Source organism: Scyliorhinus canicula, chromosome 8, assembly GCF_902713615.1.
Source record: "Scyliorhinus canicula chromosome 8, sScyCan1.1, whole genome shotgun sequence".
NCBI classification, from domain to species: Eukaryota; Metazoa; Chordata; class Chondrichthyes; order Carcharhiniformes; family Scyliorhinidae; genus Scyliorhinus; species Scyliorhinus canicula.
Genome location: NC_052153.1, coordinates 50,367,534 through 50,511,712, shown reverse-complemented (window position 1 = coordinate 50,511,712; position 144,179 = coordinate 50,367,534). Strand labels below are relative to the sequence as shown.

The 144,179-nt window shown below is 46.1% G+C and overlaps 2 protein-coding genes across 7 annotated transcripts; one reads left to right on the top strand and one right to left on the bottom strand.

Annotated features, from left to right (window-relative positions):
* Positions 1-1,145: 1,145 nt before the first annotated feature.
* Positions 1,146-57,394, bottom strand: LOC119970241 (zinc finger and BTB domain-containing protein 5). Of its 6 annotated transcripts, none has more exons than XM_038804537.1 (3): positions 57,187-57,338; positions 5,349-5,613; positions 1,146-5,092 (listed from the first exon to the last, which is right to left on the bottom strand). In XM_038804537.1, exon 3 carries the CDS (start codon positions 5,086-5,088, stop codon positions 3,052-3,054), a length of 2,037 nt encoding a protein of 678 aa, XP_038660465.1. In that variant the 5' UTR covers positions 5,089-5,092; positions 5,349-5,613; positions 57,187-57,338; the 3' UTR covers positions 1,146-3,051. The 6 variants fall into 6 exon arrangements, with proteins under 6 accessions (XP_038660465.1, XP_038660466.1, XP_038660462.1 ...); XM_038804538.1 differs by having other exon boundaries at positions 5,441-5,613; XM_038804534.1 differs by having other exon boundaries at positions 5,478-5,613.
* A 32,975-nt stretch (positions 57,395-90,369) lies between these two features.
* Positions 90,370-138,395, top strand: polr1e (RNA polymerase I subunit E). Its single transcript, XM_038804533.1, has 12 exons — positions 90,370-90,570; positions 93,728-93,831; positions 95,041-95,117; positions 97,642-97,727; positions 105,181-105,236; positions 113,120-113,264; positions 115,266-115,373; positions 116,544-116,640; positions 116,914-117,053; positions 130,160-130,241; positions 134,764-134,895; positions 137,974-138,395. Exons 1-12 carry the CDS (start codon positions 90,498-90,500, stop codon positions 138,125-138,127), a joined length of 1,254 nt encoding a protein of 417 aa, XP_038660461.1. The 5' UTR covers positions 90,370-90,497; the 3' UTR covers positions 138,128-138,395.
* Positions 138,396-144,179: the final 5,784 nt, after the last annotated feature.

Sequence of the window (144,179 nt, the reverse complement as noted above, 5' to 3'; positions counted from 1 at the left end):
GCAAGGGGCTGGATAACTGGAGGCACTGCCACCCATGGTAGGGTAATGGTGAACTGGAGTTTTGTAACAGGGATTGTAGAAGGTTGTGGAGATATGGAGGTGCGAGGAAGGGATTTGAACAAAATGTAAATAAGGTGTTATGGGGCTGACAGATATTGTAGGTTAACAGGAACAGAGATAATGGGTAAGCAGGCCACCAAATGGGCAGCAGAATTTTGAATGAGCCGAAGTGTATGTACATGGGAAGATAGAAAGCTAATTGGGAAAGCACTGGAATTAATGGAGTCTGGAAAATATGGCACAGAGGAGTTTCAGTGGCAGCTAATGGTGTCCCCTAAAGGCTGCAGCTACTAAGTCAGTTGAAATTATCCAGATTATCAATAGATTTTTGTGCGCTTTGGCTATCAAAGGATATGGAGCAATAATTAACTCCATGATCTAATTGAATGGTACATAGGAATTAGAAGAAGGGCAGCACGGTGGAGCATGGTTAGCAATACTGCCTCACGGCACCGAGGTCCTCGGTTCGATCCCGGCCCCAGGTCACTGTGTGGCGTTTTCACACTCTATCCTTGTTCGCGTGGGTTTCGCCCCACAACCCAAAGATGTGCAGGGTAGGTGGACTGGCCACAATAAATTGCCTCAATTGTAAAAAATGAATTGGGTACTTAATTTTTTTTCCAAAAGGAATGAGGAGAAGTAGGCAATTCAGCCCTTTGAGCCTGCTCTGCCATTCAATCAGATCATGGCTGATCTCTTACTGGTCTCAAATCCACCTCCCCACCTGTTCCCCATATCCCTTTAACCCAGTTTATATCCCACATTAATGATCAATCACTAAACTAATGCACATAGAGTAACTTAGTCATCTGGTAGCACAGAACTTGAGTATTGGTGAAAGAGAGAGACACTTGGAAGCTTCAGTGTCGCTTTTTCAGCAATAACTAGAGTAACTTCAATCTTTGCTTCATTGATTTGAATGTGGTAGTGATTGAGAGACCGAGGAGACTGATTTGAATGATTGAGAGAGATTCTGTGGATTGCAGCATGTTATTTTAAACTACATAGTGCAAAGTACTCTACACCGTGTATATAAAGTACTTTTATATAAAAGAACAGATCTGAAATAATATTCTCGAGTTGAATTTTGGTGGATGTGAATTTTATTATTCATTACACAGTATACTGACCTTTTTACAGAGACCGTTTATACTGTACAAAATTACTTTATACTACACAGCATACTTTGACAGTGTTTTCACCATTATTCCCATTCCATAGCAATTTTTTGGCATATCAACCGCGAGTCAGGGTAACTAGTAACATAAGGCTCTTCACACACTCTAGTATAATAAATACACCTTTCACATTGCTCCAGATTCTAATAACGTTTGGCAGAAGATCCATATAGCTGAAACTTTGGATTTGCTGCTAATCAACCTGGTCCTCACATTGTAATAGTCCCTAAATACTGAGAGTAAGAATGCTAATATTTCATGACTTGTTGAAAAAAAAATCTTAAGGGATGCTCCAAATAGATTCAAAGTTTCTCCCTTTAGTTACCTGTGGTTAAAAGACACATTTTAAATGCTCAAAAACAAAGGGCAGCATATGTTCAAAAAGTGCTGTGCACTCAATGCCAATCCTCAATAGAACCATAGTTTTGTTTTAAAAATCTACAAAGACCACATTGGCATTCATAAACTTGACATGATATCCTGGAAAAGTGTCTTTGGAAATCAATGAATAAGTATTCCAGACCAAAAGTATACTGTATAACTGAACAGCACTCTCACTATCTTACAAGCAGAGTGTGATTTATGCACTAACACTTGTGGTATTTTTGCTTTTGACAGGCTGGTTTTCTCCCATTTTACTATTGTTCTTTTCAAAACTTAAAAGTCGAACTGAATTGGTTGCATTTACTGGAAATCGTCTTTTCAAATTTTTGTTCTTGTAAAAGATAAGGATAGAAATGGGAAATGTTTTACCTGCCTGCACGCAGTGTCATAGGTTCACATTGTTAATGACAGACTGATCTGCAAAATAGCATATCACCCAGGCATGACGACTATCTGGAGTATTGGGAGGGACAGTATCATAAACCAAAGCTAGAGTCAATGAAGGAGAGGGGCAGCTTTAAAGCAGTGGGATCAACTGTGGAATCATGAAATTCAGAATCACTAGCACTACCTGGAAAATCAAGAAACCATTGAGTCCTGCTTCTGGAGAAAGTTAACGTGTATCATCAGCACAAACCAGTAATGCAGTCGAACAAAATCAACTTGCACTTGTCTGGTCAGTCTGTGCTTGCTGCAAATGATATACCTTGCAATTACAAGACATATACAGTATGGGATAAATGCAATAAGGAGCTCCCCGTGCACCTCCACTTGTTCAGAAACTTAGTGACAAATTCTGGACAACTTTGTGCTGTCAAGCAGAGCCCCAAGCAGAACTGGGTTCATTTAACTTCTAATTAGTTTCCAGAGGCTGTTCTCTTTATTTATTACCCTAAATTTGCAATACTTGCCTCCTTTCAGATGTTACATCTAACATTTCTACTAGTGCTGATGATGGTGCTGGAATATCACGTATAGAAGTGAAGGATCAGAATGTGCTCTGAGCGCTGAATGCATTTCTCCTGGAGTCACCCAGCACAATGGTGGTGTGGTTAAAGGCTCTTTCAATAGTATATGAAGCTCAAACTTCATAAATTCCCACCGCTTACTGATTTAATTTAAGTATCTTCAAGGAGATAAAACACAAGCTAAACTTTTGAAAGATACGCAAACAGACACAACTCTGTACTAATCACTTAGCAGATTTGCATTAGTGTGCAACTACTGAAACAAACAGTTTAAGAGCATATAAAAGTGCAGTACATATATATACAGTTACTAAATTCTACAAAATTTAATTTGCCCTGGACTCAGCACCTTTACTGACACTTTGCTAATTAAAATCAGTCAAAAGTCTTATTTTCAGCTTTCACTTTACAAGCAATTTTTTTAAATCACCATCCTGGAGAGTCGCGCTGAAAGTTTAATCTCAAAGTAGCGTGCTTGGCAAGCTGCTGCCATGCCATCTCAAGCAGGTTGTTTTGGAATGCTTGTACAAGTGGCTCGACTGACTGAATCTTTTCCCGCATTTTAAACATGCGTAGGGCTTTTCTCCTGTGTGAACACGGATGTGTTTCTTGCAATCCGTTAATGTTAAAAAGGTCTTGCAGCAAATTTTACAGGCATATTTACGAGCACCCTCCACCACCAACACATTGTGTTCCGACATGGCTTTCTTACACTTTGAAAGTACATCTGCAGAGGCCCGTGTCAACTGGGGAGGACCTGATTGCAAAGAATGATTATTTTCAAAAGCAGAAGAGGTACTGTTCAACATGCGGATCTGGGAATTGGAGCCATTGTCCTGGGAAATGGAGCCTCCATCTCCAACTGAGGTTACAATGGGCATTTTTGGAGCAATGCGACGATAACCTGGGAAATTACTGGCTCCTCCTCGGGATGAAATGATGGATTGTCTGGATAGTGAGTGTAATCCAGAACTGGGCCGAGGAAAATCTAATCGGAATGGCTCTCCTCCAGTTTTGTACCCGCTGGACTGGCCGCAGGTCAGGCCCAGCAAGTCGTGCATAGGGCGCATGAAATGAGCTTCAGGACCATCATTAAATGGATTCTCAATTCGAGCTGTCACAATTGCAGAGTTGGGACCAGCAGAAACCCCGGACACCGGGTTTATTAAATAAGATGTTTCACTTTCTATTCTGCCTTCGCTTGTTGTGTTTGGAATGTTGTCATCAGCGTTCTGGCCTCCACCGAAGCGGTTTGCTCGGTTCTTATTTAGAAAAGTGGAAATGTGAAAGGGAGCTTTCGAGTCGGTGTTTGCAGATTCCAGCATGTGCATATCTGTGACCCGGTCAGTACTAGACTGAGGATCGGAGAAACTCCGGTCACTACTCTCTGGGCTAAGTTCTAGCTTTTCTGTACAAGGCATTCCACCTTCGACCTCCACCAACTCGCTACCTTCTGCTTGTGAAGCAACATCACTTGTCTCATCTTGAGGATCAGGTGAGCTCAAAGGTTCAGCTTTCACCACAATTCGCACCTGCTCCTCACTTCCATTCACTGTGGTCTCGGAGTGAAAATCTGATTTCTCATTAGCAGGATCTTGACTAAAAGCAGTTTCAATGTGAGTCGCTTGAGAAGCCATTGATGCTTGTGAGTGGCCCATTCCAGTGTTATCTGACTGACTGGGCACCTGATTATCTTCTGCCGTGCTGAAGGCCTGTTCAAACATGATAGCATTGTCCACGTTGTTTTCGACAATGGTATCAGTTTTAGAGCCATCCCCCAGCTTCAGGGAGTCTGGTGTAAATAGCTCCTCGCATGTATGGACCACGGCTTGTCCATTTTCCGACGCTTCCTCGGTGATGATAGACTCGTCCACAGAAGGTCTCATTCTTTTCTTTGATCTTTCATCGGGAATGGCTTTCCTTTTCTGCAGTCGCTGGACAGGAAACGCAGTTGACTGATCCTCCAAGTGATGGCGGAGTGATGAGTTCACGTTGACTTGCTCATCCATTGCCTGACTGGAGCTGAGGGCAGAACTTACTAAGCTCAAGCCCAGCTGCTGAAGTAGGAAGGACCTCTGCATACGAGCATTTTGCTCCTGAAGTCTTTCACTTGTAGGGGACATGGGTACTGTCCTGGTTGTTAAGTAATGTTTGCAAGCCTTCACAACAGAATTCAGGTGAAGGTGGGAAGCCGCCAGCAGCACATCCATAACATTACTCTCTCCTAGCATAAGCGTGGACGTGTACATCATTTCGACGAGGGCTGCAAAAGCCTCTGCTGTAACTACTTCGCTGTCCAGTTGAACCATGTTGAGTGATTGATCACTCTCTGGGACAGTAAAGAGAGCACGGAAGTGGGTGCTGCAAGCTGCAAGCACAGAGCGATGAGCTTTAAAATGACGGCTCCCAACAACAATGACACAGTCGCAGAGCTGCCCATGAAGCCGCTGATAGTTTAGCTGCTGGAAGACTTGTTCAAAGTGGCCTGGAAAATCCATGACCCTGGTAAAACAGAAAGAAATTCAGTGATAGTTTGTCCAACAATTCTCATTTCCCAGTTCATCATTTTTCTTTGTCTATGAACAGGCCTAATCACAAATCATTCTATTTGCAGTTAGTGAAGAATAATGGGGAATGTGTTAAAACAATGGAATGGCCTCACCCTACGGTGTTCCTTATACAGCTATAAATGTCATTATAGCAAGTACTTAATTATTTAATTTATGCATACAGTTTTAAAATGAATGATTCTACTTACTGACAGCAGTGACTGTCAGTGGCTTTGTTGTTCGATCATCTTAGCACAATGCTTGCTATTAGCTGAGATGACACATAAATGAAGGAACTCACACAGGAGTGCAGGATAATCATCAACAGAGGAACGTACTTATCCAATTCAGTACTGGCAAGACGTTTTTGCAACTTGACATGTGCACTTCCAAATGTTCACTGCCTCAGTTGCACTGCACAAAGCACTGCCGCATCTGGAGCATTTCTGCCAGTATTTTAAATAGATAGTCTCCCTGAAGCAAAAAAAAAAGAGTTCTGCTCATCTGCACATTTCTGCCAATATTAAAGCGATGAATTTTTATTTGGTTGCGATAAATCTAAAAGCAATATAACCGGTCACACGTGGATTTTAAAACTGACAAAGCAGCTTAGCACCAACAGCAGCACACTGAACCCATGTCGCTGGGCCACCTCCTCAATGTGGTCCAAGCTGTCAATGTCTCCAAATATTACACGGCACACCTGACCACTTTATGGGACAAAACGGCACACACATACCAAGCATGCACAACTAGGCTGTTAGCCATGAGCAGCTTTGAAGATACAAGATTGCAGTTGTCTCCAAAAGGAGAAACTGCCTAGTCCTCCGTAGGTAAAGTCAAAATATTCACTTTGAAACATTGCTTTTCCCCCAAAAATAACCAGAGCTGAAGAAATAATGAAAAGCTGTACTGGAAATTAAATACTGTAGAAGCAATTTATACTAATAATTTATAGGGAGCATTCAATTTTTGAATTATCAGCAACAATTTTGATTATAGAATCTTACACAGTACGATTGTCAACCCAGTGCGCCTGTGCCAACACTTGAAAGAGATTTTCAATTAGTTCCACTACAATTATTTTCCCCTCTAGCCCTATATTTACTTCCCCTTTAAGTATACCTATCCAATTCCCTTTTGAAAATTAAAATCAAATTGGTTTCTATCACCTTTTCAGGTAATGCCTTCCAGATCATGTTGCATTTTTAAAAAGTTTTCATCTTCTCGCTGGTTCTTTTGTCAATTATATTAAATCTGACCTCTGATAATTGACATAACTGCCAATGTAAATAGTTTCTCCTCATCTACTCAATCAAGAACTTCGCAATATAGGAATACTTCTATTAGCACACGGAGTCAAGGAAATTGGTTTAGTTTGTGTATCGTGGATTTTTTTTGTATGGCAATATTTTTCAAAGATAGCTGCATTTAACCTCCACAAGCTATTGAGGTGATCAACTACCATTTTGTATTTTGAAGATAATATACAAGTCTCTCGATAAGCAATTCATGGAAAGCTTTGACAAAGAGTCACCCAGACTCGAAACGCTATCTCCCTTTTCTCTCCACAGATGCTGTCAGGCCTGCTGAGATTATCCAGTATTTTCTGTTTCAGATTCCAGTATCCGCAGTAATTTGCTTTTAACAGAAAGCTCTATTTAGAATAAATGTATAATTATTTCTTGCAAGATTCACTACATTGGTGATAAAAGATAGTAGCATAAATATTAACCTTACTGTCACAATACTTATTGTAAAATAAACATTTGTCCGAATACTGATTATAAGCAATCTAAATTATATAGTTTTTTAGAATGAGTACAAAAACAGAGCTTACAAACGAATATTCAGCCGACATGCACGCAACAGTCATGTGTGCGTTTTCCTTCTTAAATATGTACAAATTCTGCAATGACTTTCACAATCTTTTCATCCAGATTGGTGTATCAAAAATCGCAGCAGCATGACTTGGAAACAACTGCTGACTATACTGAAACATTCAGAAGGGAGGCATGCACTAATAATAAAAGGAACACGGACCTTTTTTGTAATGGACCTTTAAGACACATACACTCAGGATCTACCATGATGCTGCTTACATAGCGAGTCAGGATACCCAGTCTTAATTAGATTGTCGAGGAGATGCTGATATAGTGAGTAAATAAGATAAGTTTTCCTAAATAGCATTCTGGGATATGTATTGCTATTTACTGGGAAACAGGCTTGAACATTTATGGCAGATAACCGGTTTAGTCATCCATGGCCAGATCTGGCTGGACCATATAAAGCTCTATGTGGTCCTGCTCTCCTCTGTCAAAACTGCTCATTGTTTCAGGATTATACTGAAATGCAAATAAACTTCCACCATCAAACTATCTTCTTGAACTCCTTAACCCCATTTGGAACGGAGATGAGGAACAACCACTTCTCGCAGAGGAAATTAATTTGTGCAACTCGCTGCCCCAAGGTGCGGTGGAATTGGAGTCATTAAATGGAAGGAGATAGATATATTTCTGATTTTAAAAGAAGGGTTAAAAGGGATATGGGGAACAGGTGGGTGGGGTGGATTTGACACCAGGAAGAGACCAGTATGATCCGACTGAATGGCAGAGCAGGCTCAAAGGGCTGAATTTGCCTACTTCAGCTCCTAATTCCTATGCCTCCACCTAAACTTCAACTACAAGAACAAGGAGCTCATGGACATATTTGTCACCAAGTTCAACTGGTTGGTTGCTGCTTCCCCTAGTCCAACCAGCCAAATTTCAGAAGGTTTCCCCTAGCCGAGCTAGAAACCTGAAATTTCCTCCCGTGTCACCTCATGTCCATAAGACATACTGCTTGCTCTCTTGTCCTTATACCTACTACCTAACAACTTTCCATCCTGACCCCCATGGTGGCTGATATTGTTAACGGTTCATTCTCCTCACCCTTTAATTCTACCGTCATCATCCTCACTCCTTGAAAAGAACAGCCTCACCTGCAACGTCCTTCAATGTGTTGTTATTTCTCAAATCTGTGTCTGTCTTTCACATTTCCCTTTTCTGACTGACACCTTCCAATAAGATTTTCGTCCAAGACATTTTAATAAAATAGCCCTCATTAAAGACACAAATAGCACTGAAGACCCGGGTTTGATCCCGACCCCGGATCATTCTCCCTGCGTCTTCGTGGGTCTCACCCCCACAACCCAAAGATATACAGGGTAGGTGGATTGGCCATGCTAAATTGCCCCTTAATTGGAAAAAATAATTGGGTACTTAAAAAAAAAAAAAAATTTTAAGTCACAAATAACAGTCTGTATGAATGTGTCCGTGGTAAACAAGCATGCCTCCTCCTTCTTAACCTGCTGAGTGTGTTTGACTACACCGTCCTCCTCCAACACCTCATCACTGTCATCCAGCTGGCTGGGACTGGGACTGCACTCATTGGGTCCATTCTTGTTAATCCAGTTGTAGCCAGAGAATCAACTCCATTAGCTTCTCTACTTGCTCCAGGACTGTTATTGCTGGGGTCCTCCATGGATCTCTGGGGTCCTCCATGGTTCTATCCTTGGTCTCCTCCTATTCCTCAACTGCACGTTGCTGCTCAGCAACATCATCTGAAAACATGTCAGATTCTACCTAATCACCATCTCTCTCGACTGCTCTGCCGTCTCATAGAAACCCTACAGTGCAGAAGGAGGCCATGCAGCCCATCAAGTCAATTCTATCCCCGTAACCTAAACCACACATCTTTGGGCACGAAGGGGCAATTTAGCATGGCCAATGCACCCAACCTGCACATCTTTTTGATTGTGGGAGGAAACCCGGAGAAAGTGCAAACTCCACAGTCACCCGAATCGAACCTGGCACTGAGACAGCGGTGCTAACCACTGTGCCACAATGTCGTATTGATTTGTCGCACTGCTCGTCAGACGTTCAAGACTGAAAACTAGTTTGCTCCAACTAAATATCACACCATAAATTCTGTTCACAAGTCACTGATTCCCTCCCCCCCCCCCCCCTGTCCTTGGCAACTGTCTTGAGGCTAAACCAAACTGTTCGCAACCTTGGTCTCATGTTTGACCCTGAGGTGAGTGACCGAACATAGATCCCGGTCAATAATTCCGGTCCATAAAGTTTGATTCCTCAGCTTCTTCAGTAGTGAGAATGAATTATTACACCTACATGTTAAATACAGTGACAAACATGGAGTACTTGCCTTTTTGGAGTATGAATGATCCCTAAATTTATAAAATACCCAATTTTTTTTTTTTCAAATTAAGCGGCCGCATGGCCAATTCACCTACCCTGCACATCATTTTGGGTTGTGGGGGTGAGACACACGCAGACACAGGGAGGGTGTGCAAACTCCACACAGACAGTGACCTGGGTTCGGGATCGAACCTGGGTCCTCGGTGCCGTGAGGCAACAATGCTAACCACTGCGCCACCTGCTGCCCTATGATCCCTAAATTCTCAAGACATTTTTACGTCAGTCTTTTAGATCAGATTCCAAAAGGTCCCAGTGTTCATGAATGAACTCAAATGAATTTTGTTTTTTTAATCTAAATTCGTAATAATACTGCCAGTCCAAGAAAACCAGATTTAACAGCATCACCAAACTCCCGGAGGGCAATGTCAAAGACCAAGTTAGATGCAGCATCTAAAATCAATTCCCTTTTTCATATAAATATAGAGTACCCAATTATTATATTTTTTTCCAATTTAGCATGGCCAATCCACCTAACCTACACACATTCTCGGAGAGGGGGGGGGGGTGAAACCCACGCAGACATGGGGAGAATATGCAAACCCCACACAGACAGTGACCCAGGGCTGGGATTCGAACCCGGGTCCTCAGCACCGTAGTCCCAGTGCTAGCCACTGTGCTGCCCTAAAAATCAATTCTAAATTGCTGTGAATGTTTGGTTTCCAATTGTTAAGTGACAGTTTACACACATTTTATTTTATCTCGCCAGAATCATAGAATTTACAGTGCAGGGCGCCATTCGGCCCATCGGGTCTGCACCGACCCTTGGAAAGAGTACCCTACTCAAGCCCACACCTCCACCCTATCTCTGTAACCCAGTAACCCCACTTAACCTTTTTGGATGCTAAGGGCAATTTAGCATGGCCAATCCACCTAACCTGCACATCTTTGGACTGTGGGAGGAAACCGGAGCACCCGGAGGAAACCCACGCGCAGACCCAAGCCGGGAATCGAACCTGGGACCCTGGAGCTGCCTCTACTTGACGTTTATCAGTTTGCTCTCCAGTAGAGGTTCTTTACTCTGATTCGAAATGCTTCTCCCTCCTTCCAGCGTACATATTGCATTATCCACACTACAAAAGCTGTTTTGTTAGTTTTTCAAAATCATAACACTGACAGAATAGGAAACCCGTATTCCAACCATAAAAAAAACCACATGATTCTTCATCGAGCTGTTAGTGGCCCCACGAAACACAGAAAAAAGGTCTCCATGACCCCATATGCCCATTTCCTGAGACAATTTTCCCTGTCCCATGATTCCTTCCAAGTCCAAATTTACTCAAAACCTTGGAGAGGTTTGAACAACAGCATTAGTTTATATTTTAGAAAAATACTTGGTATTTGACGGATGCATTAAACAACCATATTGGGTGACACTGTTCCATAATAACAATCACTTGCCTTATCTTTAATAATACATTGTACTCATCAAAATAATCAGTTGGTTAGTGTGGGGAAATGGAACACTTCTTTATTTCATGAACTCAGCAGCAGCAACAATTAATTCCACATCAAGTATAACATGAGTGATATGCAGTCTGGGCTTCCTCATTCTCTGTGCCAACAACCCTTAATCCCAAACTGAAAACAATACTGCATTATTCAGATAAATGTCCTCTTTCGTGCTGGCCATTTATTGGACTGCTATTATCAAGGGCAGAACGGGAGCAGAGTGATTAGCACTGTTGATTCACAGCGCCAGGGTCCCAGGTTCGATTCCTGGCTTGGGTCACTGTCTGCACGTTCTCTCTGTGTCTGCGTGGGTTTCCTCCGGGTGCTCCGGGTTCCTCCCACAAGTCCCGAAAGACGCGCTGTTAGGTGAATTGGATATTCTGAATTCTCCCTACGTGTACCCGAACAGGCGCCGGAATGTGGCGACTCCGGGCTTTTCACAGTAACTTCATTGCAGTGTTAATGTAAGCCTACTTCTGGCAATAAAGATTATAAAAGATTATATAAATTAAATAACCAATTTGTGCATGCCTCCAAGTTGAACAAAGGGAATCAAAGACATAGAATACACCCTGGGTGGGAAATATTAATGTCTCATCAATAATTACTTGGCCATAGAACCACTGACAGGGCCTACATCAGGTGGTGATGAGGAACTAACACTTAATCTCATCAACCTAGCCATTGTAGACACATGTACCCAACAGCAACCATGGTCAAGATTTTGTCCTTACATGTCTGTGGAGACAAAGTATTACCACAAGTACATCTTCACTATGAAGTGTGACTACAGGGACAAACCAAGAATAGATTTACTCATCAAAACCCTTTGTGATCATGATGGCTTCCATCAGGTCGTTCCTCAACCATTTCTACTGTGGGAAACAAGGAACGTTGCAAATTTCTGTTCCAAATTGTAGCCCTTCATCTCTTATGATATCCTAGTAAATCTATCCTGTGCTGTTAAAGTGACAACAGTATAATAATCAGTCATGAGCCATTCATTTTCAGATCATATATTTCTATTGTTGAACTCAGATTAGACAGATTTTCCCCTTGGCAGAATTGGATTTAATAAAGCAGACTGAAAACCCTTGCTGGAGGGCATTACAGCGAGGGTTAAGAATTTAAAAAAAGAACATTTGACCCTTGTCTCAGGTTTTTAGTCCTCTGCTCCTGTAAAATGTTCTGCAGGGGGCTGTAAATAAGGGAGTCCTACAAAACCCGGCACATTCTTTTGTGCAAGATAGATCTAATGCTGCAATGGTTCATTCCATTAATAGAAAGTATCTACTGACAGCTAGCAACATCACAGCCTTTTGTCGTCTTTCGTCAATCAGCTTATACTGATCGTATTTATATAGCACCTTTCAAGTAGTGAATTATGGGAGATGGCAATCTAAAAAATATTCAAAATAAATCAAACAATTTGGCCTGGTCCTTCTTTATTCCCCATTCAGTATTATTTGCAAAATAAGGTCGGTCAGAATGGAAAGGCCTTAATCTGAACACACAGTAGGTGATTGTAATCGCTTGACTGATTTTATTGTCCAACATCTGTGAGAACCTGCCACTTTGTGCTGAAATCTCACTACGTTATAGCTGTAGAAAATGGTCTATTAATACAGCTGCTCCCCCCCCCCCCCCCCCCAAATCAAAGAAACAAGAGGCACCCAAGAAACCTTTAACATAGGCAGATGCAATCTCTGCATCTCGTCAATAAACTCTCAATGTTCAAAAGATATTTCTACAAAAAAATACATCACGTATCCTCGACTACTTCACATCTAGGCCACATTGAAGAATACCCTGGACATAATTTTGTAATGACAACTGGAGTATTTTGAATCCATTTGTTTTGTTGGTGGTGAAGGAGATGAAAAGCACCTATGCTATCCATTTCCATCTGTAGGCAGTGGTTTATTGGCCACAATAACCTTGCTCTGACTATACAAGATTGGTCAAAGAATGCTTTCCAAAGACCACTGGTGTTTAATGGAAATGTAATCAGTTGCTTGCAACCCCACAGCAAACTAAAGATAGGGTAATCTCAAGAGGGTTAGTTTATCCACCCACACTCAAGTCCAAAATCCTTCACAGAGGTTGGCAGGTTTAAAACCGATGCTGGATAATTTATTTTTCCAGAAAGGATGACTTATACAATGAGATAGGAACGCAGATATGAATTAGTCTTGTAGGTGATAGTAGACGTTCCAGTAGAAACACTGTAGATGGGGGAAGGTATTCACCTGGATAGAGTCCTTTTCCTCAACTACTGCTTGCTGGATGGAAGGTGGCAGTTGCAACTCCATAAGGCAATATTACATGTTCCTCCAGCTAGAGGGTCATGTCACATGACTCCCCCTCTTCAGGTTTGCTTTGACAAAGGGGCATATTCCTTTGTCTGGGTTCTTTGTCCTAGCAGACTAAAGTGGCCAGGTCTGGCTTATGAAATGTGGATGGCCTTTGAATTTGGTCTCTGCAATCCACAGGGTCATTGGCATCTCTTCAGCGATTGCAGAGGCGCACATTTCTTCGATACAACCAAATTAGCTCCTATTGTTCAAAGATCACAGCTAGACATGGCTTCAGGTCATTTTAAACAGCCATTGTCCAGTTTTTTAAATTTTAGAAATTAGACACGATGATGTAATGTGAAGTCTTAGCTCTGTTAGATCATCCAAGACAAATAGTGAACATTGCTTTGTATATTCCTGCATCTGATTCAAAAAATCTAGGAGCATCTGGTTTAAAGATCTCCATTTTCATGTGAATGAGCAACCGTTCCACAAGGAAATTCCATATTAATTAATTCTATTGGACATCTGTAAAGAGCTAGCTGGACTTTCCCTTTCAACTATTTGACTGGCAAGATTTAACATTCTGAAAGCACTTTGATGCAAACTTACAGATCAATGTGGATTCACTGGATTTTGCCCAAGGCTAATCTGGAAACCAGAGGGGCAAAATACAAACCAAACAGACATGCCAGAATACACTGCTTTCAGTCTCATGTCACATTTCCAGGCTTACACGAGGGAAAAACAAAGAATGCACAATCACACAATTTGAAGTTCCCGTAATGATACAAGGTTAAAAGTATGTTGTGGCTGCAAGTGGAAATATATCTCAATGAAGAAACACTCCAAGCTAACGTCCGAACTGAAATCTTCCAACTCTACTCGTTTTGAGCACTCAGATATCTGACATTGATTTTTCTGACAAAATTAACACATGGTTTCCTTTTCTGATTGTTATTTTCTTCAGATCGTAAAACAGAAAACTAGTCAATTTGTCCCCCCCGCACTTAATATCAGGGAAAGGAATCTTCTCTAGTACCCTGTGACTAATAATCAAGCTTTCTCCCCAAATGTGTGAAGATTTTGCTCAAAGATTCAGAAAGCTTGCCTTGATAGTGAGCACCAATCCTCTTCTCCTTAACACGAGTTACTCCACAGAGGATGGAAAATAACTAGATCACAATTCAGGTAGGCCCCACATTATTCGTGCACATTTCCATACGCAGGCCCATGAACTTTATGAACTGAACCACATCTATATTCATGGAGTGAATGGGATACAGCATGCCTCCTGGCTAATAATCTACTCCAATGACTGATTAAAGTGCCACCAAATACTTAACTCTCCGCTGGGAAAGGCACATGCTGACAGAACGGCTATTCAGACTCAACCATTAGCCATTTATACTAGAAATGAATGTACACAGAGGCAACTTAAATTAGATATAATCACAACACAATATTCAGCTCTTCTGGAACCCTAATGAGGTCACACTAACAAGTGTTTTGAGTCGTTTTTCAGAATCTTTCACACAAAACACGTCTTGCCACTTTCTTCCACATTTTGACACTTTTTACACTCTGAACAGTTGCCAGGAAATATATTGCTAGAAAGACAAATAAGATAGAAAATGGGGAACTAATTGATAAATTAACAGAACTTAGGCAAGATAAAACCCTTGGTCTGGCTGGATCCACCCAAGATAGATGAATGTTAACCCCACCCACCATTTTAAATATTCACTTCATCCATCACTGACGCACAGTAGCAGCACTATGTACTGTCTACAAGATGTCCTGCAGCAGCTAGACAAGTCTCCTTTGACAGCACTTCCCCAAAATAGTGACCCCCCTCCCACCTAGATAGAAGAACAAGGGCAGGAGATTCATGGGATCCCCACCATCTGCAAGTTCCTGTTGAAGCTACATGCTTTCCTGATTTGGAACTATCGCTGTTCCTTCCCTGTCACTGGATCAAAATCCTGGAACCCACCCCTCCCCAGTAGCACTGTGGGTGTAGCTACATGACACTGACTGCAGCAGTTCACAAAGGCAACTCATTCCAACCTTCTCAAGGGAAATTGGGATGGGGAATAAACGTTGGCATAGCCAGCAACGTCCACATCCCTTGCAATAATACATTTTAAAAATAGGTCTTACATTTTTGTTGCAAGAATAAGGTAACCACATACTGCTTGGATAATAAAAATCCATTGCTGGTCCGTGGGCTGGTCTAAAACGCGAGACACTTAACAAGCAACGCCAGGGCCAGGACCATAAGAGGCAACAGACCAGAACCCTCCTCTGCACCACACGCATAATGTCACATAACCAGATAGACACAGCAAGAAACATCATGGGTGCAAGCAACAACAATGTAGTTTTATTTTTATTTATTTTTTAATTTAGATTAGCCAATTAATTTTTCCAATTAAGGGGCAATTTAGCGTGGCCAATCCACCTACTCTGCTCATTTTTTTTTTTTGGGTTGTGGGGGCGAAACCCACGCAGACACGGGGAGAATGTGCAAACTCCACACAGACAGTGACCTAGAGCCGGGATCGAACCTGGGACCTCAGCGCTGTGAGGTGGTTGTGCTAACCACTAGGCCACCGTGCTGCCCAACAATGTCGTTTTATGAGCAAGAATTGTAACTGTTGGTTATCTGATTAATATAAATGCAGGGAAGACTTCCAGTGCGACACGTAGGAGGTTGCACTTCTGGGAGCTCTGATCGAGAACAGTTTTTAAAAACAATTTTGCCTGTTTTTTTGGGTGATACTCACCAGAAAACGCAAGAGACCAACAGGATAGCACTCCCCCTCTCCTCCCGGGCGGCGCAGTTAGCACTGCTGACTCACGACACCGAGGTCCCAGGTTCGATCCCGGCCCTGGGTCACTGTCAGTGGGGAGTTTGCACATTCTCCGTGTTTGCGTGGGTTTCACCCCCACAACCAAAAAGATGTGAGGGTTGGTGGATTGGCCACGCTAAATTGTCCCTTAGCTGGAAAAAATGAATTGGGTACTCTGAATTTTTTTTAAAAAAAGATAGGTTTCCCTCCCCTCATCCCATGTGCCTATCCCATGCCCAAACAAAAAGGCATGATGTGGAGATGCCGGCGTTGGACTGGAGTGAGCACAGTAGAAGTCATACAACACCAGGTTAAAGTCGAACATGTTTGTTTCAAACACCAGCTTTCGGAGCACTGCTCCTTCCTCAGGTGAAACAAAAAGGAAAAGAAACCAGGAAGCCTGAGACTGACCTGCTCTCAAGGGATTGGGGAGCCTCGTGGTACGCCTCGGCACTGCAGAGCCGCGGAGTCAGCAGCAGCCACAATCACAAAAGACACGCTCTCCTACACCTTGACCAAAGAACTCAATAAACACTTCAACTTACACTTTGAGAAGCAGTGGATGCTGATATCGGACAGAATATGCAAGGAGAGGAGGCGCTGGGACCGGTCCGGGCAGAGCTCGACTAAGCTGTTAGAACAGTAAAAAAAAACATGGCAGAACACCGAAAGGTGTCGAAGAGACGCTTATGAGACACGAGGACTAGTTTGCGTCACTCGAGGTCAAGATTGCAGTGGTGGCCGATGAAAATAAAAGGTTGAAGGCGAAGGTCGACGATTTGGAAAATCAGTCACAGGCAGAATCTCAGAGTTGTGGGATTACCGGAGGGACTGGAGAACCCCAGCAGGTATATATCTCCGAGGACCTGGAAGATGATGGGCTATAGAGGTCTCTCAGCTCTGCGCCCCACCCCCCCCCCCCCCAACACCGGTGCTCGACAGGGCCGATCATACACTTAGTAAGAGGCCGCGACTGAGTGAACCACCTTGTACGTTAATCATTTGGTTTCATAGCTTCCGAGAGAAGGAAACGGTCCTGCAGTGGGCCAAGGAGCACTGCAATGTGAAATGGCACCATACGGGTGCATCAAGATGTGGGTGCAGAACTAGCGAGGAAACAGGTGGCCTTTTAACAAGCTGAAGGCAGTGCTCTGCAAGAAGAGCGTTCATTTCGGAATAGTGTGCTCGGCGAGGCTGCGGGTCACACGCGAGGCCAAGGATTCTTTCTATGAGACATCTGAAGTGGAGGACTTTATGAACAAACATCGACTGGGGTGCAATTAAACGAGAGGCGCTGTGAGGGGATCTCTTTCATTGCCGTTTCCTGTAAATGTCGTGGGCTGAAGGGAGTTCTGGGTTTTATTGAACATCGTTCTTGAAGCTTATTTTCTCTGGCTGAGAAGGGGTTCTGCGATCGCATAGCCGAAGCCATTGAGGAGTACATCAGGTTTAACAGCAATGGATCAGTCTCTCCCTTTACACTATGGGAAGGCACCTGGAGAAGGCAAGTGGTCAGTTGATGCACAGACTGGGATGACAGATGGCCTCTCGGGAGATTATCTAGGTCAAGAACTTGAGAGGGTTTAGTGACAGCAGAGGGACGTCAATACGGCATTTGAGGCTTTCTACAGGGATATGTACAAGTTGGAGCCACCTGTAAAGAGGGGAAGTCAGATATGGCAGTTTCTAGACCAGTAAATCCCGAAAGAAGTGCTTGTTAGGTGAATTGGACATTCTGAATTCTCCCTCAGTGTATTCGAACAGGCGCCGTAGTTTGGCAACTAGGGGCTTTTCACAGTAACCTCATTGCAGTGTTAACGTAAGCCTATTTGTGACACTAATAAAGATTATTATTGTTGTTGTCTTTCCTAAGAGTAGAAGAGGAGAGTAGGGGGGAGCTGAAGGCCCTGCTGAACTCAGGTGAGGTGCTGAGGGGATTGGGTTGATGCAGACGAACAAGGCTCCGGGCCCTGATCGATATCCTGTTGAATTTTACAACCAAATCTCAGACCACCTCGTACCAGTAATGGTAGATATGTTCAACGATGCTGTAGCTTAAGGTTACCTGCCTCGAGCAGGTCTCCTACACAGGTCTCCATCTCCCTTATTTTAAAGAAAGATAAAGACCTCACGAAGTGTGGTTCTTACAGGCTCATTTTGCTGCTAAACGTGGATGCCGAGGTACTGGCTTTGCGGTTAGAACCATGTGTCCCAGATATAGTGGTAGAGCAGGGGTGGGCAAACTACGGCCCGCCAAAGGTATTTCTGCGGCCCACCAAGTCATTAAAAAAAAAAAAATTTGTTTTTAAAAAAAAAAAAATTTTTTTTTTTTAAATTTTTTTTAAGGTTAATGGGGGGGGCTGTTGGGTTGCTTACTGGTATTGGGTGGATACGTTGACTTGAGTAGGGTGATCATTGCTCGGCAGAACGTCGAGGGCCAAAGGGCCTGTTCTGTGCTGTACTGTTCTATGTTCTATATGAGGCGCCCAGAATCATAACCGGGTGAAGTAATTATTTTACTTAATATACTATGCGGCCCTTTGTGAATTGTGAATTTCTGAATGTGGCCCTTGCACGGAAAAGTTTGCCCACCCCTGTGGTAGAGGATCCAGAGGGGATTTGTGACGGGTAGGCAGCTGTTATCTAATATACGGTGGGTTCTGAATGTTGTCTTCTTGCGTTCCTTCATCCCCGAGGCAGAGGTGAGTATGGCAATGGATGCAGGGAAATCATTCAACAGAGTGGAGTGGACGTGCGTCATTGAGGTACCTGGGAGGTTTGGGTTCGGGCAGAAATTCATTTCATGGGTGCGGCTGCTGTACAAAAACGTCATGTCATGGCTACCATTCACACCAATGCAAAAAGTTTGGGATACTTCCCTCTGAGCAGGTGTTCAAGACAGGGGTGCCCATTGTCACTGCTCTTTTTTGCACTGGTGATAGAACCTCTGGTGATGGCACTGATGACTTCTGGGGGATTGACCTTGGGGGTGGGGGGGAAACATAGGGTGTTGCTTTATGCTGATGATCAGCTCCTGTATGTCACAGATCCAGTCTCCTGTATTGACGAGATTATGAACCTGCTGAGGGGTGTTGACACCTTCTCGGGCTACAAGCTAAACCTGGGGAAAAGTCCCCGGGGAGGGGAGCCAATCTGGGGTGTTACCCTTTCGCTGGGCTAGAGGTAGCATCTTTATAAGTTTGTTAGATAAGGTGAGACTTGATTTGCAGAGATGGATTAGCCTCCCTGGCGGGCAGAGTTCAAACCATTATGATGAACATTCTATCAAGGTCTCTATTTTTGTTTCAATGCCTTCCTACTTTTCTTGCTAAATTGTTCTTTGCCAGGGTGAACAAGTTAGTGAATTCCTTTATATGGGCAGGTAGGGCGTGAGAACTCGCAGAGGGGCCGGCAGTTGGGGGGCTTGGCACGACCGTTTCTTTATGTATTACAGGACGGGCAACATGGAGAAGGCGTTCAGGCGGTACAGAGAATCGACACCATGTGGGGGAGGATGGAGGCAAGTTTGTGCAAAGGATTGAGCCTCTGGGCCAAAATAAGGGCCCTACTCCCAACGCAATATATCTCAAACCCAGTGGTGATTTCACTTTGAAGGTATGGAAGCAGCTCAGACATTACAAGCTGAGGGCCACGTCATTACTGGCTCCTATTAATGGTAAGTATTTGTTTGTCCAACCTGGTTTGGATTCAAGTTTTGAAACATGAGAAGGGAAAGGGCTAGAGTGTTTTAGAGATCTGTGTATAGATGGACAACTCGCCATTTGGGAGGAGTTCCCAGCAAAACTAGCAAGGATACACATTCCAATATTTTCAACTGCGCAAATTAGTTCGTGGGGTTTGCCCTGCGTTCCCCTTAGCGCCACATCCTTCCCTGTTGGAGGAAAATCTTACGATTGGCAAGAACTGGGGGGGGGAGAAAGAGAGATAAGATCTCAAGTATCTATGAGTGGATTATCTCATTTGAATCTATGTCGCGGATGTGTGGAGTGAGGCCCTCTGTTGGGTAAAGTCCACCTCATCCTGCACCAGGCTCAGACTCATCCATCCCAAGCTGGTTCACAGAGCTCATCTAACCAAAAGTAGGGTGACTGGATTCTTTGTTGGAAGTGGAGGACAGGTGTGAGTGGTGTTCTCATGGGCCCGCCCACCATACCCGGATGTTCTGGCCCTGTCCAAAGATGGTGAGCTTATGGATCTCCTTCTTTAACACCATGTCAGCGGCTCTTAACATTGATCTGGAGCCTTGTCAGTTGGTGGCCATTTTTGGGATGTTGTCATCACCGGGGCTGCGGACGGGGGTGAGGGCGGACGTACTCGCCTTTGCCTTGCTGATAGCCCGAAGGCGGGTTCTGCTGGGATGGAGAGCAGCTGCTCCACCTAGTGCCTCAGCCTGGTTGGGTGAACTTATGGACTTTTTATACCTGAAAAAGGTCAAGTACACCATCAGGGTATCAGCAGAGTGATTCTACAGCCATTGATCTGTCACTTTAAAGAGTTATCATCAGCTGTTTGTGGGACGGGGGGGGGGGCTTGGTTTTGGTTGTAGTCTTTGATATGTGATTTTCTATGTCTGTAATTTCTTGTGTTAGCACAACAATTGTACCATGTATGAACAATTTTCATAGTTGTGGTGTAGTTCAGATCGTGTTTGTTAAATATGAAAATGTTAATAAAATATTATTTATAATAAATAAATGCAGGGCAAGTATTAGTTTTTCAGAAGATTGTTTATTCTTCAATTCCCTCTTCTGTACTTAAAGCTTGCCCCTGAATACACTGAAATAAGCAGAAACATCATCTTTCTGTCTACACTATCAAACCTTTCATAATGGTATAGCGTATTAAAACATACTCAAATGTTTAAAATGAATGTGCTCTCTTATAGTCTTAATGTTTATAACATGAAAATGTCTACAGTTTATGCATGAACAAGTGATTTTTATTTGGGCGGCACAGTAGCACAGTGGTTAGCACTGTTGCTTCACAGCTCCAGGGTCCCAGGTTCGACTCCCAGCTTGGGTCAGTCTGTGTGGAGTCTGCACATTGCGTGGATTTCCTCCGGGTGCTCTGGTTTCCTCAAGTGCTGTTAGGTAATTTGGGCATTCTGAATTCTCCCTGCGTGTACCCGAACAGGCGCCAACTATGGCGACTAGGGGCTTTTCGCGGTAACTTCATTGCAGTGTTAATGTAAGCCTACTTGTGACAATAAAGATTATTCTTGATAGCAGAAAATCAGTGGAATATTTATAGCTTTCTTAAGTTCCCATTAACTCTGATGAGGTTGTTTGCAGTGGCAAATGGAAGCAGGTAGGGCAGGACCAATAGACAGGACAAGAGACCTCACAGTCCATCTAATCGGTCAGCAGATGGAAAACTTTCAGAACTACTGATTTAGAGATATTGATACACATCACTGTAAGTAGCAACAGGTTAATAAGGCCATACAAAGAATTTCACTTCCAGTGAAATAGAATTGAAAAACAGGAAAACCGTGCCAACGTTGTATCAAACTTAGCGAGACCATATATGGGCGTATCAGCCAGTTTTAGTCTTCATATTATAAAATGAATATAGAGGCACAGGAGGCAATGCAATAAAGATTCACTAAAAGTATGCGAGAACAGAGAGGCTATGTTTATCAGGAAAGGCTGAGCAGACAGGGGCTGTTTCTCTGGAAAAGAGAATGCTGAGGTATAACCTGATAGCATATGTAGTCGATAACGTTATGAAAGGTTTGATAGCGTAGACATAAGGATGACGTTTCTGCTTATTTTGGTGCATTTAAGGGGAAGCTAGTATAAGTACACAAGGGGAAACGGAATGGAGGTTAAACTGACTGGCTTCGATGAAGTGGGGCGCAAGAAGGCTTTTGTAGTGCATAAGCCAACATTAAGGGCATTTAAATGATCACTGGATAAACATATGGATGATAATGGAATAGTGTAGATGGGCTTTAGATTGGTTTCACAGATCGGCGCAACATCGAGGGCCGAAGGGCCTGTACTGCGCTGTAATGTTCTATTCTATTTTATTCTATTGTCTATAAGCGCCAATATAGACCAGTTGAGGCAAGTGGCCACTATCATTCCTGCAAACCACGTACAGAGCTTATGCTTCCAATCCATTGTAACTGGTCCAGGCAACTTCTCATACTTCAGAACAAAAAATATATATTTTCCTCACTGCCCAAGTTGTCATCTACCATTCTTGGCTCTTTCCTAACACACATATGGGAAGGTGGTGAAGTCAGGTAATTATTCAGGTGAAATGACCTGGCCATTGTTAACCAATCTGTTCATTTGCAACACCCTGCGGGATGTATAGAATCCAGCTCCCCCCTCAAGCTGCCGAAGGATCATTTTGCTCAATGAGTTAATCAGTATGGATAATTTATCTACGCAACCAATTGTTGGCTTCATATATAATAAAAGCAGAAAATGCCAGATGAACATAGCAAACATGGCAACATTTGGAGAGAAAGAAACTGAGTTAACGTTTAGAGTCCGTGGAGCTCTGAAGAAGAGTCATATGGATTTGAAACATGAACTCGGTCTCTTTCCACAGATTCAACTGTTGGCTTCCTTCTTCTCAAGTTATCATTAAATAATTGGCATACTTGGTCTCCGATCGCAAAATCTTGGTCTAGCAACCTTCTATAAAACAAACTTTATATGCATCTCTCTCACCATAATAATCTTTTCGATTTCAGCCTGCATGCCCCTGAATCATTTGGAAAATGGTAGGAAGGGCTCACTTTATAACATAATAATCCACACTATTCGTCAGATCTACACATGAAAGCACGGAAAACTCTTTATCGCTAATTGGTGGAACCAACATTCCTGCTATCCCAGTTCCGCTCATTTGCTAATAATTCAAAAATCCTCAAGAATTAATCAATGTTCTTTAAAAATTTGGAATAAGGATAAACGTAGTAGAATTGATCTTCATTTACCAATTAGATCTCCCAGAATCCCACTCACCAATCTCACATTTCATTTTCCTTGGCAGTCAGTGGTACATTGGTCCTTTCCTCTCCCCCTTGGCCTTGTGCAGAGCTTCCTCCTTTCTTCAATCTCTTACCTGCGTTAACTTGCAATTGTTTCCTTCCCCTTGTGCTGGCACTCAGCCACTTCATGCCTGTGCTGCTATTTTTCATCTTTCAGCATTTCTAATTGGTGTATATGGTCCTTATCCCCTTTAGACCACTGCTGGATTAGTGAATTCTAGATTTTGTTCTTCATTTTTGCGAGTTTCTGTCTTCAATTTGTGCTGCTTGCATCTAGTCATTTAATTTTAAAACATGAGCAACCTGTTTGGTCGACAATCAGAATTATTTCACTTTAGCAACCATCAAGCATCATGATCGACTTCAGGCACCCGAAACGGCAACGCCGAACGCAGCCCCATCAACCCCGTAATGTCCTTCTTCCTAACATCTGGGGGCTTGTGCCAAAATTGGGAGAGATGTCTCACAGACTAGTCACGTCACAGCCTGACAGTCATACTCAACGGAATACCTTACAGACAATGCCCCAGACACTACCGCCATCCTCTGTCCCAATGACAGGACAAACCCAGCAGAGGTGGTGGCACAATGGGAGTTGCCCTGGGAGTCCACAACATCAACTCCAGACCCCATGTAGTCTCTCATCAGGTTAAACATGGGCAAGGGAACCGCCTGCTGATTACCACGTACTGCTTCTCCCCCACCCACCCCCTCCTCAGCTGGTGAATCACTACTCTTAAAAAATAAATTTAGAGTACCCAATTTTTTTTTCCCAATTAAGGGGCAATTTAGCGTGGCCAATCCACCTAACCTCCACGTTTGGGCTGTGGGGGTGAAACCCACGCAGACATGGGGAGAATGTGCAAACTCCACACGGACAGTGACCCAGGGCCGGGATTCGAACCCGGGTCCTCAGCGCCATAGGCAGCAATTGTGCCACGTGCCGCCCCGTGCATCACTACTCCTTTATGCAGAACACAATTTAGAGAAGCACAGAGAATGGAAAGAATGTAATCTGTATTGGGGGGACTTCAATGTCCATCACCAAGAGTGGCTCAGTAGCACCACTACTGACCAAGCTGGGAAGGTACTAAAGGACATAGCTGTTTCATAGAATTTACAGTGCAGAAGGAGGCCATTTGGCCCATCAAGTCTGCACCAGCTCTTGGAAAGAGCACCCTACCCAAGCCCACACCTCCACCCTATCCTCATAACCCAGTAACCTCACCCAACACTAAGAATTTTGGACACTAAGGGCAATTTATCATGGCCAATCCACCTAACCTGCACATCTTTGGACTGAGAGACGAAACCGGAGCACCCGGAGGAAACCCACGCACTCAAGGGGAGAACGTACAGACTCCGCACAGACAGTGACTCAAGCCGAGAATCGAACCTGGGACCCTGGAGCTGTGAAGCAATTGTGCTAATCACTATGCTACCATGCTGCCCGTGCTGTTAGTCTGGGTCTTCAGCAGGTGGTGAGAAACGAACTAGAGGAAAAGCCATCTTTACCAATGTGCCTACATCTGTTTGTGACATGAGTGACCCAACAGCACAATCCTTGTTGACACTAAACAGGCTACTCAAGTTCTGTTTTCACATTGAGGTAGCCCTCCATCGTATTGTGTGACACTGCCACGGTGCTAAATGGGGTAGTTTTCGAACAGATCCAGCAACTCAAAACTGGGCATTCATAAGACGCTGGGGGCCATCAGCAGCAGAATTGTACTCAAACACAATCTGTAACCTCATGGCCTGGCTAATTCCCACTCTACCATTACAACCAAGACAAGGGGTCAACCCTGGTTCACTGAAGAGTGCCGGAGGGCATGCAAGAGCTAGGAGGATAACTGATAAAAAAAGATTAACGAGATATGGGGAACAGGTAGGGAGGTGGATTTGAGACCAGGAAAAGATCAGCCATTATCTAATTGGATGGTGGAGCAGGCTCGAAGGGATGGATTGCCTACTCCTGCTCCTAATTCTTATGTGCCAATATACGCCTTAAAATGGGGTAGATGAAGTGTTCTGTTTCTGACAATGTGTCTAAGTAACGATACATTTAGATCTGCCCTTCAAAGGGACAGCAGTCCATTTGCTCTCAAAAGTTTCTTGGGAAGCCTGTTGACATAGGGGATGTTAACTGAAGAACTTTATTTTGTTTGCTTGCACTTGGAGTTTTTTTTTGCAGATAAATTTGAGTAACGGGCAGCACTGAATGGCTGCCAATGAGGGTTGAAATGGGTAATTTTGGTAAGCTTAGGGGGTGCGGCAACATCCAAATATATTTAGCCGTCATTTTAACAAATCGATTGAAATAAACAGTTAAAAGGAATAACGCGCTTTAGAGTAAAAGGAAAGATTAACAGGAGGTTGGCGTGAGCCAAAACGTTTACTAAACGCCCAGGTGCTGTGTTTGGAAATAGCAGACAACAATGCATAATAAGCAAGGCAAGGATCAGACAGACCGCAAATGCCAATTTAGAGATTTAATGATGCTTTTCCCTCCCAGAGTCTCCTAAGGTGCATTAATTCGGTAAAAATAGTGACAATGTATTCTTGAAGAAACTTAAAAACAAATAAACTGGAGCACAGTGTTAGGAAGAGAACACTTCAGTTAACAGAGTATCACCACCCTTTCAGAGTATACAGAAGGCTTGCTCTGTGGAACAGTTGGATTGAAAACCTTTTGAAGTTGCTCTGCTGGCTCCAGCAGTACGTATCGATCTGGATTGCTGATGATTTAAAACCCCAAACCTATTTTCAAAACAGTGCACATTTGTTTTATTAATATTGCATGTTTTTTTGTATCATATGGCGTGGTGGCCTGATCGCCACAGGTTTGGCGAGCATTAATATTTTACTGGACAACACCACTCTACACAGTGGGATACAATTTGCTGCTTTCTTTATCTGCTTGATTAACGGATCAATCACTGTGGCCTGTAAGATTATTTCCACGGCCAAATATGAAGCAGCTAAAAACTCCCGATCATTGGACACCTGATTAATAGAAACCTACTAAATAACCATCCATCCCGAGATCGGTTTTACGGAGAGGCTGCTGTATTATAAGAGATCTGCTCTTTGGATGATACTTCAAACCCAGTTTGCTCAGATATAAACACTCCCAGGGTGCTATCTGAAGGGCAACGGTGTTGTCATGTTTGCCTGAATAAAATGTTTTATACCAACAAAGGCTCTTTCTTTCAGGAATCATGGTTTTACACCAGACTATTGTTATGGGCCAGGGTTTAGAGAACCCCAAAGTGTATCATTCACCTGACCCACAACTTTTAATAGATTGTGGTATGGGGAGCACACAGCCCACTCTACAGGTGTTACAGCAGAAATGGAAAAGTATTTTTAAAAACAAAACAATGTTTATTCTATGAACTCAAGTTAACCTTTTAAAAACATACAGTGAACATCTTAGCAACCATCAATTCAAATACAACCCCCAAAGAATACAACCCTAAGTAATCCTTACTTCCCAAATAACATCCAGAAGACAAAAGAAACACCTTTTAACAGAAGCACATTAGGTTTACATTCACTACTGAGAACATTTATAATTCTGAATTCACCAAATGATCAAGAGATAGTCTTTTCATGGCAGAGAGATCAACAGTACACATGCTCTGTCTGGCTTCAGCTCCAACACTGAAAACTAAACTAAAACACACCCTGCAGCAAACAGCCTAAAACAAAAGTAAAAAAGCTGACAGACACCCCAGCTCCACCCACACTCTGACATCACTGATACACACCCATTTCTTATAGGTACATTTCTTAAACACCCATTTCTTAAGGTACTCTCACATCACACTATCCACTCATGCCATCTCCGGAGATTGTTGACAGCTTGAGGTTCGTTTGCTGGATTTTTAACAGCACCACGCCATTCACAAAATGTCTTTCTCTGGTAACGAATTAGCTCGGGGATCATGGCACCACAATTAACAACAAACAAATCAAACTGGAGTGCCCAAAGGTTCCAAGATGAGCAACGAGAAGCACCCCAACAATCTTAAAAGAACAAGAACATTCTTTGCAGGGTACGCCAAGTGCCTGCTGTCCATCATATAAAGATCTGATTTCCACCATATAAATATCAGCTTTGTGACAGAGAGAATTGGTATGATGCTAATAGAATAGTTTGAGGATATCTGTGCAATACGACATCTGATCGTCCCCAGTGACAAGGCTAGAGGTTCATCTGATTTTCAGGCTATTCGGACAACTGGAAGTCACAGTGTCATGGTACCATATAGCTGCATATTCATGTTAAAGCTCTTGATTTATTTAGTCTCCTTTTGACAAATTTACAAGGATTAGCAGGACTTTGCAAGTATTAACCTTGTTGAACATATTTGAAAAAGAAACTATGTGCCGCACCTGCGTCACCAGCACCCCCTTTACCCACCAATCGTCCTCCCACCCCCACTATCCATCGCAGCCCCCACCCAGCTTCCTTTCACCAGCATTCTTGCTAGAGCAGCAACTCCCACCTGAAGACTGAAACAAAGGCCCTGCCCATATCCACCCAAACTACACCTCCCCCCACACCTTCCCTCTCCTGGCCCACCCTCTCACTTAGACCCTCCCCCAACCAGGAGATACACACCCAGAACTCCGACCCATCCCCCCCTCAACCATTGTAAAATACCAACAAGGCCAACATGTGAAATCAGAACAAAACATGACACAAATATCTCAGGAACCAAAACATCACGAACATTCCCCTAATCAACCCTCCTCCACACCACGCTCCTTAATAAAACCGTGTGCCTCTTCGGGCCTCGGAAAATTATATTTCTTCCCTTTAAAAATCTCCCAAAGTTTAGCCGGGTACAGCACCCCGGATTGGACCTTATTTCGATAAAGTACCACCTTGGCCCGATTAAAGCCCGCCCGTCGCTTGGCCAGGTCGGCCCCAATATCTTGGCATATTTGGATTCGCCGGCCCTCCCAACTGCAGTCCCTTCTCATCCTCGTCATCTAAAGATCTTCTCCTGCAAACGATGCATCCTCACTATCACCGCCCTAGGTGGCTACCCTCCTCGTGACCTCGATCTTAACGATCGCTTAGCCCGGTCCACCTCCAGGGCCTTCTCACCTACCCCTCATACACCAGCTTCACCAACATCTTCCAGACGTAGGCCGTGGCACTCGATCCCTCCACCCCCTCCGGCAGGCCTACAAAGCGTAGATGCCGCCACCTGGACCGATTCTCCTGGTCATCCACCTTTATTTCCAGGTCCTTGGAGACTGCTCCCAGCATCACCACCTCTGCCTCCAACTCCATAATTCGATCGCTGTGGTCCATGATCGCCCTTTCTACCTCTTGGATCGTTGCACCTTGTGACTTCAGGCGCTTCTCCACCCCTTCCATGATCCTGCAAAGAGCGGCTACCATTCCCTCAATCACCTTCGACCAGTCCTCTTGCATCTCTAGCCGATGCTGCCAAAGCTCCCCATTAATCAACCCCAACAGCTGCTCCACTGGCAATGGGGTGGATGACATCCCTGCCATCATGCCTTCTGTAACTGCGCCACACAGATCCTCCGCTTCCAGAACCTTATTCGACTTCAGTCTGGTGCAATATCCCAACATTCCACCTCAGGACAATTCCATTCCCACCACTTATTTCATACAATTTCCAACCGTTGAGCCCATTATTTGAAAATGAAAAATGAAAATCGCTTATTGTCACGAGTAGGCTTCAATGAAGTTACTGTGAAAAGCCCCTAGTCGCCACATTCTGGCACCTGTCCGGGGAGGCTACCTGAAAGGGGCAAAACCTTCGAGCAGGAGCCACCTTTGTACAACCAATCAGCCGCTACCGGAAGTATTGAACAGCTTTAAAGATCATTTTCTACCAATAAAATAAATTACAGAAGATAAAAGGGTAACTGTGTAGATAATGATATTGGGTCTCGATATTATTTATGGAAAGTGGATATATTCCGGTGAAGAATCATAGAATCCCTACAGTACAGAAAGAGGCCATTCGGCGCATCGAGTCTGCACCGACCCATTGAAAGGCCACCCTAGCTAGGCCCACGGGGCACTTTAGAAAGTCCAATCCACCTAACCTGCACATCTTTGGACGTGGGAGAAAACCGGAGCACCCCGAGAAAACACACGCATCGAACCCCTGTCCCTGGTGCAACAGTGCTAACCACTGCATCACCATGCCACCCTCATGTTCCTCATTTAAGCAACTGACACTATTTCCCCTTGTTTAGTGCCTTTTGAATACTGTTTGGCTGGACAAATTCCAGTTCTGACATGAGGTCCATTTCCAAAACATGAATTTGGCTGTTCTGTCAACCAACACTGGCCAACCTCCCGGGTTTGTCTGGTTTTGCTCCAAGTATAGCAGTTTAGGTCCTAACGCCCAAGCTCACTAACAAACTCAGTAAAACCAATGCTACATCAAGAACAGTCTCTAAAAATTACATTTATTTTTATTTTTTTTTAAAAAAGCATTTTATTCAAACTTGTATCAAAAGTTTACAGCAAATAAACACCACGGGAAACATTCTTCCCAACAATCACCCAATTTGAACAGATTTTTCTCCTTTTTCACCCCCCTCACCATCACCTCCCCACCGCAATGAACAGTTCCTCAAACACGGTCACAAACATCCCCCACCTTTTCTCAAACTCCCCTCCTGAGTCCCTTAACTCATACTTTATCTTCTCTAACCGCAGGAAGTCATACAGGTCACCCATCCATGCTGCTACCCCCAGTGGCGATGCCGACTGCCACTCCAGCAAAATTTGTTGCCGTGCAAATCAGAGAGGCGAAGGCCAGGACATCAGCCTTCCTCCTCTCCATGAGCTCCGGCTTCTTTGAAACCCCAAATATCACCTCCAAAGGGTCCGGGTCCACCTCCTCCTCCACTATCCAGGCTAAGACCGCGAACACTCCCGCCCAGAATCTTCCCAATTTTTCGCAACTTCAAAACATGTGCGCATGATTCACTGGTCCCCACCCACACCTCTCACTCTCATATGCTACCCCCTGGAAGAACCCACTCATTTTCGCCCGAGTCATATGCACCCTGTGCACCACCCTAAACTGTATCAGATTCATCCTTGCACAAGAGGAGGTCCCGTTTACCCTTCACAGTGCCTCACTCCATACTCCCCAATTGATCTCCATTCCCAACTCCACTTCCCATTTCTCCTTGATCTTCACCACCTGCTCGCCTCCCTGCTCCCCCCGCCACTTATATATATATCCCCAATCCTTCCCCCCCCTTCCACATCTGGAAGCAGCAGTCGCTCCAGCAGGGTGTATCCCGGCAATCTAGGGGACCCCTTCCAGACCTTTTGTGCAAAGTCCCTAACCTGTAGATACCTGAACTCACTCCCCCTCGGCAGCTCTACCCGCTCCCTTAGCTCCTCCAGACTGGCGAACCCTTCGTCCAAATACAAATCCCTCACCTTGACCAGCCCCACTTCCCTCCACCTCCTGTATACACTATCCATCCCCCCCGGCTCAAACCCATCATTCTTGCACAGCAGCGTTAGCACTGACATCCCTTCCACCCTAAAATGCCTCCTCAGCTGATTCCATATCTTCACCATGGACTGCACCACTGGGCTCCCTGAATACCTACTCCGAGCCATTGGCAATGCTGCCGTCACCATAGCCCTCAAACTAGATCCCTTCCAACATTCCTCCTCCATCCTAACGCACTCTACCCCTTCTCACCACTGCCGCACCTTGTCCACATTTGTCACCCAACAATAATGAAGCAAGTTTGGCAACGCCAACCCCCCCCCCCCCCCCCCCCCCCCCCCACTGCCTCTGCAGCACGGTCCTCCCCACCCTTGGCACGTTCCCCGCCCAGACAAAATCAGAGATGATTGTGTCCACTTTCCGAGAAAAGGCCTTTGGTATAAAGATCGGGAGAGCCTGAAAGATAAACAAGAACCTCGGCAGAATATTCATTTTCACCACTTGGACCCTCCCCACCAACGTTAAGTGCAATGTATCCCACCTCTTAAGCTCCTCCCTGGGCTCCTCCACCAGCTTTGTTAAGTTCCACTTCCTCGCTACCGGAATACCCAAGTACCTAAACCTATCCCTCGCTACCGTAAATGGCATCCCCCTCCCTAAATTAGCCCGCTGTGCCAGCTGATTCACCGGGAATACCTCGCTTTTCCCTACATTCAGCTTGTATCCCGAGAACCCTCCAAACATCCCCAACAGGCCCATAATCTTTCCCATACTCTCCAATGGATCCGAAACATACAGCAAGAGGCCATCGGCATAGAGCAACACCCGATGCTCCCTCTGTCCCCTCAGTATCCCCTGCCACTCTGCCGACTCCCTGAGAGCCATCGCCAATGGCTCTATGGCCAGCGCAAACAGCAGCGGCGATAGCGGGCACCAATGCCTCGTGCCCCTGTGTAAGTCAAAGCTTCGTGAGCTCACATCATTCATCCTCACCCTCGTTCTTGGCGCCATATACAGCAACCGCACCCATGCCACAAATCTCAGCCCAAACCCAAGCCTTCACAAAACTTCGAACAAGTACCGCCACTCCACCCGATCAAATGCTTTCTGCGCGTCCATGGACACCACCTCCTCCGGTACCAGAGCTCTCAACAGATTCATCGCTGCATTCAACAGCCGTCTTATATCACTCGCGAGCTGCCTGCCCTTCACGAAGCCTGTTTGACCTTCTGCAACCACCCCGGGACACAATCCTCCATCCTCCCCGCCAACAACTTAGCCAATACTTTCACATCCGTGTTCAATGGTGATATGGGTCTATATAACCCACATTCCACCGGATCCTTCCCTTTTTTGGGATTACTGTGATTACTGCCTGCTTCATCATCTCCGACAACTCCCCCTTCTCCAGTGCTTCATTAACCTCCCCAACAGATGTGGTGCCAGGTCCGCCGCAAATTCCTTATAAAATTCTGCCGGGTACCCATCTGGCCCGGGGCCTTCCCCGACTTCATATCCCTGATACTATCCAGCACCTCCCTCAGCCCCAGGGGCTTCTCCAACGCCTGCCTCTTTGCTTCCTCCACCTGGGGAAATTCCAGCTCGTCCAGAAACCACCCCATGTCCCCCTCCTCTCCTCCTGGGTCTGCCTCATAAAGTCCCTGGTAATACTCTCTAAATGCCTCATTTATCTTCCCTGGCTCTGACACCACACCCCCAGCCCCGGCCCGGATGTTCAATATTTCCCTGGATGCAGCCTGCCTCTGCAGCTGGTGCGCCAGCATGCGGCTCGCCTTCTCTCCATACTTGTATTGCACCCCTCCTGCCCTACGCAGTTGCCCTACCGCCCTACCCATTGTCAGCCTGTCAAATTGCCCCTGCAACTTTTTCCTCCTCGTCAAACCCTCCAGATGGGCACCCTCGAATATTCCCTGTCCACCTCCACCATCTCGCTCACTAGATGGTCATTTTCCGCCCTCCTTTCCTTATTCGTATGAACCGTAAATTAGATAATTTCTCCCCGCACTGCCTTCAGTGCTTCCCAAAAAATGCCCGCCGACACCTCCCCATTCTGATTGAACTCCACATAATCCCTAATCGGCAACCGCACCTTATCACAAAAACCTCCATCCGCCAACAACCCCGAGTCAAACCTCCACCCCGGCCTCTGCTCTCGTCCCGTACTGAACCGAATATCCAGCCAGAGGGGTGCATGGTCTGAGATAACTAATCCCGCATACTCTGCCCCCTCCACCCCAACCAAGATCGCCCTACTCACTACAAAGTAATCAATCCTTGAATACACCTCATGGACGTTTGAAAAGAAGGAATACTCCCTTCCCCCGGGCTCTGAAAGCGCCATGGATCCACCATACCCATCCTCTCCATAAACCTCCCCCCCCCCCCAGTTCCCTTGCCATTCGTACCCTACCCATCGACCTGGGGCTCGATCTTTCCACCCTCTGCTCCAGGACACAGTTAAAATCTCCTCCCATGATCAACTGGTACGTGGCCAAATCCGGGATTGCTGTCAGCAACCCGCTCATAAGACCCACATCATCCCAATTTGGGGCACACACTTTTACCAACACTACCTTTGCCCCTTCCAATATCCCATTCACAATCACATATCTTCCACCTCGATCCCTCACCTCCTTCGCACTCACGAATCCCATATTTTTGCTCATTAAAATCGCCACACCCCTCGATTTCAAATCAAACCCCGAGTGAAAAACTTGCCCAACCCACCCCTTCCTTAATCTAACCTGGTCCTTCACACGGAGGTGTGTCTCCTGCAAAAAGACAACCTCCGCTTTCGAGCTCCTGAGGTGCGCGAACACCCGCAACCTTTTAACCGGCCCATTCAGTCCCCGGACGTTCCATTTTATCAACCTTACCGGAGGCTTGCGCCTCCAATCCCCTCTACCATCCGTCATCTTCCCCACTTAACTCCTGCCCCTTTAATTCCACTCCGTACCTAGCCCATCCCAGATGGCCCCTTTCTTCGCCCTTGACCATGTCATCTCTCATCCCCTGCCGCATCACAGAAACCACCCCGCCCCCCCCAGGTTTTCCCCTTCCCCTTTGTGTTGTTCCTCGTGTCTTAATAAAGCTCGCAGTCTCAAGTGTGGAGAAGATGCTTTATTGTGGGTTCGTTCAGTTTCCAGAGCTCGACCTAGAACTACCTTCCAGTGCTAACTACCAGCTTTGCTTGCTGTGTGTCCTGCTTACCAGCCCCCCTGCTGTGAAGAGTGTGTCCTCACTTCCTGTCCTGATCTATTTATCTGGCTCTCCCGTGCTCCCTCTAGTGGTCGCTCAGTTGTGTTGCATCTGGTTAACTTGTGATCACCACATCCCCCTTTTTCTCTTAACATATTTTCTGAACATCGTTAAAGAAAATTGTACATCCTGTCCCAGTGTATTTATAGCTCTCCCGCTCGTGTTTGCTCTGTTGTTTTTTTTTTTTTGATCTGGTCAATCTACGATCACCACATCCCCCTTTTTCTCATTACATAGTTTCTGTACATCATTAAAGAAATTTTATACAAAACAGTAACTTATGATATGCGTATCTATACAAGTGATGATGCTATTGCCTTAGTTAACAAAGCCAATGTATTTATATGTCCAATCTTAATAAAAACATTTATGAGTCCAAACTTGATGAATTTGTTCAGAGCTTTTTTTTTCTTTTTGTTGTTGATGACGTGGTGATATTGATATTGCAAGTCCGCTGTGAATGTTGTTGGTGTTCCTTGTTATCTTAAGTACCCAATGCGTCATCCCGAGGTGTCTGCATGGTCACATCACTGATGTTGACTGGCATGGACTTTTTTCTGTGCTTGTGGTGTTGATTTATTGTCTCATCCGCCTTGGATGCTGGTGTGCTTTGCCATTGTGTACAAGTCGTTGTTTCATTGCTGTTGTTTCTGTCGTTCCTGTTTTTGTTGTTTCCGTTGCCGTACTTGTCGCTGTTTATGTCGTTTCCGTCTTTGTTGTTGTCGCTATCTTTGCTCCTGACTTTGTTGTGTTTGTTGCCATTCTTGTTGTTTCTGTCTCTGTCGTTGTCGCTATCTTTGTTCCTGACTTTGTTGTGTTTGTTGCCATTCTTGTTGTTTCTGCCTCTGTCGTTGTCGCTATCTTTGTGCCTGACGTTGTTGTTTGTCTTGTTGCGCTTCATGTTGCTTTTATTCTTGCTGTTGTCGTTCTCGTTTCTGCTGTGCTTCTTGCTATTGTTGTTTGTCTTGTCGCGCTTCATGTTGCTTTTCTTCTTGCTGTTGTCGTTCTCGTTTCTGCTGTGCTTCTTGCTATTGTTGTTGGTCTTGTCGCGCTTCATGTTGTTTTTGTTCTTGCTGTGTTTCTTTTGACTTTTGTTTTTCTTGTTATACTCTATGAGTGTCCCGAGTGGATAATTTGAGTCATTGAGCATTCCGTCTCGCGAGTGGTGCGAATGATCTGATGTTGCATCGGTGCAGGTGACATCAATCAGTTGTGGAGAATTGGATTCCGCATCTTTGCTTTCTTGGTGCTCGTCTTCCGGAGTCAAAGTCTTCTCGATTACATTGGACGCGGTGTCTGTGGACTCTCGGCGCTCCTCTTCTGGAGTCCAAATCTGCATGATTTCAGTTGACGTGGTCTCTCTAGACTCTTGGTGCTCCGCTTCTGGAGTTAAAATCTTCATGATTTCTGTTGATGTTATCTCACTGGACTCCAGGTGCTCCTGTTCTGGGGTCAAAATCTGCATGGTTTCTTTTTGTTTGATGTCTCTGGACTCCAGGTGCTCCTCTTCTGGAGTCAGAATCTGCATGGTTTCTTTTTGTTTGATGTCTCTGGACTCCAGGTGCTCCTCTTCTGGAGTCAGAATCTGCATGGTTTCTTTCGGCATTGTCTCTGTGGACTCCAGGTGCTCCTCTTCTGGAGTCAAAATCTGCATGTTTTCTTTTGGCGTTGTCTCTCTGGGCTCTAGGTGCTCCTCTTCTGGAGTCAAAATCTGCATGTTTTCTTTCGGCATCGTCTCTCTGGACTGTTGGGTGGCCCGACTCTGTGCTTCTGTACAGACAAGCTGAGAACTGTCAGTCTCACTGTGATCCTGTACGTCGAGTGCGAGCACCTTGTCACTGTTTTCGCTCTGTGCTTCGGTACAGACAAGCTGAGAACTGTCAGTCTCACTGTGATCCTGTACGTTGAGTGTGATCACCTTGTCACTGTCTTCGCATGCAGTGGGCAGAGGTGCATTGTCTTCTTCTTGTTCCTGTGAGCGTGTTGGACTTTCATAGTCCGCTCTTTCTTCTTGTTCCTGTGAGCGTGTTGGACTTTCATAGTCTGCTCTTTCTTCTTGTTCCTGTGAGCGTGTTGGACTTTCATAGTCTGCTTTTTCTTCTTGTTCCTGTGAGCGTGTTGGACTTTCATAGTCCGCTCTTTCTTCTTGTTCCTGTGAGCTTGGTAGACTTTCATAGTCTGCTTGCGGTTGCTCAGGTACAGCGGGTTTACCTTCATGGTCTTGTTCATGCTTGGTGTCCGCCCGGGAGTGTTTGCTTGCATCCCTGTTGGCGTCTTTCATCACTCGCACTGTGGAGCCTGTCATCGCTTGCTCCGTGGAGTCTTCCTGTGCTCTCTGTGTGGCGTCGTCTTCGTCTTGGGTATTGCTGTCATCCAATGTATCGACGAGCTGCCATGGCACCATGGTGTTGGATTCATCCACCATGAGTAGAGTCGTGTTGAGCTTTGCAACGGTGTCGCTGATGCTGTGATCAGCATGTCCAAATAACTCCTCCATGTCTGAGTAGTATTCTTTGAAACCCATTTCATCTTCGTTGGCTTCTTCTACCACGAGTTGATTCGTGTTGAACTTTGCGACCGTGTCGCTGATGCTGTGATAAGCATATCCGACTGACTCAGCTGTGTCTGAGTAGTATTCTCCGAAAACCAAATCATCCTGGTTGGATTCTTCTACCACGAGTTGATTCGTGTTGAACTTTGCGACCGTGTCGCTGATGCTGTGATAAGCATATCCGACTGACTCAGCTATGTCTGAGTAGTATTCTTCAAAAACCAAAGCATTTTGGTTGGATTCATCTACCACGAGTTGGTTCGTGTTGTACTTTGCGACCGTGTCGCTGATGCTGTGATAAGCATATCCGACTGACCCAGTCAGGTCTGAGAGGTAATCGTCGAAAAACAAATCATCTTTTGTTGTTTCGGAATTCTTTTTGTTCGCTTCACTGTGTGTGGTGAAGGCAGCTTTTTCCAAGGTTTTGTGCAAGTTGTTTTTCACTGTTGGTTTAAGTTCAGGCGTGTTTCTGTGTTCTGAGGCAAGAAAATTTGGTTTTACCACTTTAAGTGTCTTGTTTTCAATTTTCGGGCATTTCCCTTTTAAGTGGGCGTGGTCAGGATTCTCAGACGTCATGACGTCACGCGTAGGAACGACTTGCACATGCGCAAATCGGCTTTCTTTCCTTGTGCGGTTCGGTGTCCATTGCGCATGCGCGGCTTGCGCATGCGCATGACGGTCCGCGACGAAGACTTTTTTTGACTGCGCATGCGCGGCTTGCGCATGCGCATAACGATCGGCGCCGCGATCTTTTGTAAACTGCGCATGCGCGACTTCCGGTTCCGGCGCATGCGCAGACGCGATTTGTAGTTCTTTGCTTACCAGAGACTGCAAAATGTGCTCCGACGCCATTTTATCGCGGATTTCAGCGTTTTTTCTTTCTAAAAGTTGTAAGTTACCTTTTCTTTCCGATCTGGACTGGATTTCAGCGTTTTGGCTTTGTGAAAAATTCATGTTATTTCTTCTTTTTGATCTGTACTGTGCATTCGCGATTTCCTGATCTTTTTGTGATTTTTTAAGTCTTGCATCACTCAGTCTCTGTGCAGGTTGGACTGTGAGCATGCCTTGCTGTTCAAATTTCTCACAGTACTCTTCAAATTTGTTTAGTAACGTTTGTAAGCTGTTCCTGTCTTCACCTTTTGAGTGTTTAAGTCCATTATACACTTTCTTATTGACAGGCCCTTCGATGAGAATTGCTATTTTAATTTTGTCTGAGGCGTCTGCTACATCATTAGCTATGAGATAAAAATCGAACATTTGTTTGAACCTTTTCCAGACATTTATTACATTACCAGTCGTGTCCAGCTGAGGTGGGTATCCATGCCACATCCTCGAATTAGCGATGTCTTCCCCAGTCAAATGTCCAGTAGGAGATTTCCATGCCATTTTGTGCTTTCTGTATCTGCAGCTGAGTTGTCCTGTCGTAAGCGTCTGAAATCACTCCTAGGTACCATGTGTTGTTCCTCGTGTCTTAATAAAGCTCGCAGTCTCAAGTGTGGAGAAGATGCTTTATTGTGGGTTCGTTCAGTTTCCAGAGCTCGACCTAGAACTACCTTCCAGTGCTAACTACCAGCTTTGCTTGCTGTGTGTCCTGCTTACCAGCCCCCCTGCTGTGAAGAGTGTGTCCTCACTTCCTGTCCTGATCTATTTATCTGGCTCTCCCGTGCTCCCTCTAGTGGTCGCTCAGTTGTGTTGCATCTGGTTAACTTGTGATCACCACACCCTTATTCCCCCCACTTCCCCTTTACCCCCCTCACCTGGCCATCCTCTTGGCCTTCTCCCCCACCACCTCACTTCTGTTCACCAGCATTACCTGCTAGCGTGGCTGCCCCTGCCCAAAGGCACATCCTAATGACCCCCCCCCCCCCCCCCCCCCCTCAGCTCAAAGGAAAAGGCCTCCTGCTGGCCTTACCCTCCCCCACCCAAACAAGGACTTCTCCTGAACTCCAGGTAGCCTTCTCCAAAAGCAAACAAACAGATGTTAAACACAAACAGTCCCATAAATCCCCGAATCCGCATACCCACTTCAAACATCGTCCCGACCATTACATAGTGCCAGCACCCCGGTTCCCAAGCATTGTCCACTTAGTTCTCCCCCAGTTTATGCTCCTTAATGAAGTCTTCGGCCGCTTCTGGGGTCTTGAAATAATACTCCCGGTCTCCGAATGTCACCCATAATTTTGCCGTAATCAGCACCCCAAACCTGATCTGCCGCCGGTACAGCACCACCTTGGCCTTGTTGAAACCTGCCCGCCCTTTTGCCAACTCGGCAAAAAATCCGGACGTTATTTCCTTCCCAGTCACAGTTATGCTTCTCCCTGGCCCACCGTAGAATTTTCTCTTTCTCCACAAATTTATGGAGTCTCACGATCACTGCCTGCGACGGCTCCCCAGCTCTAGGCTTTTGCCTCAGAGACCTTGTGCTCGGTCCACTTCAGGTGCCTTATCCAGCACCCCTTCTGCCACCAGTCCCGTCAGCATCTTCGAGATGTACCTCGTGGCACTCACACCTTCCACTCCTTCAGGCAGGTCCACTATTCGCAGGTTCTGTCTTCTCGAGGTATTCTGCTCCTCAACCTTTGCCCTCACCGTTTTACAAAGGTCTCCTCGGAGCCCCACCTCCACCTCTAGAGACACCACACGATCGCTGTGGTCCGAGATCGCTCCTTCAATCTCCCGAATCTGTGACCCCTGCACCTCCAAACACCTCTCCATCCGCTCCAAAGTACTCTTCAGGGGTGCCACAGCTTCTGCAATGGCCTTTGCATGATCCTCGTGCATTTCTTTCCTCTGTTTATGGAGTTCCTCCTTGATAAAAGTCATCAGTTCCTGTATCTGGGGCCTTACAGCTTGCCCCTCACCCGCCTGCAAGCTGGAAGAGACTGTCTGTGAAGCACAAAACTGTTTCAACTTTCCAGCCAAACCTCTCACTGGTTTCTGCCGGGTCCGGTGATCAGAAGACATACCATTCCAGGAGTAAACTACTCCTCTAACATTCACCTACGCCTTTTCATCTAAATTCCACCAGCACCTGGGTAAAAAGAGCCCTTTTCTGTGACTTTGAACAGGAACAGCCCTTTATGTGACCGATCACGCCATGGTTCAAAGCGGAAGTCCAACAGACTTACCTTTGTATAGGATCAAAGCAAATTATTGCGGATGTTGGAATCTAATGCCAAAGGAGAAAATGCTGGAAATCTCAGCAGGGCTGGAAGCATCTGACAAAGGGTCATCTAGATTTGAAACGTTAGTTCTTTTCTCTCCCTGCAGATGCTGCCAGACCTGCTGAGATTTTCCACCATTTTCTCTTTTGGTTTTACATTTATATAGCATCTGTCATAATATTAGGATGTCCCAAAACACTTTACAGCCAATGAAGTACATCTGATGTGCCGTCACTGGAAAGGCAGCAGTAAGTTCCTGCAATGTTGGATTGGATTGGATTTGTTTACTGTCACGTGTGACAGAAATCTACCTTTTTAATAAGTAATAAGTTTAAAGGAAAAAATGGCTTAGAAGTAAAATGGTTTGTATAAATGGTTTATTATAGTCACACATTTCAAACATGGCAGTGAAAACTGCTGAGTAGCACAGGAATGATCAAATTATAATAGGTCAGACAGAAGCAAGGACACATTTTGTGGGTATGAAAATCTGGGCAACGTTCCTGGTCCAGCTTTCATGGCAATGGATAAAGCTTGGTGGGAAGAGCAATATCTCAATCACACCATATTCCGGCAGGCAAAATCTGATGGACAGACATTTCAATTGAATTGAATGAACTATAATTATTATGACCCAATCATAGCCAGAAAGGGGACAGAACATTGACGATAGCAATGACCTTAAAGCTAGGTGCCGGTATGAACAATTCATCCCGGGATCATCTTATTTCATTTTTGAAGCTATCTTCTGTGCTTTGTTTTGAAAGCCGCCATTTTGTTTGTTTCCAACATCTCTGTATTGTGTATTTTGATTTGAAGAAATTATCAAGAACTGTAATCTGCATTGAATTCAACTCAGTCATCTGTATTTGCTGCGACAAAATGGACTTTATAAAGCTCTATTTGCAAACAAATTGACCTGATCAAGAGACATTTGAAAACTGACTGAATAAAGCTAAATTTACTCCACGTATGAAGCTCTGTTTTATGTTCTGTTGAGTGATATAGGAGTGCGGCGACACATGGCTATATTAAATCAAGTTCAGATCTATCAACGTGTACCGAGGTACAGTGAAAAGTATTGCTCTGCGTAATCCAATCCAATGTGATAATGACCAGATAATCTGTTTTAGCAATGCTGGTTTAGGTATAAATATTTTTTTTAAAGAAAATATTTTATTAAGGCATTTAGAATTTTAATGGTTTAGGTATAAATATCGACCAGTACACCAGGATGACCCCCCCAGTTCTTTTTTGAAATAATATCATGGGATCTTTTTATGTCCACCTGAGACAGCAGGTGGGGTCTCGTTTTAACTTCTAATTTAAAAGGTAACAACTCCAACACCATGGCATTCCTCACTACTGCACAAAGAGCCTTGATTCCAAAGCTTAGAGGAGCCACAGCTGGCATAACTGAGAATGAAAGGAGATAAGTCCGATTGAACATCGAAGCCCATTTCATAAACTATGCAATAAAAGATGATCCAGAAGTGAAAGTTTCCTGCAAAAAAATGATAGGGCTCACCACAGAAGGAAGCATTCATTTGGCCAGATGTTCTCTTTCCACTCTCAAGATGTTAAAGGGTAGTCTCCTCAACCTGAAGAAGCATTCAGGGACTACATTAGTTGGACCATCTCACCATTCCCCATGTGTAAGCCTTCAGAGTGACTGCCAACTTCAGGGAACATCATTGAATCGGATTCCTTGTTCAATCTAAATCCACATGCCCAGTAGATGTGCAGATAGCAATCAAGAGCAAGGGGCAGAGGGGCCAACTTAAGGACCTTTTAACACTGCTTCCAGTGAAATCAACAGAATCCGTACAGATGTTGCTTTCTTGGTGTTTATAGTTCAGCTAAAAGCAGGAAAATGCCAGTACCATCAAGTGAACTTTATTTCTCGTTCGTTTAATATCTGGATGGCAAAGGACGTCAAGTTTTCATTGGCATCATAAGGTTAGCAAAACGACTATTGCCTTCTCCAGCTTTGGTTGCACTCCAGAATTCAGATGATACAAGTGGGAGAAAAAGATGATCCTGGAACCTAAACTGCAGTTCTACAGGATTAGAACTAGAGGTAATATTTGCTCTCTCTTACTTTGGTTGAAGTTTGTCCGTTGTCTCATGCATGGAACTTATATGGAAGTTATACTTATGCACTTTATACCATAAATCCCTTTAATAGAACACAGGCTTTGCCAATTAACAGTGCTTTGGGAATTAATCTAAATGTCATCTGATAGATTTGATTTAAACACTCAAAGTGACAGAAACCTAGGGCATCTTGGGTAGTAAAACATGATTCGACATCATATATGTACATTACAATAGGGATAAATGAACGTCGGATTACCCGGAATGTCTGTCTCAAAAGGTTCTATTACATGTGGGCAGCATGGTAGCATATTGGTTAGCACTATGGTTTCACAGCGCCAGGGTCCCAGGTTCGATTCCCGCTTGGGTCACTGTCTATGCGGAGTCTGCATGTTCTCCCTGTGTCTGCGTGTGTTTCCTCCGGGTGCTCTGGTTTCCTCCCACAAGTCCCGAAAAACGTGCTGTTAAGTAAATTGGACATTCTGAATTCTCCCTGTGTACCTGAAGAGGCGCCGGAATGTGGCGACTAGGGGCTTTTCACAGTAACTTCATTGCAGTGTTAATGTAAGCCTACTTGTGACAATAATAAAGATTATATTATAAGTTTATCTCCAGAAATAGACTCCATGCCAGATGTTACCTTATATGGAATAAAGTGCATTGTGTGTTCTTCCACTCCCATCAATAAAGATTGGGTTCTTATTGGATCTTTGTATTAAAGTGATACACACAACTCCACATGATATTGATCAAGAGTTCCTCGTTTGAACCTATATGAAAAAATGAAATGAAATGAAAATCGCTTATTGTCACGAGTAGGCTTCAATGAAGTTACTGTGAAAAGCCCCTAGTCGCCACATTCCGGCGCCTGTCCGGGGAGGCTGGTACGGGAATCGAACCGTGCTGCTGGCCTGCTTGGTCTGCTTTAACAGCCAGCGATTTAGCCGAGTGAGCTAAACCAGCCCCCTCTGTCCAGAAGATTCTAGCCCACAGGGAAAGATCTAATAATAATAATCTTTATTAGTGTCACAAGTAGGCTTACACTAACACTGCAATGAAGATACTGTGAAAAGCCCCTAGTCGCCACACTCCGGCAACTGTTTGGGTACACTGAATTCAGAATGTCCAATTCACCTAACAAGCACATCTTTCGGGACTCATGGGAAGAAAATCGGAGTGCCCGGAGGGAAGCCACGCGGACACGGGGAGAAGGCACAGACTCCGCACAGTGACTCAAGCCGGGAATTGAATCCGGGATCCTGGCGCTGCGAAGCAACAGTGCTAAACACTGTGCTGCGGTGCCGCCCATATCACACCGTACTACTCTTTTAAATTCATCTTACAATCTTCCCTTGTCACAATTTGCTCACACAGGCAGAGTGTGTAACTCAGCAGTACTGTGATTGATAGCCTCATTACTGGCTGGTTCTAGAGGTTTTAACCCAACTTTGTAAAAGTCTGATTCACTGCCTGTATCCTTTTGGGTTTCAGCTAATTGTACTTGCAAGCCAAAGCGCAAAAGATTCACCATTTATTCTAACAATAAGAAAGGAGACATGCTGTGAACCTTACCACAAGATTTGAGAATTAATATTCCTCATTACCACATAATCCTGAGTGCAGCAGCAGAATGCCATTCATTAGCTAACCACTCAACCCGATGTAAGCCAAAGGTCACTGCAGAGAGTTGCTCTCGTCTATTATTCCAATGCAGGAAAAATTACGGAACAATCACGATCCTGGATCAGTGCCTTTTTTAGACAAGGATATTTGGCCCAAGCAGCAGTGACTTACATGGAACGGTTTACTTGTCACTCAGGTTTTCCTTTTCATGCAGCTTCATTAACCAATTTCTAACTCTCCTACTAGTTACAACGTAAACAGCATTCAACCTTAAGAAAAAGGGGATATATAACTCCATCAATTCCTGAAATGCTGACCGGTTGTCTGCACTCATATAGGATACACCCCTCCATGTACTCAATGAGGAAACTGATAAATGAGTAACAAAACTTCGGCCATCATTGGAACTGAACATCCTTCAACAACAATTTGTATTTCTGCAGCACCTTAAACATAATGAAATGTACCAAGGCATTATGTAGCAAACTTTAGCAAATCATGTCAGGCGGTATTAGGGCAAAGCTTAGTAAACAATGGAGTATAGGAGGGACTTAAAGAACGAAAGAGAGGTCAAGAGCTGGAGAGCTTTAGGGAGGGAATTCCAAAGCTTAAAGACAAAGCAGTGAAATGGTCCAGCAATTAAAATTGAGGAGGTTCCGGACATTAAAACTGGAGGAGCGCAAGTATCTCGAAGGACTGTGAGGGAGGAGGAGATTTCAAATAGGAAGGGCCACGGTCATGGAGGAGAGAATGTTACAATCGAGGCTTTGCTTGATCAGGAGACAATGTAGATCAATGAGCACAGGGGTAATGCGAGTATGGTTGAATCGTAAGGAATATCAACTATATGCCAGGCAGTTCCAGCAGGTCAGAAGCTGATCATGAAACTACTGAATTGTCAGAAAAAAACTATCCGGTTCACTAATGTACTTTTAGGGCAGGAAATCTGCAGTCCATACCCAGTTTGGCCTACTTGTGACTCCAGACCCACAGCAATGTGATCGACACTTAACCACCCTCTGAAATTGGCTCGTAATCCGCACAGTTATATCAAACCATTACAGAAAAGTCAAATACGAATAAAGTAGGAGACACCACCCAGGCATCAACCTAGCCACTGGATAGGAAAAACCGGGCTTCAGCAGAATTGTATTCCAGCAGTGTGTAACCTCATGGCCAGGGCTATCCCTTATGCAAGCCAGGGCTGCATACAAGCTAAGGGCAGAAGCAGCATGATACAGCATGACTAAGCTGCCCAAGAAACAGTCGTGCCACAACCAACCATAAATGATGGTGGCCAATTATACAACTAATAGGAGGAGGCGGCTCCACAAACATCCCCATCCTCAATGATGGGGGTGCCCAGCACATTAGTGCAAAAGATATTGTAGTTTTTGCAACCACCTTCAGCCAGAAGTGCTGACGATCCATTTTGACCTCCTCCTGAGGTCAGCATCACAGATGCCAGTCTTCAGCCAAATTGATTCACTCCACACGATATCCTGAAACAGCTGAAGATACCGGATATCACAAAGGCTGAGCCACATCCCAGCTGTAGTGCTGAACAGTCGTACTTCCCAAACGGACTGCGGCCCGAGCCAAGTTCTTCCAATGCAACTACAATGTGAAAACTTGCCCAGCTTATGTCCTGTCCTCAAAAGAGACAAATACAATCCAGCAAATTACTGCCCCATCAGTCTACTCTCAATCACTTTTTTAATATTTTAAAAATAAATTTAGAGTACCCAATTCATTTTTTCCAATTAAGGGGCAATTTAGCGTGGCCAATCCACCTACCCTGCACATCTTTGGGTTGTGAGGGCGAAACCCACGCAAACACGGGGAGAATGTGCAAACACCACACGGACAGTGACCCAGAGCCAGGATCGAAACTGGGACCTCGGCGCCATGAGGCCACAGAGCTAACCCACTGCGCTGCTCTCAATCATCAGCAAAGTGATGGAAGGGGTCATCAACAGTGCTGTCAAGTCGCACTTACTCGCAAATAACCTAAACATCGATGCTCAGTTGGGGTCGTCCGGAAGGGCCATTTGGCCCAGACCTCATTATAGTAGTCCCCCGTTATACCGCGCTCCGCAATACCGCGGTTCGCGATATATGGCGGGGGGGGGGCTTATAGACCCCAACTGTCAGCTTCCCTCTCCGGATCAAAGTGAGCCGGCCGCTGAAATTGACACTGCCGGCTGCTCGCTCCCTCCAATCAGCCGGCAGTGTCAATTTCAGCAGCCGGCTCACTTTGATCCGGAGAGGGAAGCTGCTCTCTCACTGAAACAATCAGCCGGCCGCTGAAATTGACACTGCCGGCTGATTGGAGGGAGAGAGCAGCCGGCCGCTGAAATTGACACTGCCGGCTGATTGGAGGGAGAGAGCAGCCGGCAGTGTCAACTTCAGCGGCCGGCTGATTGTTTCAGTGAGAGAGCAGCTTCCCTCTCCGGATCAAAGTGAGCCGGCCGCTGTAATTGACACTGCCGGCTGCTCTCTCCCTCCAATCCAACTTTTAAATTGTTAAAAATGCAGCAGTGCTTGTTTTAATTAGATCCACGAAGGGGGTTTTAAATTTATTTAAAAATCTATGCATGCGCTTCCCATTGTGAGTCTACGGGGGGTCTGACCTCTCCCCCCGCTCCCCGTAGACTCACAATGGGAAGCGCATGCATAGATTTTAAAATAAATTTAAAACCCCCTTCGTGGATATCCGCGGCTCGGATGCAACACGGGTGGCTGTCTTGGACCCCAACACCCGCGTTATAAAGGGGGACTACTGTACAACCTGGATTCAAACATTCAGACAACAGGGCTCAACTCAAAAGACAAGGCGGGAGTGACTGAGCTTGATATCAATGCAGCATACGACAAATTGTGGCATCAGGGATGTTTAATAAAATTGACACCATTGGGAACCAAAAGGAAACTCTCCACAGGTTGGAGTCATAATGGCACAAAGAAAAACAGTTGCGGTTGTTGCAAAAGATTCTCAGCCCCAGAATATTGGGAGAGTTGTGCCCTAGGCCCAACCATCATCAACGACCTTCCCTCCAACGCAGGGTTATGATTGCACGGTGCTCAGTGCCATCTATAACCCTTCAGATACCGAACCAGTCCATGTCCATGTGTAGCAAGACCTGAACAGCAAGTCAGGCTGAGGTTGCTAAGCATCAAAGAAAACTGATGCCACATGATTGCCAGACAATGGTCACCCACCTCAAAAAATCAAACCATCTTCCTTTGACATTCAATGGCACCACCATCAAAACCCATGGGGTTACCAGTGACCAGAGGTTCAACTGGATTAGCCACAAAAACATTGTAGCTACAAGGAAAAGTCAAGAGGCTAGGAATTCTGTGGCAAGTAATTCACTCTGACTGCAAACAGTTCAAGAAGATGGCTCACCAGCACTTTCTCAAGAGCAATTAGGGATGGGCAATAAATGCTGGTCTTGCCAGTGACACCCATATCGCATGAACAAATACCAAAAACAAAATCAGAATCCCCCAATCAATATTCTGGCATTCATCAAGTATGCTAAACTGGAACGGCCTCAACATCAACACCTCAACCCTGGATACTCAAACAAGCACCTCCTGATCCCTCAACCTTACCATCTGTAAACTCAAATCACATCCAATCCTCACCTCGCCAAAACAACACTGAAGACACTTGACAACACCCTGGACAAAGCAGTCACCTTGATGAGCACTCCTGACACGGAATCCAATGTTCTCTTATTGCACCTGTACACTGCAGTATTTACAATCTACAGGATGATGCATTACAACAACAAGGCTTACTTATTCCAAAAGTAACTCCCAGCACCGTGACATCGAACATGGAAGGCAACGGCAGCAAAATCTCGGGAGCACTTATCAACTGCAAAATCCTGTCCAAGACAGACATCAGTCTGACTTGGATATATCATTGTCATTTCGTCATCAATACTATAGAAAAGATCTGGAATTCTCTGCCTAACCCCATTATGATGTGGAGATGCCGGCGTTGGACTGGGGTGAACACAGTAAGAAGTCTTACAACACCAGGTTAAAGTCCAACAGGTTTGTTTCAAACACGAGCTTTCGGAGCACTGCTCCTTCCTCAGGTGAATGAGGTGAATTCACCCGAGGAAGAAGCAGTGCTCCAAAAGCTCGTGTTTGAAACAAACCTGTTGGACTTTAACCTGGTGTTGTAAGACCCCATTATGGGAGCAAGTGTGTTCCCACTTGGAAGTGTGGTCCTCAGATTAAGATGTAAATCTATATTGATACACACATAAAAAGAGTGAAACTATCAATAGACAATACATCAAACCTGCATTTGGTCACTTTAGGGCCAAAATCCTTGTACTTGGAAACATAACAGTGGAAAATCAAGCTTCTTTAGTAATAAGAGAGAGACTCAGTAGTGGGCAGTTAGTTATACCGTGTGCAGCTCCAGCAGTTAAGGTGGATGAAAACCTTTTAGCTGTTAAGCTAAACTGGGAAATTAGAGTTGAAGTCTTAAAGCTGCAATGAATGTGTGCGCGTGTTAAAACGGACTTTGTATACATGTTAAAAGTTGACTAAGTTAAAATATTGAAGTACATTGTGAGTCAAGAAACCGGGTTCAAGGAACGAAGAGGAAGCAAAGGCCCCAGAAGTCCCAGAATCCAGACAGACCAACACATGTTGAACTCATGATTTGTGTCATGCCTCAACTAATGGAATTTTAAGGATAATTCTTTGAGGCAGCACGGCGATGCAGTGGTTAGCACTACTGCCTCACCGTGCCGAGGTCCCGGGTTACGATCCCGGTTCAGGGTCACTGTCCGTGTGGAGTTTGCACATTCTCCCTGTGTTTGCGTGGGTTTCACCCCCACAACCCAAAGATGTGCAGGGTAGGTGGATTGGCCACACTAAATTGCCCCTTAATTGGAAAAAATGAATTGGGTACTCTAAATTTTTTTTTAAAGTATAAATCTTTGTTGTTCAATAAACCATGTTGGTTTGCATTCTAAATTAGCAATTGTCATTTTTGCCAATATGGTTATCCCAAGAATTTTCTTACACTGGGGATTAGTCCAAATCCCAACACGAGGCTTCTTATATCGTCCAGCTTAAGAGTTTTCCATCTCGCCCATTTCCTTTATCTGCCGATCTTCTCGCACCTCCTCCCAGAAGCACTGACACCGTCTGTGGTACAGTTATATGGCCACCGTCATCCAATGCTTTACCTCATCATCCAGCTCAATGACACTGCCCTTGCTTGGCTTCCTTTTTATCTGCCTAGTTGTGGTCAGAGCATCAGACGTTCCTTTAAAAATACATTTACATTGACATACACAGGTCCAGACAATAGACATAGACCATACAGTGCAGAAGGAGGCCATTCGGCCCATCGAGTCTGCACCAACCCACTTAAGCCCTCACTTCCACCCTATCCACGTAGACCAATAACCCCTCCTAACCTTTTTGGTCACCAAGGCCAATTTATCATGGCCAATCCACCTAACCTGCATGTCTTTGGACTGTGGGAGGAAAACCACGCAGACACGGGGAGAACGTGCAGACTCCACACAGTGACCCAGCGGCGAATCGAACCTGGGAGCCTGGTGCTGTGAAGCCACAGTGCTAGCCACTTGTGCTACCGTGTTGCTCCCATGTGCAAATGTAGACTGCACAAATATTTGAATTTACAACTCGAAAGGGTATGCACAACTAATTTTAAAACTGTCAATGACTTCAATGATGTTCCAATGGGTCAAAACAACACCCAGTATATACTAACAACCGACTTAAAGCCCAAGATTCAATTCCCAATCAGCAATGAGTAAAACTAACTCAGCCAAGTCAATATCTGATCTCAATGTCCCTTGGAGTGGAATCACAGTTCCCTCTCCTGGCCACCTATCAGTCTGGGTGAGATCTGAATCAGGCTTCACAGGCCCAGTAAAATGAACTGCTCACATTAAGAACGATCACAGGCAAATTACTGGATGCCAAACACTTTAGAATGTATCCCAAGCAGAGATCGGCACCTTCAGGAATAGGAGCAGGGTAAACTGGAACACATGCCCGCTGACAACGTGCTGTCACTTTTCCAATCAGCAGGAAACAAAGCTCCATACTGGAGTAAAATTTACTCCAAGGTAATTCTGGTTAATATCAGTAAATATTCGAAACTCTAGCTCTGCTGAGTTTGTGCTGACATAGATTTGAAAATCGGACGGCTGCCACCATTTGTGAACATGGACCAAAATGCAATGAAATTATGAAGCAAAAATAAAACATTTTTGAAGAACAGACCTGAAGTCTTTATGTTGCATTGCACAATGCCAATATGTTATCACACACACTGGGCGCCATTCATCAATCTGGCTATTTTCTGTTATTCAGAAGACATTTTCACTGAAAGATCCTTCGTCCCCTGGTCTCTAGGCCTTTTTGCATGACATACCGTTCTAAGCCCCAACTAAAGCTGCCCTGACACTCGTCACAAGAACAGCCCACTGAAGAAGACTTCCCTAAAGGTATACTGTCATTTTATTTACATTTAAAATATTGGAGAAAAAAATGATTTAAAAGTTTCAATTTGTAATATTTCATACATCTCGGGTCAATCAATTTTCCCAGGTCATTTGTGTCAGTCTCCGAATATGGTTAATCAGGGCAGCCAGAAAGTAATACGCGAGTGGTGAGATGCAATTTCAAATCCCATCCTGACATGGCTCCAGAAATTCAGGGACACGGAGGCAGTTAAAGACCGGTGTCCTTTGCTGCTGCTATTCTGTCTCAAGGTGCCATCTGACCTCAGAGCACTGAGCAGTCTACACCTACAATCTGGTCCTGTTCCACAAGCTGCCTGTCGGACAGTGGCAAATGTGGTAGCTCAGAGTCATCCAAAAGGGACAAGCCAGCTGAATCAGAGCAGCAGCAAAAAGCAGATTCAGCACAAGGATAATAGATAACTCAGTTAACAAGCAACATCCTGTGGATTACCACTGAACAGGAACTAAACTGCAACAGCCACATGTGGCTATAAGAGGCCAGGAATTCTGCAGCAAGTATCTAACTGCCCGACTCTCAAAGGTCTATCCAGTTGGAAAAGGTTATGAGATAGGGTTTATAATCATCTTGAAAAGAACAAGTTGATTAGCGATACTCAACACGGTTTTGTGAAGGGTAGGTCATGCCTCACAAACTTTATTGAGTTTTTTGAGAAGGTGACCAAACAGGTGGATGAGGGTAAAGCGGTTGATGTGGTGTATATGGATTTCAGTAAGGCGTTTGATAAGGTTCCCCACGGTAGGCTATTGCAGAAAATACGGAAGTATGGGATTGAAGGTGATTTAGCGGTTTGGATCAGTAATTGGCTAGCTGAAAGAAGACAGAGGGTGGTGGTTGATGGCAAATGTTCATCCTGGAGTTCAGTTACTAGTGGTGTACCGCAAGGATCTGTTTTGGGGCCACTGCTGTTTGTCATTTTTATAAATGACCTGGAAGAAGGTGTAGAAGGATGGGTTAGTAAATTTGCAGATGGCACGAAGGTCGGTGGAGTTGTGGATAGTGCTGAAGGATGTTATAGGTTACAGAGGGACATAGATAAGCTGCAGAGCTGGGCTGAGAGATGGCAGATGGAGTTTAATGCGGAAAAGTGTGAGGTGGTTCACTTTGGAAGGAGTAACAGGAATGCAGAGCACTGGGCTAATGGCAAGATTCTTGGTAGTGTAGATGAACAGAGAGATCTCGGCATCCAGGTACATAAATCCCTGAAAGTTGCCACACAGGTTAATAGGGCTGTTAAGAAGGCATATGGTGTGCTAGCCTTTATCAGTAGGGGGATTGAGTTTCGGAGCCACGAGGTCATGCTGCAGCTGTACAAAACTCTGGTGCGGCCGCACCTGGAGTACTGCGTGCAGTTCCGGTCACCACATTATTGGAAGGATGTGGAAGCTTTGGAAAGGGTTCAGAGGAGATTTACTAGGATGTTGCCTGGTATGGAGGGAAGGTCTTACGAGGAAAAGCTCAGGGACTTGAGGTTGTTTTCGTTAGAGAGGAGAAGGCTGAGAGGTGACTTAATAGAGACATATAAGATAGTCAGAGGGTTAGATAGGGTGGACAGAGAGTCTTTTTCCTCAGATGGTGATGACCAACACGAGGGGACATAGCTTTAAATTGAGGGGTGGTAGATATAGGACAGATGTCAGAGGCAGTTTCTTTACTCAGAGAGTAGTAGGGGTGTGGAACGCCCTGCCTGCAACAGTAGTAGACTTGCCAAATTTAAGGGCATTTAAGTGGTCACTGGATAGACATATGGATGAAAATGGAATAGTGTAGGTCAGATAGGCTTCAGATGGTTTCACGGGTCGGCGCAACATTGAGGACCGAAGGGCCCGTACTGCGCTGTAATGCTCTATGTTCTAGTTGCCTGGATGAGAACAGCTCCAGTAACACTCAAGAAGCTGGATGCAATCCAAGACAAAGCAACCTGCTTGATCAGTACCCCATGCACTGTCTTAAACATTCACTCCCTCCACCACCGCTGCAACAGTGTACCACAATCTGTACCACCTACAAATATGTTTTTCAAACCTTTTTGCCCAGGGCCCATTTTTACCAACCGGCCGACCTCCGCAACCCACCATTTTCACTTACCTTTAATGTGACAGGTGAGCCTGCTTGGTCCTCACAATCTCACCTGCTTTGTTATTCAATGTTACATTCCTGCTCAGGACTTCAGCTGATCTCACTGCATCCGTTGGAAAAAAAAAGAGGTTTGTCCTCGAACTCGCCATGTCTTTGAAGGTTTGAGGGTTTTAAACTTTCATTTGCCAGTGTTTCCCTGCATGTAACACACAGGAACTCAGAATCCTGATTTGCACTGGCACAATTAATAAACCCACAGCTCAAGTAAGCAGCTTTATGCTGATTTTTTCCTGATTTCAGCTTCTTCTTCATGGGTTGTTCACCAGAGGCCCTGGAGATCACACCAGCACTGCTGGCAGCTGCAAAAGGAGGAATCTCTCTCGCATGCCCCGAACACGTGACATAAGTGTACAGGGACCATGACCTGTTCTCTACCACTGCTCCAGGCAGGAAGGCTCCAGCAATGCGTGGAACAGCTGGCATTCCAAAAAAACTGTAGCGGTCTGCATTTTTAAAAGCCGGTCACACCCTTGGACACTTCTTACCATAATCAGGAACGCCGTGACACATGGCCCCATGACCCACGACTCGAGTTTTGAAAATGACAGATGTGCAAGCTGCACTGCAGCAACTTGCCAAGGCTCCCTCCAAACTTGTGGCCTCTACCACCTAGGACAAAGGCAGCAAACACACAGGGACACCGACACATTTCCCTCCAAATAACACACCATTTTGACTCAGAACTATATCGTTTCTTCACATCGCTGCATCCAAAGCCTGGTACTCCCTTCCAAACAGTATTGTGTGTCTGTACCTACACCACATGGATTGCAGCAGTTCAAGAAGGCAGCTCATGACCAACTCTTGGATAAGTAGGGATCAGCAACAAATCTTGGCTTTGCCATCATTGCTCAAATCCCCAAAACAAATTTTAAAGAACACCGCACACAACCTGAGTTAGTACGCCAATGAATACAAGTTGCTTACATTGAATCCAAACTTCCTTTCCTATGGTGTAATGACTGAGAGGCCTCGTATGAGGCTGTAAACAATACTGAAAAAGTAAACCCAGAACAGCAATTCAAAGGGCAAGAGGATGAGCTAATATCTCCTTCTGCAGCTTTGTAATGCCTCCATGAATAGAAGCATCATGTGTTATTAATTATGCCATAGATGCTATGTAAGTTGCGTGTAAATAGTTGCTGTTGGAACTGTTAAAGGCAAACTTGGAACTTGCACAGCGTTCACTGAAATTAAGGAATGCTGAAAATGGTGCAGGTTGAGAGAATACTTCCACTAGAAGGCACCTTTGAGAGAAAACAATCAGGCAAACCCCCTGTCCAATCGGACGTTTCAAATTTCAGTCAATTCCAGTGAAGGAAACCATTCAACTTAAAGTAGCAACACCCCCAAAGGGAACCCTACAAATCAACAGGCTTTCCAATCCTGCACGGATGTAGGAAATATAGTATTTGCAGCCTCAAACACTGGCACACCGCATTGTTACTAAGACACTCTTCAGCGCTCTGCAGGTTTTGTTGGCGGTCTGCATTTTCACCCGCTTGTCCTAAATCCTTATTCATTGAACCGTCACTGGAGGGGGATGGTGACAATAATCTAGTTTCAGTCCTTCGATGCCAACACCCTCAACCCAGGAAAGAAACCGAGTTAAATGACTGTTTAACAAGCAATGTTTAGTAAACAGACAAGTGGTGATTTTCAAGGCAGTATAATCCCTGACAGGGGTTCAAACCCAGTCCTTACCTGATTTAAGCTTCACATTCTGCTGATCTACATGACGATCTGAATGAACCCCTGGGCCACCACTCCCAGTTATCGCTGCCCCGGTGTATCCTCACCAACCAAAACACAAACTGACGGTTTCAAGCTGCTCAGTAACCACAAGGTTATTTCCCCCTGCTCAAGGCACCGTCTCCACTCTCATTACGATTCCGCTTGACATGCAATAAATCCGGCACCATTTTTGTCGATGCACCGGGAATAACCTGCGTGCAGTCTGTCCAAACCACAGCACTGGATGCACGTTTGCGAATCGGATGCATTGCAGGATTAGCGTCATCGGCCACAGCAGCCGCCAGCACACCGTAACCTCCCGTCTCCTTCCTCTATCCCTCCTCACCCCCGCTTTCCTTGGCTGTTTTGGTGCAGGCTGCCAAGCGCCTTTTCCCACCCGCCTTCCAGTGCACTGACCTGCCCTCCCTCCCCTCTCTCTCTCTCAATACCGCGCCTGCCCAGTCTCCGTTGCAGCTGCTTTCAGGAACTGTAATACAAAGAACTGCTGCCACTCCAGGGTCCAGTGTGCAGGGCTCTCTCGTCATCTTGCAATGTATCTTTGTGGCGGATGCATTAGCAATGGGCTGCTGGTACCCAGTCATTTGCCCAAGAATGTTGCATTAACCCAGTCTATCCTGTAGGTAATCTCCAACTCAGTTTTGCCCGGGGATCAACTTTCAATGGCAGCGAGCTTCTGGGGGCGACACGGTGTATTGCAATCACACACAAAAAGGGAAACCACTTCATATCGAAACTACACTTGGACAGTAAATGGCCGGGGGGGCATGACTCCAGACTCGAGATGTAATGATCCTGCAGCTCCACAGAAACAAAACCCATACTGTCCAACCAGGAGACCAGAGAATACTTGGAGAGAGCCCGCACATTTCGGGTGGAGGAGATTCGGTGGATTGGATGCTTAATGGGGATGGCCCCTGCATAGGGGTGTCCTGACTAGAGACATGACTGGGCTTTGGGACATAGCCTAGCGGGATGATGGGTTGCTATGCACAAGGGCACACCGGGTGGGTGCAACAACTTACATTTATGTAGTACCGTTAACATAGTGAAACGCTCCAAAGTGAAGTAGGGTGCAGCAAGGGTCCCTGGAGAGGACTGGGAGCAGGACATAGGGTGCAATAAAAAGAGAGCTGGGTGCAGAGAGGTTGTCTGGAGAGGGCTGGTGCAGGAAGCAGGGTCAAAAACGACCCCTGGAGTGGTTGCAATAAGGGTCCCTGGAGAGGGGTGGGTGCAGGAAGTAGTGTGTGGGGTGGGTGCAGGAAGTAGGGTGTGGGGTGGGTGCAGGAAGTAGGGTGTGGGGTGGGTGCAGGAAGTAGGGTGTGGGGTGGGTGCAGGAAGTAGGGTGTGGGGTGGGTGCAGGAAGTAGGGTGTGGGGTGGGTGCAGGAAGTAGGGTGTGGGGTGGGTGCAGGAAGTAGGGTGTGGGGTGGGTGCAGGAAGTAGGGTGTAGGAAGGGTTGGGTGCAGGAAGTAGGGTGCAGACAGGTAGTCTGGAGGGCACTGGGTGCAGGAAGTACGGTGTAGAGCGATCCGAGTGCAGGAAGTAGGGTGTAGAGGGCTGGGTGCAGGAAGTTGGATGCAGAGAGTTGGGTTGGATGCAGGAAGTAGGGTGCAGAAAGGTTGCCTGGAGAGGGCAGGGTGCAGGAAGTAGGGGGCAGAGAGGTGGGCTAGGATCAGGAAGACAGGTGCAGAGAGGTGGGCTGGGTGCAGGAAGTCAGGTGCAGAGAGGTGGACTGGGTGTAGGAAGCAGGGTGCAGAGGTGGGCTGGGTGTAGGAAGCAGGGTGCAGAGGTGGGCTGGGTGTAGGAAGTAGGGTGCAGAGAGGTGGACTGGGTTTAGTAACTAGGGTGCAAATGAAATGAAAATTGCTTGTCACAAGTTGGCTTCAATGAAGTTACTGTGAAAAGCCCCTAGTCGCCACATTCCGGCGCCTGTTCGGGGAGGCTGGTAGAGGAATTGAACCACGCTGCTGGCCTGCCTTGGTCTGCTTTAAAAGCCAGCGATTTAGCCCAGTGTGCTAAACCAGCCCCTGGTTGTCTGGAGGGGGCGGGGTGCAGGAAGTACAGTGCAGAGAGATGGGTTGGGTGCAAGAAGTAGGGTGCAGATGGGTTGTCTGGAGAGGGCTGGGTGCAAGAAGGATGGTGCAGAGAGGTGAGCTGGGTGCAGGAAGTATGGTGCAGAGAGGTGGGCTGGGATCAGGAAGTAGGGTGCAGAGGTGGGCTGGGTGCAGGAAGTATGGTGCAGAGAGGTGGGCTGGGATCAGGAAGTAGGGTGCAGAGGTGGGCTGGGTGCAGGAATTAGGATGCAGAGAGATGGGCTGGGTGCAGGATGTAGGGTGCAGAGAGGTGGGCTGGGTGCAGGAAGTAGGGTGCAGAGAGGTGGGCTGGGTGCAGGAAGTAGGATGCAGAGAGGTGGGCTGGGTGCAGCAAGTAGGGCACAGAGGTGAGGTGGGATGGGTGCAGGAAGTAGGGTGCAGAGAGGTGGGTTGGATGCAGGAAGTAGGGTGCAGAGAGATGGGCTGGGTGCAGGAAGTTGGGTGCAGGAAGTTGGGTGCAGAGAGGTGGGCTGGGTGCAGGAAGTAGGGTGCAGAGAGGTGGGCTGGGTGCAGAGAGGTGGGCTGGGTGCAGAGAGGTGGGCTGGGTGCAGAGAGGTGGGCTGGGTGCAGAGAGGTGGGCTGGGTGCAGCAAGTAGGGCACGGTGAGGTGAGGTGGGCTGGGTGCAGGAAGTAGGGCGCAGAGGTGGGCTGGGTGCAGGAAGTTGGGTGCAGGAAGTAGGCGCAGAGGTGGGCTGGGTGCAGGAAGTAGGGTGCAGAGAGGTGGGCTGGGTGCAGGAAGTAGGGTGCAGAGAGGTGGGCTGGGTGCAGAGAGGTGGGCTGGGTGCAGGAAGTAGGGTGCAGAGAGGTGGGTTGGGTGCAGGAAGTTGGGTGCAGGAAGTAGGGTGCAGAGAGATGGGCTGGGTGCAGGAAGTAGGGTGCAGAGAGATGGGCTGGGTGCAGGAAGTAGGGTGCAGGAAGTAGGGTGCAGAGAGGTGGGCTGGATGCAGGAAGTAGGGTGCAGAGAGGTGGGCTGGGTGCAGCAAGTAGGGCGCAGAGGTGGGCTGGGTGCTGGAAGTAGGGCGTAGAGGTGGGCTGGGTGCAGGAAGTAGGGCGCAGAGAGGTGGGCTGGGTGCAGGAAGTAGGGCGCAGAGAGGTGGGCTGGCTGCAGGAAGTAGGGTGCAGAGAGGTGGGCTGGCTGCAGGAAGTAGGGTGCAGAGAGGTGGGCTGGGATCAGGAAGTCGGGTGCAGAGAGTTGAGCTGGGATCAGGAAGTCGGGTGCAGAGAGTTGAGCTGGGATCAGGAAGTCGGGTGCAGAGGTGGGTCGGGTGCAGAGGTGGGTTGGCTGCAGGAAGTCGGTGGGATCGGGGTTCCTGGAGAATTGCGGTCACGTGCAGGATGATAGCGCTCGCGCGCCCCTCATTGTGCGCTCACTCCCTCTGGCGCACTGCGCATGCCCCCGGCCCGCTCGCGCCTTCCCCTTACCTGTGCCGCGCGCCGCTTTCTCCCGCGTTCAGGAACAAGACAACTGGAGCGCGCGAGCCGCTACCGCCGAGCGACAATCGGAGACGGACCGGGAACCCGGCCCGGAGCTGGCAAACCGCCCGTCGCAGAGCCGAGCTCCAGCGTTTGTTCGGCTGTGAATGAGACCGGCAGCGGGCACCTCCTCCTCCCCATCGGCCTCTGACAAACGGTCAACTCTCACCCGGAAGCGGAAACCACCTTCTCTTGGATTGACATGTGAAGCTTGGCATACTTTGTATGTCCCTGCGTCATTGAGTTACTAACTTAAGCAGCAACTAAAGGAATACATGCTTAACACTGCTTAGCATCTGATTCTAAACTAGGCTTAAAACCGAATGCAGTTGTCTGTTATTGTATAATACATCACATTAAATTTTTTTTTAAGAAAGAAAGACCTTGCATTCATATGGCACTTCCCACTACCTAAGAACTAGTCAGTGAAGTGTAGTCACTTATAACATTGGGAAACATAGCAGCACTTTTGAGAATCATAGAATGATAGCAGCACAGAGGGTGGCCATTCTGCCTATTGTGTCAGTACCAGCTATCTGCAAGAACACTCAGCTGCAGTCCTATGCCTCCACCCTACTTTTTTCCCATAACCTTGTCATTTTCTTATTTTCAGGTGTTTATTCAATTCCCTTTTGAAAGTCGCAAATTAATCTGCTTCCACTGCATTGTCAGGCAGTACATTCGAGATTCTAACCACTCCCCGCATAAAAAAAGTGATTCCTCAAATCACTTCTTTTACTAATCGCCTTGAATTAATCTCTGGCATTCAACCCTTCCACCAATAGAAACAATTTATCTCTCTCCAGTCCCCTCATGATTTGATCGATAAAATCTCCCCTCAACATAGATCATAGAATTTACAGTCCAGAAGAAGACCATTCAGCCCATTGAGTCAGCACTGTACCTTGGAAAGAGCACCCTACTTCAGGCCACACCTCCACCCTATTCCCGTAACCCAACTTACCCTTTTTCTTGGACACTAAGGGTAATTTAGCATGGCCAATACACCTAACCTGCACATCTTTGGACTGTGTGAGGAAACCGGAGCACCCGGAGGAAACCCACGCAGACTCGGCGAAAACGTGTAGTCTCCGCACAGACAGTGACCCAAGCCGGGAATCGAACCTGGGACCCTGGAGCAGAAGCGAAAGTGCTAACCACTGTGCTACTGTGCCGCCCAGTCTCCCAAGAAGAACAACCCTAGCTTCTCCAATAGCGAGTGAATAGAAAACATATAGCCACCTAGCTAATGAGGATTTGTTAAGTAAGTGAAGTCTAGCTTGGGAAAACAGTTCAGTCATCATCATTTTGAAAAGACTTTGCCAGGAAACGTTTCAACAGATAGAGACAGGTGGGAAATGTGCAGCTTCCGCAGTTAAGCTGGACTGGAAGTTTTAGCACTTGAGGTATAAGGGAATCTAAAGTTTAAGTATTAAAGCTACAAAGGGATTTTTAAAGATTAATTTATGGGATGTGGGCGTCACTGGTTAGGCCTTGATGTCAAGGGTAGTCACTCTCATCTCACCTCTAGCATTCAGCTCTTTTGTCCATGTTGAACCAAGTCTGTAATGAGGTCAGGAGCTGAGTGACCCTGGCAGAACCCAAACTGAGCGTTCGTGAGCAGGTTTTGCCCATCCCAAGTTGCCCTTCAGAAGGTAGTGGTGAGCTGCCTTCTTGAACCGCTGCAGTCCTTGAGGGTAGGTACACCCACTGTGCTGTTAGGGAGGGAGTTCCAGGATTTTGACCCAGCAACAGTGAAGGGACGGCAATATATTTCCAAATCAGGGTGGTGAGTGACTTAGAGGGGAACATCCAGGCTGCTGCTCTTCTAGAGGATAGTGGTGGTGGATTTGGAAGGTGCTGTCTAAGGAATTGTGGTGAGTTACTGCACTGCATCTTGTACATGGTACACACGGCTGCAACTGTTTGTCAGTGGTGGAGGGTTTGACTGTGGAAGGGATAGCAATCAAGCGGGCTGCTTTGTCCTGGATGGTGTCGAGCTTCATGAGTGCTGTTGGAGCTGCACTCATCCAGGCAAGTGGAGAGTATTCTATCACACTCCTGGCTTGTGCCTTGTAGATGGACAATCTTTGGGGGTCAGGAGCTGAGTTACAAGCCGTAGCATTCTAGCCTTTGACTGCCCTGGTAGCTACTGTATTAATATGGCTAGTCCAGTTCAGTTTCTGATCAATGGTAACCCCGCCAAGATGTTGATTGTGAGGGATTCAGTGATGGTAATGCCATTGAATGTCAAGGGGCGGTGGTTAGGTCCTCTGATGTAGGAGGTGGTCATTGCCTGGTACTTGTGTGGCGCTGTAACTTGCCACTTGTCAGCCCAAGCCTGGATATTGTCCAGGTCTTGCTGCAATTGGACATGGACGGCTTCAATATCTGAGAAGTCGCGAATGGTGCTGAACATTGTGCAGTCATCGCAAACATCCCCACTTCTGACCTTACGATGGAAGGGAGGGTATTGATGAAGCAGCTGAAGATGGTTGGGCCGTAGACATTACCCTGAGGAATCCCTGCAGTGACGTCCTAGAGCTGCGATGATTGACCTCCAACCACCACAATCATCTTCCTTTGTGCCAGGTATGACTCCGGCCAGCGGAGAATTTTCCCCCTGATTCCCATTGACTCCAGAATAGCTAGGGCTCTTAATGCCATACTCGGTGAAATGCTGCCTTGATGTCAAGGGCAGTCACTCTCACCTCACCTCGAGCATTCAGTTCTTTTGTCCATGTTGAACCAAGTCTGTAATGAGATCAGGAGCTGAGTGACCCTGGCAGAACCCAAACTGAGCGTCCGTGAGCAGGTTATTGTTGAGTAAGTGCCGCTTGATAGCAGTGTACATGACTCGTTCCATCATTTTGCTAATAATGGAGAGTAGACTGACAGGGCTGGATTTGATTTTTCCTGTTTCTTGTGTATAGGACACACCTGGGCAACGTTCTACATTGCCAGTGTTATGGGAGCGGCGTTTTCAGAACCCCAAAATGTATCATGGTGTTCAACCAACCTCTCCCTTTAATGTATTGTTGCTTTTGAAGCACACGGTTTGGTCTCCAGGTGTGGTATTACAATTATGGGCACGTTGGATTTTAAACACAAAACAATGTTTATTCCATGAATTCAACTTAACCTTTTTAAATAAACATTGGATCACTTACCCCCCTTACTTCAAAGATAACCCCAAAAAATAATACAACACTACATAATCCCTCAAAATGTTCCTTCAAACCTCCAAAAGACTTAACACCTTTAAACAGAAACACATCCGGTTAAAGACATTACTATTATGAGTTTAAATCACCCAAATGATTCAGAGATAGTCTTTCATGGCAGAGATCATAGTAGAATCCAGCTCACTGCAAAAACAGACACACCCAAGCTCTTTTTCTTCATGCAGCTCTCTCAGTAAACCAGCCAGGCACTTTTCAGCTGCTCTCTCAAACTGAAACTAAAAGCAGAAGTGAGCTTAATTCAGCTACCCCCACCCTCTGACATCACTTCAGTAATATGAGCTGCTCCATTTCTTAAAGGTACATTGCTTAAACATCCATATCTTAAAGGTACTCTCACATGACACCAGGTAGATGCCAGTGTTATAGTTGTACTGAAACAGCTTGGCTAGTGGTGCGGCAAGTTCTGGAGCACAAGTCTTCAGTACCATTGCCGGAATATTGACAGGGCCCATAGCCTTTGCAGTACCTTCAGCCGTTTCTTGTTATCATGTGGAGTGAATTGTATTGGCTGAAGACTGACATCTGTGATGCTGGGGACCTCCAGAGGAAACCGAGGTGGATCATCTACTCAACACTCCTGGCTGAAGATTGTTATGAATGCCTCAGCCTTGTCTTTCGCACATATGTGCTGGGCTCTACCATTGAGGATACGGATATTTGTGGAGCATCTTTATTTCTTTAATTGGATATAGCAGGACTGCATAGCTTAGATCTGATGCGTGCGTTGTGGAATCGTATTTACTGTCTATTACTTGTTGCTTATGCTGTTTGCCACACAAGTAGTCCTCTGTTGGATAATAATAATCTTTATTTCACAAGCAGGCTTACATTAACACTGTAATGAAGTAACCGAAAAGCCCCTAGTCACCACAATTCAACGCCTGCTCAAGTAAACACAGGGAGAGCTCAGAATGTCCAAATTACCTAACAGCATGTCTTTCGGGACTTGTGGGAGGAAACCGGAGCACCCGGAGGAAACTCATGCAGACACGGGGAGAACGTGCAGACTCCACACGGACAAACCTGGGACCCTGGAGCTGTGAAGCAACATTGCTAACTACTGTGCTACCATGCCGCCCGCATAGCTTCACCAGGTCGACACCTAATTTTTCAGTATGCCTGATGTTGCTCCTGGCATGCTCTCTTGCACCCTTCATTGAACCTGGATTGATCCCCTGGCTTGATGGTAATGGTAGAGTGGGGGATGCTGAGCCATGACGTTGCAGATTGTGGTTGAATACAATTTTGCTGCTGCTGATTGCCCACAGCGCCTCATGGATGGCCAGTCTTGAGTTGCTTGATCAATTCAAAGTCTATCGCATTTGGCAAGGTCGTAGTGCCAAACAGCACAATGGAGGGTATCCTCAATGTGAAGACGGGACTGCGTCTCCACAAGGACACTTCTGGTGGTCACTTCTATTGATACTGTCATGGACAGATGCATCTGCAGCAGGCATATTGGTGAGGATGAGGTCAAGAATGTTTTCCCCTCTTTGGTTCCCTCACCTCCTGCTGCAGTCCCAGTCTAGCGGCTATGTCCTTTAAGACCTGGCCAGCTTGGTCTGTGGTGGTACTTGAGCCACACTTGGTGATGGACATTGAAGTCCCCCACCCAGACCATATTCTGTGCCTTTGCCACCCTCAGTGCTTCCTCCAAGTGGTGTTCAACATGGAGGAGCACTGATTCATGAGTTGATGATGGCCGGTACGGTAATCAGCAGGAGGTTTCCTTGCCCATGTTTAACCTGAAGCCATGAGACTTCATGGGTGCAGAGTTGAAGTTGAAGACTCCCAGGGCAACTCCCTCCTGCCTGTATAGCACTCTGCTGCCACCTCTGCTGGGTCTGTCCTGCCCGTGAGACAGGACATACCCAAGAATGGTTATAGTGGTGTCTGGGACATTGTCTGTAAGGTATGATTCTGTGAGTATGACTATGTCAGGCTGTTGCTTAACTAGTCTGTGAGACAGCTCTCCCAACTTTGGCACAAGCCCCCAGTTGTTAGTAAGGAAGGCTTTGCAGGGTCGACAGGGCTCGGTTTGTAGTTGTCGTTTAAGGTGCCTGGTGATCCGTCCGGTTTCATTCCTTTCTTTGTGTTTTCGTAGCAGTTGAATACAACTGAGTGGCTTAATAGGCGTTTAAGAGTCAACCACATTGCTGTGGATCTGGAGTCACATGTAGGTGGGATCAGGTGAGGATGGCAGATTTTCCTTCTCTAAAGGACATCAGTGAACCAGATGGGTTTTTACGACAATCGACAATGGTTTCATGGACTTTAATTCCAGATATTTTATTAAGTTTAAATTCCATCACCTGCTGTGGTGGGATTCAAACCCGGGTCCCCGGATCATTATCCTGAATCTCTGGATTACCAGTCCAGCAACAATACCACTATGCCACTGCCTCCCCAAGAACAAATCCTACCTCCTGGTAACCACCAGGTATGTGGTCGAAGATGCAGCTCCATGATCAGGCTCATCTGCCATGCAAGAACCCACAGAATCCATGACCAGTAATATAATTGGGCTACATTGCAAGCCTGACTGATAATCTTAAATTGGTTGTTAGTGTAATGGTTAACACACTTGGAATTGTGCTGCAAGTGCTGTCCTATCATGGAATCACATCCAATGTTGGACGCTTTGTTGTGATTTTTACAAGCAAGGGCTGGATCAGTAGGGTCAAAATCCTGCTTGTTGTGAACAGTTGAACATACTTTTGTGTGTGTGCTTTGTAATTTAGCACGTTCGTGTCCCAGACTCTTAATTCCCACCCATGAGAGAGAGAGAACAAATTGCAAGGGAAGTAATTGCAAATCAAGTGCAATCTACAAACAAACACTTAATGCGCAGCAAATTCTAAAAGCGCTCAGCGGGCATTTTAACATCCATAAGTAAGGAAAAATATCAATGGTTCAGGCTTGATCAGTAGGTCTGGTAGCACCTGTGGAGAGAAAAACAAAGGTTAATGGGCTGAATTTTACAGGCCACCCGCAGGCAGGAAAACAGGTGATAGATCTATAAATTAGGGTGCTGTGCCATTGGGCCCATCACTGGCCTGCCCAACGATCACAATTTTATGGACAGCTGGGGAGGCATCGCATGGGCCTCCAACCCATGGACTGATTGAGCCCCCAATTGGATAATTAACGCACAATCAATGCCTTCATCCTGCCACTACTCAGATTTAATAGCAACTAGAGGCCTGTGATATCGCCTGATATTAAGAAGTTGGCTGAAGTTCTTTGCATTGAGATTGATGTTGACAAACTATAAGATGACTATTGCATTTTACAACAAATCAGAGGAGAAATAATTTGAGAAGAGCAAAAATTTGATCATAGAAAAATTATTGTAGAATTTACAGTGCAAAAGGAGGCCATTTGGCTCTTGGAAAGAGCACCTATTCAAGCCCACATCTCCACCCTATCCCTGTAACCCAGTAACCCCACCCAACCTTTTTGTTTTGGACACTAAGGGGAATTTAGCATGGGCAATCCATCTAACCTGCACATCTTTGGACTGTGGGAGGAAACCAGAGCACCCGGAGGAAACCCACACAGACACGGTGAGAACGTGCAGACTCCGCACAGATTTGGACTCGAACCTGGGACCCTGGAGCTATGAAGCAACTGTGCCAACCACTATGCTGCCGTGCTGCCCTGATCAAAGACAGGTGTAAGCTTTCAAATGGTTACTACAAAGAGAAAACAACTACATTTTGAAATTTGTGGCATTTTCCTCTTTCAGATGTACACAGCAAGAGTTTTCAGCATATTGTCCCAGCTTTGGATCTAAGAAAGGAACCAGTTACTCTAAATAAAAGACTTGTAAAAAGATGTACCTGAACCATAGTATGTCGTGTTGATGTTCAGATGTGCAAAAGGTTTTCAGTTATTGGAAGAGACACGGACAGGAGGTATCTGCTTTCTTACTACCTGTAAACAGTATGTTTTGCATGGAGAAAGGTGTGTCTTCTCCCTTGGAATGTGTAATCCAATTAAAAAATCAGCAACAAGCTTTTGTGAGTTTAAAATAAATGTTGTTTAATCTCACCAATTTACCCTGAATTAACATGTCACACACTCAACCACTTGCATGCACATAAGGATAGTGTGCTTTTATTGTTTAAACAGATTACTGTTTATTCAGTGTCTGATCTACAATTTCCAGTCTGCCATATGGCAGGCCTGTGGTTTCTTGAATGGATTTGATTATTTAAAGTTTAAGTGAGGGTCTTCTTAAGCGAAGGGTTCACAACAGGTTGCAGTGTGTCTTGTCGTTGAAAATTTTAGGAGGTTGATTCTCAGGTGAACTTTGAAACTGGAATAGAACCCAGGAAACTGCAGCCACCGCTCTAAATACTGTAAGAGAGAAAAAAAAAACTACGATGCATGTATATAAATAGTTTTTATTATTGTCTCCTACTGTTTGCCCATATTTATACTTGTTTTGTATACCAAAAACTCAATAAAACATTTTTAGAAAAAGAAACGGGAAGAGGTTAAATACTTTGGCTGCTTGAAGACATGCAGCTAGCTTCAGAGTCTGGTTCTAAGATTGGCTGACAACTATTGGTTTGGATGGATCTCCTAGGTCCTGGGGTAATGGAATGCAGTTCCTGAAACCAGCTTCGATAACCACTGTAGTTATACTTCTGAGACACACCGGCCCAGTGTGGGTGAGGGAGGTTATTATAATAGAACGGCAAGTTGATCATGAACATTGACTTTTGATCTTTCCTTTTGTCCAGTATGAAACATGGAGACAGACAGTCTGGAGACTCCATAATATTTAGGTGTTGGCCCATCCTTAAACAATGAGATGTGTTCTTTTAACAAATGGCTGTGAGGCACCTCACCTCTGCACACATTTAATTAGATATTTGCTGGAGAATTGTCACTGCAGTTCAAAAGCCAGATATTACATGATTTGCAGCAGCTTGTTTATGTCCAATTTTTAAAAGTGACATATCTGTACTGGGAATGACAAAAGATCAAGTAGCCAACATAACAAGCAAGAAATTACTAACAAGGGCACTAAACTACAGAGGATCGAACTTGTAGAAGGTGGATGCAATGAGATCTGTGAACTGCAACATTAAAATGTCACATGACTGTGACAGGTGATCAAATCTCCAGGAATATGCTTAGCCAGAGCTAAACCTATTGTGAAGCATGAATCCAGAGCTGTTTGAATCACCTGAACCCACCTACAAAAAGTGAAATTGTTTGGCACGGTAGCTTAGTGGGTATTGGATGGCAACCTGAGGAATTGACTTCAAATTCCACTTTAACTGTAAAATTGAATACAAGAACTCTGGTAGATTATATGCTGGCGTCAGAATTGGCCATTTGAGGGCTTCAACTGGGGCAAGGGCGGGCCTCCTGTCCAAAGTCTTTCGAGCTCCAGTGTAAAATTACTGTGTGGTCTGGATGGGTGGGAACCTTGGACAGAATTTTGTTCCTTTAATTTCACACTCCCACACACCCAGTTGGCCGGGGCGGGGGGGGGGGGGGGGGGGGGGGGAATTCTGGCTTGAGTTTATCGATAACGCACAATGTCTATATGGGATATAGCCCAAGCTGTGAGTTAAATCCATGCTTCTACACAGGTCTCTGTCCAGTCCACAACTTATTTATCCCTTTACACTACACTGTGAATGGTGTTTACCAGTCTTACATTAACCGTTGCTATGCAAGATATCCTTATACTACAACAGTTAGATTTTAATGAGAGAAATAATTGCAAACTGGTAGCTATGAGTATGCGTTTGTTGCTTAGTGAAGCAAAGAATCAGGGTATATTTTATTCCCTACAAAAGATTTAACGCAAAATAAACATTATTTAACAAACTGTGCCCAAACATAGACACTACCATACAAGATAATCAATCACAACTATGCATGCTTGGCTTCTGTTTTACTTTGTCAAGCTACAAAACCACTAGGAGAATAGAAAACTGGGCTTTTAAAAAAAACTGTCTCGTGTTTAAGTGAATGTGAAAGTCCAATTTGGAATAATGCTCAATATGTTTTAATTGACTGATGTCTATTTAAAAATATATTTTATTGCAAAAGTGTAGAAAACAGCAACATTTACAGAAACCTACTCCACAAACTCACATCCACAATTTGTACATTTTTTCCCCTTTTAACCCCACTCCTGCACTCCCCCACCCACAACCCCGTGACAAACATCGTCATGAACAACCCTGCTGTGTCTTGAAGCCATCCGCTGATCCCCTCAACACAAATGTAATCTTTCCCAATCAGAGAAAATCGTACAAGTTCCCTAGCCAGGCCGCCAACCCCGGCGGCGTATCCAACCTCAAATTTAGCAAGATCCTTCGCCGGATAATTAGAGAGGCAAAGGCCACATTATCGCCCCCCCCCCCCCCCTTCCCCTCCAGCAGCTCCGGCACTTCTGATACCATTGGGTCTGTGATAGAGTCTACTTTTATTCACAATTGTATTCATATAGGGGCTAGTTGAATGCATGTAGCTGATGAAGCTAAATATTAAAAGTATCCTGATATAATGAATTAACCATTGTATTCCAGTGTTTTCAGCACTGAGAACATATTGTTCTCTGTCTAATCAACTAACCAATTCTTAAAGTCTCTGCCAAGCTGTGCAACATAGCAAAATGTGAGAAAAAATATCCAGTATTTTTCCTAAGACTGTGCACTGAGATGCTAAGCTATTTTTGATAGTCACCAGTCAGTCTTAAATAATGCCCAATGTTTGATTAACAAGTCAAGCTCTAAGTAACATACATTCATGTGAACAAACCAAGAGGTCTCAGCTGAGAATTAGAAGCCAACAAAAGTAAATGAGGGGTTAAACCAGAGATAAAAAATTCCCTTAAAAGTAGGACCTCATAGCCAAGGTCTTTGTTCCTGAATTCGTAAAGCATCAATCTGTTTGTTTGTGTTCAAGTGATTTCCTTTTGTGCTTTATGCTTTTTGCCATGTACTTGACTTTTTAATGTATTGTTTGATATTTCATTTTTAGGTTTTTATTAATTTCTCATTCAAGTGTATACAGTGAGTAATTAACAATTAATAAGCTCATATTTTTGACACCTCCCACCAATAATTGTTCAGTAAGAGTCCCAAAGTCTTGCCTGACCTGCACCCCCATAACCTTAGATAACATCCCAAACACCGCTTCCCAGTATCTCTCCAACTTCTCGCAACCCCAGAATATGTGCCCATAATTCGCCGGACCTCGGCCACACTTCTTGCCCTCATCAGCTATCCCTTGGAAGAACCCACCCATCCTCCCCCGGGTCATATGTCCCCTGTGCACCTTGAATTGAATCAAGCTCATTCTCGCGCAGGAGGTTAAATTCACCCTACACGCCACCTCACACCACAGTCCCCAGTCTGTCTTACCCCAAACACCTCTTCACATTTGTCCTTGATCCTCACCACCTGTGCCTCCTCCTGCTCCCCAAACCAGTCATACATATCCCCAACCCTACTCTCTCCCAACTCATAAGTTCATAAGATATAGGAGCAGAATTAGGACATTTGGCCCATCGAGCTTGCCCCACCATTCTATCATGGCTGATATGTTCCTCAGCTGTTGCCTACAATGCTACAGACCAAGAGCTGGATTGTAAAATCAGCCAGAGTATCTCCTCCGTAGAACACGTTTTTCTAAAAATTATTTTTTATAAATTTAGAGTACCCAATTCATTTTTTCAATTAAGGGGCAATTTAGCGTGGCCAATCCACCTAACCCAGCACATCTTTGGGTTGTTGGGGTGAAACCCACGCAGACTCTGGGAGAAGGGGCAGCAGGGTAGCATGGTGGTTAGCATAAATGCTTCACAGCTCCAGGGTCCCAGGTTCGATTCCCGGCTGGGTCACTGTCTGTGTGGAGTCTGCACGTCCTCCCCCTGTGTGCGTGGGTTTCCTCCGGGTGCTCCGGTTTCCTCCCACAGTCCAAAGATGTGCGGGTTAGGTGGATTGGCCATGCTAAATTGCCCATAGTGTCCTAATAAATGTAAGGTTAAGGGGGGGGGGGGGTTGTTGGGTTACGGGTATAGGGTGGATACGTGGGTTTGAGTAGGGTGATCATGGCTCGGCACAACATTGAGGGCCGAAGGGCCTGTTCTGTGCTGTACTGTTCTATGTTCTATGTTCTAATGTGCAAACTCCACACGGACAGTGACCCAGGGCTGGGATTTGAACCCGGGTCCTCAGTTTCGCAGTTCCAGTACTAACCACTGCGCCATGTGCAGCCCCCTCCCTAGAACACATGACCTGGGAGTAGGAGTAGGCAATTTAGCCTCCCGAGTTTAAACACCTTCAATGTTATCATGGCTGATTCCATCCTGGCCTCAACTCCACCTTCCTGCCTGTTCTCCATAACCTTTCAACCCATTCCCAATAAAAATCTGTCTAACTCTTCCTTAAATTTACTCACTGTCCCTGATTCTACCACACTCTGGGGTAGAGAATTCCACAGATTCACAACCCTTTGGGAGAAATAGTTACTCCTCAAATCTGTTGTAAATTTTCTACCTCTTATTCCAAGATTATGACCTCTCGTTTTAGAATGTCCCACAAGAAGAAGCATCTGCTCCACGTATACTTTATCCATACCTTTTAGTATCTTGTATACCTCAATTTGATCTCCATCAATCCTCTAAACTCTAAAGAGTATAGGACTAAACTGTTCAATCTCTCCTCATACGACAAACCCCTCATTTCTGGAATCAATGTAGTGAACCTCCTCTGAACTCCCTCCAACGCCACTATATCTTTTCTCAAATAAGGGAACAAAAACTGTGCACAATACTCCAGGTGTGGTCTTACCAATGCCTTGTATAGTTGTAACAACACTTCCATACCTTTATACTCAATTCCTTTTGCTATAAACGGCAACATTCCATTTGCTTTCCTTATTATCTGCTGCACCTGCATACTAGTTTTCTGTGACCCATGCACTAGGACACCCAGAACCCTCTGCATCCGGAGCACCCCAAAGTCTCTCCCCGTTTAGATAATAAGTTGCCTTTCCATTTTTTCAACCAAAATGCATGACCTCACACTTAACCACATTAAACTCCATCTGCCACATTTTGGCCCACTCTCCTAGACTATCTATATCCATTAGTAAGGTTCTTATTTCCTCATTGCAACTTACTGTCCCAGCTTTTTTTGTGTCATCTGCGAATTTGGCTATAGAACCTTCTATCCCTGTATCCAAGCCATTATGTAGATTGTAAATAGCTGGGGCCCAAGGACTGAAATCCGTGGCACCCCACTAGTTACATCTTGCCATCCAGAAAAAGACGTATTTATCCCAACCCTCTGTCTTCGGGGCCTCACGGTAGCATGGTGGTTAGCATCAATGCTTCACAGCTCCAGGGTCCCAGGTTCGATTCCCGGCTGGGTCACTGTCTGTGTGGAGTCTGCACGTCCTCCCCGTGTGTGCGTGGGTTTCCTCCGGGTGCTCCGGTTTCCTCCCACAGTCCAAAGATGTGCGGGTTAGGTGGATTGGCCATGCTAAATTGCCTGTAGTGTAAGGTTAATGGGGGGGGGGGGGGATTGTTGGGTTACGGGTATGTGGGTTTAAGTAGGGTGATCATTGCTCGGCACAACATTGAGGGCCGAAGGGCCTGTTCTGTGCTGTACTGTTCTATGTTCTATGTTCTGTCCGTCAGCCAGTCTTCTATCCAAGCTAATAAATTACCCCTAATCCCATGTGATCTCACCTTGTGAATTAACCTTCTATGTGGCACCTAATCAAACGTCTTCCAGAATGTCCAGATACACTACATCTACAGGATCCCCATTATCCACTTTGCTTGTTACATCTTCGAAGAACTCAAGAAAATTAGTCAAGCATGATTTGCCCTTCATAAAACCATGCTGATCTAATGGGTAGAGATTTGGCTTTCCAAATATCCTGATATTACATCCTTGATAATAGATTCTAACAATTTTACAACAACAGATGTTAAACTAACTGGTCTGTAATTTCCCACATTCTGCCTCCCTCCCTTTTTAAATAAGGGTGTTATGTTAGCATTTTTCCAATCCACTGAAACTTTTCCTGTGCCAGTGGAATTTTGGAATATTATAACCAATGGATCCACCATCTCTGCTGCCACTTCCTTTAACACCCGAGGATGTGCCCATCTTGCCCTGGGTACTTGTCTGCCCGCAATCCCAAGAGTTGTTGAGCACCATTTCCCTATTAATGCTGATTGCTCCAAATTCCACCCTTTCTATTACCTCTGAATTGCCCGTTCCAATAGGAATGGTACTACTGTCCTCCACCATGAAAACTGAGGCAAAGTATCGATTTAGCACCTTTGCCATTTCTGTGTTCCTCACTATTAACTCACCAGTTTCATCTTCCAAGGGCCAACATTCAACTTAGCGACTCTCTTCCCTATGTACCTTAGAAGCTTTTCCTCTCCTTTTTGATATTCTGTGCTCTTAAACAACTGTCACTGCTCATCAGCAGTTCTACCATTTAGACTTCCAGCCCAGTCTATACGGGTCAAATCTGTCCTCAAGCCTATGTAATTTCTTTTGTTTAATTCACGGTAGCACAGTGGGTAGCACTGTTGCTTCACATCTCCAGGGTCCCAGGTTCGATTCCAATTCCCGGCTTGGGTCACTGTCTGTGCGGAGTCTGCCCGTTCTCCCTGTGTCTGAGTGGGTTTCCTCCGGGTGCTCTGGTTTCCTCCTACAAGTCCCGAAGGACGTGCTGTTAGGTGAATTGGACATTCTGAATTCTCCCTTTGTGTAGGGAATGTGGCGACTAGACACTTTTTACAGTAACTTCATTGCAGTGTTAATGCAAGCCCACTTGTGACAATAAAGATTATTATTAATTCCAGAACACTAGTGTGAGACTCTACTTTCTCGCTCCCAAACTGAATCTTGAATTCCACCATACTATGGTCACTACTCCCTCGTGGATCCTTAACTATAAGGTCATTAATTAATCCCTCCTCATTACAGAATACCAAATCGAGAGTAGCCTCCTCACTGGTTGGTTCCCCAACATACTGTTCCAGGAAACTCATCCGGAAGCAGCTGGTCGTCCACATATTGCAACACCCGGTGCTCCTTGTTCCCCCTCACAATCCTCTGCCCCTCCAAAGGCCCCCTGAGGGCCATTGGCAAGGACTCAATCGCCAGTGTGTACAACAATTATGACAGCGGATACCCCTGTCTCGTTCCCCTGTGCAGTCCAAAACTCATCCTATCTGTACACACACTTGCCACCAGGGCTACATACAGCAGACGCAGCCGTGCCACAAATTGTGGGCCAAACTTACCTAAGATCTCAAATAAGTACCTCCACTCCACCCCATCAAAAGCCTTCTCTGCACCCATAGAAACAATGACCTCCTGTACCCGCCCCACTGACGGAGTCATAACCACATTTAACAGCCTCCTGATATTACTGGAGAGCTGCATACCCTTTACGAAACCTGTTTGATCCTCAATAATCACCCCTGGCACACATCCCTCCAACTTCCCCGCCACCAACTTAACCAGCACTTTCACATCAACAACAAAATGGGGCAATACGACCCACACGCCATTGGATCCTTCCCATTCTTCGGGATTAGCGTGATCCTGCCTGTGTCGGCATCTCTGGCAGCTCCCTCTTCTCCACCGCCTCACTAAACATCCCCAACATTGCGGTGCCATCTTTGCCGCAAATGCCTTACAAAACCCCACTGGAAAGCCGTCGGGCCCTGGAACCTTCCCTGACCATCGCCCTAATGCTGTCAGTCACCTCCCTCCATCCCAGCGGCTCCTCCATCGCCTGTCTCCTCTCTTCCTCCAGCCTTGGAAACTCCAACCCATCTAAAAACCACCCCATATCCCCTTCCTCTCCACCCGGCTCTGTACAGCTTCTCATAATGCACTCTGAACACCTAATCTATCCTCCCAGGTCTGGAATGTAAGTTGGATGGCCTTCTCTGTTCGCACTCTTTGAATTTCCCTGGACGCAGCCAGCATAAGGCTTGCCTTCTTTCCATATTCATATTGCAGCCACTTGCCCTCCGTAGCTGCCCCACTGCCTTTCCCGTTGTCAATCTATCGAACAGCCCTTGCAACCTCTTCCTCTCCACCAATAACTCCTTAGTGGGAGACCCCAAGACTCTCCTGTCCATCTTGACTATCTCGTCCAACAACCGTCTATGTTCCTGTCTCCTCCTCCTATCCCTGTGTGCCTTGAATGAGATAATATCCCCTCAGACCACTGCCTTCAGCGTCGCTCTGAACATGGCCACCGGCACCTCCCCCTTCTGATTCAGCTCCACGTAATCCCCAATTGCCGACCTCACCTTTTCACAAAACTCCTCATCTGCCAAAAGACCTGAATCCAGTCTCAATCCCCGCCTCTGCACCTGCCCTGCACTGTGCCTCACCTCCAGCCAATGCGGCGTGTGATCTGCAATAACAATTCCTGTATACTCCGCCCCCACCACCTCCATCAACAACGCTCAACTTACCACAAATAAATCAATTCTTGAAAGCACCTTCTACACGTGTGAGAAGGGGTACTCCCCCCCCAGTTTCTTAAACCTCCAGGAATCAACCATTCTCATACGTTCCAGAAACCCTCCCAGCTCCTTCGCCATCCTCAACCTTCCCATTGACTTGGGGCCCGATCTGTCCACCCTCGGTTCCTTCACACAATTAAAATCTCCATCCATAATCGATTGCCGCGTATCTCAGTCCAGAATCGTTCCCAGTAAGCCATTCACAAACCCCACATCATCCCAACTGATGTACCCTCCAACACCCCACTCACTATCACAAATCTACCCCCTGGATCCCGCACTTCCTTGGCCCCCACAAATCCCATCCTTTCGTTCAACAAAATGGCCACCGCCACGACTTCGAGTCAACCCGAGTGAAACACTTGTCCCACCCTTCCCTTCCTCAACCTCAATTTCCTCATGTTTAAATAGGTTGCTGCGGTCTCAAATTTCTTCCCGGAATTCAATATTAATTTAATGGCTGATAACGGTTTATTTCAAACCACCGCCCCCATGTCCCACCACACCCACGCCCTGTTATACTTGCTGGACAAATTAGATAATGTATAGTAGCTATCTTAAAACATTAGGCAGAACCTTCAGGTCTGGAATGTAAGTTGGATGGCAGGACCAGAAGGGAGAGTGATTTCCTCTGGGAAGCGTGACAGCTAGGCACACCGTTCTTGACCCTTTTCAGCTCATTAGATGTGCATGCGTGAGGAGTACGGTGAATCTTGTGATGGGTCGGGGAGGGTGTTGACACCTCCACAGTTTTCTGATCAGCCGGACCATAGCTAGTAGAAATGTCGGGTTGCCTGGAGCCAGCATCATGTGTGCCTGACATGATCTGTGAACTACTTGCAGTTACCAATCTAGAAAGCATATTCATTGAGCATTTCAGCCAATGGGAAGCCCTGTAGCTAACATCCATGATGAAGCCCATGATGGAGGACCACAGATAAGTTTACATAGAACTTACAGTGCAGAAGGAGGCCATTCGGCCCATCGAGTCTGCACCGGCTCCTGGAAAGAGCACCCTACCCAAAGTTAACACCTCCACCCTATCCCCATAACCCAGTAACCCCACCCAACACTAAGGGCAATTTTGGACACTAAGGGCAATTTATCATGGCCAATCCACCTAACCTGCACATCTTTGGACTGTGGGAGGAAACCGGAGCACCCGGAGGAAACCCACGCCCATTCATACATCCATGTGCATGGAGACTGCAACATTGGCTGGGATAATGAAAGCCATGTCCACGCATACTCCCTGAAAAACTATTGAGGAGCATTAGAGAGACGCTTGTCCTGCCATCAAAGATATACCACCCACCCTGATATCAGCCATGACCATCTCCCCTGGACCCTTGAGATTCTAAACTGGCATATTGTTGTGGCCACCTGCTTCCTCGATTATAGGGAATAAATGTCCGCCTCCCTGCATTCGCACCTCTATGCTTGATAAACTTGAGTTGTGCTTCAGCACAGACTTTACTGCAGCTTCTGATCTTGTTGGGATCACATTACTAGGAGAATTGTTAGTCAGGAGCAAACCTGCTGCCGTGTGGGCTTCACCACAAAGAGAACATCCCTCAGCATGATTCTCACGCAGTTGACTCATGATTATTTGGGTGTTCCTTTATTCGGCCAATTGTGCTCACATTTAACTCCACCCAGTAGAGGTCTTGTGGCGTTGTGGGTATCAGCCTTGCCTCTGAACCAGAAGCTCTAGGTTCGAGTCCCACTCCAGGACTTGATGGCCAAGGAAGTTGCGTTTGTAATGTGGTCAAACAGGTTGAGTGTGTCAACCTGCAAGTCCTTCCAAACACGCCAATGGCTGGTGGTAAGAGCGGGAGAGACTCCTGGTCAGCCATGCTGGATGTGGAGTGGCGTCCCTCAAGCTATAAGCCTCTGGCGTCAGACTGATGACCTGTTCTGGGAATTACTAGCTATGGAAATAGATGAGAACCACTAGGTGTGGGATGAGAATTGCAATGGAATTAACTCCACGCACTTGAAAAGACTCACCACCCACTGTAATGTTATTGTCGGATGGCCTGATTTATTACAAGAACACTTGGAGTTAAAGCTATAAAAAATTTATTAACATTAACTTTGGGTAAACTATATACAAGAGAACAGAGAAATAACAGTAGAATCATGCACAAGCAACCTCTCTCTCCCAGCTTGCTAGTCGGTCTGAAGGGTCAGCTGAGTTTAACATTCACTTATATACTAGTGAGATTCCTAGTAGTCAATCGGTGAATTACAACAAAACCATGATATCACAACGCCCACTTTGAGGATTCACACATACAATGAATAGGAGTCTTGAGAAAATGGTGCCCATAACTTTCCAGTCACACTCCACCATCTTCTGCCCTTCCCTGTCACCCACCAACTTCTCCCATCACCCTTGGCCTATCCAATATAACCATTCCTCTCGCCTTTGTTATCCTGAGCCTTCCCCCATTACCTTTGAGCCTGTAACCATCATCCTCCACATGCCTTCTTTATCCTCTGCATGTTCACGCATTACAGTTCCCATGTCCACCCTGACCCTCCCACCTACACCACCTGGTTTATCTGTTTCGAGGACTCCCATGCATGAAACCATCTGATCCCCGCTCATGACCTTGGACCTGCCTCACTACTGTATCTCACAACCCCCTTTCACTGTGACTGTTCATCCACTGCACAGTTCACCCTCTGTTCAACCCCCAGGACCCCACCATAGATATATCTGACCCATTCTTTAGTACTATCTCTCTTCCACTATTCCTGCCCAGAAACCACCCAACCCATTCACAGGACCAACACGCAAGGCCCTTACCTCCCTCCCACATCCCTGCCCGTTCGCCTTCCCTTTCTGGCTCCTTCCCTGGTTTCCCTTCCAGATTTCCCTACTTCCCTCAGCCAGCTTCCCTACCCTATGCCCGTTAGACAGCCCGATCAGCATCTAATTGAACAACACTCCCCAAAGAGAGAATAACAGTGGTTAACACAGCTGCCCCACGGTGCTGAGGACCGGGGTTCAATCCCAGCCCCGGGTCACTCCAACTCCAGCAAAGCGACTACCTCACCTACTGCATGCCACTACCTCACCTACTGCATGCCACTTATGTGCAATCGTAAATCTTAGGGCATGTATCGCTCAATCACCAATAACTTCATTGGGAGGGCAAACCTAATTCTGCTAAGCTGACCTTCTAATGAGCATGCATAAGATGCAGATGCAAACAAACAGATCAGGAAGTTTGACGCACCTTCAAACATCCCTGAATTTAATTGCAAGCTGCCGGGAAGTTTATTTGTGGTCTCCTGCTCAATTAAGTTCTCCTGCCTGCCTTGCTTCCCGTTCCTGGGAGTAGCACAAGGTTACACCCATTATGTGGGTTTCAGGCACCATTTTATTTAGCACAGTAAGGCCCTATGTTCTTGAATTTTTTGAATGCGGAACATTCTCAGAAATAGTAGCTGGTTATATTACTATTTTTGCTGGGTTGTCCTGTACCTGGATAAATACATTTCAATTGATATGATCATCCATTTGTTTCCATCATAAAATAAATGGCAAAGTCAAGTTACCTAAATTGAAATTTATTTTAATTTGTACTATTATTTTAAAAGGCAGTGCAGTGGTGGCGCAGTGGTTAGCACTGCTGCCTCAAGGTGCCGAGGACTGGGGTTCAATCCCGGCCCCGGGTCACTCCGTGTGGAGTTTGCACATTCTTCACGTGTCTGCGTGGGTCTCACCCCCACAACCCCAAAAAGATGTGCAGGGTAGGTGGATTGGCCACGCTAAATTGCCCCTTAATTGGAAAACAAAAGAATTGGGTGGTCTAAATTTTTTTTTAAAATGATACCATTTTTACAGTGCTAAATTTAACATGTAAGGGACTCAGTCCTGACTTCCGGTCGCGGCTATGCGGAGCTAAGCCGCACGTTCAGCAGCTCCCGCTACTTAAGGACTTTTGGGCCGATTTGAGGGTCCCAAACGGCGCTGTTTCGACGAATCCCGGTGGGGGAAGGTGTCTAGAGGAGCATTCCCCATAATTTATGGTGCTCACCCGGAGTGGGGCAAAGGAAAAAGCTGCAGCAGCTCCCCAAGAAAAGCGGGGGAAGAAGGATAAAATGGCGGCCGGCGGAACACCCGAGGACTGGTGGAAGTGGGCGCAGGAGCAGCAGGCCTCTCTTCTGCGCTGTTTTGCGGAGCTGAAGACTGAGCTGCTGGACTCCCCGAATGCGACTACCAACAAGCTGCTTGGGGCCCAGGCGGCCCAGGAGGCGTCCATTCGGGAGTTGCAGCAGCAGGCCGCTGAGCGGGAGGAGGAGGCCGCGGTCCTCGTGGGGAAAGTGGAGTTGCACGAGGCACTTCACAAAAAGTGGCAAGACCGCTTGGAGGAGCTGGACGTTCGCACGAGGCGAAAGAATTTGAGGATCCTGGGCCTGGCGGAGGGGCTGGAGGGGTCGGATCTCCCGGCGTATGTGACCACGTTGTTGAGCTCGTTGATGGGAGCGGGGTCCTTCCATTTGCCCCTGGAGCTTGAGGGAGCTCACAGAGTGCTGGCCAGGAGGCCTAAGGCAAATGAGCCCCCGAGGGCGGTGTTGGTGCGGTTCCATCGATTCAGCGACCGGGAGTGTGTGCTGCGCTGGGCCAAGAAAGAGAGGAGCAGCAAGTGGGAGAATTCGGTAGTGAGAATCTACCAGGACTGGAGTGCGGAGGTGGCTAAGCGGCGGGCCGGGTTCAACCGGACGAAGGCGGTGCTGCATGCCAAGCAGGTCAGATTTGGAATGCTGCAGGCTGCGCGCCTGTGGGTGACATAGAAGGACCGGCACCACTACTTCGAGTCCCCGGAGGAGGCGTGGGCCTTTGTACAGGCGGAGAAGCTGGACTCGAACTAGGGCCTGGGGACACACTATGGCTGTTGCTGTTTTCGCTGTTGCTGTTCTTTAACTTTGACATGTGTGTTTTTTTATGCTGGTTTTCTTTTTGCTCTGTTTCCTGGTGGGTCTGTCTGTTGGGTATGGGTGTGGGGTATGTGGGGAATGTTGGGGGTTTGTATTTTATATGTTCTCTTCTGTACGGGGCTGGGGGTTGGGGTGAAACTGGATTTTGGGTAGCTGCGTCAGAAGGGTGGGGTGTGGCAGTGTGAAAGCGCGGGCTTTCCTCCGGTTGTCCGCGCTGCGGGGCAGGGGGTGCGGAGCTGGAGGTGGGGGCGTGGCCTCTACTGGTTTTCTTTCCCGCGCTGAAACGGTGCCAAGGAGGTGTGGCAAGAGGGGGATGACCCCATGCCGGGAGGGGATGGGTTTTGGCGGGAGCTGCCGGGGTCAGCAGAAGTCAGCTGACTCACGGAAGTACCATGGAGGGTGCGTCGCGGCTAGGAGGGGTCCTAGCCTGGGGTGGGGGGGTGGGGGGAGATACCGGGTTGCTGCTGGAATGGTCAGGAAGGAGCTGGTGTGGGCTGGGGGGGTGGAGGAGAGGCATTATCGCCATGGGGAACGGGTCAGGCGGGGTGAGCTGGCCTGGGGCGAGCAGTTGATAAGCTATGGCTAGCCGGCGGGGGAGGGGGGTGGGTTGCCCTCTGATCCGGCTGATTACCTGGAACATGAGGGGGCTGAATGGGCCGGTTAAGAGAACTAGGGTATTTTCCAATCTGAAGGGGTTGAAGGCGGACGTGGCTATGCTCCAGGAGACCCACTTGAAGGTGGCGGACCAGGTTCGTCTGAGGAAGGGGTGGGTGGGGCAGGTTTTTCACTCAGGATTGGACGCGAAGAACCGGGGGGTGGCGATTCTGGTGGGGAAGAGGGTGACGTTCGAGGCGGCTGAGATGGTGTCGGACAAGGAGGGCAGATATATTATGGTGAAGGGTAGGCTGCAGGGAGAGAAGGTGGTGCTGGTTAATGTATATGCCCCGAATTGGGATGATGCTGGCTTCATGAGGCGCTTGTTCGGCCGCATTCCGGACCTAGAGGCAGGGGGCCTGATCATGGGGGGAAACTTTAACACAGTGCTGGATCCCCCACTGGACCGGTCCAGTTCAAGGATGGGTAGGAGACCGGCGGCGGCCAAAGTACTGAGGGGATTCATGGACCAGATGGGAGGGGTGGATCCCTGGAGGTTTGGGAGACCGAGAGCGCAAGAGTATTCCTTTTTCTCTCATGTCCATAGGGTTTATTCACGAATAGATTTTTTCATCCTGAGCAGGGGATTGATCTCGAGGGTGCAGGATGCCGAGTATTCGGCCATAGCGATTTCAGACCATGCTCCGCACTGGGTTGATCTGGAGATGGGGGAGGCGCGGGACCAGCGCCCGCTCTGGCGCCTGGATGTGGGGATGCTGGCTGATGAGGAGGTGTGTAGGAGGGTCCGTAGAAGTATTGAGGGGTATCTTGATACCAATGACACGGGGGAGGTCCGGATGGGGATGGTCTGGGAGGCTCTGAAAGCAGTGATCCGGGGGGAGCTGATCTCCATCCGGGCCCACAGGGAAAGGAGGGAGAGGAAGGAGAGAGAGAGACTGGTGGGGGAGCTCCTGGATGTGGACAGGAGATACGCGGAGGCACCGGAGGAGGGGTTGCTGGGGGAACTGCGTAGTTTGCAGGCCAAATTTGACTTGTTGACCACCAGAAAGGCGGAGACACAGTGGAGGAGGGCGCAGGGCGCGGTATATGAGTATGGGGAGAGGGCGAGCAGGATGTTGGCGCATCAGCTCCGTAGGCGAGATGCTGCTAGGGAAATTGGTGGAGTGACGGATGGGGGTGGGAATGTAGTGCAGAAGGGGACAGAAGTAAATGGGGTCTTTAGGGACTTCTACGAGGAACTGTACCGGTCGGAACCTCCGATGGGGAGAGGGGGGATGGAGAGCTTCATGAACAGGCTATGTTTCCCAAGGGTTCAAGAGGAGCTGGTAGAGGGGCTGGGGGCGCCGATAGAGTTGGAGGAGCTAGTCAGGGGGATTGGACAAATGCAGTCGGGTAAGGCTCCTGGGCCGGACGGGTTCCCGGTGGAATTTTATAAAAAGTATGCGGATCTGGTGGGCCCCCTGTTGGTGCGAGCCTTCAATGAGGCATGGGAGGGGGGGCTTTGCCCCCGACGATGTCGCGGGCACTGATCTCTCTGATCCTAAAGCGGGATAAGGACCCCTTGCAGTGTGGATCATACAGGCCTATCTCGCTCCTCAATATTGACGCCAAGTTGCTGGCGAAGATCCTGGCCACCAGGATAGAGGACTGTGTGCCAGGGGTGATACACGAGGATCAGACAGGATTTGTCAAGGGACGGCAGCTCAACACGAATGTGCGGAGACTGCTAAATGTTATCATGATGCCGGCAGTGGAGGGGGAGGCGGAGATAGTGGTGGCGCTGGATGCAGAGAAAGCGTTTGATAGAGTTGAGTGGGGGTACCTGTGGGAGGTGCTGGAGCGGTTCGGATTTGGGGAGGGATTCATCAAATGGGTGAGGTTGCTCTACGCGGCTCCGATGGCGAGTGTAGTTACAAATGGAAGGAGATCGGAGTACTTTAGGCTCTACCGTGGGACCAGGCAGAGGTGCCCCCTGTCCCCCTTGCTCTTTGCACTGGCGATTGAACCTATGGCTATGGCGTTGAGGGAGTCAGGGAGATGGAGGGGTCTGGTGCGGGGTGGGGAGGAACATCGGGTATCGCTGTATGTGGACGACCTGCTGTTGTATGTGGCGGACCCAGAAGGGGGAATGCCGGGGGTGATGGAGCTGTTGGCGGAATTTGGGGGCTTCTCGGGCTATAAGCTAAATTTAGGCAAGAGCGAGGTATTTGTAGTACACCCGGGAGATCAGGAGGAGGGAATTGGGAGGCTCCCGTTTAAGAGGGCAGTGAAGAGTTTCAGATATCTGGGGGTACAGGTGGCCAGTTGGGGGACTCTCCATAAGCTTAATTTTACCAGGCTGATGGAGGAGGAATTTAAAAGGTGGGACATGGTGCCGCTATCGTTGGCGGGTAGAGTGCAGTCCATCAAAATGACGGTTCTCCCGAGGTTCTTGTTCCTCTTCCAGTGTTTGCCCATCTTTATCCCTAGGGCCTTTTTTAGAAGGGTGACCAGCAGCATCATGAGCTTTGTTTGGGCGCATGGGACCCCGAGGGTGAAGAGGGTCTTCTTGGAGCAGAGTAGAGATGGGGGGGGGGGGGGGGGGGGGGGGGGGGCTGGCGTTACCCAATCTCTCGGGGTACTACTGGGCGGCCAATGTGTCGATGGTGCGCAAGTGGGTGATGGAGGGGGAGGGGACAGCATGGAAACGGATGGAGAGGGCGTCCTGTGGAGATACAAGCCTGGGGGCCCTGGTAACGGCGCCGTGGCCGCTCCCTCCTATGAGGTATACCACGAGTCCGGTGGTGGCGGCTACCCTCAAGATTTGGGGGCAGTGGAGGCGACATAGGGGAGAAGTGGGGGGCTCGATGGAGTCTCCGTTAAGGGGGAACCATAGGTTCATCCCGGGGAACATTGATGGGGGATTTCAAGTTTGGCACAGAGCGGGCATCAGACAGCTGAGGGACCTGTTTATTGATGGGAGGTTTGCGAGCCTGGGGGAGTTGGAGGAGAAATTTGGGCTCCCCCCGGGAAACATGTTCAGGTATCTGCAGGTAAAAGCATTTGCTAGACGGCAGGTGGAGAGATTCCCTTCGCTTCCCGCGAGGGGGGTGAGTGACAGGGTGCTTTCGGGGGTCTGGGTCGGAGAGGGGAAGATATCTGATATCTACAAGGTTATGCAGGAGGTGGAGGAGGCGTCAGTAGAGGAGCTGAAAACTAAGTGGGAGGGGCAACTGGGGGAACAGATCGAAGACGGGACATGGGCTGATGCCCTGGAGAGGGTTAATTCTTCCTCTTCGTGTGTGCGGCTTAGCCTCATCCAATTCAAGGTGCTGCATAGGGCCCACATGACTGGGACGAGGATGAGTAGGTTCTTTGTGGGTGAAGACAGGTGTGTCAGGTGCTCGGGGAGTCCAGCGAATCATGCCCATATGATCTGGGCATGCCCGGCACTGGAGGAGTTCTGTAAGGGGGTGGCGAGGACGGTGTCGAGGGTGTTGGGATCCAGGGTCAAGCCAGGATGGGGACTCGCGATTTTTGGGGTTGGGGTGGAGCTGGGAGTGCAGGAGGCGAAAGAGGCTGGTGTGCTGGCCTTTGGCCTTTGCATCCCTAGTAGCCCGGCGAAGGATCTTGCTACAATGGAAGGATGCGAGGCCCCCAAGCGTGGAGACCTGGATCAATGACATGGCGGGTTTTATTAAGCTAGAAAAGGTCAAATTCGCCCTGAGAGGATCGGTACAAGGGTTCTTTAGGCGGTGGCAACCTTTCCTCGACTTTCTGGCTCAATGATAGGGTACGGGTACAGTAGCAGCAGCAACCCGGGGGGGGGGGGGGGGGGGGGGGGGGGAAACAATGACTATGTTTGTTTATTTAATTTTAATTTATTTTTAAATTCTCTTGTTGGGGTTGGGGGGGGGGGATATGATACATGCGTTGATTCGGTCTGGGGGGTGTTACAGTCGTTATGGGTTATTTTGTTGCATTTCATTGTTTGTTGTTATATTTTATATTTTCTGTAAAAAATTCCAATAAAAATTATTTTTTTTAAAAAAGGGACTCAGTCCCACTGCAGCATAGACCGTCTTCTTTTTAGCAGTAAGACTTGATTGTGTATTAGATCTAGTGGTATAAGGACAGTAAAGGGTTAACTCTAATAACAGTTACTGAGCATGTAGATAAAGAGCTATGTTACAGTGATGGCACCCATTGAGAAAAGATGTGTGAGGCATATTAGAAAGTAGCTCCAGCAATGTCCTGGTCTTCCTTCACTTTGTAAATAGGTAGTATGTAAATGAATTTGTTTTCCACAAGAAACCATTGCCTCCAGCAAGATCTCTTCTAGAGTAAGATGTCCTGAGATAAAACCGTGCTAACAGAGCAGAAAAAATAATGGGAACCCCCCCCCCCCCCGCTCCCCAAAACAGGAAATAGAAAAAGAAAAGAACACATAGAACATAGAACAGTACAGCACAGAACAGGCCCTTCGGCCCTCAATATTGTGCCGAGCCATGATCACCCTACTCAAACCCACGTATCCACCCTATACCAGTAACCCAACAACCCCCCCCTTAGCCTTACTTTTTTAGGACACTACGGGCAATTTAGCATGGCCAATCCACCTAACCCGCACATCTTTGGACTGTGGGAGGAAACCGGAGCACCCGGAGGAAACCCACGCACACACGGGGAGGACGTGCAGACTCCACACAGACAGTGACCCAGCTGGGAATCGAACCTGGGACCCTGGAGCTGTGAAGCATTTATGCTAACCACCATGCTACCGTGCTGCCCAAAACACTTTCTGTCCGTGCTGCTAGGATTTTCCAGTTCCACTGATGGTTTCCTGGTGCCAATGGGTGCAATGGAAAATCCATTGACAGCAACGGGACCAGAAGATCCCGTTACCGGGCAATGGCGGGCCACCTGCCACCGCGGCATGTTGCTCGGCAAATCCCGCACATGAGATAGAAGCTGGCGTAGACCTTGAGGCCCCTTGAGCCTGCTCTGCCTCGATACGATCATGGCTAATCTTTGACAATTCCATGGTCCCTGAACTATTCCCACTATCCCTTCATTCCCTTTATGCTCAAAAATCTAACAATCTCAACCTTGAAGATACTAATTAACTCAGCTCTCTGGGATACGAGAATTCCAAAGGTTACCCAACCTTCTTTCAGCCCAGGCTCGAACGGGAGTACTCTTGGTTCTGATCCACAAGGTTCTAGGTTCAGGTCCTACGCCAAGGGTGGGATTTTCACACCCAAAGTCAACGATTATTGGATGGCTTCCAAAGTTTCAGGTGCTGCCTGCGCTAATTCTACTGTAGGTGGGATTGTAAAATCCAGGCCCAAGGCTTGAGCACAAAAATCAGCTGACACTCCAGTGCAGTACTAAGGGAATTCTTCACTGTTAGAGATGCTTTCTTTCAGGTGAGACATTAAATCAAGGTCCCATCGCCGTGCTCTGTTGGATGTGGAAGACCCAAGGCACTATTTCTAAGAAGAGCAAGGCGTATGAGCCAATATCAAAACATCGCTGTTTGTGGGGCTTTGCAATGCACAACTCGATTCTCCTTTTGCCTACATTTCAACAATGATTACACTTCAAAAGTACTTCAAGAACAGAAGGAATAGGAGCAGGGGTCGACCATATGGCCCATCAAGCCTGTTCTGCCATTCATAGAATCACAGAACCCCTACAGTGCAGAAGGAGGCTATTCAGCCCATCGAGTCTGCATCGATCCTCTGAAAGAGCACCCTATCTTGGCCCACGCCCCGCCCTGTACCTATAACCCAGTAACCCCACCTAACCTTTTTTGGACACTAAGGGATAATTTATCATGGCCAATCCACCTACCCTGCACAACTTTGGACTGTGGGAGGAAACCCACGCAGACTTTAGGAGAATGTACAAACTCCACATAGTTACCCAAGGCTGGAATTGAACCCTGGCGCTGTGAGTGAGCAGTGCTAAACACAGTGCCGCCCATTCAATACGATCATGGCCGTTCTTGAGCTTCAATTGCGTTCTCCAAATCCTTAAACTCCCTGAGGGATCAAACATCCGTCGACCCCGGCCTGAAAAGTATTCAACGTCATTGGGTGTAAAGTGTTTTAAGACATCCGGTGGTCATGAAAAGCGCTATATTAATGCAATTTGTTTTATCTGAGTAGTGAAATTTCACATTATTTCAGTCCTAAATGGCCAACCCCTAATCTAGAGACTGTAACTTCTGGTTCTGGACTCTCCAGTCAGGGGAAGCAATCTCACATCGTCTACCCTAGGTCTAAGAATTTTATATGTTTCAATGAGATCACTTCTCATTCTTTTACATCCGCCTTCACTCCAGACCGAAGCACCGGCGAATCCGCCACCCCAAACATGGCCATCAGCGGACATGGATCCAAATAGACACGGAGTATCTCCGACATGGGGTACGATTTAATGGCCATCTTGCACCTGGAGCGCGGGAGAGGACAAAATCAGGATCAGCGCTGGCCGCAAATTGGTTTGCAATCTAACCAGCCCGGCCCTGTTGGTGGGTTCTGGATCCCATCCAGACGTGGCGAGACACCATTGAGACACATTTAGGGCAATCTCCATCTCATGAGCGAAATGGAAGGCCAATCTAATAGTCTCGCGGGAACTTACCGGCTCCCCAGCGAGGACACGTGGGCACAGTTTAGCACGCCTATTTAAAAACAGGAAGTTAGCAAGATGGCTGCTGAGGGAAGCTGCAAATGTGAGGAGCCATTGCTACTCTGGCAAGCCCAGGGGTATGGGAGCTATACTCAGGAGGGGGGAGAAATGCCCTCAGGGGGGAACAGCCTGTCGGGGGCCTGGGCACTACAGGTTGGAGGTCACCCCTGGGCTGGGGGGGGGGGGGGGGGGGCGGTGCAGGGCTTAGCGTTTGCGGGGCCTATAGGCCATCTTCCAATATTGTGCATACCCATGACAGGGGCAACTACAGCTGATGCCTGTCTGTTCTACCAAAAGGTCCAGGATAGAGACCTGTTTATGGTGATATGCTAAAGGTCACTTTAAGACCCTTTGACTGTGAGCAGCCTCTAGCTTCACAGTTGAACGCTATTGCTAATAAGGAATTAACCTTGTTAGTTGTGGGAGTACTTCACAGCTCTCAAGAGGCAGAAGGTTGTGTTTGCTGTTTGCTCCTGCTTCTGGCTGCAATGCCTGAATGCCCAGTGTTTGTTTGCTGCTGCCTCTTCTGCTTCTGTGGCCTGGAATAAGGCAAAGGGAGGATGTAAACTGGCCTACTACCAGTGCTGGAGAGGGGGATGGGGTGCTCTTTTACACTTCTGCTGTGCTCTGTCAGTGTGACTTTCCGGTATGATTATTCCTGCCTTTCAGTGTTTGCTGCTAGGAGCTGCAGGAGAGAGAGAGAGCGAGCAGAGTGACCTGAAAGCTACTGCAGCTGCCTGGAGGCTGTGTGGCTGTTTGCTGCCACCTCTTTTGCTTCTGTGGCCTGGAGTAAGGAAGGAGAGAGAGTGAGCTGAACTACTACCAATGCTGACGAAGAGGAAGGGTGGCGGCCTGATTTAACTGAGCAACTTGCTGCAGGTATTGAAGAACTGTTTTTACAGATCACTGGTGATTTTATTGTACTGTTGACTTCAATGTTTAATGTTTGGAAGCTGTGTGTTTGCTCACTGCTGTAAACTATTATGGGAAATTTATCCCAAACTTGGCCACTTTATTGCAAATTTGGTCACTTTATCCCTGCACACTGTTCAAAAAAAAGCAGAAGTAGGTTGGCACGGTGGTGCAGTGGTTAGCACAGCTGCCTCACGGTGTTGAGGACTTGGTTTGATCCCAGCCCCGGGTCACCGTCCGTGTGGAGTTTTCACATTCTCCCCGTGTCTCCGTGGGTCTCACCCCCACAACCCAAAGATGTGCAGGGTAGGTGGATCGGCCACGCTAAATTGCCCCTTATTTGGAAAAAAATGAATTGGGCACTTAAATTTATTTTTAAAAACACCAGAAGTGGTTGTGCAGGTGCCGGATGTCTTTGCAAAGGTGAAGCAGCAGTTACGATCATCAAACATCCTGGCTCATTATGACCCCAAGAGAGAACAGGTATGAACATGTGATGCCTCATGGGCAGCACGGTGGCACAGTGGTTAGCACTGCTAACCACTGTTAAGGAAGGGATGGGTCGGACAGGTTTTCCACTCGGGGCTGGACTCTAAGACTAGAGGGGTCGCGATCCTGATTAACAAGCGAGTGTCATTCGAGGCGGGGAGAATAGTTGCGGATGTGGGAGACCGTTACATTATGGTTAGTGGGAAGCTGGAAGGGCTGCCGGTGGTGCTCGTGAATATGTACGCGCCAAACTGGGATGATGTGGAACATAAGAACTAGGAGCAGGAGTAGGCCATCTGGCCCCTCGAGCCTGCTCCGCCATTCAATTAGATCATGGCTGATCTTTTGTGGACTCAGCTCCACTTTCCGGCCCGAACACCATAACCCTTAATCCCTTTATTCTTCAAAAAACTATCTATCTTTATCTTAAAAACATGTAATGAAGGAGCCTCAACTGCTTCACTGGGCAAGGAATTCCATAGATTCACAACCCTTTGGGTGAAGAAGTTCCTCCTAAACTCAGTCCTAAATCTACTTCCCCTTATTTTGAGGCTATGTCCCCTAGTTCTGCTTTCACCCGCCAGTGGAAACAACCTGCCCGCATCTATCCTATCTATTCCCTTCATAATTTTAAATGTTTCTATAAGATCCCCCCTCATCCTTCTAAATTCCACAAGTACAGTCCCAGTCTACTCAACCTCTCGTCATAATCCAACCCCTTCAGCTCTGGGATCAACCTAGTGAATCTCCTCTGCACACCCTCCAGTGCCAGTACGTCCTTTCTCAAGTAAGGAGACCAAAACTGAACACAATACTCCAGGTGTGGCCTCACTAACACCTTATACAATTGCAACATAACCTCCCTAGTCTTAAGGAGTTCATAAGGAGGATGTTGGGGAAGATCCTGGACCTGGATTCGCATAAGTTGGTCATGGGGGGGGACTTCACCACAGTCATTGACCCAGGGCTAGACCGGTCTAGCTCAAAGACAGGCAGGGTGCCGGCAATGGCAAAGGAGCTAAAGGGGTTTATGGAGCAGATGGGGGTTGGACCCATGGCGATTTGGGCGGTCAAGAGTGAAGGAGTTTTCCTTCTACTCGCACGTGAATAAAGAGTACTCCCGAATTGACTTTTTAAAAATCCTGAACAGGGCTTTACTGATGGGGGTAGTGGACACTGAGTACTCAGCAATTACGATCTCAGATCATGCCCCGCATTTGGTTGATCTACAGGTGAGCATGGGGGTGGCCAACGCCCGCACTGTAGGCTGGATGTTGGACTTTTAGCGGATGAGGAGGTGTGCGGGCGGCTCAGGAAATATATCCAGAACTATCTGGAAGTTAACAACATCAGGGAAGTCTCGGCGGGAATGGTCTGGGAGGCGCTGAAGGCGGTGGTTAGAGGGGAGCGGATCTCGATCCCGGCCCACACGGAGAAGGTAGGCAGAGCAGAGACAGACCGACTGATAAGGGAAATACTACAGGTCGACAGGAGGTATGCGGAGGCCCCAGAGGCAGGGCTTCTGAGGGAACGACGGAGGCTACAGGTGGAATTTGGTTTGTTAACTACAGGGAAGGCGGTGGAAGGTGATGTATGAATATGGGGAGAAGACCAGCAGAGTGCTTGCACAGCAGCTTAGAAAGAGGGAGGCAGCTTAGAAAGAGGGAGGCAGCTCAGAAAGAGGGAGGCACCCAGGGAGATTGGGAAAGTAAAGGACAGACATGGGAAGCTGGTCGGATATTCAGCAGGGGTAAATAAGGCGTTTAAGGAGTTTTACAGTAGGCTGTATGAGTCGGAAGCCCCCTGGGTCGGAGAGGATGAGGCAATTCTTAGGGGGCTGAGGTTTCCAAAGGTGGACGAAGGGTTGGTATAAGGGCTGGGGACCCTGATCGGATTGGAAGAAATAGCAGAAAGGCTGAAGGCCATGCAGTCGGGCAAAGCCCCAGGACCGAACTGGTACCCAGTGGAGTTTTATAAAATGTTGTCTGGGATGCTGGGGTCGCTGCTGATGAGGACATTTAATGAGATAAGGAAGAAAGGGGGGCTTCCCCCGACAATGTCGCAGGCCACTATCTCACTGATCCTGAAGCTGGATAAGGATCCGGAGCTTTGTAGGTCCTACAGACCGATCTCCCTACTAAATGTAGATGCCAAACTGTTGGCCAAGATCTTGTCCTCAAGGATTGAAGACTGCGTTCCAGACATGATTGGGGAGGACCAGACTGGATTTGTTAAGAGCAGGCAGTTGGCGGCCAACGTAAGAAGGCTGCTGAATGTAATTATGATGCCCCCAGAGGGTATGGACGTGGAGATAGTGGTCACAATGGACGTGGGGAAGGCATTTGATCCGGTGGAATCTGAAACCAGAGAAAATGCTGGAAAATCTCAGCAGGTCTGGCAGCATCTGTAGGGAGAGAAAGAGCTAACGTTTCAAGTCCAGATGACCCTTTGTCAATCATCTGGACTGGAAATGTTAGCTCTTTTCTCTCCCTACAGATGCTGCCAGACCTGCTGAGATTTTCCAGCATTTTCTCTTTGGTTTCAGATTCCCGCATCTGCAGAATTTGCTTCCATTAAGACTACTATTCAACCTGAACAACAACTTACCTTTCTCGCTTCCTTAAATATTGGCCTTAAATCCTACCTTTTTAAAGTTTTATAACAGTGCTGTGAACACTTTTGCGACGTTTAAGGTGCTATATAAATACAAGTCCTTCAGGTCCTGATGTGCCGCTGTGACCTGTAGATGGCGGCGTTCCAAACGCTGTGAGATGGAGGCGGCGGTGTTGTTGCCGGGGCCAGTAGGTGGCGGTGTTGCTGGCGCCGGGCGGCCTGGGCCTGTAGATGGCGGTCTTGCTGGCGCCGGGCGGCCTGGGCCTGTAGATGGCGGTCTTGCTGGCGCCGGGAGGCCTGGCCTCTAGATGGCGGTATTGCTGGCGCCGGGCGGCCTGAGCCTGTAGCTGGCGGTGTTGCTGGCGCCAGCCGGCCTGTAGGTGGCGGTATTGCTGGCGCTGGCCGGCCTGGGCCTGTAGCTGGCGGTGTTGCTGGCGCCAGCCGGCCTGTAGGTGGCGGTGTTGCTGGCGCCGGGCGGCCTGGGCCTATAGATGGCGGTGTTGCTGGCGCCGGGAGGCCTGGCCTGTAGATGGCGGTGTTGCTGGCGCCGAGCGGCCTGAGCCTGTAGCTGGCGGTGTTGCTGGCGCCAGCCGGCCTGTAGGTGGCGGTGTTGCTGGCGCTGGCCGGCCTGGGCCTGTAGCTGGCGGTGTTGCTGGCGCCAGCCGGCCTGTAGGTGGCGGTGTTGCTGGCGCTGGCCGGCCTGGGCCTGTAGGTGGCGGTGATGCTGGTGCCGGCCGGCCTGGGCCTGTAGGTGGCGGTGATGCTGGCGCCGGTCGGCCTGGGCCTGTAGGTTGCGGTGATCATGGCGCCGGTAGGCCTGGGCCTGTAGATGGCGGTGTTGCTGGCGCCGGGCGGCCTGGGCCTGTAGATGGCGATGTTGCTGGTGCCGGGCGGCCTGTAGGTGGCGGTGTTGCTAGCACCGGGCGGCCTGGGCCTGTAGGTGGCGGTGTTGCTGGCGCCGGGCGGTCTGGGCCTGTAGGTGGCGGTGTAGCTGGCGCCGGGCGGCCTGTAGGTGGCGGTGTTGCTGGCGGCCTGGGCCTGTAGGTGGCGGTGTTGCTGGCGCCGGGCGGTCTGGGCCTGTAGGTGGCGGTGTTGCTGGCGGCCTGGGCCTGTAGGTGGCGGTGTTGCTGGCGACTGGCGGCCTGAGCCCGGCACTGATGCGTGGTGCTGTGTTATAAATTATCGGCGTGTTTGATATTTTGATGATGGCGGCGGTCAGTGTTTGGAAGTACAGAGATATAGAGGAGTTGGGTCCGGAACAATCGGCCACACTTGGTAATGTCTGCGAGTTTATCCTGGATGAGGCGGGCGGCGGGAATGTCTGGGACCAGCTCGGTAGTAGTGAGAGAGAGAGAGATGGGCAGAGTGTGAGAGACTGAGTGTTAAAGGACAGATGGTGCGACAGGCAAGAGGAGAGAGCAGAGTTTTGTGGAAAAATGAAGGACTTGCATTTATATAGCATCTTTCATGACTAGCCAATTGTTTCAAATCGCCTTTGCCAGTGAAGTACTTCTGAAATTTAGTTACTGTGGTGATGTAGCAAACATAGCCATGTGAAAATATGTTATTGCTCAAGAGATGGGCAGTAACTGCAAAGCAGAGTAATGTGAATGCTGGAAATCTGAAAATGAAAATACAAAATGAAAATACAAAATGCTGCAGATCCTCAGCTGGTCAGGCAACAAATGTAGAGAAAAACAGTTAATGTTTCACGTTGACTATTGTCATCCGAGAGATTGAATGGTAGAAGAGCCTGGCCTTCAGGGTCAAAGGGGTGATGGGGCAAGGAAAAAATAGAATATGTATCTATGGCAGGTGGGCATTGACTGAAGGCACAAGTGAAGAACCAAAATATCCAAAGAGAAAGAAGTTGGAGCAAAATGGTCTGAGATTATGTTTTGAAATTGTTGAACTCAATGTTGCAATTTTTCTGATGATGCAAACTTCACATTGGCGTTTCTAAGATATCTTTTTACCTTAACTGGGCATTCCAAACCTCCCCACTCCCCCCCACCCCCCCTGCTGCCATCACCCCATTGTTGTTTATTGGGCCCTCTTGCAGTTCTCGCTCCTTTCCATCCCTTCCAGACCACAATAGGATTTCCCTTATCGTCACATTCCACACGACTGACCACGGTTTTCAACGGATGATTTTCTGCCATTTCCACCACCCCCAATGTGATGCTATTGCTAGACACATCTTTCCCTCTCTCCCCATTTTGAAGGGACTGAATCCCCAGGTCCACTTCTCTATCACCTTCAAAATCGCATCCCCTTCCCACGATGCCCTATGCTGCTCTTACTCATGTATTTGCTTTGTTTGGCCCCTTGTTCCGCACTGTAACCAATCACTGTTTGCCAACATACCATTTGCCAAGGGACTCTGTCGATTATTCTCTTTTGTCTACTATGTACATACTGTGTACGTTCCCTTGGCTGCAGAAAAATACTTTTCACTATACTTTGGTACATATGACAATAAATTAAATCAAATCAAACGGCACCGTTCCATTCAAGTGCAGGAGATGTAACCTTTTACTTCCTCGCTCCTCATTGTCCAAGGCACCAAACACTCCTTCCAGGGGGAACAGTGATTTGTGTACTGCTTTCAATCTCAACTGCTTTTGGGCAGCATGGTAGCACCGTGGTTAGCACTGTTGCTTCACAGCTCCAGGGTCCCAGGTTTCATTCCCGGTTGGGTCATTGTCAGTGCAGAGTCTGCACCTTCTTCCCGTGTCTGCGTGTGTTTCCTCCGGGTGCTCCAGTTTCCTCCCACAGTCCAAAGATGTGCAGGGTAAATAGATTGGCCATGCTGAACTGCCCTTAGTGTCCTAAAAGGTTAGGTAGGGGTACTGGGTTACAGGGATAGGGTGGAGGTGTGGGCTTAAGTAGGGTGCTCTTTCCAAGGGCCGGTGCAGCCCAATGGGCTGAATGGCCTCCTGCACTGTAAATTCTATGATTCCTGTTTTCACTGCTCACAATGTGACAATCTCTACATTGAGGAAACAAAATGCATATTGGGTGACCCCTATGAAATTTGTACACAGTTAGCTCCCACATATAGTAGATATGATAATGACCGGATAAACTTTTTACATGATGTTGGTTGACAGATAAATATTGACCAGAGCACTAGGGATAGTTTCCTTACTCTTCAAAATAATGTCATGGGAACTTCTGTGTTAACCTGAGAAGGCAGGTGGGCCTCAGTTTACCTTTGTCTCCGACAGTGCAGCACTCTCTCCTTTCTGCATCGAAATGGCAGCCTTGAATTTTGTGCTCAAGGCCTAGAATGGGACTTCTACCTTGGTTGTGTGCTACTGAACCATTGCGAGCCACATGCGGCTCACTCGAATGGCGTATCTTTCTGAGGTACCCTACAGTGATGGAGACCTTACTGGGTTTGGTTATGATTAATGAAGTAGCTTGGGTAGATGAACTGAGTGTGAATGAACACCATAGGAGTAATGACCACATTAGGATAAGATTTACGATCGAGCTAGAAAAGGAAAAAGTCAGTTCAAACATTAGAACTCCAGATTGGGGCAGCACGGTGGCCTAGTGGTTAGCACAACCGCCTCATGACGCTGAGGTCCCAGGTTCGATCCCGGCTCTGGGTCACTGTCCGTGTGGAGTTTGCACATTCTCCCCGTGTCTGCGTGGGTTTCGCCCCCACAACCCAAAAATGTGCAGAGTAGGTGGATTGGCCACGCTAAATTGCCCCTTAATTGGAAAAAATAATTGGGTAATCTAAATTTAAACAAAAAAAAAGAACTCCAGATTGTATTAGATCAGACTTTACAAAGGTAGCCATGATGTGGAGATGCCGGTGTTGGACTGGGGTGGGCACAGTAACAAGGCTGACAACATCAGGTTAAGGAGCAACACACCGAAAGCTAGTGATTCCAACAAACCTGTGGGACTTTAACCTGGTGTTGTAAGAGTTAAAAAGGTAGTGAGCAAGGTGAGGTTGAAGAAACTGGCAAACAGAACTGAGCATCGTTTACCAGCTAAACTACGCTATATAATTGCATATTTATACTAAATATCAATCTACTTTCAACTTGAAGAAGTTTAATTCAAATTTCTGTTTGAATAATCAACAAAAAGAGACATATGTTCTGTTTTATTTAAATTCCTCACTGGGCGATTTAAAATTTTTTCCAAAAAAAAAGCTTTGAATGAACAAGTGAATGGCATGGACATGACTGGCCCAGTTTGTTCTGTGTTGCTGTTATGACTATAACTCTGTGTGAGATATGGTGACTTGGTAGCTCTGATATTGGATCAGCAACCCACGAACAATGAGTTTAGAAATGAATCATAATACATTGGTTATAAAGAAAACAGTTACCAATAACTATTTGATTACAGGACAGGTTATCCTCTGGGCTGAAAATTAAGTTTATAAAAATGGTGTCTTGTTTTGCAGTTCAATTTTCCAATGGGAAGCTCACCAATTCAGAAAATGTGGCATTTCAGCTGCACAAAAATATACACACACATAACCCCCGGAAAAAGAATCAGCTTATCTTGGTAAGAGTTAAGTGACTGGTATATTTGTGCAATAACACGCTTAACAGTTTGTACCGTGGTTAAGACTGGCATGGCTGATTGTACTATTTCTTTAAACTGTGTTAACAACATTACTAAAATAACGACACCTCCTCCACAATAGTCCTCTATACTGGGGCCCCGCAAGGCTGCGCATTTAGCCCCCTACAATACTCCCAATACACACACGACTATATGGCAAAATTCATCTCCAAAACAATCTACAAGTTTGCTGATGACGCGACTGTAGTGAGTCGGATTTCAAACAACGATGAGCCAGAGTACAGGAGAGAGATAGAGAACCTAGTGACATTGTGTAACGACAACAATCTCCCTCAATGTCAGCAAAACTAAGGAGCTGGTCATTGACTGCAGGAAGGCAAGTATCGCACGCACCCCTGTTTGCATCAATGGTGTTGAGGTGGAGATGGTTGACAGCTTCAAATTCGTAAGTGTACACATTGCCAACAATCTGTCCTGGCCCGCCCATGTCGAAGCTGCGACCAAGAAAGCATAGCAGTGCCTATACTTCCTCAGGAAACTAAGAAAATTCGGCATGTCCACATTGACTCTTACCAACTTTTACAGATGCACCATAGAAAGCATCCTATCTGGCTGCATCACAGCCTGGTATGGCAACTGCTCAGCCCAAGATCATAAGAAATTACAAAGAGTCACGAACACAGCCCAGTCCATCACGCGAACCCGCCTCCCATCCATTGGCTCTGTCTACACCTCCCGCTGCCTTGGGAAAGTGGGTAGTATAATCAAAGACCCCTCCCACCCGGGTTATTCTTTATTCCAACCTCTTCCATCAGGCAAAAGATACAAAAAGTCTGAGAACATGCACTAACAGATTCAAAAACAGCTTCTTCCCCACTGTTACCAGACTCTTGAATGACCCTCTTATGGACTGAATTGATCTCCACGTATCTTCTCTACTGAGTAGCACTACACATTGTATGCTTCATCCTATGTCGAGGTATTTATATTGTGTATTTATCGTATATCCTATGTTTTTCATGTATGGAATGATCAAAATGGACTATATGCAGAACAATACTTTGCATTGTACCTCGGTTCACGTGACAAATCTAAATCTAATGCAAATTTGTTCAAACCGTTGAGCAACATTGCCAGTTCTTTGAAATTGTTCCACTTACTTGATGAGTCTTTTTTTATCCCCTGTAGTCTGCGGAGACCGATAGATTGATGTACGTTGGAAATAATTTTGGACCCAGTGCCCTGAAGTGTAACTCGTTGTGCAAGTAAGTGCGTTTCTTTGACTCAAAGGCAGAATTCCATTTAAATATAAAACGCTGAAAAAATGCAAAAGTGGTCTTAACATTTGTGAAGACGAAGTTAAAAACTGGAACTCTCGTCACTTTTTGCATCTACCTGCGCATTCCAGTCTTGAGAGGGGTGTTACAGATTAGCTGAAGTAGAATTGTCTTCCTTCCAGTTTGACCTCCTGCAATGTAAAGTAAATATAATAATAATCTTGATTAGTGTCACAAGTAGGCTTACAATAACACTGCAATGAAGTTACTGTGATATCAACTAGTCAAGTTTGCAGGACGAGGAATAGGTTGATATGTCTTTGAAAGAACTGACCCAGGCAAGATGGATAAATTACCCTCTTTGCCAAATGATGCAATGATTATTTGTTCCTCAAATACAGCAACATTTTGGACAAAGCATATTTTTTGTTTTATTTGGCAATGGAATCCTGGGAGCTGTGTTTGCTGGTACCACAGTACAAAGTTGGTTTGCTGCTGGTCTTTGCAGTGGAAGAGAAGCTAGATTTTGCAATATGAAGCAGAGGTATTTATGTAGCTGGTTGCCATCTGTACTTGAGATGACAACGGTGACTGAGGGTGAGACTGGAGGAAGTGTTGTGCCAGTTGTCATTATAATGAGAATGTTCATCGTTGTTATTTCTGTTAATAGATCTGCTGCAGGATTGCTTATATTGAGTTGGACGATACAGTATTGTATAACAATATAGGTATTCTCAACAGTGCTCCAGGGAAAGTGTTACATTACGTGTGACAGGATCATGTGCTAGATGTGAGAATTTTAATATTAATCTTGCATTTGGCTGGCCTTTTGTCAACTTTTTCCATTATAAGTGCTTGTGTCCACATTTATAATGTTTATGTCTGATTTTATAAAATAAACTGAAATGAATGAAAATCGCTTATTGTCACAAGTAGGCTTCAAATGAAGTTACTGTGAAAAGCCCCTAATCGCCAAACTGCCTATGTAAACTTCCCCTCGTGAGTGCAAACACAGGACAAATTTGCTTTATAAATATAGACACAGCAATTCATAATGAGAATACATAGAAATGAGGATGCATGACTTTCTGGTGGGGATCAAATTGTCCATTTGCCATTGCCCTCTAATCACACTTCAGTTGAAGATTGTACTGAGTCGTGACTTCTGTTGTTTAATGCTGCACAGGATTGTCTTTTGATCCAAGATCTAAGGGTGGCATGGTGGCACAGAGGTTAGCACTGCTGCATCACAGCACCAGGGGCATGGGTTCAATTCCAGCCTGTCTGTGGAGTTTGCACATTCTCCCCGTGTCTGTTCCTCCCATAGTCCAAAGATGGGCAGGTTAGGTGGATTGGCAATGCTAAATTGCCCTTGAGTGACCAAAGATGTGTAGATTAGGTGGGGTTACTGGGGTAAGGTGCAGAGGGCCGGTGCAGACTCGATGGGCCGAATGGCCGCCTCCTGCACTGTCGGGATTCTAAGATGTATGTTAGATTAATCTTTGACACGCTCTTGAGCTTTGAAAGGATGGTGGGGTATTGATATGATAGAACTCTTCATTAAGATGAAGAATGAAGTAGTCAAATCCAAAACTAGGGTCCTGAATCTAAATAAAGGGAACTATGAGGGTACGAGGCGCTAATTGCCAAGGGTAGATTGGGGAACCTTACTAAAGGGGTTGAGGGTGGCTAGGCGATGGTTCATATTTAAAGAGTGTGTGCATGAATTATAACAATTATTTATTCCGCAAAATGACGCAAAAATAAAAGAGGGAGGGTCAGCCAAGCCTTGGGAATGAAATTAGGGATAATATTAAATCCAAAGAGGCGACATATAAAATTGACAGAAAAAGCTTGAGAATTGGGAGTGTTTTAGAATCAGCAAAAGAGGACAAAAATATTTGATCAAAAGAGGGAAAATAGATTGAGAGTAAAATTCAAAAACATAGAAACTGATCATAAAACCCTCTGTTAAAAAAAAAGTGAGAGAGAAGGATTGGTAAAGACAAATGTAGGTCTCTTGTATTGAGAAACTGGTGAAATTATAACGGGGAACAAAGAAATGTCAGAAGAATCAAACACATACCTTGGTTCAAACTTCACAAAACAGGGCACAAATAACCTCCCAGAAATGTTAGGGAACCAAGGGTCTAGTGAGAGGGTGGAATTGAAGGAAATCAGTGTGAGTAAGAAAATGATGCTGGGGAAATTAATGGGGTTAAAGGCTGACAAATCATCAGGATCTGCTAACCTACATTCCAAAGTATTAAAAGAAGTAGTCCTGGAACTATTTGATTCATTGGTGGTCATCAGCCAATTTCTATAGACCTGGGTTTTTCAAAGTTCAGATCATGACCCCTGGGTGGATTGGTGGCGGGTGTCAGGAGCGTTCTCGCGGTGGTCCCGATTGGTACACCCAACGGCCGCTACTGGCATTTAAATTGAGAATAGCAGCTGCATACAAATGATGAGTACATTTTCATTAACTGGAATGTGTTCTTGTTCCATTCAGGTACTTTGTTGGCGTGCTAAATAAAACAACAGGGAAAATGGAGGTGTGCGATGCTCAGCTGTTTAACATGCAACCTTTCTTTCATGGTAAGTTCTTCAATATGTCGTTTTTGACCATCCAGTGAGCATAATTAGATGTGGCTAAATTCAGCTTCTTTGCAACTTGGATGTTTGTGTTGCAGATAGTGTAGAAGCATTAAAGGCACTTTGCAAAACATTATCATCCAAAATAGGATACTGAGAAGGAGATATTAGATGGGTGGCTGCAAGCCCGTTGGTCAAAGAAATTGGTGGTGAAAAGGGCCCTGAATTGCAGAGATTGAAGGAAAAAATTTCAGAGTGTCGGGCTTGGACACCGGAAAGCATGACACAAAAGGGTCACTGATAGAGGAACAGATAATTCGGGAGGGGGATTGTGGAACCAGAGGAAGACGATTGTGGAGTTGGAGGACAGAAAATGTAAACATAGAACATAGAACAGTACAGCACAGAACAGGCCCTTCGGCCCTCGATGTTGTGCCGAGCAATGATCACACTACTTAAACCCACGTAACCCGTATACCCGTAACCCAACAATCCCCCCATTAACCTTACACTACGGGCAATTTAGCATGGCCAATCCACCTAACCCGCACATCTTTGGACTGTGGGAGGAAACCGGAGCACCCGGAGGAAACCCACGCACACACGGGGAGGACGTGCAGACTCCACACAGACAGTGACCCAGCCGGGAATCGAACCTGGGACCCTGGAGCTGTGAAGCATTGATGCTAACCACCATGCTACCGTGAGGCCCCAAAGATAGGCAAAGATGTTGCTAAAAGGGAATTCAAATGCAAGTGAGGATTTTGAATTGAAGTGAGAAGCTTTGGGTGACTAGGAGTCAAAGTAGGTTATCATTGACTGTGATGGGCAAGCAGGACCTGGTGCAGGATAAAATTGCAACTTTGGATGAGCACAAATTTACTGAGGTTGAAGATATCGAGACCATTCAAAAGGGTGTCTGAGTAGTTCAGTCTGGAAGTGACAAAAGCATGGATGAGGATTTTGTCAGTAGGGACGGATGTTGGCAATATCGTGGAGGTAGAAATAGATGGTCTTGTTATGCATTCAGAAGTTCTCGTTGCTTAGGATTCAAATTTTAGAACGGGTTGAGACAATATCTGGAGGGGAATCAAACAGGTGGGACGGGCTTAGTGTTTGTGCAAATGGCTGAAGATGATAGCTTCGGGCTTCCTGATGTTTGACTGGGGTAAATTGCCTGAAATTCAGCGAGAAGTGGCCAGCAATTTGACAAGAAAAAGTTGATGGAGGGTTTGAAAGCAATGGTGAAGAAACAGAATTCAGTGTCCACATGAAATACAGCGCACTGTAAATGAGGAGAAAGAGGAACCAAGGACATACTTTGGTGTACTCTGGAGCTAAACGTGAAGGGGCCACAGGCATAATCTTGGGGAACTTGAGGTAGTGGTATGAGTGAGAAGGGAAGTTATTGCTGGAGATACTCTGGCTATACTTGGAAAGTTAAGTGAACCAAATGAGGACAGTCCCACTGAGTTGGACAATGGGGATGTGTTGGAGGAGTTTGGTGCAGTCAATCTTGTAAAAAGCTGTAGAGAGGTTGAGGAGCGATAGCAGACTACGGTTACCAAGGATGTCATTTATTACTTGGGTTTCAGCTGTTTCACTGCCGCGGTGGGGACAAAATACTGACTGTGAGAGTTTCAGATATGGAGTTGTAGGAAAGGGGTTCAGATATGAGAGGTGACAATACATTCAAGAAATTTGAGAGAGAGAGCAAGGAAAGAGGGAATGGGGTAACCTTTCAAAAAACGGCTATTGATGGTACATTTGGAGAGGCTAAAGAATTGGATTTAGGGCCAGGGCAGTGCGGACCCTGGAGGATGTTTAGCTTGGTTGAGAAATGGGTGTGGCAGAGACAGCTGGAAGAATGGTCTCAGTTTTATGAGAGAGAATTCCATGAAATCCGTGGACTTGGAGGCACCAGGGAAAGGATTTCCGGGCAATGGCTGTTAGTGGAGGAAATAAGGTGAGATAACAAATCCCAGTGGGAAAAAATGGGGAACAGCAGTGAATAGGCGGGGGGGGGGGGGGGGGGGGGGGGGGGGGGGGGGGTGGTGTCAAGGAGAGATGAGCTGGAGGGGTGGGGGGATAAGGAGGATTGTATGCTGAATCAGACGGTGACAGACTGTAAATAGAGGAACATAAGAAGGAACCGTTGACTGTTCAATAAATGAAAACGAGCAGCAATGTATATAATTTTGAAAATGCCAATATAAAGATCAACTAGAATGGTTATGGGGCTGGTTTAGCACAGTGGGCTAAACAGCTGGCTTGTAATGGATTCAATTCCGGCACCAGCCTCCCCGAGCAGGTGCTGGAATGTGGCGACTAGGAACTTTCCCCAGAAACTTAATTGAAGCCTACTTGTGACAATAAGCTATTATTAGAATGTGGGATAGTAATGTTTTTTCTGGGTTCAGAGACTCGAAGATCAACTTTTTGTCAAAGCCACAGTGAGTTGTGGATGGCAAGAGCCATGTTTGTGAGTGAACCAGCGTTCCGAAGAGAAAAGTAAAGATGGGCATTATTGCTGTGGCAGACTTTGAAGTGACAATGTTGGGTGGGTTGAGTGGCTGAGGAAGGAGCTTGGTACAGTTAGCTCCCAGCGAGTGCGCTGAGTGGGACAGTTGGCAAGAAAGGAGGATGAGGCAGTTGTGGATGCTGTTTCAGGGTGGTAACAATGGCCCAGACGGGTTTTTGAAAAATGCAAAGAAAGTTACTGGCAGCAGCTCCAAAGGGGATCGAAGCCTGGAAATACAGCACATGATTAGTGTGGGATGTGTGCAAAGTACCTAAGGAAAGAAATGAAAAAGTACCAGCAGAATGGAGGAGAAGTGGAAAATAACTCGGATTAGATTATTTTGAAACAGGCCAGCCTATCTGACCTTATTTTTCCCAGGTAGTACTAGCTGACCTGCAGCATTGCTCATGGGTGGTTTGGAATTCAGTGCAGGGTACAATTGAACTGTGCTCAATTGGGACTGCTGCTCAGCTGGTAATCCTTCTAATGGCATGACTTTTGATTGGCAACCCATTTCTGTTTCTAGTTGATTACTTGCTCAAATAGCGATTCTTGATATGGGCACTATAGCCTAGCAGGCTATTCAATCATCAGGAACGTCTCGGCGGAACTTTCTTCTGTCATTGTCCGCAAATGCACATTTCCACCTGGAGTCACTGGGCTGGATTTTGTGTAGGAGTGGGTTGGGAGGCCGGTTTAAAAAAAAATTTAGAGTACCCAATTCATTTTTTCCAATTAAGAGGCAATTTAGTGTGGCCAATCCACCTAGCTTGCACATCTTTAGGTTGTGGGGGCGAAACCCACGCAAACACGGGGAGAACGTGCAAACTCCACAAGGACAGTGACCCAGAGCCGGGATCGAACCTGGGACCTCGGCACTGTGAGGCAGCAGGGCTAACCCACTGCGCCACCGTGCTGCCCTAGGAGGCGTGTCTAATGGCAATTTCACACAGCAGCATTGCATGCTGGTTTATTAATGCGTTGCTGCCTTTCTGTGATTTTTTTCGGAGGTGGCGTTTCGGGAAGAGGTCTACCCAGCTGAGAACAGCAGGAGATCAAATAGTCTAATCATTAATCCGATTGAGTAGTCTGTTTCCTAACGGCTGCAGGACACTGGCCTCTTTCGCCTCCTGCACTCCCGGCTCTACCGCAACTCCAAAAATCGCGAGTCCCCACCCTGGTTTGACCCTGGATCCAACCACCCTCGACACCGTCCCCACCACCCCCTTCCAGAATTCTTCCAGTGCTGGGCATGCCCAGAACATATGGGCGTGATTCGCTGGACTCCCTGAACATCTGGTGCACCTCTCCTCACCCCCAAAGAACCTACTCATCCTAGTCCCGGACATGTGGGCCCGGTGCAGCACCTTAAATTGGATGAGACTAAGCCTCGCACATGAGGAGGAAGAGTTGACTCTCTCCAAGGCATCCGCCCAAGTCCCGTCCTCTATCTGCTCCCCAAGTTCCTCCTCCCATTTAGCCATCAATCTTTCAATATTTCTTGTGAGCAATTGTAAAAATATTTTTAAAAACTGTTTGGTTGACAGCCAAGCATTATACAGTTGGATAATTTTGACTTTCTAATTGGCATAGGCAGACAGTGCAACACAAGGGTGGATATGTTGGCCGACTAATGGCTGGAGTGTGGGGAAGTCACGTAATGCAACCTCTGGGAATTCATTCAGTTACAGTTGGCAGCCTTAGTTGCAGCTGCAGATTTCCTCTCCAGAATGATGGCCTGGCATCAGTAACCTCATTTAATTTTTAAAAACTTAGAAGTCTTCAGAGCACCTCTCCATTCCCAGGAACCAACCCTGTGGAACCCTACATGCATTGGCTGAACCCACCTCTCCAGCTGGAGGACCACATCCTGCCACTTGCGCAACTCACCTGCTGTCCTGAATTGGGGTTTACAGGGGCAACATGTTAATCAGCTGCCTGCAGGAAAATCCCGCAGGACTTGGATGCCACCGGGGTTGGGACTCACATTTGGTCCTGACACCCACTGGGAAATTCAGTCTACTAGGTGGTGATTACACCCTGAGTAAACATAATAAAAACTAATGATTGAACCTCAGACCTTTCTGTTTTCTCTGGCTCAGTTCAACATGGGGATCTGCAAGAATCTAAACTTTTGCTAACTAGTTACTAACCACTGTAATCCAGATCTCCTCTAACTCTTCAAAAATGCGAGGAACTTCCGGTGACGGGAGGCGGCCGCGCAACGGAGGGCTCCCGTTCGGAACGGCATTTTCGGGGCTTTAAGCCCGGTCCCAGGGTCTACGGAGGCGTCAAAGGCACGGAGAAGGCACAGCAGAAGAAGATGTCAAGGGTCAGTAAGAAAACGGCCGTTAAAAAAGCAGCTGAAGGCCCGTCGGGGAGTAGACAGGTCACCAGGGAAAAAGGAGGCTGGAGCACCAGGGGAGGCCACATTGCTTAAGACTGAAGAAATAACCAAGGTGATGGCTGCAGAATTCGAAAGGCAGTTTACAAAGCACTTGGAGGCGATGAGGAAGGAGATGAGGGAGGTTTTGAGTGTGCTGGTGGAGGAGGCGATTTCCCCAGTGACGATGGCAGTGGCGGAGGTGCGGGAGCAAGGGGAGGCGCCAAAGGAAGTGGAGGAGACGGTGTTGCAGCACGGTGATCAACTTACCTCGATGGGGAAGGAGATGCGGAAGATGATGGAGGTGAACAAGGATCTGCGAGGAAAATTGGAAGACCTGGAAAACAGTGGAGTTGAAGGGCCGAGGCCAACGGAGTATTTTGCCGCTATGCTGGCGAAGCTATTGGGGCAGGGGGAGGATCACTCCCGATATGAACTGGATCGGGCTAATCGGTCGTGGAGGCCTGTACCAAAGGCAGGTGAGCCGTCAAGAGTAGTGACTTTGTGCTTCCGTAGGTACAGTGTGAAGGAGAAGGTCCTGTGCTGGGCCAAGCAGAAGCGGGTGGTGCATTGGGCTGGAGCTGATATACGTGTATACCAGGACTTTACGATGGAGCTGGCGAGGAGGTGGGCTGCTTTCAACCGGGTGAAGAGGGCACTGTACATTAGCAAGGTGCAGTGCGGCATTATGTATCCAGCGAAGCTGAGGGTGACTTACAAGCTCAAAGACTTTTATTTTGGAACGGCGGAAGCAGCGGAGGAGTTTCCAAAGGCAGAAGGACTGTGGCAGAACTGAGAAATTGAGAAATGGGCATGTTCCGTGTAACCTCAGGACTGTATTTTCTTCTTTTTTGTCTCACTGCGTGCGGGTGTACGGGCTAAAGGAGCCAATGGTGTATCTATTTGGACAATGGAAGTGATGGGACTTGCATTAGAAGTGAGGGCCCTTTGGGTGAAGGTGGATATGTGGGGTGTGTGTGCTAAAAGGGGATTTCTGGGTTCTCCTAGGGCCGGGAAAGGGACCCGGGCGGGGGCCTCCGCACTGGTGTTGAGTGTGAGGGGGGCGGGGGAGTGGATTCTAGGGTGACCATGGGCGGTCCCGGACTCCTTTTTTTTCCCTTGGTTTTTTGTTTCCACCGTGGGAGAGTTGTTTTATTGGATGCATATATTGACAGGTGGGCCGTTGTTTGGGGTGGTGGGAGGATGGGATCGTTGTTATTGTTAAGGGGATTGATTTTGTATTTGTTACCGTTTACTGTTTGTGGGTGGGGTGAATTTTGGAGGAAAATGTGAAAATGGAGAATAAAAACATTTTTTAAAAAACTCTTCAAAAATGCATCGTTATTGACAGTTGCTTTCTTTAGGTAAAATAGTTTAATTTTCCGCATCTATTCCAATATTAAAATTTATACTTTAATGAATTTTTATTGAGGTCTGACATGTAATTTTGAACTGGCTGATGCATGTCCTGAACGCTAACAGGAGAGCTATTCCTTCCCCATCGCTGACCATCCCTGGCGTTAACAGCTATTCAAATAACAAACTGCAGCCAATGTAATTCAATACCTTCTCACTGTGCTTTCAATGTTGAAAAATAGCCCAAGCTATTTCAGAGGTGTGAAAAAATATCAATGCTGGGCCAAAGGAGGGGATGGCGGGATGGCTGCCCAATGAAATGGACTTTAGGGAGGGTAGAAATGGAATTTCAGATTGTGGGGCCTATATGGTTCAAGGCATGGGTGATAGAACATAGAACAGTACAGCACAGAACAGGCCCTTCGGCCCTCGATGTTGTGCCGAGCAATGATCACCCTACTTAAACCCACGTAACCCATATACCCGTAACCCAACAATCCCCCCATTAACCTTACACTACGGGCAATTTAGCATGGCCAATCCACCTAACCCGCACATCTTTGGACTGTGGGAGGAAACCGGAGCACCCGGAGGTAACCCACGCACACACGGGGAGGACGTGCAGACTCCACACGGACAGTGACCCAGCCGGGAATCGAACCTGGGACCCTGGAGCTGTGAAGCATTGATGCTAACCACCATGCTACCGTGAGGCCCCAAATGGTATATAAAAGGCAGAGTGGTGTGGGCAGAGATAGTAAACTGCACAAGAAAGCAGCAGGGTCAGTAGAACAGTGGTGTAGCAGGGCAGGTGGGTTAGAGCTTTAAAAGGTTGCAAAGATAGGGAGGGATGAGAAAATTGCAAATTTAAACACCAGGATAAAGATTTTAAATTTGAGCTTTTGGATGACGAGGAGCCAGTCTTAGTCGTTGAAGATAGAAGTATTAGGCGAACAGGATTCCGCATAATGCACTCAAGGAATCTTGAGGGATGTGATGTGGGACAAGATAGATACAAATTATTTTTAATTCTGGAAGATGTCTGGATCCACATTTTATTATGGTCTAGCTAGGAACCGAAGCACCATCACGTGTGAAATCAGTTACGTTTACGCTACTAGTTTTTAACCAAGAATTATTTGAAATGTCCATTTTTTAATTGGTGCAACATATTGATGCTACTGTCATCTCCTCAGGTGAATCTGCTACAGAAGGAGATACCAAAGAAAAACACACCTCTTACAGGGAGAAGGTAATTACTCTTTGTGCAGCATTTGACAAAGACTACATCTGTGGAATGCACTGTATCTTCTCGCCAAGGCTTCTTCAGGAGCACATCTCAAACTCCTCCCCCACCACGCACGCGACGAACAGCTCCTCAAACACAGTCACAAACATTCCCTTCTAGGGAACCCCTTCCAGACCTTTAGTGTAAAGTCCCTAACCTATAGATACCTGAACTCACTACCCCTCGGCAGCTCTACTCTCTCTGTCAAGATGTCAAGATTTTAAGGTAAAGATAGATAGTTTTTTGAAGAATAAAGGGATTAAGGGTTATGGTGTTCGGGCCGGAAAGTGGAGCTGAGTCCACAAAAGATCAGCCATGATCTAATTGAATGGCGGAGCAGGCTCGAGGGGCCAGATGGCCTACTCCTGCTCCTAGTTCTTATGTTCTTATGTTCCCTTAGCTCCTCCAGACTGGCGAATCCTTCCTTCAAATACAAATCCCTCACTTTGACCAGCCCCACTTCTCTCCACTTCCTGTATACACTATCCATTCCCCCCCCCGGCTCAAACCCATGATTCTCGCACAGCGGTGTTAGCACCGACATCCCTTCCACACAAAAATGCCTCCTCAGCTGATTCCATATCTTCACCGTGGACTGCACTACTGGGCTCCCTGAATACCTACTCGGAGCCATTGGCAATGTTGCCGTCACCATAGCCCTCAAGCTAGACCCTTTACAAGATTCCTCCTCCATCCTAATCCACTCTACCCTCGCCACCCAATAATAATGAAGCAAGTTTGGCAACGCCAACTCCCCGCTGCTGCCTCTGCCTCTGTAGCAGGGTCCTCCCCACCCTCGGCACCTAGATGATTGTGTCCATTTTCCGAAAAAAGGCCTACTGCCTCTGCCTCTGTAGCAGGGTCCTCCCCACCCTCAGCACCTTCCCCGCCCATACAAAGTCCGAGCTCATAATGTCTATTTTCCGAAAAAAGGCCTTTGGTATAAAGATCGGGGGAGCCTGGAAGGTAAACACGAACCTCTGCAGAATATTCATTTTCACCACTTGGACCCTCCCCGCCAACGTTAAGTGCAGTGTATCCCAGCTCTTAAGATCCTCCCTGGCCTCCTCCACCAGCTTCGTTAAGTTCCACTTATGGACCCCCGTCCATTCCCTTGCTACCTGAATCCCCAAGTACCTAAACCTATCCCTCGCTACCGTAAATGGCATCCACCATAAATTAGCCCGCTGTGCCAGCTCATTCACCGGGAATACCTCGCTTTTCCCTACATTCCGCTTGTATCCCGAGAACCCTCCAAACCGCCCCAACAGGCCCATAATCCTTCCCATACTCTCCAACGGATCCGAAACATACAGCAAGAGGGCATCGGCCAGAGCGGCACCCGATGCTCCCTCTGTCCCATCATTATCCCCTGCCACTCTGCCGACCCCCTGAGAGTCATCGCCAATGGCTCTATGGCCAGTGCAAACAGCAGCGGCGACAGCGGGCACCCCTGCCTCGTACCCCTGTGTAAGTCAAAGCTTCGTGAGCTCATATAATTCGTCCTCACCCTCGCTCTTGGCGCCACATAAAGCAACCGCACCCATGCCACAAATCTCAGCCCAAACCCAAACCTTCCCAAAACTTCGAGCAAATACCGCCACTCCACCCGATCAAATGCTTTCTCCACGTCCAGTCTTATATTACTCGTGAGCTGCCTGCCCTTCACAAAGCCTGTTTGATCTTCTGTAACCACCCCCGGACACAATCCTCCACCCTCCCCACCAACAACTTAGCCAATACTTTCACATCCGTGTTCAATAGTGATATGGGCCTATACAACCCACATTCCAACGGTTCCTTCCCTTTTTTTAGGATTAGTGTGATTACTGCCTGCTTCATCGTCTCCGGCAACTCCCCCTTCTCCAGTGCTTTATTAAACTCCCCCAACAGATGTGGTGCCAGGTCCGCTGCAAATTCCTTATAAAATTCTCCTGGGTACCCATCCAGCCCAGGGGCCTTACCCGACTTCATACCCCTGATACTATCCAGCACCTCCCTCAGCCCCAGGGGCTCCTCCGCCTGCCTCTTTGCTTCCTCCACCTGGGGAAATTCCAGCTCGGCCAGAAACCACCCCATGTCCCCCTTCTCTCCTCCTGGGTCTGCCTCATAAAGTCCCTGGTAATACTCTCTAAATGCCTCATTTATCTTCCCTGGCTCTGACACCACATCCCCATCCCCACCCCCAGCCCCAGTCCGGATGTTCAATATTTCCCTGGACGCAGCCTGCCTCCGCAGCTGGTGCGCCAGCATGCGGCTCGCCTTCTCCCCATACTCGTCTTGCTCCCCTCTTGCCCTACCACCCTCCCCATTGTCAGCCTGTCAAATTGCCCCTGCAACCTTTTTCCTCCTCGCCAATCCCTTCACGGTGGGCACCCTCAAATATTCCCGGTCCACCTCCACCATCTCACTCACTGGACGGTCATGTTCTGCCCTCCTTTCCTTATTTGCACGAACCATAAATGAGAATTTCTCCCCGCCTTCAGTGCTTCCCAAAAAATGCCCACCGACACCTCCCCATTCTGATTGAACTCCACATAATCCCTAATCGCCAACCGCACCATATCACAAAAACCTCCATCCGCCAACAACCCCGAGTCAAACCTCCATCGACCTGGGGCTCGATCTATGCACCCTCGGTTCCAGGACAGTTAAAATCTCCTCCCATGATCAACTGGTACGTAGCCAAATCCGGGATCGCTGCCAGCAAACCACCTCATAAAACCCACATCATCCCAATTTGGGGCAAACACATTTACCAACACTACCGGTGCCCCTTCCAATACCCCACCCACAATCACATATCTCCCACCTGGATCCCTGCCCAACCCACCCCTTCCTTAAGCTAGCCTGGTCCTTCACACGGAGGTGTGTCGCCTGCAAAAAGACAACCCTCGCTTTCAAGCTCCTGAGGTGCACGAACACCCGCAACCTTTTAACCGGCCCATTCAGTCTCCCAATCCCCCATTGCGCCTCCAATTCCCTCTACCGTCCGTCACCTTCCCCACTTAACTCCTGCCCCTTTAATTTCACTCTAAACCTAGCCCATCCCAGGTGGCCCGTTTTCTTCGCCCTTGACCATGGCATCTCTCACCCCCTGCCACGTTGCAGAAACCCCCCCCCCCCCCCGCTTAACCTGTTAGCGCAGCTGCGCCCCCCCCCCCCCCCCCCCCCCCCCCACTCCTCAGCTCAAAGACGAAGGCCTCCTGCTGGCCTTACCCTCCCCCACCCAAACAAGGACTTTTCCTGAACTCCAGGTAGCCTTCTCCAAAAGCAAACAAACAGATGTTAAACACAAACAGTCCCATTAGCAAAAAGTTGGTTTACAGGTGCAACAGGTGATTAAGAAGGCAAATGGAATTTTGTCCTTCATTGCTAGAGGGTTGGAGTTTAAGACTAGGGAGGTTATGCTGCAATTGTATACGGTGTTAGTGAGGTCACACCTGGAGTATTGTGTTCAGTTTTGGTCTCCTTACCTAAGAAAGGACGTACTGGTGCTGGAGGGTGTGCAGAGGAGATTCACTAGATTAATCCCAGAACTCCTTACAATCTCAACATTGAACAGAAACCCCCCCCCCCCCCCCCCCCCCCCCACAAAAAAAAGGCGAAAATCCCCCAATCCCTACACCCACTTCATACATGCTCCCGACCATTACATAGTGCCAGCACCCCGGTTCCAAGCATGGTCCACTCAGTTCTCACCCAATGAAGTCTTCGGCTGCTTCTGGGGTCTCGAAATAATACTCCCGGCTTTCGAACGGCACCCATACTTTCGCCGGGTGGACCACCCCAAACCTGATCTGCCGCCGGTACAGCACCGCCGTGGCCTTGTTGAAACCTGCCTGCCGTTTTGCCAACTCAGCTCCGATGTCCTGATAAATCCAGACGTTATTTTCCTCCCAGTCACAGTTACGCTTCTCCCTGGCCCACCGTAGAATTTTCTCTTTCTCCACAAATTTATGGAGTCTCACGATCACCGCCCACGGCAGCTCCCCAGCTCTAGGCTTTTGCCTCAGAGACCTATGCGCTCGGTCCACTTCAGGTGCCTTATCCAGCACCCCTTCTGCCACCAGTCCCACCAGCATCTTCGAGATGTACCTCGTGGCACTCACACCTTCCACTCCTTCAGGCAGGTCCACTATTCGCAGGTTCTGTCTTCTCGAGGTATTCTCCTGCTCCTCAACCTTTGCCCTCAGCGTTTTACAAAGTTCTCTTAGGAGCCCCACCTCTACCTCCAGAGCCTCCACACGATCGCTGTGGTCCGAGATCACTCCTTCCATCTCCCAAATCTGTGACCCCTGCACCTCCAAACACCTCTCCATTCACTCCAAAGTATTCCTCAGGGGTGCCACAGCTTCTGCAATAGTCTGTGCATGATCCTCATGCATTTCTTTCCTCTGTTTATGGAATTCCTCCTTGATAAAAGTCATCAGTTCCTGTATCTGGGGCCTTACAGCTTGCCCCTCCCCCACCTACATGCTGGAAGAGACTGTCTGTGAAACACAAGACTGTTTCAACTTTCCAGCCAAACCTCTCACTGTTTTCTGCCGGGTCCGGTGATCAGAAGACATACCATTCCAGGGGTAAACGCCTCCTCTAACATTCACCTACGCCTTTTCATCAAAGTTCCACCCAGATCTGGGTAACAAGAGCACTTTTCTGTGACTTTGAACAGGAACAGCACTTTATGTGACCAGTCACTCCATGGTCACAAGCGCAAGTCAGCACATCTCAAACTTGTCGCCTCCACCTGCCAGAAAGATGGGCAGGAGGTACAGGGGGAAGAGTGCAATGAAGATGGTCCCTGGGACGAGGGGATTATCTTTGAGGAGAGATTGACTAGATCAGGCCTATGTTCACTGGAGTGTAGAAGAATGAGAGATGATCTAATTGAAACATGTACAATTCTTAAGGGGCGTGACCGGGTACATGCTGAGAAAATGTTCCTTGGCTGCAGAATTTAGAATATAGAGTCTCAGTCTATGAAGAAGGGGCCAGCCATTTGGGATTGAAATGAAGAATTATTTTTGCTCAAAACATTCTGAATCTTTGGATTTTCTACTCCAAAGAACTGTTGATGCTTAATCATTGGGTATTCAAGACCGAGGTTGACAGAATAGTGGGTACTTTCTGAATCAGGAAGTATGGGGATAGTGCAGGAAGATGAAGTTGGGGTAGATGATCAGCCTGATAATGAATTTGTGGAGCAGGCTCGTATTCCAGCTCCTAATTCCTATTTCCTTATGCATAAATTTGCCATGACCACAGGTTCATCAAACAAAAGTATCGAGGAAGACACAGTTGATTGCATAAAAATAAGGTTGCTGACATAAATCTATATTTAGCAGTACATCAGTTTTGTGATTGTGATATTGGACTAACAACCCAGCGATTGAGTTAAAATCCCTCATTTACTTAATGAATGATCGATGTTTGAAAGAAACAAGCAAATCTAAGCAAAATCATTGTGATTATTCAGAATACATCACGATTGAGACGTTAAGTTAGCAGGTGGATGGGACACGATACCTGATATTTCCTTACCTGACATTTGTGTGTTTGTAAAGTTCTTTCTCCTGCTGTTCTCTACACTAAGCACCATTTCAAGGCTGAAGTCCTCCTGGTAATTTCCTTTTTGATATTGAGCTTCTCTGAATGTTGCTTTATAAATAATTGCCAGTACTCTTGAGAGTAGCCTTGGATTGAATGACTGGTCTAGTCATTCTGCAGCCCTTCACTTCTACTTTGTTCCTCTCATCTATGGACTGTTTAAGTACAATAATGGCGCATGTTTATCTTGGTGATGTTGCATTTTAATGGGAACACCCTTCAGCTGAATATATGAAGCTTTCACAAGGGTGGCATGGTAGCACAGTGGTTAGAACTGTTGTTTCACAGCGCCAGGGTCCCAGGTTCGATTCCTGGCTTGGGTCACTGACTGTACGAAGTTTGCACGTTCTCCCTGTGTCTGCGTGGGTTTCTTCCGGGTGCTCCGATTTCCTCCCACATGTCCCAAAGACGTGCTGTTAGGTGAATTGGACATTCTGAATTCTCCCTCTGTGTACCCAAACAGGCGCCGGAATGTGGTGACTCGGGGCTTTTCACAGTAACTTCATTGCAGTGTTAATGTAAGCCGACTTGTGATTGTTAACAAATCTGCAGTCATCTAGCAGGAGGTACAGTTCAATACTTTGAGTTAATTTGTGTTTACTTTTCCATTTCACATGGCATCATCCGCTCATGACAAATGGGAGGTAATGAAATTTGCTCAACAGTGGTAAACAAGTGGGAGTAAGTGGAAAACTTCAAGTTCTCCAAGATTTTAGGGCGACTGCTTGAATGGGAACTAGAATATTGCATTCAATTGTAGTTTAAAAAAATATATATTTTTATTCTCTTCCTTTTTCACATTTTCTCCCAAATTTACACCCAACAATAATCAGTAACAAATGTAATGTTAATCGCCATATCAGTAACAATTCCATCCTCCTACCAAACCCCAAACATTAGCCGCATGTTAACATAAACAAATGACAAAAAGGAATCGGGAATCACCCATAGTCAACATTAACACATACAGTCCCTCTCTCCTCTCCTCCCCCCCCCCCCCCCCCCCCCCCCCCCAAAACGTTCGATGTGATCCAATTCTTGAAAGTGCATAATGAGTAACACCCATGAATTGTAGAATCCCTCCATCCTGCCACTCAGTTCACATTTGACCTTTTCAAGCGTCAAGAATTCCAGCAGGTCCCTCCTGTCACGCCAGGGCACAGGGTGGAGAGGTTGATCTCCACCGTATAAGGATCTGCCTTCGGGCGATCAACGATGCGAAGGCTACAACATCTGCTCCGCATCCGTTTCCAACCCCGGCTGATCCGACACCCTGAATATGGCCTCCCGAGGCCCTGGGTCCAGTTTCATGTGCGCCACTTTAGAGATTACCCTAAAAAGCTCCTTCCAGCAATCCTCCAGCTTTGGACAGGACCAAAACATATGAACGTGGTTTGCGGGGGCCTCCCCGCAATGTTCACACACATCTTCTACCCCCTCAAAGAGCCGGCTCATCATCGCTGTTGTGAGGTGTGCTCTATACACCAACTTCAGCTACACCACCTTCAGCTGTATCAGCCCCAACCTCGCGCACGAACCCCTCCTCCATACCCCTTCCCAACTCTTCCTCCCACTTTGCCTTGATCCCTTCCAGCGGCGCCTTCTCCTCCTCCTCCTCCTCCAAACCGCCGATACCACCCCCCTTCTCCAGTCCCCTTGTCGTCAGCATCTCCTCCAGCAATGCGGAAGTCAGCTCTACTGGGAAGCTCGGTATCTCCTTTCTGGCAGAGTCTCGAACCTGCATGTATCTAAATATTTCCCCCTGCTCCAGCCCATACTCCCCTCCCAGCTCCTTCAATCCCGTAAACTGACCCCCAAGGAAAAAATATTTTAGTGTCCTAATTCCTTTCTCCTCCCAATTCCAAAAATTTCCATCCTACTTCCCTGGCTCAAATCTATGGTTCCCCCGATTTGGCATTTCCCTTGATCCTGCCCCCAACCCGAAGTGCTGTCAAAATTGCCCCCAAATTCTCAACAAAGCTATTACTACCGGACTCCCTGAGTATCTCCCTGGGGCCATCGGGAGCGGCGCTGTCAATAGCGCCTTCAATCCCGATCCCCTACCCAAACTCTCCTCCATTCTGACCCACTGGGAGTCAAACCCTTTTACCCAGCTCCGTACCTTCGTTCAATTGTAGTTTAATCAGCCTGTACAGGCCTGTGAATAGGAAGGAAGTAATTAACCAAACTAATGTTTTGCTATTAAAGTACATCGACTGTTTGTTGTTGACTTCTAGGTGGATTCCCTCATTGAGGCATTTGGCACTAACAAGCAGAAACGTGCCTTGAGCTCTCGCAGAATGAATCAGGTTGGGAATGAGACTTTGCAGAAAGCTGTGGCCAAAGCAGCAGAAAATATAATTGAAAAGAAAGGAGTGACAGGTAAAGTAGCCAAATTGCAGGGCAGAGATTACTCTATCATTATAAGATCAAACCTACACAAAACAATTTTAATTTACAGCAATTTGAGTTATTAAAATGAGCATGGATGCAAGGAGAAGAGGCATTGAGGTTTAAAGACTATTTTGTCAAGCTATTAAGATTAATCACATATGCATCTCAAAACCATCCATTGTGATGATTGGCCCATGCAAGGCATGCATTACTTTGGGCATTGAGAATCAGCAGTCATGAGAGGAGGATTGAGGGCAGCACGATGGTGCTACTGCCTCACGGCGCCGAGGTCCCAGATTCGATCCCGGCTCTTTAGCATGCCTGATTCCCATACCCTGCACATCTTTTTGGATTGTGGGGGTGAGACCCATGCAGACAAGGGGAAAATATTAAGACCTGAAAATTATTTATTTGTGTTACAATCCCTGTCGTGACTGATAACTCTTTTAAAAAGATGGGTTTCCTAAATGACCAATAAAAATACCTGAAAGACAAGATTTCATGTTCTAAGGCTTTTGCTATAGCATACAAACTAAAATGAGCGCAACATCCTGAATCATAGTGAATGAAAAAGGAAGAGTATTCTTAAAGCTGTGAAAAAATATTTTAAAGGGTATGAAAAACATTGAGTAATAAAGACCGGTGTTGAATTTTCCATCCCGTCAGCCCCATTTTCTGGCGTGTCGCGCCACCACTGGCGACGTGATTCTCCGTTCCAGCAGCCGGCCAATGGATTTCCCATTGTGGACCATCCTACTCCGTCGGGAAACCCGTGGGCTTGGATTCGCTGCTGGTGGGGCGAAGGATCCTGCTGACAGAGAATCCAACTGCAGCAATATGCTGAAGTGTAGAATGTGGGTTTAGGACAAAAGATGGTATTGTGAAGAGTGCTTTTATATCTACATTTTAGATAACGTGTAGCCAGTTTTAAAGAACCTTTGTGGGTTTAAGCAAAGAGGATTATTTATTTACACAATTGTCCCAAAAATTTCAACCCAACCCAGTCACACACCACACACTCAAGAAATATACAGTTAAAGAAGATAGTGCACTTCTACAAGTGTTAAACCAAAAGAATAGTTAACAGTTCACGTGTTTGGAGTGTTGTCGTAGATCATCATTGCAGGCCCAATAAAGAAAGGAGTCTTTTTCCATTTTGAATTGTAGTTCAGGTGATTCAAATAGCTGAAACCAGATATCTCAATTGTTGCAGCATTTCCCTGAAGAGGGGAATGCTCAGGAAGTCCAAAACTAGCACTTTTGGTTTTCATATCATGCAGTCAAATTTATTTGCACGTGGACTTAAAGTTTTGGAATTTGACTGAGAGGCTTTTAAAACTTTACAACCTCCCAGTTCTTAAAAGGCAAATACGGTGCTGCTTTTTCGTGAACAGCTGGTTTGTGGGGATCTTCTGAAGACTGGCCAGGTGTTTAGGTCAAAAATCTTTGTCTCCAACTCGTTTCAATTACTTGGCCAAGTACTGGTATTGTCTAAACACAATGATTTGGAAGTGGAAATACATCACTATACAATAGAAGACAGGTAGTGGTCTTTCATAGTTATTTTGTGGATAATTGGTCTCTTCAGCTCTCTTGCAAAACTTGGATATTGAAAACAGAAGTCTAGAGATCTATTGACTTTTAAGTTTTGGGTAAATCAGAGACAATAGCATATATAAATTCCACAGATAACATTCGTCTGGGTATGTCCATTCCAGGGGGTGGCCACACCCAGTCTGACTATTAGAACTTTCCGGAAGCTTGAGATGACTTGGCTTGAATAAGCAAAGGTCACCTGATTCTTGGTGGCCATCCGGCCACAAGTGTCCATTTTAAAACATAGAAGTTATGAATTCTTGAACTTGTGAATAGGACATGCCTTCACTGAACATAGCAAAGGAAATAGCTGCTGATTTGATGTGTTATTATGGAATGTATTGAGTGTTGCTTGGCAATGTAATATATTTTCAACATTTTATTTCCCCAAAGCTTTAGCTAGTGAGGCAATGCTGATCGAGTCTCAGGACCAGTCGACCTTTCTTCCTCCCTGTCACGCTGATGCACATAAGCCTGAAGATGTTTACAAATTTGAGGACCGTATCCTTTACTTACTGTTGTGGTTTTTCTCTTTTCTACAAAATTCTTGGAGGAGTCTCGGGCACAGAAAGATTGTTTATTGACCAACGCACAACTTCAGAGAAAAACCTCAGGAGCTGACTCTGCCCAGCACATGAAATCAAATAATATTGTATAGTGATGTATTTCCACTTCCAAATCAAATAACATTTATACAATGCAGGTTACGTAAGCATAGATATTGTTTACATTTGGGCGTTATCTGATTCAAACTTTATATTAAACATGTTGCATGTGTGCACCCAGTAGGCAGAGTGAGTGTTATCTACTTTTATCTACCCTTCATCTTGCTAGGGATTCCTTCCCTTCCCAACCTCCCTACTTGGTACCAGACCCAATGGATGTGTCTGGTCCCTCTGGTGCGTTAGGAAAACATGTTAACCTTTATCCTGACTACTTGTTGATTATGTCTTAAGAGCAAGCTGTGAAGGTCATTGAGAACCAGTTAAACTGGAAGCATGTTGTTTAACCCTTATGCTGACTGCTGCAGATCGTGCCAGGTCAGCTTTTAGTTGACATCTTTGTAAAATTGTCCTTTACTGCTTTAGTATACTATGCTACACTATATACATTCAAATATCCTAAGAAGAATTGTTAATTGCCCTCAGAGATTGTTAATTAATCCTAATCATTTAAATGTTTGCAGTTTCTAGTGGCATAACAATTCAGAGGAATGTCCAACTAGAAGCAGTAGGGAAATCAGAATTCTTAATAGTTTTTAAGAAAGGAGTTGATAAATACTGGAAAAAGGAAACTTAAAAAGGCATGGGAAAGGCCAGGGAAATTAGACTTCCTGATTAACAGGTGAACATGGTGCAGTGGGCTAAATCATCTTATAAGACAATGAGAAATAGAACTTGGTATAGGCCATACAACTTCCCGAGCCTGCTCCATCATTTCATAAATCCAAGGTTGATCCTCAAAAGTGCCAAGTGGTGTAAAAATTGAAGATTGCAGTAATTCAGGCTTTGCAAAAATCCTGATGGTCAGATTTTCTTTAAGAAATAACCGCTTGATCTGGTTACAATTCTAGTGCTATGTTAATAGACAGTTGGACAAATCAATTGGATAATTGTCGCTGGTGTCAAATTTGTGAGGTTGTCAGACTATGCCTCCTTAATTCATAACAAGTCATCTCACCTCCCGAGTATCAAGCAATCAAAGCACACTGCTCACCGCTGAAGATTAGCACTGAAGAAGAAATTTGCAAACTGGCACAAACCGGCAAGTAAGTTTAGTAGGCAATCTGTTGGGATGATGCTGTCAGCTACAATAACTGCAGGAATTCTGATACCTTTAACAAAAAATTCCCAATCTGAAGAGTACATTTTGCAATTTAATAAAGTCATGATCTATACTCGGCTTATAGATCATTTTGCCTGTCAGCTCTTAACATCATTTTCTGTTCCATGAGATTACATATTTTAAGCAAAACAAGGTTGGAAACTCTGTAATAGCCAGGAGGAAAAGTTTAATCTAATGCTGTCGTCTTTATTCTTAGCTATTCCTCCTTTGTCCTGGAATCACTAAAATCCTTACCTCAGGATGAGGACAGTCGTGATCATAGGTGTTCCTGCCTGTTTTACTTGCAGATTCTGATCAGATTGCACAACCTAAAAAACCACGAATTCAAGCACAAAGGTAACATTTATTTCTGTTTCTTATATTTTTGTCTGAAAATTTACAAGTACATTGAATGAGTTCAAATAATTACACTTTGGAGCATTGAGAGCATTAACATCAGTTGTGCAACAACATTCTCATTGCTTGCTTAGCATACAGGTACTAACTTGCGCTTAAGTTTCAATATCGTGAGGTTGCAGGGAGTCATGATCAAGGTCAAGAACCAGAATTTGATGAGATTTTGAACTCTTGAATTCTACCTACTTGTTTGAAGTTTCAGATGATTTAATTGAGCTCTACAAATTACACTTTACACTTTTTTGTAAATACTATATCCAGTTTAATTTCCACCATTATCCCGGCAAAGTTAAAGTTCACTCCCGATTGTTGATAATAAGGCAAAAATATCTTTGTTTTGTAATCACCATTTTGTAATGATAGTATGATTTCTGTTGTGATGTCTACATTTTATTTTATCACACTGCATAAAATGTTTACAAACAATTGGAAAATTAGAAGTGCAGGAACTAATACAGTTGTGCTATAGAGTGACTAAACAACAATTTTCCAGGTGACCAGTTACTAAATGAATCAATGTGCAAATACTGATTTGGCAATTTGCTCACTTTCATGAGTTTAGCTTCCTGGTGCCTCCAATGTACAAAACTGATCACTTAACTGTAGTCGTAATAGAATGTTTTTGTTTTGTTAGCTTTGTTCATATGATCATAACGGGATCATTAGAAATAAGAGCAGGAACATCTCCCTCCTTGTTGTTGGAGGGGGTGTTGTCGGTGATGGGGTTGGAAGGGGGGGGTCACTTTGTTGATTTATGGGAAGGTTTTGGAGGAGGGTATTGTGTGATTGGAGGGGGTTAAAGCCAAGTGGGAGGAGGAGCTGGGGATGGCATTGGAGGAGGGGCTGTGGTGTGAGGTGTTGCAGAGGGTGAATGCCTCAACCTTGTGTGCGTGGCTGGGGTAAATAGTTAAAGATGCTGCACAGGACGTACTTGATGAGGTTGAGGATGCACCGGTACTTTGAGGGGGTGGAGGACACTTGCGAGCGGTGTGGGAGAGCTCCGACCAACCCATATACATGTATTCTGGTCCTGCCTGAAGTTAGAAAAATTTGGGGGTCGTTTTTCAGCGCCGTGACGACGATCTTGCACTTGGATTTGGAGCCCAGTTCTCTGGAGGCCATATTTGGGGTATTGGACTTGCCGGAGCTACAGATGGGGGCAGGGGCAGACGTTTTAGCCTTTGCTTCGCTGGTTGCTCACAGGCAGGTCCTGTTGGGACGGAGGTCAGCCTCTCCGCCAAGTTCCTCGGTATGGCTGGGGGACCTGATGGAGTTTTTGTATTTGGAGAAGGTTACGTTTACCTTGAGGGGGGCGATTGAGAGGTTACACAAGAGATGGGGGGTCTGTTCATTCTTCATTTTAAAAATTTGGTTACCGTCAGCTGTTCGGGGGAGGTGGAGGGTTGGGAGGGAGGCTATTCTTTCAGTTTGTTGTTATTGTTTTACATTGTTTTGTTAATGTATAAAATGTCAGGGGCCCATGTTCAATTCCAGCCTTGGATCACTCTATGTTGAGTTTGCACTTTCTCTCCCCGTGTTTGCGTGGGTTTCCTCCGGGAGCTTTGGTTTCCTCTCACAGTCCAATGGTGAGCAGGTTAGGTGGAGTGGCCATGATAAATTATTCCTTAGAATCCAAAAGGTGAGTTTAGCTTACTGAGTTCTTAGGATAGGGTAGGGGCTGGGCCTAGGTAGGATGTTCTTTCAGAGCATCGGAGCAGACTTGATGGGCCAAATGGCCTCCTCCTTCACTGTTGTAATTCTGTTCTTCATCTATGATATGATAGTTTCCACTTTGCTGCCTGTTCCCCATAACCCTTGTCTCTCCTGTGGATCAAAAATCTGTCTAATTCAGCCTTTGACATTTCCAATGCAATGATCCAGATCCCCCCCACCAAATTACAGCACTGCAACATCAGGACCCCACCACTTCACTTAACTTGGTTCCTTTGGTCTCTTTGAGCTGTTCCTCACACCACCTCGTATGAGTCAGGCACTGCCACCCTGCCTTAACCCCAATCACCCAGGGCCCTCGACTCCCCAGCGAAACCCCCCGAGGTGCCATCGCAATTGGTTCACGACTTTGTGAAACAGAACCAAACGGCGCCTAGTTGAAGCCTCACTGGCGAGGCTGGTGATGCCCGGGCACCAGGTATATTGGGCAAGCACATATTTAAATGAGCCTAATGCAGAGTTGCCAACTAGCACGGATTTTCTGTACTTTAATGGAAAGTCCGTTCGAATATGGAAGTCTCTCATTGCAATATGGAAAAGCTGCCTCCCTAAATGCGTTATTTGGTTTCCTTGGCAACAAGGCCCTGTGCAAAGGCCCCGCCCCCCTCCTCTCCGCACACTTAACAGCGCATGCCTATCTGCATGTTCTCCCATGTCTGCGTGGGTTTCCTCCGGGCACTCCGGTTTCCTCCGACAAGTCCTCAAAGACATGCTTGTTAGGTGAATTGGACATTCTGTATTCACCCTCCGTGTAACCGGACAGGCCCCGGAGTGTGGTGACTGGGAGATTTTCCCAGTGCAGTGTTAATGTAAGCCTACTTGTGACACTAATAAAGATTATTAAAGAGTAGTGGTGTAAGTGACTTGGAACCAAGTCTAATGAATGGGATATGAAACAGTGAGATTAGGTGTGTTTTGCTAATTAGTTAAATCACAGGTTTTAATTATGCCTCCAGTTTATTACCATGCAGGGCAGTCACTGAAGCATTGACAACCTTGGTTTGAATCTGATATCTGATCTCCAGAGCATATAATAAATGAGTGCAGACTCAGATGGTCATACTGACTGACTTTGTAGTCTACAGCAAAGTGCCAAGAAGTTGTATCTGAATTTTCAGATTTTCTTAATTGGAGACAAATTTGCAATTATTAAAATCTGTCATCATTAATTTCCACAGTTAAGATAAAAAGTTGTGCTACTTGCTCCTAGGAAATGTGCTCCAAAAATCAATATGCCTCGGTAATTTTAATTGATTTTTGAGCAGTTTTGAATTGCTTGCTGAGAGAGATAAGGGTATTTAGCATCAATTTGTTAAGGTCCTTCATCTAGCAGAGTCCGATTTATTTATTTGACTTGATTTCAAACCCATGTGATGGGTGAAAGGTCAGTGTACTGGTTGTTGCTTCCACATGGCTTTTTATTATTTTAAATGTATGCTAATGTTTTTGTCAAGAAAGCATGCTTGGTTTGAGTGAATATTGTTGCAGTTTTCATAAATATCTGCAGATTTCAGCAAGAACATGCCCAGGGGGTTAAGCAAAATTCTTCAGATTTTTGTGCCTGACTCTAGATGCAATCATCTGGTCCTTGTCTAAAATTCAGCCAGATTTCCACACCCGCATTATTTCAATGCGCCGTTCCCATTCACCCTTACCTCGAAGCTGATTCAGATTCAGGCTGCAGGTTACTCGGTAAGCTTGTCAGGATTCAACGATGTAACAACATTACACTGATTCTTCAGAAGTGCCACTGTTTTCTACTTAGTACTGATCTGGCATTTGAAGTGTAAGGAACATTTTGTTGGAGTTTATAGATAGACTAAAAGATAAAATTGGCCATGAAGAGGATAGCTGTGGTCTCCACGAGTATGCCACCATACCAGGACCCCACAAGGCTGCGTACCTAGCCCCCTACTACACTCCCTGTACTCACACGACTGTGTGGCAGCATTTAGCTCAACTCCATCTACAAGTTTGTTGATGACACAACCATAATGGGTCAGATCTCAGACAATGGTGAGTCAGAGTACAGGAGGGAAAAAGAGAACCTAGTGGCATGGTATAACGCCAACAATCTCTCCCTCAACATCAGCAAAACTAAGCAGCTGGTCATTGACTTCAGGAAGCACCCTTGTCTGCATCAATGGTGCCGAGGTGGAGATGATTAACAGCTTCAAATTCTGAGGTGTGCATGTCACTAACAAATCTGTCCTGGTCTACCCACGTTGACGCTATGACCAAGAAAGCACAACTTCCTCAGGAAACTAAGGAAGTTTGGCTTGTCCACATTGACTTACCAATTTTAACATATTTTTACATACCATAGAAAGCATCCTATCTGGCTACATTTCAGGCTGGTATGGCAACTGTTCGGCCCAAACCATAAGAAACTACAGAGAGTCATGAACACAGCCCAGTCCATCATTCAAACCCGCCTCCCATCCATTGACTCTGTCTACACCTCCCGCTGCCTTGGGAAAGCGGGCAGCAGAATCAAAGACCTCTCCCACCGGGTTATTCTCTCTTCCATCAGGCAGGAGATACAAAAGTCTGAACATGTACTAATAGAATCAAAAGCAGCTTCTTCCCTGCTGTTTTCAGACTCCTGAATGACCCTCTTATGGACTGAACTGATCTCTTCACACATCCTCTTTACTGAGTAGTACTATACTACTCACCCGATGCCTGTGCCTATGTATTTACATTGTGTATTTATGTATGGTCTATAGTTTTTCATTTGCCTATGGAACGATCTGTATGGCCTGTGCGCCGAACAATACTTTTCACTGTACCTTGGTACACTTAACAATAAATTAAATCAATCAATCTAGAAATCTATCAGCAGGGATATACTGCAGTTGAACACATGGCTAAAGAACTGGTGCAGGAGGGAGGGCTTCAGTTTTTTGGGTCACTAGGCAAGGTGAGGCCTGTACAATAAGGACGGGTTAAACCTGGACTGGAGGGGCACCAATATCCTGGCTGGAAAGTTTGCTAGTATGGTTCGGGTGGGTTTAAACTAATTTAGCGGGGTGGGGGGGTTCAGGACATTAAGCCAGCAAGTGTAGAGACTGGGGATGAGCATGATACCAGGGTCAGGCTGGCTAAGAGGAAGGGTAGGCTGGGGCCGGTCAAACTCAGTGACACTGGAGGTCTAGAGCAGGGGTGGGCAAACTACGGCCCGCGGGCCGCATGCGGCCCGCCAAAGGTATTTCTGCGGCCCACCAAGTCATTTAAAAAAAAAAAAAAAAATTTTTAATTTTTTTTTTTTTTTAATTTTTTTTTTAAAGGTTAATGGGTGGGGGGGCTGTTGGGTTACTTACTGGTATAGGGTGGATACGTTGACTTGAGTAGGGTGATCATTGCTTGGCACAACGTCGAGGGCCGAAGGGCCTGTTCTGTGCTGTACTGTTCTATGTTCTATATGAGGCGCCCAGAATCATAACCGGGTGAAGTAATTATTTTACTTAATATACTATGCGGCCCTTTGTGAATTGTGAATTTCTGAATGCGGCCCTTGCACGGAAAAGTTTGCCCACCCCTGGTCTAGAGTGTATCTGCTTCAATGCACGGAGTATAACAGATAAGACAGATGAACTTAAAACCTTGATTCACGCACGGAACTTGGTTACTGTAACGGAGACTTGGTTAAAAAAAGGACAGGACTGGCCGCTAAATATTCCAGGATATAGGTGTTTTAGGCGAGACAGGGAGGAAGGTAAAAGACGTGGGGGCATTGTAATACTGGTGAGGGAACAAATTACAGCTGTACAGAGGGCGGACACCATGGAAGAATCAAGTGATGAGGCACTGGGTAGAGCTCAGAAACAGGAAAGGGGCAGTCACTATGATGGGGGTGTACACAGGCCTCCCAACAGCCCATGGGAAGTTGAGGAACAGTTATGTAAGCAGATTCTGGATAGATGTAGAAATAATAGGGTTGTTGTAGTGGGAGACTTAATTTTCCTCATATCGCCTGGAAATTCCCTTGGGGCTAGGGGTCTGGATGGTGAGGAATTTATCGTGTGTCCAAGAAGGTTTTTTTGGAACAATATGTGGCTAGTCTGACTAGAGAGGGGGCTATATTGGACCTAGTACTAGGGAACGAGCCCGGCCAGCTCATCAACTTAGTAGTGGGAGAACATGTGACGAACAGTGACCAAAATTCTGTAAGCTTTCAGATACTCAGAAAAGGACGAGTGTCGTCCGAGGGTTAAGGTGCTAAATTGGGGGAAGGCTAACTACAATCAGATTAGGCAGGATTTGGAGGCTGTTGTTTGGGAGAGGCTGTTTAAAGAGCAGCTGATGGGAGTGCAGGACAGGCGAGTGCCGGTAAAAAGGAAGGACAGGAAAGGCAGGATTCAGGAATCATGGATGACCAGGGAAATTGAGAATATTGTCAAAAAGACAAAAGATACATATGTGAGGTACAGGCAACTAAAACAGATAAAGCACTTGAGGAAAATAGAAAAGAGCTCAAGCAGGGAGTTAGGGCAAAAAAGGGGACACAAAATGTCCTTGGCAGACAGCATTAAGGAGAATCCTAAGACATTTTATACATATATTAGGAACAAGAGGGTAGCTAGAGAAAGCGTTGACCCACTCAAGGAGAAAGGAGGGAAATTATGTATAGAACCAGAAGAAGTAGGTGAGATCCTTAATGAGTATTTTGTATCGGTATTCACAAAGGAGAGGGACATATTGATTGGTGGTGTCTCAGACGGATGTGTAAACACTTTAGAACAGGTTGTTATTATGTGGGAGGAAGTGTTAGGTGTGTTAAAAAGCATTAAGGTAAACAAATCTCCAGGGCCAGGTGGCATCTATCCCAGATTACTGTGGGAGGCAAGAGTTAAAATCGCTGGGCCTCTGACAGAAATCTTTGTGTCCTCATTGGCCACAGGTGAGATCCCAGAGGATTGGAGGATAGCCAATGTTGTACTGTTATTTAAGAAGGGCTGCAAGGATAATCCGGGTAATTATAGGCCAGTGAGCTTGACGTCAGTGATAGTGAAATTGTTGGAAAAGATTCTCAGAGATAGGATCTATGCACATTTGGAAGTGAATGGTCTTATTAGCGATAGACAGCACGGTTTGTACGAGGGAGGTCATGTCTCACTAATTTGATTGAATGTTTTGAGGAGGTGACAAAAACGATTGACGAGGGAAGGGCTGTGGATGTTGCCTACACGGACTTTAGTAAAGCATTTGACAAGGTCCCTCGTGGCAGGCTGGTGCAAAAGATTAGATCACATGGGGTCGGGGTGAACTAGCTGGATAGATGCAGAACTGGCTTGGCCATTGAAGACAGAGCAGCAGTGGAAGGGTGTTTTTCCGAATGGAGGTCTGTAACTAGTGGTGTTCTGCAGGGATCAGTTCTGGGACCTGAATTGATTGTCAGAGAATACAACAGGATATAGACAGGTTATAGATCTGTGGAGGGACAGGTAGTATTGAGGAAGCTAGGGGATGGCAGAAGGATTTGGACAAGCTAGGAGAGTTGTTGCTAATTTAATGGAATATTATCCCACGAGCGTCACCAATAATGTTGCTTTTTAGAGTCGTCAATATGATAATGAGGCTCTTTTTATGATATGTTATATCCCAACAGCGTTGCCAATCCTGTGGGTGTTTCTATTTCTCTTACTGAACCACAAGGCTTTCCTGTATATCGGTCAAATGATCACACAAAAGGGCAGCACGGTGGCCTAGTGGTTAGCACAACTGCCTCACGGCGCTGAGGTCCCAGGTTCGATCCCGGCTCTGGGTCACTGTCCGTGTGGAGTTTGCACATTCTCCCCGTGTCTGCGTGGGTTTCGCCCCCACAACCCAAAAATGTGCAGAGTAGGTGGATTGGCCACGCTAAATTGCCCCTTAATTGGAAAAAATAATTGGGTAATCTAAAAAAAAAATTTTAAATGATCACACAACCAGTTAGTCAGTTCAAGTTCAAAGATGGTTTATTTACACACAAGGGTTACTTCGACATGCAAGCACAATATACTACAAGTTAAACTACACCTATCAACTACAATAACCTATACTTAACTCCAGGCGACCGGCACTGCAAGTGGATAAGGCCTTTATCTTGATCACGTGGCTGGTTTGAAGAAGTGGCTCTATCTCTGCTGGGCTCATCCGTCAGGTAGTGATCATTGGTCTTGAATTTGGTTGTCTGCCAGGTTGGGCTGGCACAGGCCGGGTCTAAAAGAGACAGAACACATGGCTGTGTCCCCTTTTATCCCTCCAGGGTTTTGCACTCTTTGGGGTAGTCCTTAATCTTGGACCCAATAATTTGACAGGGCTTCGATCACTGAAGTTCCTTGCGGTCCTGGGCCGAGCAGTTGCCATACTGCAGCCCGACAGGATGCTTTCTATAGTGCATCTGTAAAAGTTGGTAAGGGTTAATGTGGACATGCTGAATTTCCTTAGTTTCCTGACGAAGTATAGGCGCTGTTGTGCTTTCATGATGATAGCGTCGACGTGAGTGGACCAGGACAGATTTTAGGTGATGTTCACCCCTAGGAATTTGAAACTGCTAACCACCTCCACCTTGGCCCCGTTGATGCTGACAGGGGTGTGTACAGTACTTTGCTTCCTGAAGTCGATGACCAGCTCTTTAATTTTGCTGACATTGAGGGAGAGATTGTTGTCGTTACACCACTCCACTAGGTTCTCTATCTCCCTCCTGTATTCTGACTCGCCGTTATTAGAGATCCGGCCCACTATGGTCGTATCGTCAGCAAACTTGTAGATGGAGTTGGAACCAAGTTTTGCCACGCAGTTGTGTGTGTACAGGGAGTAGAGTAGGGGGATAAGTACGCAGCCTTGCGGGGCACCGGTATTGAGGACTATTGTGGAGGAGGTGTTGGTGTTCATTCTTACTGATTGTGGCCTATTGGTCAGAAAATCAAGGATCCAGTTGCAGAGTGGAGAGCCAAGTCCTAGGTTTTGGAGCTTTGATATGAGCTTGGCTGGAATTATGGTGTTGAAGGCGGAGCTGTAGTCAATAAATAGGAGTCTGATGTAGGAGTCCTTGTTTTCGAGATGCTCTAGGGATGAGTGTAGGCGTCTGATGTGGACCGGTTGCGACGGTATGCGAATTGAAGTGGGTCAAGGCGTTCCGGGAGTATGGAGGTGATGCGCTTCATGATCAGCCTCTCTAAGCACTTCATTACAACTGACACATAGCCACCGGGCGGTAGTCATTGAGGCATGTTGCCTGGTTCTTCTTTGGTACCGGTATGATGGTGGTCTTCTTGAAGCAGGTGGGGACCTCGGAGTGAAGTAGGGATAGGTTAAAGATGTCTGTGCATACCTCTGCCAGCTGGTCTGCGCAGGCTCTGAGTGCACGACCAGGGCCCCGTATCTAAGGAATGACGTGCTGGCCTTGGAAAGGGTCCAGAGGAGGTTCACAAGAATGATCCCGGGAATGAAGAACTTGTTGTATGAGGAACGGTTGAGGACTTTGGGTCTGTACTCGTTGGAGTTTAAAAGGATGAGGGGGCATATTATTGAAACTTACAGGATACTGCGAGGCCTGGATAGAGTGAATGTGGAGAGGATATTTCCACTTGTAGAAAAAACTGGAACCAAAGGACACCATCTCAGACTAAAGGGGCGATCTTTTAAAACAGAGTTGAGGAGGAATTTCTTCAGCCAGAGGGTGGTGAATCTGTGGAACTCTTTGCCGCAGAAGGTTGTGGAGGCCAAATCACTGAGTGTCTTTAAGACAGAGATAAAATAGGTTCTTGATTAATAAGGGGATCAGGGGTTATGGGGAGAAGGCAGGAGAATGGGGATGAGAAAATATCAGCCATGATTGAATGGCGGAGCAGATTCGATGGGCCGAGAGGCCTAATTCTGCTCCTATGACTGGTCTTATAGGCCACAAAATTGGGCTGAGAAATGGCAGATGGAGTTTAACCTGGACAAATGCACGGTGATGCATTTTGGTAGATCCAATTCAGGTGGGAGCTATAAAATAAATGGCAGAACCATCAGGAGCATAGAGACACTGAGATCTGAGCATGCAGGTCCACAGATCCTTAAAAGTGGCAGCACAGGTGGAAATGGTGGTAAAGAAAGCATATGGCATGCTTACCTTCATTGGATGGATATCGAGTATAAAAGCTCGAAAATTATGTTACAATTATATAGAACGTTGGTTAGGCCACATTTGGAATACGGTGTCCAATTCTGGTCACTGCACTACCAGAAGGACATGGAGGCTTTGGAGAGAGTACAGAAAAGGTTTACCAGGATGTTGCCTGGTATGGAGGGTATTAGCTATGAGGCGAGATTGAATAAACTGGGATTGTTCTCCCTAGAGAGACGGAGGCTGAGGGGTGACCTGATCGAAGTGTATAAAATTATTAGGGGTATAGATAGGGTGAACAGTTGGAGGCTTTTTCCCAGGGTGGAAATTACAATTAGAAGGGGGCACAGGTTCAAGGTCAGGGGGGGGAAAGGTTCAGTGGCGATGTGTGGGGGAAGTTTTTTTACATAGTGTGGGGTGGCCTGGAATGCACTGCCAAGTGAGGTGGTTGAGGCAGATACGTTAGCAAACTTTAAGACTTATCTAGATAGGCACATGAACAGACGGGGTATAGAAGGATACAGGAGGTTGGTCTAGATACGATACGTGATTGGCGCAGGCTTGGAGGGCCGAAGGGCCTGTTCTGTGTTGTATTGTTCTTTGTTCTTTTATTGAGTGGCGGGAAAGTGGCAAATGGAATTCAGTCCAGAGAAATGTGAGGTAATACATTTGGGGAGGGCAAACAAAGCAAGAGAATACTCAAACGGGAGGATATTGAGAAGGTTTGAGGAAGCAAGAGAACTTGGAGTGGATTAACATGGGTTCTTGAAGGTGGCAGGACAGGTAGATATAGGTGGCAAAATAAGTGTATGGATTGCTTTCCTTTATTGAATGAGTTATTGAATACAAAAGCAGGGCTGTAATGCTGGAACTGGATAAAGTGCAGGTTAGGCCACAGCTTGAATTTTGTGTCGAGTTCTGGTCACCATGTTTACAGGAAGGACATAGTTGCTCTGGGGAGAGTAAAGAAGAGATTTACAAAAATGTTGCCAGGGCTTGAAAATTGCAGCGATGTAGAAAGGTTGGATAGACTGTTTTTTCTTCTTCCCTGGAACAGAGGAGACTGAGGGGTGACCTAATAGAGGTGTTCAAAATTATGAGGGGCCTAGATAGGGTAGACAAGAAGGACTGTTTTCCCTTAGCTGAGCGGTCAGTTACCAAGGGGCATAAATTAAAGGTGATTGGTAGAAGAATAAGAGGGGACATGAGGAAAAACGTTTTCACCCAGAGGGTGGGGGGCCTCTGGAATTCACTGCCTCAGTTTGTGGTTGAGGCTGAAACGCTCAACTCATGTAAAAGGTACATGGATCTGCACCTGAAAACCTGCTCGGTAACGGAGTAGGTGCTGAAAATAGGATTAAAATGAGCGGCTGCTTTCTTTTTCTCTCTTTTTTTTTGGCTGGCACAGGCATGATGGGCTGAATGACCGGAACTTTGCTGTAGTTTTGTGTTTCCAAATTCAGCATCTTTCAAAAGCCTTCCTCTTACTCAAAATTGAAGGAGCAGTTGCTGTGAGCAGCTCAAGAAGTTAATCTGAAACTCTTGTGTCTAAACTCTGCTGGAGTTACAGGAATTGTACTTAATAATAGAATTATTTTCTCAATTCTGAATTTAATTCAATTTGTCATTTCTGTGCCAGATTAATAATTTCATAAGAGGTCTTCCTTCCTGTAGGAATCTATTCAATTAACAAAATGTCAAAGTAACATAGTCTGTGGTGTCACTACCAAAGCGAGTACTTCTGTTACAGTTGGAAGATTTAATTTAAGATTGCAGAGCACAGTCCACATGAACCATTGGAATGTTGCATAGAAAAAACAACGCCATAGAAATACAATTCAGTATTTCACCCTTGAGCAAATCAAGCAAGATTTGATCAGCGACGTTGCTCAAGAACAAATGATCTAAGCCTCAGTAAATCTGCTGTGTTTTCTTCTTTCTCTCTCTCTCTCTCTCTCTCTCTCTCCCCACCCCTGGAGGAACTGACTGCCTTACTGAGGTATGGTTCCATAGGTGCCTATATCTTCTCAGTACTTTGGCCATGTCGCCATTGTCAAGCGCATGTTTAACATTATTAGCGACAGCAATTCAACAGCATGGGGATACCATGGCTAAACTAAGTCCCTACTGACCCCATTTTCAGTCGCAGTCAAAGGGAGATGTCTGTACAGGATTCTGAGACCAAATGCACTGCCTCTACTGCTGTCCTAGTTGAACATAGATTAAGAGTGCAAACCTGGTGATCAAACCTGGTTCTGTGCTACACCAGCAGTCATTGATCCAACGGGGCAGCAACTTATAGGTTTAATTTCAGATGCCTTGCACAAAGTGTTATTCTGCCTTTTACTGCAGACATGGAGAATATTTTTATCTTTTGTCTGGTAACTGGAAAATCAAGTAATTGTTCAAATTGGGTGGCAAGGGCTTGAAGCTATTATGTATCTGTTTATCACTGACACGCACGCCCGCATGCATGTGTGCTACAGTCATCTTTCCTCTTCGGCTTTTTGAAAACAATTAATTTTTGGAATAAGTTTTCTTCTGCAATATGATATAGATAAAATATTAAATTGACTCCTATTTGTGCTTCGACAAGGCTTTCTTTGAAGGCTTTTTTTTTTGTTCTGCAGTTTTTGGTTGATATTTAATGGAGAAAATTATTTCATTAATTGTTGATTATTTTGCCCCACATGATTTTATAAACTTTCAGTGATTGGAAAAATGAAGGATATTCATTGCCTATTAACACAGGAGAGTTACTGTTGGTATAAATAAACTTAAATGTGAATAAAGTCTTTCTGTTAACTTTTCAGGTTCTGTATTTTGTTTTTTAAAGCAATACGGTGAAATATTTTGCAATTAAAATCTTGTCTCAAGTTCGTGTGATAGTTCTAAATTATTTGAGCTTGGTTCCGATCATTGAAAACCCTCCTGCCTTATTGATCACCCCCACATATCAGTTGACTTCTGACTTAACACAAAGGATAAATGTAATGGTTTTAAAAGTGAAACTGATGAAGGGGTAGGTGGTTTGGTGTTAAATATCTGTTTATATCGATTTTATAAATCAATATGCTAAGATACTTTTCTGCTTGCTTTTGTATTTTTCATCTTTCCCAAAAATAAACGTAATCAAGTGCTGCATTGCTAAATGTGAGCGGTCCATTTTTAACTAAACTTCAATCCATTTATAATATTAAAACATTTTCTGCTTCAGGTTCCCTTGGAGGTGATGTTGCGGAAGTCGTAAAAAACAGTTTGATGAAAAATTTCACAGTCCTGACTTACAACAATGGACGGTAAATATGCTTTAAGTATTTTTGTCTCTGAAGGTGAATGGCATAAATTACGATTGATTGTTCAAATGGAAAGCCGTGAACATCGGCAGTGCCATTAACATTTCCTACCACTTAATAAACGAAAAAAGCTGTCAGCCTCTCTGGAAACACACTCTGAATATCGTTTCAAGATTGTTTCTTCAATGCGATGTTAAATATCTAGAAGTGCTGAGGAATCGCAAGAGTGTTATAAATGAGGGGAAAATGGTCAGTGTTTTGTTTCTACTTTTAAAATAAATTTAGAGTACCCAATTCATTATTTCCAATTAAGGGGCAATTTAGCGTGGCCAATCCACCTACCCTGCTCATCCTTTGGGTTGTGCGGGCGAAACCCACGCAAACACAGGGGGGATTGTGCAAACTCCACACGGACAGTGACCCAGGGCCGGGATTCAAACCTGCTACCTCGGCGCTGTGAGGCAGCAGTGCTAAACAGTGTGCCACCGTGCTTTCCCAGTTATGTTTCTGACGCTATTTTGCGGAACCGGTCTCATTTGTGTCCAGGTGGAAAACTGCCAGCTGATCTTAATTTCACCGAAACAGTTAACATCCTGTTGTTCTAAGAAAACTATGAATCTATTAGCATGTGGTTAAGCATGGAATTTGGATTCATCCTTTAATCCATTATTACCTCCTTTTAAAAAATACTTTATCTTGCGTTTCCCAATATTGGTAAAGGGAGAGCTTTCGGGTTGGCTGTTTTCTATGTTAATTGGTTTATTATCTATTAATCTCAATGTTATGGCTGTGTTTTAGTTCGGAATTTGGCTCATTTTAACTTAGTTGCCGATTGATAGTGATCCGTGGTGCAGTGCACTTGTGTTTGAGAGTTTTAAGTTCTTCTGCAAAGTTTGGGGACCCAGCAGTACACCCATTTACGCTTGTCACCAGTCATAGTTCCCACTGGGAGGATGGGGATGAAACCATGATGCTTGCTGTCTCATTTATGTTTCAGTGGCCAGAAGCCACTTGGTGCTCATGTTGTATGGAAACTTGAACCCCAATTCACTAACTGTATTCAACTCATTGAGAAGTATTTGCAACTTTCAGTGGCTTAAATTTGGCCTGATGTATATAGGATGTAATCTGTTGCAGTTCTGTGTAATTCTGGGGTAAGTGGAGGTGAATGATGGACAGATGAAAACATTAAGTTAGTAATAAACCTCTGCTTCAAAGAATTTACAGCCTACCGTAAATGGTGAGGAAATTATAGAGACCATAATCCACAGCAAAATTAATCGATACATAGAAAAACCAAAGCTTAAATAATGGTAGCCAATGTGGATTTCTTAAAAGAAAATAATGTCCTGATAAACTTGATTGAGTTCTTTGAATTAATGCAGAGGACAGATGAACGTAGTGCTGTTATGTAGATAGACTTTTCGAAGGGGTTTGATAAAGTGCTACATAATAGATGTGTTAGCAAAATTGAAGGCTACGGATTAAAGTAGTAGCATGGACACAGAGTTGCCTAATAGGCAGAAAGCAGAGAGCAGTGATGAGTCTCCCAACAGAATAGGACCACTGCTCTTGTTATATTAATGACAGGACTTGGGTATACAGGGTATTATTTCAAAGGTTGCAGTTGACACACACATTTGGAAATCTGGTAATAATGAGCAGAATAATAACAGACTTCAGAAGGGTATAGACAGATGGATGAATGTGGATCAGTGTGTAAAGTAATGTATTTTGAAGAAAAATGAGAAGAGGCAATATATATTAAATGGTGCAATTTTAAAAGAGGTGCAGCTATAAAGAGACATGATTGGTCACATACACAATTCATTTAAGGTGGCAAGACAAGTCCATAAGCCTATTAATAAAAATGGAGGCATAGAGTAGAAAAGCAAGTAATTTATGGTAAATCTTAACAAATGATTGATTAGTCCTCAGCCAAAGTATTGTGTCCAGTTTTGGGCATTTTAGGAAGCATATCCCATAGAAACACCTGTTGCTTGGAGGAAATCAGTGGTGTCAAAGAAAAAGTTGATCAATGTGAGACAAGTTCAGCCAGGTGGAGGAGAGTGTTGGTGGATGGGGACTGGTTAGACCTCCATTCAACACTTGAAGTTCAGGGACAATCTGTCACTCAAAGCTGTGTGGGAAGAAACAAATTAAAGAAAAGAGTAGCAGAGGGCAGCACGGTGGCACAGTGGTTAGCACTGCTGACTCACGGCGCCGAGGCCCTAGGTTCGATTCCAGCTCTGGGTCACTGTGTGCCTGGAGTTTGCACATCTCTCTTCCCCCCCCCCCCCCAAAATTGAAAAAGAGTAGCAGAAACGAACGATCTAAGATAATGCCTCAATGTTAAACTGCAAATAGATCAAATGGATGAACATAAATAGACTATACAAATGATATGCAGAGCACCTGAGTGGATTAAGCTCTTTGTAATGAGAAGGACTTTTCCTTTAATGTGTGATGTACAATTCATTGTCAGAATTTTACTCTCCCTCAAGGCGGGTTCTGAGGTGGAAGGCAGAGTGTAAAATTGAATAGACGCGAACCCGCCTGCCCAAAGCCAGATGCAATTTGATATTTGGGTGGGCAAGGCCTCAGGCGGGAAAATCGGGCGTTCACCTGTTAAGGCCCTTGTCCTGACCAGCCTCAATTTTTAGGCTGGCACCTACGGGTATGGTGAGAAAGCGGCATTTACACTTTCCCTCATCTCGGGCGGGAAGGGGACCTCACTCTGAAGGCCACCTCAGCGTTAGGATGCCCCCCTCCCCGAGACATTGGAGCTCTTTGTCACACCCCTCAACCCAACCACCATGCTTAACTCCTGGGGCATCCCCTAAGTGCTCCCGGGACTTAATCCCAGGCAGAGCATTGCAGTACGGCTTCTGGCCGCTACAGAGCCATGCCTGGAAGGGTTGAAGAATTGTCGACCAATCTGATTGGCTAACAACTCTCAGTCGAGACTTCCTTCCATGGGCAGACCGAAGTCCCACCCACTGCCAATCAATGTTCAAATGAGCGTTAAGTGGCGGTTGGGAGTCCAAGAGCTGGCGGGAGGCGCCGACTCTCAGGATGGCGAGCACTGATTACTAGCCATTCTTAAAATTCTACCCATTGTTTCTGGATTATTACAAATTGCTTTTGACAGTTATTTATTTGTAAATATGCTTTATTTAATCTTGTGATAGTGAATTTGGTCTCAAGAACTGTTTGTGTATTTGTGTCACTATTAGGTGTATGTTTTGCTGTACTGACTTCATTTGATGAAACAGATTTTTGTGAACATCAAAATGATCAGAATGTTATATTTAAACCTTTGCAAGAATATGACCGCTCTTGAAGCTCTTGGATTTACCTTTCAGTATATTACTGACTGCTCTTGGATTTAACTTTCAGTATATTACTGACTGCTCTTGGATTTAACTTTCAGTATATTACTGATTGCTCTTGCATTTAACTTTTAAGACCATAAGACATAGGAGCAGAGTTAGTCCATTCGACCATCGAATCTGCTCCGCCATTCAATCATGGCTGTTATATTTCTCATCCCCATTCTCCTGCATTTTCTCCATAACCCCTGATCCCCTTAGTAATCAAGGACCTATCTGTCTCTTTCTTTTTTTTTCTTCTTTTTTAAAAAATAAATTTAGAGTACCCAATAAATTTTTTCCAATTAAGGGACAATTTAGCTTGGCCAATCCACCTAGCCTGCACATCTTTGGGTTGTGGGGGCGAAACCCACGCAAACACGGGGGGCGGGGGGGGGGGGGGTGGAATGTGCAAACTCCACACGGACAGTGACCCAGAGCTGCAATCTAACCTGGGACCTTGGCGCCATGAGGCAGCAGGGCTAACCCAGTGTGCCACCATGCTGCCCTATCTATCTCTTTCTGAAAGACACTCCGTGATTTGGCCTCCACAGTCTTCTGCGGCAAAGAATTCCACAGATTCACCACCCTCTGGCTGAAGAAATTCCTCCTTGTCTCAGTTTTAAAGGATCGTCCCTTCAGTTTCAGGCACTCTTATTCTAGTTTTTACTACTAGTGGAAACCTCCTCTCCACATCTTCTCTCTCTCGACCCCTCAGTATCCTGTAAATTTGATCCCCCGTCACCCTTCTGTAATGTGTACAGACCCAGAGTCTTCACCCCCATCTCATATGACAAGCTCTTCATTCCCGGGATCATTCCTGTGAACCTCCTCTCGACCCTTTCCTTTGACACGGGGTCCTAAACTGCTCTCAATACTCCAAATGGGATCTGACAAGTGTACAGCCTCAGAAGTGATTCCCTGCTCTTGTATTCTAGCCCCCTTGACATAAATTCAAGAACATTCAGCAGGAATATATTTACTACTCGCTTGATTAAGCTACATTTTTTATGATAGGCACAGGAATTTGGGATCAATGTCTGATTTGGCTGGGGGTAGCTTTATGGCTATTAAGGGTTTGCAATGATGACTGCTGTGTGAAATCCTGCCTTCAAACCATGTATGTAACCAATTACTACTGCCTTTACTTTCAGTATAAAAAATGTGATGCCAACCTCCATGAAAGCGAAGATAGTGGCATACATTATTGCATTGGCTTTACATATCAACAGCTTTCAAACTGACCTCACATTTCTACAGCGGGATTTAAACATCAGTGAAAATAGGTATGGATGTTTTCCTTGAAGTATTTTGTTAGTTGCTCAGTTATTTTGTCCCTTCCGGTTATTGTTGTTAAGGGAGCAGGCGCATAACCTTATCTGCGATCATGGCCTGTGCTGATTATTTGATGACCAGCTCTCTGATTTACGCAAGAACAACCTGGGAGTATTTGGCTTCAGATTTCCCCTCAGTTTTCAGTGATACCTCCCATAAGGCCGAGGTTAGAACTTCCCATCTGTGGAATTGCAAGTTTACCCTGAGTTATCACAAAAGCTATATCTATTTAATTCTGTCCTGTATTTACTCTGGAAAAACTGATTGTGATATTTTGACTTAAAGTAACAAAGCACACAGTTACTATATTTTGTGTATCATTCTGCCTAATCTTGTGCATCATTGGTGGTATGTGGCCTCCATTCAAGGTGGTGAATTTATATTTTGCCTAATTGCTTCAAAATTGATTCCACGCAACATAACAGTTTAACAGAAAACACTGGAGCCTGCAGAGAACTATTTAATAGTAAGCAGTACTGATTGGGCAGAGCAATCTGCAAGTAGTACAGATTGGGAAGGAGTATACTGGGCAAGGAAGGACTGGAAAGTATAGTTAATAGCAAGGAATACAGATTAGAAGGAATGGTGCATTTAAGCTGTGGCACCGTGGTAGCATTTTTGCCAGTGAATCAGAAATGCTGTGGGTTCAAGTTTGCACTAGGCTGACAATCCAGTGTGGTACTATGGGAGTGCTGCATTGTCATTCAGATGAGATATTAAACATGGGTCGTGCCTGGCCTCTCGGATTAATGTGAAAAATCCCACAGCATTTATGAGTTGGAGTTGGAGACGTCACAAAGGTGTCCTGACCAATATTAATCCCTCAACTAACATCACAAAAGCTATTTGTTGGAACTTGTGTGCAAATTGGCTTCCCTCTTTCCTACATTACAACAGTGACTACTGGTCGGCATGGTGGTGCAGTGGTTAGCACTGCTGCCTCACAGCGCTGAGAACCAGTGTTCGATCCCGGCCCCAGATCACTGTCTGTGTGGAGTTTGCACATTCTCCCTGTGTTTGCATGGGTTTCACTCCCACAACCCAAAGATGTACAGGCTAAGTGGATTGGCCAGGCTAAATTGCCCCTTAATTTTGGGGTGGGGGGGGGGGGGAGGAGAGGAGAGAGGAATTGGTACTTTAAATTAAAACAAAACAACAGTGATACACTTCAAAGTGATTTTAGAAATCCTGGGATCATGAAAGGCACCATATAAAAGCAAGTCATTTATTTAGATTGGAAAGAGCAACCCAATTAATGTTTTTTTAAAAATATTTTTATTGCCTTTTTTTATTTTTACAAAATAATTTAGTGAGTAGTGCACTGATATTTACATGTTGTAGATTCTTATTTACATACTTTTTAACATGCAACCCCCCCCCTTTGTTGGTAGTCCCCACTTCCGCCCTGGGAGTCATACTGCTGAGTTACGCTCCTCCTTTCTGCGGTTTTTGTTGTCGTCCTTGTGGCTTTGGGGGAGGGGGGGGGGGTTTGCTACCTGCCCCCTTCCTCCCTTTTCCCTCATGTTTCTCTCTGTAACTCCCTTGGGTTCCCTCCTCATCTCCTTCCCCTTTGCTCCTCCTCGTTGCATGCGTTCTTGTCTTCTCTTCTCCCGTCTCCCCCTCTTTTCCTAGTCACTATCGGCCTCGAACAGGTCTTGGAACAGGCTGATGAATAGCCGCCACGCTTTGTGGAAGCCTTCATCCAACCCTCAGATGGTGTACCCAACTGGAGAAATTCCAACAGGTCTGCAACTGTGGGTGGTGCTGCTGATCGCCAGCCGAGCAGGATTCTTCAGCGTGCGATAAAGGAAGCAAACACCAGGGCCTTGGCCCTCTTCCCCATATGTAGTTCTGGCTGGCCTGATACCCCGAAGACGGCCACTCTCAGGCACGGCTCCACCCTCACCCCAACATGTGGGCGTAGTTGGCCAAGGCTCCGCAGCACTGTTCACATTTATCCTCCAGCTCCGTGAAGAAGCTGTTCATTTGGGCTCTGCTTAGGTGCGCTCTGTGCACCACCCTAAACTTGCGTAGGAGGAGGTGGAGTTGACCCTACTCAATGCTTCGCTCTAGAGTCCCCAACCCACTTCTGTCGCCAGTTTGTCCTCCCATTTTTGTCTGGCTTCATCCAGCCGTAGTCTTGCCCTATCCAGTAACCATCCATAGATGTTCTCACAGTCCCCCCCTCCCCCCACCCCCCTTAATGCCAATGTTTATTAGTTCCTCTCGTATTGTGTTTCTCGGGGCCCTGGGGTACCTTGCCATCTCCTTGTGGAAGTGTTTAATTTGAAGGTTCCCGAGTTCCTGTTCCGTCGGTAGTTCTAGGTCTTCCGTCCGTTCGCCCAAGGTCTGTCCCCTATGTAAAATTCTCAGACTGCTAGCATCCCCCCATCCCCTCTCCATTTTTTAAAGGTGGCATCAAGCATGATGGTGGGAATTTGTTGTTTCTGCAGATGGGAGCCATGAGGGACATCTCGGTCAGTCTGAAATGCTGCCACATTTGGTTCCATGTCTTTAATGTGGCTACCACCACTGGGCAGGATGTGTATTTCGTCGGTGGGGATGGGAGCGCTGCCGTGGCGAGGGCCCGGAGGGTCATTCCCTTGCAGGAGGATTCTTCCAAACTCACCCATTCCATGTTGGGTTCGCGTATCCATGCTCTCACCTCTCTGCCGTAACTGCCCAGTGGTAGTATTGTAGATACCACCCATATCCTTTCCTCCTTTGCAGTGTCGATTTAGGGGTCTTTGGGTTCTTACCCCCCCCACACAAATGCCATGATCATTTTGGGGATAAAGATCGGTATGGATCTAAACAGGAATTACGTTCATCTTGATCTCCCCGCCAAGGAAAGCGGGAGTGCATCCCATCTCTGTAGGTTCTTTTTAACTACCTCTGCCAGACTAGTCCTCTCAAATGTGCGATTGACTGTTTTTGTATACATCTTTTTCTCACTCTTTGTGAAACATAGAGATTGTTTTTTTTTAAAACTCTTCCTTTCTCAACACCTGTTTTTTTGTACTTTATAGAATTTTGGACATTGCCAGAGCAATGGGTTTAAAGATTGCAAAGAAAAAGGTGGATATGTCAGGCGGTACTGCAGAGGACCATAAAATAGCGACACTATCACTACCATTGGCTGTGCGAAGTAAACCTCAAGGTCGCAAAAGAAGGAAAATGTAAACATTGTACAAAACAGAGACGCATCACCAAAAGTCAAGTTAGCTTCCAAGTCCACAAAGGAATATGTGTGAAGAACATTTAACCAGAAGAATTCTGTCTGATATGAAGAGTTGGGAAAACCTTCAAGCATTTTTTTTTGTAAAATATTAGGACTGAGGCACCATTACAGTGCAATTGTAAATGTAATATATACTTGAAATTATGAGTTAATCGTTGACTGTTGAGATATGTCTCTTGTTTTCTTAATAAAACTTCAAAGCACAGGTGAGTCATTCTTTTGCACTTAAATATTTGTCTCGTTGATTCCTTATGCATGCACTACTCGTTTGTTAAGGGATATAAAGATAGCTCAGAATTTGTACAGCTGATCATTTTGTACATCACATCCCTTTATATAATTTCAGAACAACTCTCATGGCTGTACTGAAACACAAGTGCTCAGTGAAGTTTGATAATAGAGTATTATAAGATTCGATATTCTTGCGTGGCACGTGGCGCAGTGGTTAGCACTGCTGCTGATGGTGCTGGGGACCCAGGTTCGACCCCGGGCCTGGGTCACTGTCTGTGTGGAGTTTGCACATTCTCCCTGTGTCTGCGTGGGTTTCACCCCCACAACTCAAAGATGTGCAGGTTAGGTGGATTGGCCAATCTAAATTGCCCCTTAATTGGAAAAAAAAAGAATTGGGTGCTCTAAATTTTGTTTTAAATGATTCGTTATCCTGCAGTTTTACTCAAATACTTTTGAGGCTTGAGGTGGAAATTTTGCAATACTTTTTCTTGGCATTTAGAAATGTTGGCAAGTTTAGTTTTTTTAAAATATTTTTATTCTCCTTTTTCACTTTTTCTCCCAGATTTACACCCAACGATAAACAACAATCAATAACGAATGCAATGTCAATCTCCATATCAATAACAACAATCCCATTCTCCCACCAAACCCCCTAGAAATGTTGACCAGTTATAAGGTTGTTAGAATTAACACAGTCCATTTGGCTGCAAGAAAAATAAGGGGTTAATGGGAAATTGAAAGATCACTAGGGAGCAGCACTGGCGGGTATAAAAGCCAGACGCAAGCGGCTCTCTGCCTCTCTGGGTGATTAGACTGTGACGAGAGCTGGAGCATAGATCTAACTCAGGGCTACTGGTGTGATCAGACATAGCTACTGTATTTAAACGTTGTAACCTTTCTACTGGTATTGACCTTAAAGTAAGAACTCACGCAGTTGTAACGCATGTTACATACAGTAGTGCTACCAAACACACTACAGTAAGGTAACAAAAGATGGTACCAGGTGTGGGGTTACAACGCTTAAACAGTTCCAAATATACATGGCAGCTACTGACTTAAACACAGCCTCCGACGAGAGAAAGATTGCGCTGCTACAAGCAAGGGCAGGCCAGCAAGCTATAGACATTGATAACTCTTTCACTTACTTTGAAAATGAAGACAAAACTACATTTCAAGTCATACTTGCAAAATTTGAAGGACGCTGTAAAACACAGTCTAATTAAATCATGGAAAGATTTAACCCAAGCAACAGGTTCCCAAAAAACGGCGAGACAATCTGTAATTTTGTCACAGATCTCAGATTAATAGCACAAGGCTGTAACTACTCTGATTTAACAGATTCCATCATCCGAGATTAATTAATCTATGGAGTCTCCGATGAACACTTAAGGGAATCACTAATGTCGATGGGCCGAATGGCCTCCTTCTGCACTGTATGTTCTATGACTTTAACAAAATGATCTAACTCTAAAAACCACTCTAAGTGCACAGCGCAAGAACAAAAGAAACAGCAGTACCTTGAGTTTCTTCAGAAAAAAAATGGGGAGAAATTCCTCCATGAGGTGGAAGAAGTTAAAATGGTGTCCTCTCCTCACGGGCATCTTCTTCCGGAAGCTGGCTCCAATTCAAATATGTACGCGCATGTGCACAGTCGAGAGAGACGCGACCCGGCGAGATCCTGTTCTGCAAATGCACAAGATGCTGCGCATGCGCACTACGCAAAATACCGAACGCAGCCAGAGGAGCGATTCGTGCACGCGCAATCGCTTCCTATGCCGTCATGACGTGCTACCGTTGTGGCAACACCCACTTAAAAGGGAAATGTCCTGCACAAGGGAAAAGATGTTTAAAGTGCTCCAAACTGAATCATTTCGCCTCCCAGTGTAAGTCAATGGCAAAATATCACTCTCCAACACAGAAACATTCAAACTTCGAGGTTCGCACAGTGGATACAATCGAAAACCAAACACACTTCAGAAAATTTTTCCAACCACGAAGATTTCCACCCCTGGGAGAACACATATTTCCTCGGAATAATAGATGCAGCAGAGGAACTTCAAGCGCCGACCACGAATCCTCAACACGTTAATGCCATTGACTCCAGAAGTGAATGGAACGCCACGGTGCAAGCGAACAACTTCCCAATTATGTTCAAGCTTGACACGGGAGCGTCTGCAAACTTGGTGACAAGCAAAGATCTCGCATTCATCCCAGGGACACATGAGATGAGACCTGCTGCATGCAAGTTAAAAGACTACAATGGCAATCAGATCACCTCAAGAGGATCATGCCACCTACAAGTAGTCAATAAGAGGGTCACGAAAGGACTGCTTCGAGATCGTGGATGACAAAAAGACTTCGCTGTTAGGTGCTCCACCCTGCAAGGACTTGCGGCTGGTCCAGAGAATATTCATGCACATGAATGACACATCACGACTGGATAATGACATCCAGCTGCTGCTCAGTAAGTATCCTGATGTCTTTTGTGGCATAGGTATGTTACCTTACAAATACAAAATCTTGCTCAAGGAAGATGCAAAACCTGTCATTCATCCACCTAGGAGGGTACCAGCTCCCTTGCGGGACAGGCTAAAATCAGAGCTCCTACGCCTACAATCTCAAGGCATAATATCAAAGGTCACACAGCCGACTCACTGGGTCAGCTCGCTGGTGTGTGTCAAGAAGCCATCAGGTGACCTCAGAATCTGTTTAGATCCCAAAGATCTGAACAAAAACATTCGCAGGGAACACTAGCCGATCCCCAAGCGAGAGGAGATAACGTGAAATGGCAAAAGCTCACATCTTCACCAAACTTGATGCTTCCCAAGGCTTCTGGAAGATGTAGCTCGACGATTCCAGCAGACTTGTGTACGTTCAACATGCCATTTGGACGATACTGCTACAATCGCATGCCTTTCGGGATCATCTCCACATCCAAAATCTTTCACAGAGTCATGGAGCAGAGGACAGAGGGCGTTGAAGATGTCAGAGTATATGTCGATTACATCATAATATGCTCAATGAAAGAAGAAGACCACATTGCTCGATTAAGACAAGTCTTCAAAAGAATTCACCAATTTGGGTTGAAACTCAACCAAGTGCACCTTCGCACGCTCATCTCTGACCTTCCTGGGTGACACTATATCAGCGCAAGGGTTGAGGCCGGATAATGAAAAGATTGCGGCAATCCAGAACATGCAGCAGTCAAGAGACAAGAAAGCTGTGCTCAGGTTTCTTGGATTCATTAACTTCCGAGGCAAGGTTATACCGAACTTATCGACGAGGATGTCAGCATTACGAAACGTGATAAGGAAGGAGGGTTTGACTGGACTCCTCGCCACCAAGAAGAGTGAGTGGATCTAAAGCACCAATTGATGGCAGCTCCAACTCTGACATTCTTCAACACAACAAAACCCACAAAGATCTCCACCGACGCCAGTCAAGATGGAATTGGTGCGGTACTTCTCCAACAGAATGACCAATCGGACTGGGTCCCAGTTGCATATGCGTCTAGAGCGATGACCGCCACAGAGTGCAGATCTGCACAGATAGAGGAGTGCCTGGGGCTGATCACAGGTATAACAAAATTTCACCACTATGTGTACGGCCTTCCCACGTTCCTAGTTGAGACTGATCATAGACCACTGGTCAACATAATTGAAAAAAATCTCAATGATATGATGCCGTGCCTACAACGCATGATGATGAAGTTGAGGAGGTATGACTTCACACTAGTCTACACTCCTGGGAAGGACCTCATCATAGCTGACACACTTTCCTGAGCCATTGACCCTGACAGCTCACCGCGTGCGTCCATTGGCGATGTAGAAGCTCAAGCACAGTTGTGCAGAGAGACTCTCCCGGCATCTGACGAGAAGCTGCAGCAAATTTGTCTGGCGACACGAGAAGATGCGACCTTGCTCCAGGTCATGCACAACCTTCAGCATAGCTGGCCAAAAGGACGGTGCCCGCAGTTCCAAAACATCAAAACTGAATTGTCAGTAGTGGACGGATTAATATTGAGAAATGACAGAATCGTCATTCCACTAACGCTCAGGTCAGACATGCTCCGTAGGATTCACGAGGGACATCTCGGAATCAGAAAATGCAAAAGAAAAGCAAGGCAATCCGTGTACTGGCCCGGGATAAATGAGGACATTACAAACATGATACTCACATGTGACACGTGTCAAAAACATCAACCTGCACAATGCAAGGAGCTACTCCAGCAGCATGAGATGGCTACGCCACCTTGGAACAAAGTTGGCATAGATTTGTTTCACTCCATGGGTCGAAACTATGTTCTTATCAGTGACTATTACTCCAACTTTCCTGAAGTGATAACTTCCGGATCTCGCATCTGCATCAGTTATCAAAGCCTGCAAGGAAACATTCTCGAGTCATGGTATTCCACAAAGTCATGTCCGATAATGGTCCTTGCTTTGCCAGCTGGGAGTGGACAGAATTCTCCAAGAAATACAACTTTAAACACGTGACATTGAGTCCACACTTTCCCCAATCCAACAGCAAAAGTAGAGAGGTGTACACATTATCAAACAACTCACAAGCAAGACCACTGACTCGAATTCCGACATACACTTGACTCTATTATCATACAGATCATCACCGTTGAGCTCGGGGCTATCACCAGCTCAAATGCTCTTCAATCGAGATGTGAGAACAACGCTACCAGCGTTACACTTCAATCCGGATCACTCACAAGAGCTTAACAAGAAACAGCACCAACGTCACAAACAAAAACAGCACTATGACCAGCATGCAAAATCGCTGCAACCATTAGCGGTCAATTATATGGTTCGACTGCGACACCCAGGTGGAGGATGGTCCAACGCGGCAACAGTGCTTGGACAAGCAGTGCCACGATCATACATTGTAAAGTCCAACGAAGGTGTGCTGCTCAGACGCAATCAACGAGACCTGCTAAAGGTTCCATTTCCTGAACCTGTCTTTCCGACGTTAAATCTACAGGACTCACTCACTCGACAACACTTGACACCATCGGCCGGTGAACAGACGGACATTAAAACCTCAGTGTCTCCATGCCCACTTAGGAGATCAACTCGAAACAGACGCACACCCAACCGTCTGAACCTGTGAACATTGGACTGATGTAATCATTGATTTCTGTAATGCATTTGCACACGATACCAACTATGTTTGTTCCATTCTAGTAACAACACTGACTATGTAAAAAAAGAAAAAAGGGGTTGTAGTGATCTTTACATGGATATGTACATAAGGGGTTGATGGGGAATTGAAAAATCACTATGGGGCAGCGTATACTGGCAGGTATAAAGGCTGTCTCTCTCAGGCTCTCTGCCTCTCTGGGTGACTAGACTGTGACGATAGATGGAGCATAGATCTAGCTCAGAGCTACTAGTGTGGTCAGACATAGCTACTGTATATAAACGTTGTAACCTTTCTACTGATATGGATCTTAAAGTAAGAACTTACGCAGTTGTTAAATTCTGTTACTCAATAAACCTTTCAATACCTCTGAACGACTTCGAGCCTTCTTCATCGAGCTGCAAAAAGCCTCTGCAGCAACTGGATTGAGTAACGCATGTTCTATACAGTAGTGCTACCAAACACACTACAGTAAGATAACAAAAGAGTTGTGAATATACAGTAAACCATCTTTAAAAATAGATTATTATATTATCTTTATTAGTGTCACAGGTAGGTTTACATTAACACTGCAATGAAGTTACTGTGAAAATAAGCCAATGTGCTGACTAATGG

Coding starts and splice junctions, on each gene's coding strand:
- LOC119970241 (XM_038804539.1), bottom strand. CDS start 5,088: ATGGATTTTCCAGGCCACTTTGAACAAGTCTTCCAGCAGCTAAACTAT.
- polr1e (XM_038804533.1), top strand. CDS start 90,498: ATGATGGCGGCGGTCAGTGTTTGGAAGTACAGAGATATAGAGGAGTTG. Junction 90,571..93,727: donor GGAACAATCGGCCACACTTG/GTAATGTCTGCG, acceptor CTTGTTTTGCAG/TTCAATTTTCCAATGGGAAG. Junction 130,242..134,763: donor CTGACTTACAACAATGGACG/GTAAATATGCTT, acceptor CTTTACTTTCAG/TATAAAAAATGTGATGCCAA.